This window comes from Apium graveolens, chromosome 5, assembly GCF_009905375.1.
Source record: "Apium graveolens cultivar Ventura chromosome 5, ASM990537v1, whole genome shotgun sequence".
Taxonomy (NCBI): Eukaryota; Viridiplantae; Streptophyta; class Magnoliopsida; order Apiales; family Apiaceae; genus Apium; species Apium graveolens.
The window spans coordinates 6,918,827-7,063,005 of record NC_133651.1 but is presented as its reverse complement, the minus strand read 5'-3'; the positions used below and the strand labels follow the sequence as shown (position 1 = coordinate 7,063,005).

At 34.7% G+C, this 144,179-nt stretch overlaps 8 protein-coding genes and 2 pseudogenes across 9 annotated transcripts; 3 read left to right on the top strand and 7 right to left on the bottom strand.

The window, feature by feature from the left end:
* Positions 1 to 5,942: 5,942 nt before the first annotated feature.
* Positions 5,943 to 7,001, bottom strand: LOC141659709 (uncharacterized). Its single transcript, XM_074466636.1, has one exon. It carries the CDS (start codon positions 6,999 to 7,001, stop codon positions 5,943 to 5,945), a length of 1,059 nt encoding a protein of 352 aa, XP_074322737.1.
* Positions 7,002 to 50,507: 43,506 nt separating this feature from the next.
* LOC141723288 (uncharacterized) lies at positions 50,508 to 51,389 on the bottom strand. The gene has a single exon (XM_074525086.1). It carries the CDS (start codon positions 51,179 to 51,181, stop codon positions 50,672 to 50,674), a length of 510 nt encoding a protein of 169 aa, XP_074381187.1. The 5' UTR covers positions 51,182 to 51,389; the 3' UTR covers positions 50,508 to 50,671.
* Positions 51,390 to 52,627: 1,238 nt separating this feature from the next.
* Positions 52,628 to 56,433, bottom strand: LOC141662134 (ADP-ribosylation factor-like protein 8b). The gene is made up of 6 exons (XM_074469183.1): positions 56,248 to 56,433; positions 54,799 to 54,880; positions 54,640 to 54,672; positions 54,369 to 54,490; positions 53,148 to 53,309; positions 52,628 to 53,028 (listed from the first exon to the last, which is right to left on the bottom strand). Exons 1-6 carry the CDS (start codon positions 56,283 to 56,285, stop codon positions 52,911 to 52,913), a joined length of 555 nt encoding a protein of 184 aa, XP_074325284.1. The 5' UTR covers positions 56,286 to 56,433; the 3' UTR covers positions 52,628 to 52,910.
* Positions 56,434 to 57,705: 1,272 nt separating this feature from the next.
* On the bottom strand, positions 57,706 to 63,768 carry LOC141662133 (peptidyl-prolyl cis-trans isomerase CYP65). Of its 2 annotated transcripts, XM_074469181.1 has the most exons (11): positions 63,428 to 63,764; positions 63,145 to 63,207; positions 62,917 to 63,020; positions 61,305 to 61,396; positions 61,114 to 61,203; positions 60,669 to 60,744; positions 60,214 to 60,587; positions 59,608 to 59,864; positions 59,216 to 59,504; positions 58,333 to 58,452; positions 57,706 to 58,241 (listed from the first exon to the last, which is right to left on the bottom strand). In XM_074469181.1, the coding sequence occupies exons 1-11, from the start codon at positions 63,553 to 63,555 to the stop codon at positions 58,032 to 58,034; spliced, it is 1,803 nt and encodes a 600-aa protein (XP_074325282.1). In that variant the 5' UTR covers positions 63,556 to 63,764; the 3' UTR covers positions 57,706 to 58,031. The 2 variants fall into 2 exon arrangements, with proteins under 2 accessions (XP_074325282.1, XP_074325283.1); XM_074469182.1 differs by lacking the exon at positions 57,706 to 58,241 and having other exon boundaries at positions 58,434 to 58,539; positions 63,428 to 63,768.
* Positions 63,769 to 67,289: 3,521 nt separating this feature from the next.
* On the top strand, positions 67,290 to 69,137 carry LOC141662132 (uncharacterized). Its single transcript, XM_074469180.1, has 4 exons — positions 67,290 to 67,542; positions 67,743 to 67,890; positions 68,393 to 68,463; positions 68,551 to 69,137. The coding sequence occupies exons 1-4, from the start codon at positions 67,369 to 67,371 to the stop codon at positions 68,773 to 68,775; spliced, it is 618 nt and encodes a 205-aa protein (XP_074325281.1). The 5' UTR covers positions 67,290 to 67,368; the 3' UTR covers positions 68,776 to 69,137.
* Positions 69,138 to 72,893: 3,756 nt separating this feature from the next.
* LOC141662131 (BTB/POZ domain-containing protein At3g49900-like) lies at positions 72,894 to 76,859 on the bottom strand. Its single transcript, XM_074469179.1, has 4 exons — positions 76,521 to 76,859; positions 75,688 to 75,757; positions 74,076 to 74,606; positions 72,894 to 73,894 (listed from the first exon to the last, which is right to left on the bottom strand). Exons 1-4 carry the CDS (start codon positions 76,733 to 76,735, stop codon positions 73,160 to 73,162), a joined length of 1,551 nt encoding a protein of 516 aa, XP_074325280.1. The 5' UTR covers positions 76,736 to 76,859; the 3' UTR covers positions 72,894 to 73,159.
* An 805-nt stretch (positions 76,860 to 77,664) lies between these two features.
* Positions 77,665 to 81,078, bottom strand: LOC141662130 (mitochondrial outer membrane protein porin 2-like). Its single transcript, XM_074469178.1, has 6 exons — positions 80,878 to 81,078; positions 80,715 to 80,782; positions 78,987 to 79,097; positions 78,795 to 78,881; positions 78,487 to 78,698; positions 77,665 to 78,197 (listed from the first exon to the last, which is right to left on the bottom strand). The coding sequence occupies exons 1-6, from the start codon at positions 80,924 to 80,926 to the stop codon at positions 77,891 to 77,893; spliced, it is 834 nt and encodes a 277-aa protein (XP_074325279.1). The 5' UTR covers positions 80,927 to 81,078; the 3' UTR covers positions 77,665 to 77,890.
* Positions 81,079 to 85,643: 4,565 nt separating this feature from the next.
* LOC141659708 (putative calcium-transporting ATPase 7, plasma membrane-type) lies at positions 85,644 to 96,402 on the top strand (annotated as a pseudogene).
* A 31-nt stretch (positions 96,403 to 96,433) lies between these two features.
* Positions 96,434 to 97,308, top strand: LOC141659707 (calcium-transporting ATPase 10, plasma membrane-type-like; annotated as a pseudogene).
* A 1,383-nt stretch (positions 97,309 to 98,691) lies between these two features.
* On the bottom strand, positions 98,692 to 100,813 carry LOC141723472 (cyclin-D5-1-like). Its single transcript, XM_074525291.1, has 5 exons — positions 100,249 to 100,813; positions 100,063 to 100,149; positions 99,686 to 99,980; positions 99,462 to 99,595; positions 98,692 to 99,386 (listed from the first exon to the last, which is right to left on the bottom strand). The coding sequence occupies exons 1-5, from the start codon at positions 100,462 to 100,464 to the stop codon at positions 99,156 to 99,158; spliced, it is 963 nt and encodes a 320-aa protein (XP_074381392.1). The 5' UTR covers positions 100,465 to 100,813; the 3' UTR covers positions 98,692 to 99,155.
* Between the last annotated feature and the right edge of the window lie 43,366 nt (positions 100,814 to 144,179).

The following is a 144,179-nucleotide window of genomic DNA, read 5'->3' as shown; positions in this document are numbered from 1 at the left end:
AGAGCTTAGCGACTTATAGGTCCTGAAAGAATTTCCTACCGCATTGTTTCCTCAAGGTGGTGGTTGGGGATAATAGTAAAGGTTTTGTTTAGGTAGATCCATGGATTGCCCAATAGGAGTACCGTCCTGGTTCTCCCTGTCTTGCTCGACTTCTGTTTCCTCAGTATGAAATGTTTCATCCTTCTCCCATAATTGGGGTTATCTTATACGTTAAAATCCTCATTTTCCACTCCATTATGTTATGGGCTCCTTCTATCTTGATGGCGTCCTCCCTGACTATCACATTTAGGGTTTGCCCTTAATCTTATTCCTTGAACTATGACTTTCATCTAAGATCTCATCTTTAAGCTCTTGAACATTTGGAACCCAAATTCTATAGGAATACCTCATTATTCCCTTATCATCTTTCTCGGTATTAATCTCATATCTATTTGTTGGCTCTCTGCCTTCATTCATCACTCTTTTTTTTGGCATAATATGATTTTTCCAATAATTCGGGCTGTATTGCAATCTCAAACAGCTTTTCGGTACCGGCTCCGGCTACCTTCACTTCTATTTCCATTTTCTCAAAATCTCTTATAAACTCTCCAAAAGACATTATCATCTTGAGTCTCTCCTTTTTACTAAGGGCATCAGCCACCATATTGGCTTTCCCCGAATGATAAAGAATCTCCCAATCATAATTCTTGATTAGCTCTAACCGCCTCCTCTGGCGTATGTTGAGCTCTTTCTACGTGAAAATGTACTAGAGCACTTATGGCTTAGGTAATTCTCGCACTTCTCACCATACAAGTAGTGCCTCCAATCTTTAGGGCAAAACTATTGCCATGAGCCCAAGCTCATAGGTGGGGATATCGAATTTTATATTCCCTTAATTATCTTGACGCGTACGCGATTACCTTGCTGTGCTGTATAAGAAGCACCCTAATTCCTTATACGAAGCATCACTACAATTCACAAAATCTCCTTTTTCATCCGGCAACGCCAACATATGGGTCGCCACCAACCTTTGCTTTAGTTGTTAAAATCTTTTCTCGTATTTTTCTGTCCATTCAAACTTCTTAGTCTTATAAGTAAGCCGCTTCAAAGGGGCTACTATCTTTACAAACTTGAACGAACCTCCGGTAGTGACCGGCCAATCCTACCTCTGGTAGTTTCCCTAACCATGGTCATCAATTCCTCAGTGGTCCTTTATTCATTCTTGTTAGGATCCTCCACGGGATTCTTCTCAGCAACAATCCCTTCTAGGACAACATCCTCAACCGCTACGTCCTCAATATGAATATCATCTGGTCCCTCATTAGGGTGTTCCATTGGATCCACAATCTGATCTCCAATAACTAATAAAACATCATCGCATTGTTGCTCCTCAACCTCAGGGTTCGGAGTCCCGCTACCATATATGATAATGAACTACGCTTCTATCACGATATTTATAAGGGTTCCCATAAGGGTTTTAACTGTCAGTACTACGTTAGGTAGCCCGACTATGAACTTGGCAAGAGTTCTTATTATCTTAGTGAACTTATTATCTTAACGTCACATCATCTCTGAGGTTTATAATGCTTAGCTCTGATACCACTTCTGTAACACCCCCAGATCCGGGGTCAGGGATCCGGGTCGTCACGGTCTTTCTTTCCACAATATCACTTCACTTAATTAATAATAATTAACCTTATGTTGTGACCCCACGCTAACACACACCACAACCCGTTATAGTCTCAGAGATGAAATTGAAATAAGTACAAGTCTTTGAATCCACAATTTAAAAGTTATTACAACCCAAAATGATTACTTAATAAGTTTACAATTAATTACCATTATCTGCCACAAGTTATAATTATACATAATTGATTCTCAAAAGTAGAATGCCTGATCTACCAATAGATCTTCCTCTGCAGCTACAACATCAACGGGAAGACGCGGGACGCTTCCCACGCGCTTGCGCTGGGTCTGCTGGAGTCTGGCCATCTTTCCTAACTATTGTTGTGTGATAAAGAAATAAAGCAAGAGTGAGCCTTACAGCTCACAAGATAATATATAGTGATAACCATAATACAAGTATCTAAATGGATACTTACTAGAATCTTTTATCAAAAGTAAGATAATTACTTACTGGATATAAGCTTAAAGGAAGATGAAGTTACCAAATACTTCACTATACTTATATCATTTATAAGGCTACTTGAACTACCACTGTTCAAAGTATTATAGGTTTTAAAAAAAAAAGTCATCCCATAGATGAGACCACAAGTTAAGACTTGAATAGATTCAATCTTTGAAATATTATTGAATGAAATAAAGTTACGAGATACTTTATTTAGTCCCGATATATATCCAAATATATATCTCTTAAACATTTCCTGGAACCTCTGTTATGTAAAGTATGAACAGAGCTGGTAACATCCAATGAATTTTGGAAAGGAAAAGAATTTTGGCATAAACCCGATATCTTGCTGATCAGGCAACGATACCAATAAGTAACCTTTTCTACTAGTAGATGGATGAATCCCCCACCGGTCATCACCCTGGCCACATAAGGTCCTTGTGCTGGACCACCACCCGGCCTCTTACGCGTTGATGGACTGCCACCCAGCCACTTACACTTTGATAGACCGTACCCCGGCCTGTCGCTTATGCCGACTCAATTAGATGGGCTTACTTCCCGAACGTTGGGTAAGTAATCAATTCATTTGTTTTCTCAAAACAGCAACCACGTTGCGAATGTAAAATGCACCACAGAGCTGGATCCCCCAGGTTTTGAGCGAGTATTTAAATCCCCTTTGAAAGGAAGATCTTAAATATAAAAATGAGTTTTGGGGTCCACTCTAACTTTAAAAATCATTTTGAAGACTCGAAAACATTTTTAAGAATGTTTGGAGTACTGCTGATTTATTAAAATAAATCAGTCCCGATATATTAGAAAATATATGAATAATATTATTTAAATAATATTCTCATAAAGATAATCCTTATAAAAATAATCGAAGTAGAAGTTTTAAAACTTATACTTGAAATGGATATTAAATAACCAAAGATATACTTATATGAAAGTACTATCTTTATTTGAATAATCGAAAATAAGTATGATTCTTGACACCTTATTCTTTAATAAAATAAAGAATATATTTCAGTAATAAGCGGAGTCATAATACCTCGAATGAATATTATAAATAATATTCATTAAATAAAATAAAGGAGTCATACATCCTCAAATGAATATTCAAATAATATTCAATTAATAAAATAAAAGGAGTCATAAGTCCTCGGATGAATATTCGAAATAATATTCAATAATAAAATAAAGGAGTCATAAGTCCTCGGATGAATATTCAAAATAATATTCAATAATAAAATAAAGGAGTCATAAGTCCTCGGATGAATATTCGAAATAATATTCAATAATAAAATAAAGTTATCGAATAAACCTTATTCGATTAATAGTTTTGAAAACTATAACCATATATATATATATAAATATATATATAAAATCTACTCGGGATCCTCGACTCCCGGTTTTAGAAAATGTTTTCACCTTTGGGTCCCTATACTAAGGGTATATGCAATTTACCGCTATTCTCTAGCATAGGTATTATCAACTGAACCAACAGATATAAATGGCAAGAATACGAAACAGGCATGCATATTTACCATATCACATGCTACAATATATCGCAAGTGTCTTACCAACTGCCTATTACACCTTACATAAATGTTTCATACTTCAATTAGTCCTTTAAGGTCTTTAACCTATGTTTCAAAGTAAGGCAAGGGGTAAGGGTTCGTTCGCGAAACGTCGTTACTTAAAACGGCCGTTTCTCCTAAACCGTTCATCGGAATCAAATGAACCACATATCAAAATGAAGCTCGTAACATGAACTATCTAAACATGGCAATGGTCAAAACCTAGCAGTGAGTTCAAGGGTTCTGATGTTAAGAACAAAAACAGTCTACGGTAAATCGGGCATTATGGCGGCTATGTTTACGCGATTTCCCAAATTTATACCATTCCAAAACAACCACCAATCAACCCCAAATCAATCATACAACCAACATCCATCCAAAACACACTCATTGCTTTTTTCCTTTAGGTAAATCAGTCAATTTCCAAGTATTGTTAGGAGATAAAGCTACTAATTCTTTGTTCATTGCTTCAATCCAAAGAGGATGTTGTGAAGCTTCTGAATAAGAGGAAGGTTCAATTATATCACATATCTTAGAGATAATACATTTCTTCTCACAAGGAAGGTCAGAAAACTGTACTAGATTACACCAGTGATTAGACAGCAAAACTGTATTGCAGTAAAAATCTTTTAAGTATCCAGGAGGCTTATGATATCTGGTTGATTGTCTTAAAGAAGGCAGATGAGTATCCAGAACAGAAGTATTGATATCATGCACTAAAGAAGGGTCAGTCGAAGAAATACTATTAGTATCATGAGTATTTGAAGAATTAGGAGTATTTGAGAGATCAATGTAAGAATTCAAAGTTGGACTGTTAGTATCAACTGAACTAGCGTTTCCATCAGAACAAGGAAACATTTACTCATGATTAATGATAGATGAAAAAGGAGTGACAGAAGAAAGATAAATGACTGTTGGATAAGATGAAGCGGAAGTTTCATTTTGAAATAAGAAGGGAAAATGTTTTTTAAAGAATGTGACATCTCTGGAAGTAGTCACTTTGTTTGTAGCAATGCCTAAAACCTTTTATCCTTTAATATGTATTAGGAGTATCCTAAAAATACCCCAGGAACAGCTCGAGGATGAAATTTGGTTCTGTGGACAGTTAGAGTGTTAACAAAACATAAGCAACCAAATGTTCTAAGATGGTCTAATTCTGGAGGTTGATTAAAAAGTTTGAAATAAGGAAAGTGATTATTGATACTAGCTAATGGCATTTGATTAATCAAATAGGTTGCACAAAGAATACACTCATCCCAATATCGAAGAGGTACTTTAGACTGGTAAGATAAAGCTCGAGCAGTTTCAAGCAAGTGTTTGTGCTTTCTTTCTACTACCCCATTCTGTTGGGGTGTGTATGCACAACTTTGTTGATGAAGAATACCTTGCTTTTGACAGAAAACTTGCAAATCACCTTCACAAAACTCCTTTGCATTGTCAGATCTTATACTTTGAATCTTAGTTTTGAACTGAGTTTCAACATAGGCAGCAAATTTCAACAAAACAAAAATAACCTCAGATTTAGGTTTTAACAAATGAACACAAGTAAATCGGTTGTAAGCATCAACCACAGTTAAAAACTGATTACAACCATTTGGAGTTTTTGTTTGATATGGTCCCCAGATATCTAAATGGATCAATTCAAATACACCTTTTGTTTTGATACAACTACAAGAAAAAGACTTTCTAGTCTGTCTTGCTGCAGGACAAACTTGACAGATGAATTGATTGGCACAATTTTTGGTATCACATTATGGATTTACTAGCTTGAGATGAGAAAATGGTTTATGCCACATCCTTAGATGCCATAACTGGGCTTCTTCAACTATTGTGCAACATATTTGTGACTCGGTTTCTTCAGGTTCAGTATGATATAATCCATTGTGAAGACTACCAAGAAGCATTTGATTCCTCTGTGAAAGGCCCTGAACATAACACTTGTCATGAATGAAAACTACTTGACAACTCAAATCCTTACATAACCTCTTAACCGAAATCAGATTGAAATAAAACTCAGGAACATAAAGTACATTATATAAAATGATGTCATTATTTAGAGATATTTTTCTTATATGAGTTATCTGAACTTTTCTCCCATCTGGAACAGTAATGAACTTATTGCTACCAGTAACTAATTTGTAATCTTTAAATAGATCAATATTAGAGCAAATATGATATGTTGCCCCACTGTCTATAATCCAATCTTTATCATATTTAGACATAAGACATATATTTCCTGCTAGAAGAGCATGAGTGTTCTAAGAGTCCTCATTTTGCTTGACAGAAGAAAAACCAGATTGCTGACGTTTGTTTAACATTTCCAGAAATTGATTGTACTGAGCAGCAGAAAAAGTGGTGGAGGATGAGCCTTCTTCTTTAATCAAATCAGCTTGAATTGTAGCAGCAACCTTCTTATCCCTGTTAGATTTGAACCCTGGTGGAATCTTGCAATGAGTGCGGAAATATTGAGGTTTTCTCCCAGGAGCACCTGCCTGAACTCCTTTTGTAGTTTTGTTAGGTACAAACTGATTCTTGTTAAACATACTTTGTGGCTTAAAATTCTTGAAATTTTTCTTCTTTGAAAAACAGGCTAAAGATTCAGTTTGACTTGTCACAGATGATAACTCCTTGTGTATTTCTTCTTGAGCAAAGAGCCTATAAGCATTAGCGATGTTAGGCATAGGATATTGCATCAATATATTCCCTCTCACAGATGCAAATTCTTCATTTAGTTTCATTATAAATTGAATCATTCTTTGATCTTGCTGCATCTGATAAACCCTATGTTCCAGATTACATGTGCATTTCAAACAGGTACAAGTAGGAAACGGATTTGCATCATTGACTGCATCCCAAATCATTTTAATTTTAGTGAAGAATTCAGATATATTATTAGAACCTTGACTCAATTCAGCTAACTGCTGCTCCAGTGAATACACTTGTGTCATGGATGTATAGCCAAACCTTTCCTCTAGTTCAATCCAAATTTCACGCGCACTTTTGAGAAACAGAACACTTTTAGCTATCACATCATCCATATTGAACAACAACCAAGCACACACTAGATCATTACACCTTTCCCAGGCTTTATACTCAACTGTAGTTGGTTCAGGCTTGCTTATAATACCATCAACAAAATCGATTTTAATCTTAGCTAATAGACTTAGCATCATCGAACATTTCCAGTTATTGAATCCAGTATCATTGAATTTGACGGATACTAACTGAGTAGTATTAGAATCAGAAGGATGAATGAAATAAACACGGGTAGGATCCTTATTAGGTGGTAAACACGGTCTAGATCTAGTTTCAGACATAGTGAATCGAGTAATGAATTGATTTATTTTTGAAGATTGGTGAATTAACAACAAATCATTGCTTAGATTGAAGAGAATCAGAATATACTGGTCTAATCACAAAATTAACAATAAATCGTTGCTTAAATTGAAGAGAATCAAAATATACTGATCTAATCACAATTTTGATGAAGAAAATTAATGAATTAACGATAGATCGTTCCCAAATTCTATAAACAACTAATATGCACACACAAAACATTTATACATCTCAACCAATATCAACAAAACACTAATCGTTACTAATCGCAAAGCTTGAAATCAGAAATTATTATGAACAATGAAATTGCTAGGAAATATCGATGACGACGAATCGAATAAATCGACGATCTATATAATGAAGAATTGAAGACAAGAACAAGATCACCTGAAAAGAACACCGATTAACTGTTGATTTTGATTGAAATCATGCTCTGATACCATGATGATAATGCAAATATAATGCATTGAAGGTGTAGAAATGAGAACTAGAAGATATTATTTTCTATAATCCATCTGAATCTGTTTTACAAACTTAACAAATTATGAAGAAGAAGAATAGAGTCTTATACACACTACTACCACTTTTGTCACTTTTTCAATGACTATATATACTGCAAATTGTGTCCACAGAATTTATAACAGAATGTTGAGCTGTAATTAGCTGAGCTGGGCATTAGCTGGCAGAGATGAGGTCAGAGATGAGGTGGCTAGAGTAATGGTTGAACGTATAGGACCAACAGAATTTGCATACATGGATATGCCGAAGGAAATGAAAGACTTAGGTTTTACAGAATTATTTCTACAGTGACTGAGTTTATATTATCGGTTTCGCTAAACTGTGAACACTTGGAAATAATTCTACCAGTATGTTGTTATTTCAAATTAATGTGAAAAATGAAAATTGTATTGAATGAATAAAATGTACAGATTGTTTTGAGTTATATACAAGTTTACAAGAACAAACTTTTAGGCGGGAAGTAACTAACTCTCAACTAGATTAAATGTCTAATCTACCCTTAACTAATTTCTAACTTAACCACTATCTATCTTATGCAGTCTAATACCCTCCTTCAAATTGGCAGGTCTGAACATGTTTCGAACTCCCAATTTGCTCAATAAATACGTTAGTCTTGCAGCTATCAAAGGTTTAGTAAGTAGATCAGCTGGTTGCTGTTTGGTAGACAAGTACACAGGTTGCACCAGCCCTTCCTTGACTTTATCTCTGATGAAATGACATTCCAGCTCGATATGCTTTGTCCTCTTATGAAGAACTAGATTTTCAGCTATGTGAATTGCAGATGTATAATCACAATACAAAGGAACTGGTGTAGGAATCTTGAAATATATTTCTTTGAATAGATTGTACAACCAAGTGACTTCACATAGTATAGTTTCCAAAGCTCTGTATTCCGCCTCTGCAGAAGATCTTGCTATTGTATTCTGCTTTTTGCATTTCCATGAAATAAGTGAATCTCCTAACATGACACAATATCCAGACAATGATCTTCTAGTCATAGGACATGTAGCCCAATCAGCATCACAAAAAGCTTTCAATTTTAATGGACTTTTAGCTGATAAAAACATACCTTGGCCAGGATTACCCTTTATGTACCTTACTAATTTCAGTGCAGCCTTCCAATGAACATCTGTTGGTGCAGCCATAAACTGACTCAATATATGCACTGGATAAGAAATGTATGGTCTGGTAATTGTCAAATAAATCAACTGCCTAACCAATCTTCTGTATTGCATAGCATCAGGAAAAGATGTTCCAGAATCATACTGGAGATTATGTTGAGCTTCCATGGTTATAGCACTTGGATTTGCAGCTAACAGACCTGTATTCTCCAGCAAATTCATTGCATACTTCCTTTGATGTATATATATGCCTTCTGAAGACCTTGTTATTTCAAGTCCAAGAAAATAGTTCAAGTGTCCTAAATCTTTCAGTTTGAACTTAGAAGCAAGAAACTCTTTTATCTTTCCAATTTGCTTGACATAAGAACCAGCCAGTATTATGTCATCAGCATAAACCAGCAATACTGTAACTGAAGTAACTGAATGTAGATAAAATATAGAAGCATCTCCCCTTGATTGTGTAAAGCCAAATTGGATAACAGCATCAGAAAGCTTATCAAACCACTGACAGGATTAGTGCCAACAAAAGAAGCAGGAATAGGCACACCTGGAGGCAATCTCATGTACACTTCTTCATGAAGATCTCCATTTAAAAAAGCATTGGTAATGTCCAACTGATTAATATGCCAGTTTTGAATAGCAGCAATGGATAGTACCATTCTGACAGTGGCCATTTTAGCTACTGGTGGAAAGGTTTGAAAATAATCCACTCCTGCAGTCTGTGTAAAACCTTGAGCCACCAATCTGGCTTTATATCTTTCCAAAGTACCATCAGATTTATACTTGACTTTATAAATCCATTTACAACCCATTGCCTTCTTGCCGGGAGGAAGAGAAGTAATTTGCCAAGTATTATTGGCTTCCAAAGCACTCAGTTCTAATTGCATTGCTTTACACCGGTTAGAATCTTTTATAGCTTGAGAATAAAATAAGGTTTCAGGGATGACAGTGGAATTTGCTACAAAAGCCTGATAAGTTGGTGTAAAACCTTGCACGGAATCAACAATATGAAGTGGATATGTAACAGTTGTGGCACAAGTCTTATTAAGAATTGTTGGAAGACCTGTATAATCTGAGAACTTAACTGGTAATTGTTTTACTCTAATAGGTCTAGAACTTTTCTCAGGTATAGGTAATACTGTAGCAGAACCACTATCAGAAGAAGATATATGATCAGTGTTATCAGAATCATGAGAATTATCAAGATGAGAATTAGCAGAAGGTGAAGTATCATGAGAATGATGTGAATCATATGAAATAGAAGGAAAATGATGATGTTCCAGCTCAGTGTGTGCAGAAGATGGAGTATTTGACAATACTAAATCATCAATAAAAGAAGAATCTGAAGGAAACATGGTTGAAGTAATGGAAACAGATGTAGTATAGGGAAAAACATTCTCATAAAAGACAACATCTGTAGACACAAACTTATGACATGTTTCAATATTAATGAGTTTGTAGCCTTTTTGATGTTGAGGATATCCAATGAACACATATTTAGTTGCTCTTGGAGCAAACTTATCTGCTCTCTTAGACAAGGTAGAAGCATATGCAAGACAACCAAATACTCTCATATGATCATAGAGAGGTGGTTTATGAAAAAGTATTTCATAAGGAGATAAGTTGTTTAAGATTTTAGATGGAGTTTTGTTTATGATATAAGTGGTAGTGAGTAAACAATCTCCCCAAAGATGAATTGGAACTTTTGAATTGAATTTGAGAGCTCTTGCAACAGAAGAAGATGTCTGTGTTTTCTTTCAGCCCTTCCATTTTGTTGAAGAGTCTCAACACAAGAACTTTGATGATCAATTCCATAAGACTGAAACAATTTTGTAAGATCTTTATTAAAAAAATTTGAGCCATTATCAGATCTCACAATTTTAACTAAGGCTTTGAAATGATTCTTAATGTGAATCAGAAAATTAGAAAAAATTAAGAATACTTGAGATTTATTTGATATCAAGAAGGTCCAGGTACATCTACTACAGTCATCCACTATAGTAAGAAAAGAATTACAAGTAAAATATGTCTTATACTTGTAAGGCCCCCACAAATCACAATGTAACAAATGAAAAGGTTCAGTAGAATGACTAGTACTAGCTGGAAAAGAAGACCTGATTTGTTTAGCAAAATGACAAACATCACAAGGAATAAAACTACAGAACTCAACTTGAGTAGCAATAGCACTAATCTTCTGCATTACAGGAAAAGGTATGTGACCTAATCTAGAATGCCAAAGTTTTGAATTGTCTGAATGAGCAGCATTACAGTGAGCTGAAACTTGAGGAAACAGAGAAGTGAATTGTGATGAAGTTGGTAGAAGTAACTTGTACAGTGAACCTTGGAGTTTACCAATCCCCAATGTTTTCTTCATTATACAGTCCTGAATAACACACAGATGAGATAAAAATTGAAGTGTGCAAGGCACAGATAAAGTCAGTTTACTGACAGAAATCAAGTTGAATTGGAAACTAGGTACCAAAAGAACATCATAAAGAGTAAGTTCAGATGTTAACACTATAGTTCCTTTAAGTTTAACCTTTGTAAACTCTCCATTAGGTAAGTGTGTATGTGTCTGTCTCTGTAAAGCTAAGAAGCAACAAGAACAATATGAAGAGGTTATGAAAGTTACTCAGTTTTTGATTGGATTAAATGAAGTTTACACTAATATTCGTGGTCAATCCTTATGATGAATCCTATCCCTCCACTAACAACTGTTTTGTCACTATTGCAACAAGAAGAACACCAGAGAAATTATGTAGCTCTGTCAAACACTACTGACTGAGTCTGCTGCTCTTATGAGTAAAGCTAGGTTTCCTAGATCTGATTTCAAGAAAACTGATGTTAAGATGCCTGATGGAAGGAGGTTTAATCTGGAGTGCACTTATTATCATGGAAAGAATCATACTAAGGATCGTTGTTTTCATTTGATTGGTTTTCCACCAAAGAATAAGCAAAATGTTGCTCCTGCTAAGGCTAATCATCAGGAGAACAATTTTGTTGCTCAAATTGCTGCTTCATCCACAGTGCCAACCTCTACTGAGAAAGTTGAAAGCTCTGCTGGTCCTGAAAACTCTGTTGGAAATTGTTTGTCTGATATTCAGTATCAACAGTTATTGAATCTTCTAAATCAAAGTCAATTGTCTCAAACAAACTTTGAACCACCTCAATCAGGTACTCTGTCTCGTTCCTGTTCACTTCTGTATGCCTTGTTAATTGTCATGCCTCTAGAGATTGGATTCTTGATTCAGGAGCAACAGACCATATTACATGTTGTCATGATTTGCTCTCTAATCTTCTTGCTTGTGATATTGATATATGTTCATCTTAAATTTTATGTAATATCCATAAATAGTAAGATTTTCTTGTGCAAGAGAGCTTAAAGCCTTTTTTAACACAAAAATGTGTGGACCATTACTCTGAGAGAAACGCATATTGATATCATCCCAAACATCACTTGCAAGAGCAATGTAAACAAGACTAGAACGAATCTCAGGAACAACAGAGTTAAGAAGCCAAGTAATTATCATATCATTGCAACGCTGCCAATGTGCAAGATAAGAAGATGATTCAGAAGGAACCTTGAATTTTCCGGTAACAAAACCAAGTTTATTCTTCGCTAAAAGTGCAAGAGACATCGATCTTTTCCATTCATTGAAGTTTTCACCATTCAAGACACTAGTAACAAGAACTTGACCAGGATGATCTAAAGGATGTAGATATAATGGATGACTCGCATCCAAAGTAACTGACTGATATGAACTTTCAAGATCAGATTCTGGAGTTTTTGTAGCATCTGTAGAATTATCCGTCGATGTAGACATAATGTTTGATGAAATGTCACACAGAGAGAGATTGATAGAAAAAGAAAATGATCGTAAAATGATCGAATTCAATCAATTTTACTATGATTACTATCAACAACCAGTAGAATGATTGTTGCAAATAGAAACACTGAACTTTACTACTGAAAGAACGAAAAACAAGAATGAAAAAAACTTGATTGAAGCTTTAATGGCGGAAAAAGATGTAACAAACTAAAGAAACAGAGATCATAGCTCTGATACCATGTAGAATTTCTAATATGAAAAATGAAAATTGTATTGAATGAATAAAATATACAGATTATTTTGAGTTATATACAAGTTTACAAGAATAAACTTTTAGGCGGGAAGTAACTAACTCTCAACTAGATTAAATGTCTAATCTACCCTTAACTAATTTCTAACTTAACCACTATCTATCTTATGCAGTCTAATAAAATTGTCCGGCTTTTACTGTGTTTAATTAGGAGGCCTAAGTTTTATTCATTTTACTGGTAAAATACCGTTGAGTTTAAGCAGCCTCATGTAGTTCTTTCATTTTAGTTAAAAGTTTAAATCTCTCTGTTCATGGTTATTTTATTTTATGATGACATGAACGCAAATTTCTTCTAAATAAGACATAATTTCTAGTTAATTTTATTAAAAAAAACTTTTTCAAATAAAACATAAATGCAAACTTTCCTCTTGACAGATCATTAACCTCAACAACACTGTTCGTAGTCATCTTTCATACAAAGTATGGAACGTGAACTTTATCGACACATTAGCGTATTTGAATTTAAATAGCTTTTTATATAATTATTAAGCAAAAACAAAATTAGGTTTTTTATTACTTATTTGATAGAAAAAGAGTTATAAGTGTTGCCAACTCCATCTCGTCTTACAGTTACTCATCCTTCAAAATCTTCTCGTGCTAGACAATTGCCTTTTAAATTCTCTTACTATACTGGTCTTCCTTCACATTTTTGCAACCAATATTACCTTAATGCTTGTACTACCTTACCTACATATGTGGTTGATCCGCCTTTTGATGCATCCACAGTGGTGTTCATGTCCTCTCAAAGTTTCTGAGCCACCTACTTATAAACAAGCTGTCAAACTGTCTGCTTGGTGTGAAGTTATGAGTGTCAAATTGGCAGCTCCAGAAGCCAACCAAACTTGGTCGATTAAGCCTTTACCACCTGGTAAGAAGATGGTGGGTTGTAAATGGTTATATAAGGTCAAGTATCTTGCTAATGGAGATGTAGATCGTGACAAGGCTCGTCTTGTTGCAAAGGGATTTACTCAAACAGCTGGGTTAGATTATTTTGAGACATTTGCTCCGGTAGTCAAGATGTCTACTCTTCATTTATTGTTTACTTTATCTGCTAAGCACAACTGGTATATCAAGTATCTTGATGTCACGAATGCTTTCCTTCATGGTATTTTAGATGAGAAAGTATATATGGCTTTGCTACCTGAGTATCATCTGTCAGCTGGTCTACTTTCTGAGTTTCCAAATCAACATTTGGTTTGTAGGCTGCTTAAGTCAATTTATAGACTTAAGCAAATACCTCGACGATTATAACACCCCCAGATCCGGGGTCAGGGATCCGGGTCGTCACGGTCTTTCTTTCCACAATATCACTTCACTTAATTAATAATAATTAACCTTATGCTGTGACCCCACGCTAACACACACCACAACCCGTTATAGTCTCAGAGATGAAATTGAAATAAGTACAAGTCTTTGAATCCATAATTTAAAAGTTATTACAACCCAAAATGATTACTTAATAAGTTTACAATTAATTGTCATTATCTGCCACAAGTTATAATTATACATAATTGATTCTCAAAAGTAGAATGCCTGATCTACCAATAGATCTTCCTCTGCAGCTATAGCAGCTACAACATCAACGGGAAGACGCGGGACGCTTCCCACGCGCTTGCGCTGGGTCTGCTGGAGTCTGGCCATCTTTCCTAACTGTTGTTGTGTGATGAAGAAATAAAGCAAGAGTGAGCCTTACAGCTCGCAAGATAATATATAGTGATAACCATAATACAAGTATATAAATGGATACTTACTAGAATCTTTTATCAAAAGTAAGATAATTACTTACTGGATATAAGCTTAAAGGAAGATGAAGTTACCAAATACTTCACTATACTTATATCATTTATAAGGCTACTTGAACTACCACTGTTCAAAGTATTATAGGTTTTAAAAAAAAAGTCATCCCATAGATGAGACCACAAGTTAAGACTTGAATAGATTCAATCTTTGAAATATTATTGAATGAAATAAAGTTACGAGATACTTTATTTAGTCCCGATATATATCCAAATATATATCTCTTAAACATTTCCTGGAACCTCTGTTATGTAAAGTATGAACAGAGCTGGTAACATCCAATGAATTTTGGAAAGGAAAAGAATTTTGGCATAAACTCGATATCTTGCTGATCAGGCAAAGATACCAATAAGTAACATTTTCTACTAGTAGATGGATGAATCCCCCACTGGTCATCACCCTGGCCACATAAGGACCTTGTGCTGGACCGCCACCCGGCCTCTTACGCGTTGATGGACTGCCACCCAGCCACTTACACTTTGATAGACCGTACCCCGGCCTGTCGCTTATGCCGACTCAATTAGATGGGCTTACTTCCCGAACGTTGGGTAAGTAATCAATTCATTTGTTTTCTCAAAACAGCAACCACGTTGCGAATGTAAAATGCACCACAGAGATGGATCCCCCAGGTTTTGAGCGAGTATTTAAATCCCCTTTGAAAGGAAGATCTTAAATATAAAAATGAGTTTTGGGGTCCACTCTAACTTTAAAAATCATTTTGAAGACTCGAAAACATTTTTAAGAATGTTTGGAGTACTGCTGATTTATTAAAATAAATCAGTCCCGATATATTAGAAAATATCTTAATATTATTATTTAAATAATATTCTCATAAAGATAATCCTTATAAAAATAATCGAAGTAGAAGTTTTAAAACTTATACTTGAAATGGATATTAAATAACCAAAGATATACTTATATGAAAGTACTATCTTTATTTGAATAATCGAAAATAAGTTTGATTCTTGACACCTTATTCTTTAATAAAATAAAGAATATATTTCAGTAATAAGCGGAGTCATAATACCTCGAATGAATATTATAAATAATATTCATTAAATAAAATAAAGGAGTCATACATCCTCAAATGAATATTCAAATAATATTCAATTAATAAAATAAAAGGAGTCATAAGTCCTCGGATGAATATTCGAAATAATATTCAATAATAAAATAAAGGAGTCATAAGTCCTCGGATGAATATTCAAAATAATATTCAATAATAAAATAAAGGAGTCATAAGTCCTCGGATGAATATTCGAAATAATATTCAATAATAAAATAAAGTTATCGAATAAATCTTATTCGATTAATAGTTTTGAAAACTATAACCATATATATATATATATAAATATATATATATAAAATCTACTCGGGATCCTCGACTCCCGGTTTTAGAAAATGTTTTCACCTTTGGGTCCCTATACTAAGGGTATATGCAATTTACCGCTATTCTCTAGCATAGGTATTATCAACTGAACCAACAGATATATATGGCAAGAATACGAAACAGGCATGCATATGTACCATATCACATGCTACAATATATCGCAAGTGTCTTACCAACTGCCTATTACACCTTACATAAATGTTTCATACTTCAATTAGTCCTTTAAGGTCTTTAACCTATGTTTCAAAGTAAGGCGAGGAGTAAGGGTTCGTTCGCGAAACGTCGTTACTTAAAACGGCCGTTTCTCCTAAACCGTTCATCGGAATCAAACGAACCACATATCAAAATGAAGCTCGTAACATGAACTATCTAAACATGGCAATGGTCAAAACCTAGCAGTGAGTTCAAGGGTTCTGATGTTAAGAACAAAAACAGTCTACGGTAAATCGGGCATTATGGCGGCTATGTTTACGCGATTTCCCAAATTTAAACCATTCCAAAACAACCACCAATCAACCCCAAATCAATCATACAACCAACATCCATCCAAAACACACTCCAACAGCCCCAACAACTCAATATTATCAACTTTATACTACCCTCAAACATGAACTAAAAGCTATACTTAAGTTCATTAACTAATTAACAAGATTTACAACTCCAAAAACACCACAAAACCAACTAATCTCTACAAACTCAACCAAAATTTAAACAAACAAGCCTCATGCTTCACATATACTATATCAATCATATTCATTCCTAATTACTCAAAACCAAAGCTAGGGTTTGGAGTTTATACCTTCCTTAGAGCTTTTAATCCATGAAAGATCCTTGAAATGCCCATGGAAGCCTTAATCTAACCTCCTACAAGCTTGTTCTTTCAAAGAAATCAAGAACACAAAAATTAATTTCAAGAAAGTACTATTCACCATCTTCTTCCATGATTTATAGAAAAAGATTGGCTTGGAATTGGAAGCTTAAACTTATAGGAAGTATGTAACTATCCATGGGGAAGCTTAGATAAATACCTTGCTAAATAGTAAGTGGTGGAGCTTGGATCTTCATTTTTTAAGAAAAGGGGCCGAGAGCTTCATGAAGAAAATGGGGGTTTTGTGTTTTTTGATGAAAATGAAATGTTTTGGCTTGGTTGGTTGCTTTTTGTCTTGTTTTTTGGTTAATTACCTTTCTAGCCTTGACTTTGTGTGGTTTTAAATCAACCACATCTTCTTCCCCTTATGTCATGCTTATGTCACATTGCTATGTCATCATCCCTTCTAATCTCTTTGATTAGCTTCTCATTGTTTGCCTAATGACCGCTGATCTGTTATACGGTTCGCTTAACTTTCGTTTTCGTTTATCGTTTGAGGGATCATACCCGGGATCTTATTACTTAGATTCCCTTAACCTTTCTCAATATATTGTATTCCTTTTATGATCCTCTCTTATAATCCTTTAATTTAAATCATTTTTATCATGTTACCTTATACTCAATTCTTTCCGTATCTAGTGGATTTCCGGGAAAATCAAAGTGTTCGGAATTGGATTCTGACGATCTTTACATACACTTATATACCATATAGAGTGCCAATAAAATCTCAGAATATCCATAAAAGAACCCCTACCTAGTGTGGCATGAAAAGTTTTCTCATTCAGTAAAAACACTATTCATAAGGGTTTCAAAAATTTTCCAAAAATTGGGGTTATTACAGTCTCCCCTCCTTAAAAGGATTTCGTCCCGGAATCAGATAGAAAATGAATAGGGATACTCTCTTAGCATTGCACTTTCTGACTCTCGAGTAAATTTTCCCACATTGTGGTCCTTCCATCAAACTCTGAATAGTTTGATAACCCTTCTCCTAAGCACTTGTTCCTTTTCGATCTATAACCCTTTCTGGTTGCTCCCTATAGGTTATGTCTGGTCGCATGCCTATGCGCTCATATGCCCCTATTTATCTGGCATCCGAATTACACTTCCTTAACATTGATACGTGAAACACGTTATGACTTGCTACCTGTTCGGGGGTAGGGCTAGCTCATATGCTAACTTCCCAAAATGTCTTAATACATCCAAGGGTCCGACAAATTGTGGACTTAGCTTTCCTTTCTTTCCGAATCTCATCAATCCTTTCCAAAGGTTTCCAAGGGGATACCTTTAACAACACTAGGTCCCCTACTTCTATTCTTTGTCCTTTCGTGTCAAATCAACATACTTATCATATCCATCTTGGGCTACTACCAGCCGTCCTCTGATTAGATCTATCATATCCTTGGTCCTTTGGACCACTGCTGGTCTGAGCATCTTGCGCTCTACAACTTCATCCTAACATAAGAGAGATCGACATTGTCTTCCCTCAAGGATCTCATAAGGCGATACCTCAATACTGACATATGATCTATTGTTGTAAGAAAACTCAATCCTTGTTAAGTGATCATTCCAATTTCTTTCAAGTCTATTGCACTGACCCTCATCGTAGCTTCTAGAATTATAGCTTTTGCTTCTCAATACCCACTCTTTTCCAGTTCGTAATCGCTATTATCTTCCGTTCCTAATATTATACTGGTTACACCTTTGCTCGTTACCATTTTATAACCTTTTAATACACGCGTCAACCTTAGTATCAGGAATGTGTCTCCATTCCGAATACCACCATAACTTTACTACTCCTTTTTCAGCTGTTTCTATTTCCCAAAGTTTGATCAATCATATAGAAGTAAAGGAATTTGTTGAGAGATCACTATGATCATGAACACTTGTTATATCGCATAGTTAGTACAGAAGGTGGCCAGCCTTTAGTACTTGACAAGCAATTAAACAATAGATGGTATCCTACTAGGCTTCTATCACACAGATAGATAGTCATTCGGCAATACCTCCCCTTCTGGAAGGGTTGTTCTTCTCAGCTTACATGAAATGAAAAGAAGAGAAAAGAATGAACTGAAGAGAATTGTATATATAAAAAAATATACTGCCACAAAATATCTGGCTTGGAACCTACCTCTGAACTATAGAGGTTTGTCATAGGAGAACAAAACATATATGTATTTATATCAACATCAAGTATTATAGCATCGTATTTCACATGCCTAAATATTTTTGCTATTCCGTCCATCATTCTATGGACCCATGTTCTTCCTCGAGCTTATACACAATCACCTTTGAAACTCCCTCGATATTGAAAATCGAACCTGGGATCTCATTCTAGACATCATCGTTACTAGAATTCTATGCTTGCATCACAACCTTCCTCGTATAGTAATACGATTCTCTATTGATAGAAGGAATAAATATTCAATAGGTAGATACTCTACTTAATTAATCTATCAATGATAATTTATACACTACCATGACCCGATTAGTGGTACTTAATCTCAACCTCCATTCCAATACAACTCTCATGGTTGTAATCAGCTCATTACTCGCAGAATCATTGCTGCCTTACTATGGTCCACCACTGACCTACTGTCATCATTCACTTTCCATGAAATCTTAATATCTAACCATACGGAGTCCATACATGTCGTATAGAATACTTCTAAGGAGTTAACATAACCACCAATCGTAATTCATGAAGAACACTCCAAACTCTGACGTACTTTCATGACATGAAGTAGATAAAATTGCAGAAGAGTTTCAATCAAAGTAACGATAGCAGGTTAATACCATTCTTAATCATATGCCTTCAATAGAAGACTTAACTCAAAGGTTCGTTTAGTCCTTTTTGAAACATGGTCCTGGATTATTCTCAAGATAGTACCTTCTGAGATAGATAGCCCGCTCATGGTGATTACACAAATTAAACCTTTACCAAACTACTATTACGGTTGGGTATTGCACAGTCATCAGAAGGAATGTCAATCTTCCAAACCATAATACAACCTGCATAGCTTTAACCATCATCACTATATTCCTTTGGCACAAGCGCCTATAATTATCCTCTTACCTTTAAAGTGTCGGCCACCTCTTTGGCCTTTCCTGATAGTAAAATTTCCTTACAGTCAATGTCATTTTAACCACCTCCAAATAAATTTTCTACCTTATTTCAATCACAGCTTATGTGAAGATGTTTTCCTTAAAATCTTATGAGTAAAAAAAAATTACCATTTTTCCATAAGTTATTGCCTCAGTCTTTAGAGGTTAATCACTGTCATGACTGACTCTCAATCATAATTAGAACATCTTTTATCTTAAGTCCTAATTGCCCTGAACAATTTCGACCATTACTGGTTCGATCCATACCTTCTCGTGGTTTAACACGTGCCTCACTTGGCATCAATATAATTACGTCATATTTCCTTTATCAACATTTCTATTCTTGAAAATTTTGAATTTTGCCTTTCTCCTTGTAAAACCTCTAAGGTTATCCTTGAATCGTTCCTCCTGTATTCCCTAGATACAGGGCATATCAAAATACCATTTACTAATACTAAAACCATTGTCTATATACTTCTGAATAATTTCTCCACTGATTCTTAAAGGTTGTTATTAGATTAATCCTTTCCAATTCATACTGTCAAAACTCATACTATCCCTATTAAGGGTGAAATGCCAACCTTTATGCATTCCCCTAGGATTAGTTTTAAGTTACCGATGTTCTATCCTTAATTCCACCTTTAAAAAGGTACATGCATCCTTCCATGGATAAATCAAGTCATATATCCCTGATAAGGGTGTCTTATTCAATCATTCCCACCTCGATAGTATATGCCTAATTTCACAATAACATCTGTATTCAAAATAAGGTCAATCAATATGGCCTCCAAAAGATAACAACGGTTATCCGCTTTTCTTGCCTAATTTGGTAACGATAACAAGGATGTTCTGGAAGATATTGGTCGTGTTCAACGTGAACCTCTTCTTAATAATTCCTTATTTACTTTTGTTGTTTATCTCAACAGTCACCTCAATGTTGGTATATCTTTCATACATGGCGTCTCCCTTTCTGGGTATCAAGCCACCGGTCTTACACTTCACATTCTTGAAGGTCACTTCCTTCATCCAATTTTTCCTAATTTCTTACTTCCTTGCCTCCTCAGTCTATCAGCGTCTCATTATTTATCCTTCGAACTATCTCAAGGTTTCCTCGAATCCTCCCAACTTACAGGGGATAAAATATATGTATCTCTTGTTCCTTCAATCATCAACTTTAACTCATGGTGAATCACCCTCATCCTGATGATTACATACTTTTCTATTTCTATTGCTACGAGTCTTTAGGGTTTCCTCATACCCAACTCCCTTATCATTCCTCAAACTCTATTGCCTTTATATTCCTTTCCACTTCAGTTTCTTTTTATTTTCCTTTCTCTTATCATTAATTCATGAACCAACACAACATAAGCATTGATTTCATACATCCCGTCATTCTGGATTCGTGTCCTCAGAACGAATCTTGATAACTTTTACAACTTAGATTCATAATTCATCATACTCATATGCCTTTGTTCAGGCTCTAAAGCTTTTACACTATCTCCTTATCTTTGGGAATTACTTTCCCGAAAATAATTGACTGAACTTAAATCAATTTATTATAATCTCTTGCTTCGTGCCTTCCTTGGCTTTTCACCAGCGGGTGGTCTCTCTCTTAGGAGGGTAAGTGACAAAAATAGTCTTTTGTGGTTCGTCAATCATTTAGAATCTCAAATGATTCCTGTATTTCCTTTAGCCAGGCTCTTGCCTCGACTGGGTCAGCTTGTTCCTTGGAACTCTGAGAGCTTAGCGACTTATAGGTCCTGAAAGAATTTCCTACCGCATTGTTTCCTCAAGGTGGTGGTTGGGGATAATAGTAAAGGTTTTGTTTAGGTAGATCCATGGATTTCCCAATAGGAGTACCGTCCTGGTTCTCCCTGTCTTGCTCGACTTTTGTTTCCTCAGTATGAAATGTTTCATCCTTCTCCCATAATTGGGGTTATCTTATACGTTAAAATCCTCATTTTCCACTCCATTATGTTATGGGCTCCTTCTATATTGATGGCGTCCTCCCTGACTATCACATTTAGGGTTTGCCCTTAATCTTATTCCTTGAACTATGACTTTCATCTAAGATCTCATCTTTAAGCTCTTGAACATTTGGAACCCAAATTCTATAGGAATACCTCATTATTCCCTTATCATCTTTCTCGGTATTAATCTCATATCTATTTGTTGGCTCTCTGCCTTCATTCATCACTCTTTTTTTTGGCATAATATGATTTTTCCAATAATTCGGGCTGTATTGCAATCTCAAACAGCTTTTCGGTACCGGCTCCGGCTACCTTCACTTCTATTTCCATTTTCTCAAAATCTCTTATAAACTCTCCAAAAGACATTATCATCTTGAGTCTCTCCTTTTTACTAAGGGCATCAGCCACCATATTGGCTTTCCCCGAATGATAAAGAATCTCCCAATCATAATTCTTGATTAGCTCTAACCGCCTCCTCTGGCGTATGTTGAGCTCTTTCTACGTGAAAATGTACTAGAGCACTTATGGCTTAGGTAATTCTCGCACTTCTCACCATACAAGTAGTGCCTCCAATCTTTAGGGCAAAACTATTGCCATGAGCCCAAGCTCATAGGTGGGGATATCGAATTTTATATTCCCTTAATTATCTTGACGCGTACGCAATTACCTTGCTGTGCTGTATAAGAAGCACCCTAATTCCTTATACGAAGCGTCACTACAATTCACAAAATCTCCTTTTTCATCTGGCAACGCCAACATATGGGTCGCCACCAACCTTTGCTTTAGTTGTTAAAATCTTTTCTCGTATTTTTCTGTCCATTCAAACTTCTTAGTCTTATAAGTAAGCCGCTTCAAAGGGGCTACTATCTTTACAAACTTGAACGAACCTCCGGTAGTGACCGGCCAATCCTACCTCTGGTAGTTTCCCTAACCATGGTCATCAATTCCTCAGTGGTCCTTTATTCATTCTTGTTAGGATCCTCCACGGGATTCTTCTCAGCAACAATCCCTTCTAGGACAACATCCTCAACCGCTACGTCCTCAATATGAATATCATCTGGTCCCTCATTAGGGTGTTCCATTGGATCCACAATCTGATCTCCAATAACTAATAAAACATCATCGCGTTGTTGCTCCTCAACCTCAGGGTTCGGAGTCCCGCTACCATATATGATAATGAACTACGCTTCTATCACGATATTTATAAGGGTTCCCATAAGGGTTTTAACTGTCAGTACTACGTTAGGTAGCCCGACTATGAACTTGGCAAGAGTTCTTATTATCTTAGTGAACTTATTATCTTAACGTCACATCATCTCTGAGGTTTATAATGCTTAGCTCTGATACCACTTCTGTAACACCCCCAGATCCGGGGTCAGGGATCCGGGTCGTCACGGTCTTTCTTTCCACAATATCACTTCACTTAATTAATAATAATTAACCTTATGTTGTGACCCCACGCTAACACACACCACAACCCGTTATAGTCTCAGAGATGAAATTGAAATAAGTACAAGTCTTTGAATCCACAATTTAAAAGTTATTACAACCCAAAATGATTACTTAATAAGTTTACAATTAATTGCCATTATCTGCCACAAGTTATAATTATACATAATTGATTCTCAAAAGTAGAATGCCTGATCTACCAATAGATCTTCCTCTGCAGCTACAACATCAACGGGAAGACGCGGGACGCTTCCCACGCGCTTGCGCTGGGTCTGCTGGAGTCTGGCCATCTTTCCTAACTGTTGTTGTGTGATAAAGAAATAAAGCAAGAGTGAGCCTTACAGCTCACAAGATAATATATAGTGATAACCATAATACAAGTATCTAAATGGATACTTACTAGAATCTTTTATCAAAAGTAAGATAATTACTTACTGGATATAAGCTTAAAGGAAGATGAAGTTACCAAATACTTCACTATACTTATATCATTTATAAGGCTACTTGAACTACCACTGTTCAAAGTATTATAGGTTTTAAAAAAAAAAGTCATCCCATAGATGAGACCACAAGTTAAGACTTGAATAGATTCAATCTTTGAAATATTATTGAATGAAATAAAGTTACGAGATACTTTATTTAGTCCCGATATATATCCAAATATATATCTCTTAAACATTTCCTGGAACCTCTGTTATGTAAAGTATGAACAGAGCTGGTAACATCCAATGAATTTTGGAAAGGAAAAGAATTTTGGCATAAACCCGATATCTTGCTGATCAGGCAACGATACCAATAAGTAATCTTTTCTACTAGTAGATGGATGAATCCCCCACCGGTCATCACCCTGGCCACATAAGGTCCTTGTGCTGGACCACCACCCGGCCTCTTACGCGTTGATGGACTGCCACCCAGCCACTTACACTTTGATAGACCGTACCCCGGCCTGTCGCTTATGCCGACTCAATTAGATGGGCTTACTTCCCGAACGTTGGGTAAGTAATCAATTCATTTGTTTTCTCAAAACAGCAACCACGTTGCGAATGTAAAATGCACCACAGAGCTGGATCCCCCAGGTTTTGAGCGAGTATTTAAATCCCCTTTGAAAGGAAGATCTTAAATATAAAAATGAGTTTTGGGGTCCACTCTAACTTTAAAAATCATTTTGAAGACTCGAAAACATTTTTAAGAATGTTTGGAGTACTGCTGATTTATTAAAATAAATCAGTCCCGATATATTAGAAAATATATGAATAATATTATTTAAATAATATTCTCATAAAGATAATCCTTATAAAAATAATCGAAGTAGAAGTTTTAAAACTTATACTTGAAATGGATATTAAATAACCAAAGATATACTTATATGAAAGTACTATCTTTATTTGAATAATCGAAAATAAGTATGATTCTTGACACCTTATTCTTTAATAAAATAAAGAATATATTTCAGTAATAAGCGGAGTCATAATACCTCGAATGAATATTATAAATAATATTCATTAAATAAAATAAAGGAGTCATACATCCTCAAATGAATATTCAAATAATATTCAATTAATAAAATAAAAGGAGTCATAAGTCCTCGGATGAATATTCGAAATAATATTCAATAATAAAATAAAGGAGTCATAAGTCCTCGGATGAATATTCAAAATAATATTCAATAATAAAATAAAGGAGTCATAAGTCCTCGGATGAATATTCGAAATAATATTCAATAATAAAATAAAGTTATCGAATAAACCTTATTCGATTAATAGTTTTGAAAACTATAACCATATATATATATATATAAATATATATATAAAATCTACTCGGGATCCTCGACTCCCGGTTTTAGAAAATGTTTTCACCTTTGGGTCCCTATACTAAGGGTATATGCAATTTACCGCTATTCTCTAGCATAGGTATTATCAACTGAACCAACAGATATAAATGGCAAGAATACGAAACAGGCATGCATATTTACCATATCACATGCTACAATATATCGCAAGTGTCTTACCAACTGCCTATTACACCTTACATAAATGTTTCATACTTCAATTAGTCCTTTAAGGTCTTTAACCTATGTTTCAAAGTAAGGCAAGGGGTAAGGGTTCGTTCGCGAAACGTCGTTACTTAAAACGGCCGTTTCTCCTAAACCGTTCATCGGAATCAAACGAACCACATATCAAAATGAAGCTCGTAACATGAACTATCTAAACATGGCAATGGTCAAAACCTAGCAGTGAGTTCAAGGGTTCTGATGTTAAGAACAAAAACAGTCTACGGTAAATCGGGCATTATGGCGGCTATGTTTACGCGATTTCCCAAATTTATACCATTCCAAAACAACCACCAATCAACCCCAAATCAATCATACAACCAACATCCATCCAAAACACACTCCAACAGCCCCAACAACTCAATATTATCAACTTTATACTACCCTCAAACATGAACTAAAAGCTATACTTAAGTTCATTAACTAATTAACAAGATTTACAACTCCAAAAACACCACAAAACCAACTAATCTCTACAAACTCAACCAAACTTTAAACAAACAAGCCTCATGCTTCACATATACTATATCAATCATATTCATTCCTAATTACTCAAAACCAAAGCTAGGGTTTGGAGTTTATACCTTCCTTGGAGCTTTTAATCCATGAAAGATCCTTGAAATGCCCATGGAAGCCTTAATCTAACCTCCTACAAGCTTGTTCTTTCAAAGAAATCAAGAACACAAAAATTAATTTCAAGAAAGTACTATTCACCATCTTCTTCCATGATTTATAGAAAAAGATTGGCTTGGAATTGGAAGCTTAAACTTATAGGAAGTATGTAACTATCCATGGGGAAGCTTAGATAAATACCTTGCTAAATAGTAAGTGGTGGAGCTTGGATCTTCATTTTTTAAGAAAAGGGGCCGAGAGCTTCATGAAGAAAATGGGGGTTTTGTGTTTTTTGATGAAAATGAAATGTTTTGGCTTGGTTGGTTGCTTTTTGTCTCGTTTTTTGGTTAATTACCTTTCTAGCCTTGTGTGGTTTTAAATCAACCACATCTCCTTCCCCTTATGTCATGCTTATGTCACATTGCTATGTCATCATCCCTTTTAATCTCTTTGATTAGCTTCTAATTGTTTGCCTAATGACTCCTGATCTGTTATACGGTTCGCTTAACTTTCGTTTTCGTTTATCGTTTGAGGGATCATACCCGGGATCTTATTACTTAGGTTCCCTTAACCTTTCTCAATATATTGTATTCCTTTTATGATCCTCTCTTATAATCCTTTAATTTAAATCATTTTTATCATGTTACCTTATACTCAATTATTTCCATATCTAGCGGATTTCCGGGAAAATCAAAGTGTTCGGAATTGGATTCTGACGATCTTTACATACACTTATATACCATATAGAGTGCCAATAAAATCTCAGAATATCCATAAAAGAACCTCTACCTAGTGTGGCATGAAAAGTTTTCTCATTCAGCAAAAACACTATTCATAAGGGTTTCAAAAAATTTCCAAAAATTGGGGTTATTACAGTCTCCCCTCCTTAAAAGGATTCCGTCCCGGAATCAGATAGAAAATGAATAGGGATACTCTCTTAGCATTGCACTTTCTGACTCTCGAGTAAATTTTCCCACATTGTGGTCCTTCCATCAAACTCTGAATAGTTTGATAACCCTTCTCCTAAGCACTTGTTCCTTTTCGATCTATAACCCTTTCTGGTTGCTCCCTATAGGTTATGTCTGGTCGCATGCCTATGCGCTCATATGCCCATATTTATCTGGCATCCGAATTACACTTCCTTAACATTGATACGTGAAACACGTTATGACTTGCTACCTGTTCGGGGGTAGGGCTAGCTCATATGCTAACTTCCCAAAACGTCTTAATACATCCAAGGGTCCGACAAATTGTGGACTTAGCTTTCCTTTCTTTCCGAATCTCATCAATCCTTTCTAAAGGTTTCCAAGGGGATACCTTTAACAACACTAGGTCCCCTACTTCTATTCTTTGTCCTTTCGTGTCAAATCAACATACTTATCATGTCCATCTTGGGCTACTACCAGCCGTCCTCTGATTAGATCTATCATATCCTTGGTCCTTTGGACCACTGCTGGTCTGAGCATCTTGCGCTCTACAACTTCATCCTAACATAAGGGAGATCGACATTGTTTCCCTCAAGGATCTCATAAGGCGATACCTCAATACTGACATATGATCTATTGTTGTAAGAAAACTCAATCCGTGTTAAGTGATCATTCCAATTTCTTTCAAGTCTATTGCACTGACCCTCATCGTAGCTTCTAGAATTATAGCTTTTGCTTCTCAATACCCACTATTTTCCAGTTCGTAATCATTATTATCTTCCGTTCCTAATATTATACTGGTTACACCTTTGCTCGTTAGCATTTTATAACCTTTTAATACACGCGTCAACCTTAGTATCACGAATGTATCTCCATTCCGAATACCACCATAACTTTACTACTCCTTTTTCAGCTGTTTCAATTTCCCAATGTTTGATCAATCATACAGAAGTAAAGGAATTTGTTGAGAGATCACTATGATCATGAACACTTGTTATATCGCATAGTTAGTACGGAAGGTGGCCAGCCTTTAGTACTTGACAAGCAATTAAACAATAGATGGTATCCTACTAGGCTTCTATCACACAGATAGATAGTCATTCGGCAATACCTCCCCTTCTGGAAGGGTTGTTCTTCTCAGCTTACATAAAATGAAAAGAAGAGAAAAGAACGAACTGAGGAGAATTGTATATATAAAAAAATATACTGCCACAAAATATCTGGCTTGGAACCTACCTCTGAACTATAGAGGTTTGTCATAGGAGAACAAAACATATATGTATTTATATCAACATCAAGTATTATAGCATCGTATTTCACATGCCTAAATATTTTTGCTATTCCGTCCATCATTCTATGGACCCATGTTCTTCCTCGAGCTTATACACAATCACCTTTGAAACTCCCTCGATATTGAAAATCGAACCTGGGATCTCATTCTAAACATCATCGTTACTAGAATTCTATGCTTGCATCGCAACCTTCCTCGTATAGTAATACGATTCTCTATTGATAGAAGGAATAAATATTCAATAGGTAGATACTCTACTTAATTAGTCTATCAATGATAATTTATACACTACCATGACCCGATTAGTGGTACTTAATCTCAACCTCCATTCCAATACAACTCTCATGGTTGTAATCAGCTCATTACTCGCAGAATCATTGCTGCCTTACTATGGTCCACCACTGACCTACTGTCATCATTCACTTTCCATGAAATCTTAATATCTAACCATACGGAGTCCATACATGTCGTATAGAATACTTCTAAGGAGTTAACATAACCACCAATCATAATTCATGAAGAACACTCCAAACTCTGACGGACTTTCATGACATGAAGTAGATAAAATTGCAGAAGAGTTTTAATCAAAGTAACGATAGCAGGTTAATACCATTCTTAATCATATGCCTTCAATAGAAGACTTAACTCAAAGGTTCGTTTAGTCCTTTTTGAAACATGGTCCTGGATTATTCTCAAGATAGTACCTTCTGAGATAGATAGCCCGCTCATGGTGATTACACAAATTAAACATTTACCAAACTACTATTACGGTTGGGTATTGCACAGTCATCAGAAGGAATGTCAATCTTCCAAACCATAATACAACATGCATAGCTTTAACCATCATCACTATATTCCTTTGGCACAAGTGCCTATAATTATCCTCTTACCTTTAAAGTGTCGGCCACCTCTTTGGCCTTTCCTGATAGTAAAATTTCCTTACAGTCAATGTCATTTTAACCACCTCCAAATAAATTTTCTACCTTATTTCAATCACAGCATATGTGAAGATGTTTTCCTTAAAATCTGATGAGTAAAAAAAAATTACCATTTTTCCATAAGTTATTGCCTCAGTCTTTAGAGGTTAATCACTGTCATGACTGACTCTCAATCATAATTAGAACATCTTTTATCTTAAGTCCTAATTGCCCTGAACAATTTCAACCATTACTGGTTCGATCCATACCTTCTCGTGGTTTAACACGTGCCTCACTTGGCATCAATATAATTACGTCATATTTCCTTTATCAACATTTCTATTCTTGAAAATTTTGAATTTTTCCTTTCTCCTTGTAAAACCTCTAAGGTTATCCTTGAATCGTTCCTCCTGTATTCCCTAGATACAGGGCATATCAAAATACCATTTACTATTACTAAAACCATTGTCTATATACTTCTGAATAATTTCTCCACTGATTCTTAAAGGTTGTTATTAGCTTAATGATTTCCAATTCATACTGTCAAAACTCATACTATCCCTATTAAGGGTGAAATGCCAACCTTTATGCATTCCCCTAGGATTAGTTTTAAGTTACCAATGTTCTATTCTTAATTCCACCTTTAAAAAGGTACATGCATCCTTCCATGGATAAATCAAGTCATATATCCCTGATAAGGGTGTCTTATTCAATCGTTCCCACCTCGATAGTATATGCCTAATTTCACAATAACATCTATATTCAAAATGAGGTCAATCAATATGGCCTACAAAAGATAACAACGGTTATCCGCTTTTCTTGCCTAATTTGGTAACGATAACAAGGATGTTCTGGAAGATTTTGGTCGTGTTCAACGTGAACCTCTTCTTAATAATTCCTTATTTACTTTTGTTGTTTATCTCAACAGTCACCTCAATGTTGGTATATCTTTCATACATGGCGTCTCCCTTTGTGGGTATCAAGCCACCGGTCTTACACTTCACATTCTTGAAGGTCACTTCCTTCATCCAATTTTTCCTAATTTCTTACTTCCTTGCCTCCTCAGTCTATCAGCGTCTCATTATTTATCCTTCGAACTATCTCAAGGTTTCCTCGAATCCACCCAACTTACAGGGGATAAAATATATGTATCTCTTGTTCCTTCAATCATCAACTTTAACTCATGGTGAATCACCCTCATCCTGATGATTACATACTTTTCTATTTCTATTGCTACGAGTCTTTAGGGTTTCCTCATACCCAACTCCCTTATCATTCCTCAAACTCTATTGCCTTTATATTCCTTTCCACTTCAGTTTCTTTTTATTTTCCTTTCTCTTATCATTAATTCATGAACCAACACAACATAAGCATTGATTTCATACATCCCGTCATTCTGGATTCGTGTCCTCAGAACGAATCTTGATAACTTTTACAACTTAGATTCATAATTCATCATACTCATATGCCTTTGTTCAGGCTCTAAAGCTTTTACACAATCTCCTTATCTTTGGGAATTACTTTCCCGAAAACAATTGACTGAACTTAAATCAATTTATTATAATCTCTTGCTTCGTGCCTTCCTTGGCTTTTCACCAGCGGGTGGTCTCTCTCTTAGGAGGGTAAGTGACAAAAATAGTCTTTTGTGGTTCGTCAATCATTTAGAATCTCAAATGATTCCTGTATTTCCTTTAGCCAGGCTCTTGCCTCGACTGGGTCAGCTTGTTCCTTGGAACTCTGAGAGCTTAGCGACTTATAGGTCCTGAAAGAATTTCCTACCGCATTGTTTCCTCAAGGTGGTGGTTGGGGATAATAGTAAAGGTTTTGTTTAGGTAGATCCATGGATTGCCCAATAGGAGTACCGTCCTGGTTCTCCCTGTCTTGCTCGACTTCTATTTCCTCAGTATGAAATGTTTCATCCTTCTCCCATAATTGGGGTTATCTTATACGTTAAAATCCTCATTTTCCACTCCATTATGTTATGGGCTCCTTCTATATTGATGGCGTCCTCCCTGACTATCACATTTAGGGTTTGCCCTTAATCTTATTCCTTGAACTATGACTTTCATCTAAGATCTCATCTTTAAGCTCTTGAACATTTGGAACCCAAATTCTATAGGAATACCTCATTATTCCCTTATCATCTTTCTCGGTATTAATCTCATATCTATTTGTTGGCTCTCTGCCTTCATTCATCACTCTTTTTTTTGGCATAATATGATTTTTCCAATAATTCGGGCTGTATTGCAATCTCAAACAGCTTTTCGGTACCGGCTCCGGCTACCTTCACTTCTATTTCCATTTTCTCAAAATCTCTTATAAACTCTCCAAAAGACATTATCATCTTGAGTCTCTCCTTTTTACTAAGGGCATCAGCCACCATATTGGCTTTCCCCGAATGATAAAGAATCTCCCAATCATAATTCTTGATTAGCTCTAACCGCCTCTCTGGCGTATGTTGAGCTCTTTCTACGTGAAAATGTACTAGAGCACTTATGGCTTAGGTAATTCTCGCACTTCTCACCATACAAGTAGTGCCTCCAATCTTTAGGGCAAAACTATTGCCATGAGCCCAAGCTCATAGGTGGGGATATCGAATTTTATATTCCCTTAATTATCTTGACGCGTACGCGATTACCTTGCTGTGCTGTATAAGAAGCACCCTAATTCCTTATACGAAGCGTCACTACAATTCACAAAATCTCCTTTTTCATCCGGCAACGCCAACATATGGGTCGCCACCAACCTTTGCTTTAGTTGTTAAAATCTTTTCTCGTATTTCTCTGTCCATTCAAACTTCTTAGTCTTATGAGTAAGCCGCTTCAAAGGGGCTACTATCTTTACAAACTTGAACGAACCTCCGGTAGTGACAGGCCAATCCTACCTCTGGTAGTTTCCCTAACCATGGTCATCAATTCCTCAGTGGTCCTTTATTCATTCTTGTTAGGATCCTCCACGGGATTCTTCTCAGCAACAATCCCTTCTAGGACAACATCCTCAACCGCTACGTCCTCAATATGAATATCATCTGGTCCCTCATTAGGGTGTTCCATTGGATCCACAATCTGATCTCCAATAACTAATAAAACATCATCGCGTTGTTGCTCCTCAACCTCAGGGTTCGGAGTCCCGCTACCATATATGATAATGAACTACGCTTCTATCACGATATTTATAAGGGTTCCCATAAGGGTTTTAACTGTCAGTACTACGTTAGGTAGCCCGATTATGAACTTGGCAAGAGTTCTTATTATCTTAGTGAACTTATTATCTTAACGTCACATCATCTCTGAGGTTTATAACGCTTAGCTCTGATACCACTTCTGTAACACCCCCAGATCCGGGGTCAGGGATCCGGGTCGTCACGGTCTTTCTTTCCACAATATCACTTCACTTAATTAATAATAATTAACCTTATGTTGTGACCCCACGCTAACACACACCACAACCCGTTATAGTCTCAGAGATGAAATTGAAATAAGTACAAGTCTTTGAATCCATAATTTAAAAGTTATTACAACCCAAAATGATTACTTAATAAGTTTACAATTAATTGCCATTTTCTGCCACAAGTTATAATTATACATAATTGATTCTCAAAAGTAGAATGCCTGATCTACCAATAGATCTTCCTCTGCAGCTACAACATCAACGGGAAGACGCGGGACGCTTCCCACGCGCTTGCGCTGGGTCTGCTGGAGTCTGGCCATCTTTCCTAACTGTTGTTGTGTGATGAAGAAATAAAGCAAGAGTGAGCCTTACAGCTCACAAGATAATATATAGTGATAACCATAATACAAGTATCTAAATGGATACTTACTAGAATCTTTTATCAAAAGTAAGATAATTACTTACTGGATATAAGCTTAAAGGAAGATGAAGTTACCAAATACTTCACTATACTTATATCATTTATAAGGCTACTTGAACTACCACTGTTCAAAGTATTATAGGTTTTAAAAAAAAAGTCATCCCATAGATGAGACCACAAGTTAAGACTTGAATAGATTCAATCTTTGAAATATTATTGAATGAAATAAAGTTACGAGATACTTTATTTAGTCCCGATATATATCCAAATATATATCTCTTAAACATTTCCTGGAACCTCTGTTATGTAAAGTATGAACAGAGTTGGTAACATCCAATGAATTTTGGAAAGGAAAAGAATTTTGGCATAAACCCGATATCTTGCTGATCAGGCAACGATACCAATAAGTAACCTTTTCTACTAGTAGATGGATGAATCCCCCACCGGTCATCACCCTGGCCACATAAGGTCCTTGTGCTGGACCACCACCCGGCCTCTTACGCGTTGATGGACTGCCATCCAGCCACTTACACTTTGATAGACCGTACCCCGGCCTGTCGCTTAAGCCGACTCAATTAGATGGGCTTACTTCCCGAACGTTGGGTAAGTAATCAATTCATTTGTTTTCTCAAAACAGCAACCACGTTGCGAATGTAAAATGCACCACAGAGCTGGATCCCCCAGGTTTTGAGCGAGTATTTAAATCCCCTTTGAAAGGAAGATCTTAAATATAAAAATGAGTTTTGGGGTCCACTCTAACTTTAAAAATCATTTTGAAGACTCGAAAACATTTTTAAGAATGTTTGGAGTACTGCTGATTTATTAAAATAAATCAGTCCCGATATATTAGAAAATATATGAATAATATTATTTAAATAATATTCTCATAAAGATAATCCTTATAAAAATAATCGAAGTAGAAGTTTTAAAACTTATACTTGAAATGGATATTAAATAACCAAAGATATACTTATATGAAAGTACTATCTTTATTTGAATAATCGAAAATAAGTATGATTCTTGACACCTTATTCTTTAATAAAATAAAGAATATATTTCAGTAATAAGCGGAGTCATAATACCTCGAATGAATATTATAAATAATATTCATTAAATAAAATAAAGGAGTCATACATCCTCAAATGAATATTCAAATAATATTCAATTAATAAAATAAAAGGAGTCATAAGTCCTCGGATGAATATTCGAAATAATATTCAATAATAAAATAAAGGAGTCATAAGTCCTCGGATGAATATTCAAAATAATATTCAATAATAAAATAAAGGAGTCATAAGTCCTCGGATGAATATTCGAAATAATATTCAATAATAAAATAAAGTTATCGAATAAACCTTATTCGATTAATAGTTTTGAAAACTATAACCATATATATATATATATAAATATATATATATAAAATCTACTCGGGATCCTCGACTCCCGGTTTTAGAAAATGTTTTCACCTTTGGGTCCCTATACTAAGGGTATATGCAATTTACCGCTATTCTCTAGCATAGGTATTATCAACTGAACCAACAGATATATATGGCAAGAATACGAAACAGGCATGCATATGTACCATATCACATGCTACAATATATCGCAAGTGTCTTACCAACTGCCTATTACACCTTACATAAATGTTTCATACTTCAATTAGTCCTTTAAGGTCTTTAACCTATGTTTCAAAGTAAGGCAAGGGGTAAGGGTTCGTTCGCGAAACGTCGTTACTTAAAACGGCCGTTTCTCCTAAACCGTTCATCGGAATCAAACGAACCACATATCAAAATGAAGCTCGTAACATGAACTATCTAAACATGGCAATGGTCAAAACCTAGCAGTGAGTTCAAGGGTTCTGATGTTAAGAACAAAAACAGTCTACGGTAAATCGGGCATTATGGCGGCTATGTTTACGCGATTTCCCAAATTTAAACCATTCCAAAACAACCACCAATCAACCCCAAATCAATCATACAACCAACATCCATCCAAAACACACTCCAACAGCCCCAACAACTCAATATTATCAACTTTATACTACCCTCAAACATGAACTAAAAGCTATACTTAAGTTCATTAACTAATTAACAAGATTTACAACTCCAAAAACACCACAAAACCAACTAATCTCTACAAACTCAACCAAACTTTAAACAAACAAGCCTCATGCTTCACATATACTATATCAATCATATTCATTCCTAATTACTCAAAACCAAAGCTAGGGTTTGGAGTTTATACCTTCCTTGGAGCTTTTAATCCATGAAAGATCCTTGAAATGCCCATGGAAGCCTTAATCTAACCTCCTACAAGCTTGTTCTTTCAAAGAAATCAAGAACACAAAAATTAATTTCAAGAAAGTACTATTCACCATCTTCTTCCATGATTTATAGAAAAAGATTGGCTTGGAATTGGAAGCTTAAACTTATAGGAAGTATGTAACTATCCATGGGGAAGCTTAGATAAATACCTTGCTAAATAGTAAGTGGTGGAGCTTGGATCTTCATTTTTTAAGAAAAGGGGCCGAGAGCTTCATGAAGAAAATGGGGGTTTTGTGTTTTTTGATGAAAATGAAATGTTTTGGCTTGGTTGGTTGCTTTTTGTCTTGTTTTTTGGTTAATTACCTTTCTAGCCTTGTGTGGTTTTAAATCAACCACATCTCCTTCCCCTTATGGCATGCTTATGTCACATTGCTATGTCATCATCCCTTCCAATCTCTTTGATTAGCTTCTAATTGTTTGCCTAATGACCGCTGATCTGTTATACGGTTCGCTTAACTTTCGTTTTCGTTTATCGTTTGAGGGATCATACCCGGGATCTTATTACTTAGGTTCCCTTAACCTTTCTCAATATATTGTATTCCTTTTATGATCCTCTCTTATAATCCTTTAATTTAAATCATTTTTATCATGTTACCTTATACTCAATTATTTCCATATCTAGCGGATTTCCGGGAAAATCAAAGTGTTCGGAATTGGATTCTGACGATCTTTACATACACTTATATACCATATAGAGTGCCAATAAAATCTCAGAATATCCATAAAAGAACCTCTACCTAGTGTGGCATGAAAAGTTTTCTCATTCAGCAAAAACACTATTCATAAGGGTTTCAAAAAATTTCCAAAAATTGGGGTTATTACAGTCTCCCCTCCTTAAAAGGATTCCGTCCCGGAATCAGATAGAAAATGAATAGGGATACTCTCTTAGCATTGCACTTTCTGACTCTCGAGTAAATTTTCCCACATTGTGGTCCTTCCATCAAACTCTGAATAGTTTGATAACCCTTCTCCTAAGCACTTGTTCCTTTTCGATCTATAACCCTTTCTGGTTGCTCCCTATAGGTTATGTCTGGTCGCATGCCTATGCGCTCATATGCCCCTATTTATCTGGCATCCGAATTACACTTCCTTAACATTGATACGTGAAACACGTTATGACTTGCTACCTGTTCGGGGGTAGGGCTAGCTCATATGCTAACTTCCCAAAACGTCTTAATACATTCAAGGGTCTGACAAATTGTGGACTTAGCTTTCCTTTCTTTCCGAATCTCATCAATCCTTTCCAAAGGTTTCCAAGGGGATACCTTTAACAACACTAGGTCCCCTACTTCTATTCTTTGTCCTTTCGTGTCAAATCAACATACTTATCATGTCCATCTTGGGCTACTACCAGCCGTCCTCTGATTAGATCTATCATATCATTGGTCCTTTGGACCACTGCTGGTCTGAGCATCTTGGGCTCTACAACTTAATCCTAACATAAGGGAGATCGACATTGTCTTCCCTCAAGGATCTCATAAGGCGATACCTCAATACTGACATATGATCTATTGTTGTAAGAAAACTCAATCCGTGTTAAGTGATCATTCTAATTTCTTTCAAGTCTATTGCACTGACCCTCATCGTAGCTTCTAGAATTATAGCTTTTGTTTCTCAATACCCACTCTTTTCCAGTTCGTAATCGCTATTATCTTCCGTTCCTAATATTATACTGGTTACACCTTTGCTCGTTAGCATTTTATAACCTTTTAATACACGCGTCAACCTTAGTATCACGAATGTATCTCCATTCCGAATACCACCATAACTTTACTACTCCTTTTTCAGCTGTTTCTATTTCCCAAAGTTTGATCAATCATATAGAAGTAAAGGAATTTGTTGAGAGATCACTATGATCATGAACACTTGTTATATCGCATAGTTAGTACGGAAGGTGGCCAGCCTTTAGTACTTGACAAGCAATTAAACAATAGATGGTATCCTACTAGGCTTCTATCACACAGATAGATAGTCATTCGGCAATACCTCCCCTTCTGGAAGGGTTGTTCTTCTCAGCTTACATAAAATGAAAAGAAGAGAAAAGAACGAACTGAGGAGAATTGTATATATAAAAAAATATACTGCCACAAAATATCCAGCTTGGAACCTACCTCTGAACTATAGAGGTTTGTCATAGGAGAACAAAACATATATGTATTTATATCAACATCAAGTATTATAGCATCGTATTTCACATGCCTAAATATTTTTGCTATTCCGTCCATCATTCTATGGACCCATGTTCTTCCTCGAGCTTATACACAATCACCTTTGAAACTCCCTCGATATTGAAAATCGAACCTGGGATCTCATTCTAAACATCATCGTTACTAGAATTCTATGCTTGCATCGCAACCTTCCTCGTATAGTAATACGATTCTCTATTGATAGAAGGAATAAATATTCAATAGGTAGATACTCTATTTAATTAGTCTATCAATGATAATTTATACACTACCACGACCCGATTAGTGGTACTTAATCTCAACCTCCATTCCAATACAACTCTCATGGTTGTAATCAGCTCATTACTCGCAGAATCATTGCTGCCTTACTATGGTCCACCACTGACCTACTGTCATCATTCACTTTCCATGAAATCTTAATATCTAACCATACGGAGTCCATACATGTCGTATAGAATACTTCTAAGGAGTTAACATAACCACCAATCATAATTCATGAAGAACACTCCAAACTCTGATGTACTTTCATGACATGAAGTAGATAAAATTGCAGAAGAGTTTCAATCAAAGTAACGATAGCAGGTTAATACCATTCTTAATCATATGCCTTCAATAGAAGACTTAACTCAAAGGTTCGTTTAGTCCTTTTTGAAACATGGTCCTGGATTATTCTCAAGATAGTACCTTCTGAGATAGATAGCCCGCTCATGGTGATTACACAAATTAAACCTTTACCAAACTACTATTACGGTTGGGTATTGCACAGTCATCAGAAGGAATGTCAATCTTCCAAACTATAATACAACCTGCATAGCTTTAACCATCATCACTATATTCCTTTGGCACAAGCGCCTATAATTATCCTCTTACCTTTAAAGTGTCGGCCACCTCTTTGGCCTTTCCTGATAGTAAAATTTCCTTACAGTCAATGTCATTTTAACCACCTCCAAATAAATTTTCTACCTTATTTCAATCACAGCTTATGTGAAGATGTTTTCCTTAAAATCTGATGAGTAAAAAAAAATTACCATTTTTCTATAAGTTATTGCCTCAGTCTTAGAGGTTAATCACTGTCATGACTGACTCTCAATCATAATTAGAACATCTTTTATCTTAAGTCCTAATTGCCCTGAACAATTTCAACCATTACTGGTTCGATCCATACCTTCTCGTGGTTTAACACGTGCCTCACTTGGCATCAATATAATTACGTCATATTTCCTTTATCAACATTTCTATTCTTGAAAATTTTGAATTTTGCCTTTCTCCTTGTAAAACCTCTAAGGTTATCCTTGAATCGTTCCTCCTGTATTCCCTAGATACAGGGCATATCAAAATACCATTTACTAATACTAAAACCATTGTCTATATACTTCTGAATAATTTCTCCACTGATTCTTAAAGGTTGTTATTAGCTTAATGATTTCCAATTCATACTGTCAAAACTCATACTATCCCTATTAAGGGTGAAATGCCAACCTTTATGCATTCCCCTAGGATTAGTTTTAAGTTACCAATGTTCTATCCTTAATTCCACCTTTAAAAAGGTACATGCATCCTTCCATGGATAAATCAAGTCATATATCCCTGATAAGGGTGTCTTATTCAATCGTTCCCACCTCGATAGTATATGCCTAATTTCACAATAACATCTATATTCAAAATGAGGTCAATCAATATGGCCTACAAAAGATAACAACGGTTATCCGCTTTTCTTGCCTAATTTGGTAACGATAACAAGGATGTTCTGGAAGATATTGGTCGTGTTCAACGTGAACCTCTTCTTAATAATTCCTTATTTACTTTTGTTGTTTATCTCAACAGTCACCTCAATGTTGGTATATCTTTCATACATGGCGTCTCCCTTTGTGGGTATCAAGCCACCGGTCTTACACTTCACATTCTTGAAGGTCACTTCCTTCATCCAATTTTTCCTAATTTCTTACTTCCTTGCCTCCTCAGTCTATCAGCGTCTCATTATTTATCCTTCGAACTATCTCAAGGTTTCCTCGAATCCTCCCAACTTACAGGGGATAAAATATATGTATCTCTTGTTCCTTCAATCATCAACTTTAACTCATGGTGAATCACCCTCATCCTGACGATTACATATTTTTCTATTTCTATTGCTACGAGTCTTTAGGGTTTCCTCATACCCAACTCCCTTATCATTCCTCAAACTCTATTGCCTTTATATTCCTTTCCACTTCAGTTTCTTTTTATTTTCCTTTCTCTTATCATTAATTCATGAACCAACACAACATAAGCATTGATTTCATATATCCCGTCATTCTGGATTCGTGTCCTCAGAATGAATCTTGATAACTTTTACAACTTAGATTCATAATTCATCATACTCATCTGCCTTTATTCAGGCCCTAAAGCTTTTACAATCTCCTTATCTTTGGTAATTACTTTCCCGAAAACAATTGACTGAACTTAAATCAATTTATTATAATCTCTTGCTTCGTGCCTTCCTTGGCTTTTCACCAGCGGGTGGTCTCTCTCTTAGGAGGGTAAGTGACAAAAACAGTCTTTTGTGGTTCGTCAATCATTTAGAATCTCAAATGATTCCTGTATTTCCTTTAGCCAGGCTCTTGCCTCGACTAGGTCAGCTTGTTCCTTGGAACTCTGAGAGCTTAGCGACTTATAGGTCCTGAAAGAATTTCCTACCGCATTGTTTCCTCAAGGTGGTGGTTGGGGATAATAGTAAAGGTTTTGTTTAGGCAGATCCATGGATTGCCCAATAGGAGTACCGTCCTGGTTCTCCCTGTCTTGCTCGACTTCTGTTTCCTCAGTATGAAATGTTTCCTCAGTACTTGGGGTTATCTTATACGTTAAAATCCTCATTTTCCACTCCATTATGTTACGGGCTCCTTCTATCTTGATGGCGCCCTCCCTGACTATCACATTTAGGGTTTGCCCTTAATCTTATTCCTTGAACTATGACTTTCATCTAAGATCTCATCTTTAAGCTCTTGAACATTTGGAACCCAAATTCTATAGGAATACCTCATTATTCCCTTATCATCTTTCTCGGTATTAATCTCATATCTATTTGTTGGCTCTCTGCCTTCATTCATCACTCTTTTTTTTGGCATAATATGATTTGTCCAATAATTCGGGCTGTATTGCAATCTCAAACAGCTTTTCGGTACCGGCTCCGGCTACCTTCACTTCTATTTCCATTTTCTCAAAATCTCTTATAAACTCTCCAAAAGACATTATCATCTTGAGTCTCTCCTTTTTACTAAGGGCATCAGCCACCATATTGGCTTTCCCCGAATGATAAAGAATCTCCCAATCATAATTCTTGATTAGCTCTAACCGCCTCCTCTGGCGTATGTTGAGCTCTTTCTACGTGAAAATGTACTAGAGCACTTATGGCTTAGGTAATTCTCGCATTTCTCACCATACAAGTAGTGCCTCCAATCTTTAGGGCAAAACTATTGCCATGATCCCAAGCTCATAGGTGGGGATATCGAATTTTATATTCCCTTAATTATTTTGACGCGTACGCGATTATCTTGCTGTGCTGTATAAGAAGCACCCTAATTCCTTATACGAAGCGTCACTACAATTCACAAAATCTCCTTTTTCATCCGGCAATGCCAACATATGGGTCGCCACCAACCTTTGCTTTAGTTGTTAAAATCTTTTCTCGTATTTCTCTGTCCATTCAAACTTCTTAGTCTTACGAGTAAGCCGCTTTAAAGGGGCTACTATCTTTACAAACTTGAACGAACCTCCGGTAGTGACCGGCCAATCCTACCTCTGGTAGTTTCCCTAACCATGGTCATCAATTCCTCAGTGGTCCTTTATTCATTCTTGTTAGGATCCTCCACGGGATTCTTCTCAGTAACAATCCCTTCTAGGACAACATCCTCAACCGCTACGTCCTCAATATGAATATCATCTGGTCCCTCATTAGGGTGTTCCATTGGATCCACAATCTGATCTCCAATAACTAATAAAACATCATCACGTTGTTGCTCCTCAACCTCAGGGTTCGGAGTCCCTCTACCATATATGATAATGAACTACGCTTCTATCACGATATTTATAAGGGTTCCCATAAGGGTTTTAACTGTCAGTACTACGTTAGGGAGCCCGACTATGAACTTGGCAAGAGTTCTTATTATCTTAGTGAACTTATTATCTTAACGTCACATCATCTCTGAGGTTTATAACGCTTAGCTCTGATACCACTTCTGTAACACCCCCAGATCCGGGGTCAGGGATCCGGGTCGTCACGGTCTTTCATTCCATAATATCACTTCACTTAATTAATAATAATTAACCTTATGTTGTGACCCCACGCTAACACACACCACAACCCGTTATAGTCTCAGAGATGAAATTGAAATAAGTATAAGTCTTTGAATCCATAATTTAAAAGTTATTACAACCCAAAATGATTACTTAATAAGTTTACAATTAATTGTCATTATCTGCCACAAGTTATAATTATACATAATTGATTCTCAAAAGTAGAATGCCTGATCTACCAATAGATATTCCTCTGCAGCTACAACATCAACGGGAAGACGCGGGACGCTTCCCACGCGCTTGCACTGGGTCTGCTGGAGTCTGGCCATCTTTCCTAACTGTTGTTGTGTGATGAAGAAATAAAGCAAGAGTGAGCCTTACAGCTCGCAAGATAATATATAGTGATAACCATAATACAAGTATCTAAATGGATACTTACTAGAATCTTTTATCAAAAGTAAGATAATTACTTACTGGATATAAGCTTAAAGGAAGATGAAGTTACCAAATACTTCACTATACTTATATCATTTATAAGGCTACTTGAACTACCACTGTTCAAAGTATTATAGGTTTTAAAAAAAAAGTCATCTCATAGATGAGACCACAAGTTAAGACTTGAATAGATTCAATCTTTGAAATATTATTGAATGAAATAAAGTTACGAGATACTTTATTTAGTCCCGATATATATCCAAATATATATCTCTTAAACATTTCCTGGAACCTCTGTTATGTAAAGTATGAACAGAGCTGGTAACATCCAATGAATTTTGGAAAGGAAAAGAATTTTGGCATAAACCCGATATCTTGCTGATCAGGCAAAGATACCAATAAGTAACCTTTTCTACTAGTAGATGGATGAATCCCCCACCGGTCATCACCCTGGCCACATAAGGTCCTTGTGCTGGACCGCCACCCGGCCTCTTACGCGTTGATGGACTGCCACCCAGCCACTTACACTTTGATAGACCGTACCCCGACCTGTCGCTTATGCCGACTCAATTAGATGGGCTTACTTCCCGAACGTTGGGTAAGTAATCAATTCATTTTATCTCAAAACAGCAACCACGTTGCGAATGTAAAATGCACCACAGAGCTGGATCCCCCAGGTTTTGAGCGAGTATTTAAATCCCCTTTGAAAGGAAGATCTTAAATATAAAAATGAGTTTTGGGGTCCACTCTAACTTTAAAAATCATTTTGAAGACTCGAAAACATTTTTAAGAATGTTTGGAGTACTGCTGATTTATTAAAATAAATCAGTCCCGATATATTAGAAAATATCTTAATATTATTATTTAAATAATATTCTCATAAAGATAATCCTTATAAAAATAATCGAAGTAGAATTTTTAAAACTTATACTTGAAATGGATATTAAATAACCAAAGATATACTTATATGAAAGTACTATCTTTATTTGATTAATCGAAAATAAGTTTGATTCTTGACACCTTATTCTTTAATAAAATAAAGAATATAATTTAGTAATAAGCGGAGTCATAATACCTCGAATGAATATTATAAATAATATTCATTAAATAAAATAAAGGAGTCATACATCCTCAAATGAATATTCAAATAATATTCAATTAATAAAATAAAAGGAGTCATAAGTCCTCAGATGAATATTCGAAATAATATTCAATAATAAAATAAAGGAGTCATAAGTCCTCGGATGAATATTCAAAATAATATTTAATAATAAAATAAAGGAGTCATAAGTCCTCGGATGAATATTCGAAATAATATTCAATAATAAAATAAAGTTATCGAATAAACCTTATTCGATTAATAGTTTTGAAAACTATAACCATATATATATATAAATATATATATATATAAAATCTACTCGGGATCCCCGACTCCCGGTTTTAGAAAATGTTTTCACCTTTGGGTCCCTATACTAAGGGTATATGCAATTTACCGCTATTCTCTAGCATAGGTATTATCAACTGAACCAACAGATATATATGGCAAGAATACGAAACAGGCATGCATATGTACCATATCACATGCTACAATATATCGCAAGTTTCTTACCAACTGCCTATTACACCTTACATAAATGTTTCATACTTCAATTAGTCCTTTAAGGTCTTTAACCTATGTTTCAAAGTAAGGCGAGGGGTAACGGTTTGTTCGCGAAACGTCGTTACTTAAAACGGCCGTTTCTCCTAAACCGTTCATCGAAATCAAACGAACCACATATCAAAACGAAGCTCGTAACATGAACTATCTAAACATGGAAATGATCAAAACCTAGTAGTGAGTTCAAGGGTTCTGATGTTAAGAACAAAAATAGTCTACGGTAAATCGGGCATTATGGCGGCTATGTTTACGCGATTTCCCAAATTTAAACCATTCCAAAACAACCACCAATCAACCCCAAATCAATCATACAACCAACATCCATCCAAAACACACTCCAAAAGCCCCAACAACTCAATATTATCAACTTTATACTACCCTCAAACATGAACTAAAAGCTATACTTAAGTTCAATAACTAATTAACAAGATTTACAACTCCAAAAACACCACAAAACCAACTAATCTCTACAAACTCAACCAAACTTTAAACAAACAAGCCTCATGCTTCACATATACTATATAAATCATATTCATTCCTAATTACTCAAAACCAAAGCTAGGGTTTGGAGTTTATACCTTCCTTGGAGCTTTTAATCCATGAAAGATCCTTGAAATGCCCAAGAAAGCCTTAATCTAACCTCCTACAAGCTTGTTCTTTCAAAGAAATCAAGAACACAAAAATTAATTTCAAGAAAGTACTATTCACCATCTTCTTCCATGATTTATAGAAAAAGATTGGCTTGGAATTAGAAGCTTAAACTTATAGGAAGTATGTAACTATTCATGGGGAAGCTTAGATAAATACCTTGCTAAATAGTAAGTGGTGGAGCTTGGATCTTCATTTTTTAAGAAGGGGCCGAGAGCTTCATGAAGAAAATGGGGGTTTTGTGTTTTTTGATGAAAATGAAATGTTTTGGCTTGGTTGGTTGCTTTTTGTCTTGTTTTTTGGTTAATTACCTTTCTAGCCTTGACTTTGTGTGGTTTTAAATCAACCACATCTCCTTCCCCTTATGTCATGCTTATGTCACATTGCTATGTCATCGTCCCTTCTAATCTCTTTGATTAGCTTCTAATTGTTTGTCTAGTGACCGCTGATCTGTTATACGGTTCGCTTAACTTTCGTTTTCGTTTATCGTTTGAAGGATCATACCCGGGATCTTATTACTTAGGTTTCCTTAACCTTTCTCAATATATTGTATTCCTTTTATGATCCTCTCTTATAATCCTTTAATTTAAATCCTTGTTATCATGTTACCTTATACTCAATTCTTTCCGTATCTAGTGGATTTCCGGGAAAATTAAAGTGTTCGGAATTGGATTCTGACGATCTTTACATATACTTATATACCATATAGAGTGCCAATAAAATCTCAGAATATCCATAAAAGAACCCCTACCTAGTGTGGCATGAAAAGTTTTCTCATTCAGCAAAAACACTATTCATAAGGATTTCAAAAAATTTCCAAAAATTGGGGTTATTACAACGATGGTTTCTTGCTCTGTCTCAGGCTCTTCAAGCTTTTGGCTTCGTTCATGTGGTTAGTGATGCTAGTTTGTTTCATTTTCAACGAGATAATTCTGTTGCTTATTTGCTGATTTAAGCGGAAGATATGTTACTTATTGAAAATAATGTCAAGTTAATTGATGAGGTGGTTCAATTTTTGACTACAAATTCAAAATCAAAGATCTGGGTTCTATTCATTTTTTTCTAGGCCTTGAGTTACACAGGTTTGTTCGAGATATTTTTGTTAATGAGGATAAATACATGATTGATATTGTTAAGGATTGTGGGCTCTTCAATGCTAGAGTCTTTTGCATTCTTATGGATTAATATCATATTTTGTTGGGTGATGTTACTACTTCATACTTATGTGATGTTACTGCTTACATACGTTTGGTTGGGCGTCTTATCTACTTGACAATTACTCATCCAGATTTGTCTTATCCAGTGCATGTTTTAGCTCGATTCATGAACACTCCTCGTGAGTCTCACTGGTTTGTTGCATTGAAGGTTGTTAAGTACATCAAGGTTACTTGTTTTCAGGAGCTGTTTTTTTCTTCTGTTCCACTTCTGTCCATTACTGCTTATTGTGATGCCGATTGGGCTAGTTGCCCTGCTACTCGTTTATCCCTTACTGATTTTTGTGGTTTACTATGGGATTCACTTATTTCCTGGAAGTGTAAGAAGCAGGATATTGTGTCTCGTTCATCGGCTAAGGCTGAGTACAGATCTCTTGTTGATACGTGATGTGAACTCAATTGGATTGTTTCTCTGTTGTCTGAAATGCAGTTCACTAAGCTCAATCTTATTCAGCTATTTTGTGACAATATGTCTATTTGTATATAGCCTCAAACCATGTGTTTATGAACGGGCCAAGCACATTGAGATGGACTGTCACTTGGTCCGTCAGAAAATGCAGCAAGATTTAATAGCAACACAGCACATTGCTTCTATTGATCATCCAGTTGATGTCTTCCCTAAGTCCTTGGGTTCTTCACAGCTTCTTCATCTTCTTTCCAAGTTAGGTATTTCTGATTTCTCTTCTACTACACCTCACTTGCAGGGGGATGTTCCTCTACCTACTACTTTTGACTCTCAACTGAAATAAGACAGCTCGGCATCTTTCCAGCTCAGCAAGAGTTAATTAGGGAGTTAGCAGTCTAGATCCTATCTTGTGACATTAGATATATAGTGTATTTTTGTTTAAAGTCTTAAATGTAACAAACTAATATACATTTTTCATTCTCTTAAATATAGTTGTTCTTTACTTCACTTTATATCAAAAAACAATTGAATTCAAGTCAATTCAACCATTTCCTTCAGCATATTTTAATGTTTATTTATAACTGAAAATTGGTCGTAAATGATTTTACATTTGCGATCAAACTTTAGTGACCAAAATATAGATTAGTTGTTAAAAATATATCTAATGTGGTTTGCCAAGTTGGCTTGTGTGGGGCCAAATATCAAGAAACATAATTATTAACGGTCTTTCTAATGTGTGTTTAAGGGCACACATTAGTCACTAACTCCAATAAAAATATGCTCTTTTTATTGATGGAATTGATGTAAATGCAGGAGCCATTAACATTTATTATTCAACTACCAATAAAAAGAACTCATTTATATAGGAGCTAGTGATTATTGTGTGCACATACAAAATCTCAATTACTGTAATCCAACCCACCATGTTCATTAATGACACTCATTTGTGGTTTGGTAAAATGCAACCCGGTTTAAACGGCCGATATTGGCGTTGTTTGATGGTCGCTTTTCACACCATTTTCAACCCTTAAACACTATTTACGACCATTTTTTGACTATTTGTGACCCATTTTCTCCGGCAGATGATGTGCCACATTTGTCTGGTCATTAATGTATTGATGTCTGAGTATCAACTTCAATACCCTTATTCATATTACATAATAAGTATATAATTTGATTTTTTTATTTAATAATATTTAAATTTGAAAAAAATAATATTATTAATTAAAATATATAATATTATTATTTATATGTGTGTTTACAAAATATATGTTTTTAATTTGAACGATAAGTTTTATTCTGGTTCAATAGTATACTAATCACATTTAGTGTTATTTAAATATATTTTTTATTTGTTTACCAAATTTCTTCCTTCTCAGCAGTTTTAACAATCTTCTTTCCAAGTTGGCCTGCACATTCCAACTTGAGGGGGATCTTAATACTAGTAAAATTATTATCTCAAGCCCACCTGCACAGTCCAATCCAGCTACGCACAATTAGTCCAGCAAGACCAAGCAAGCCCATACACATTCATTTTACTAGTCGTTCTAATTATGCTACTAGTTTGCTAGCTGTTAGTTAGTTGGCTAGATTATTCATACATGTATATAAACACTAGAGTTTACAACATATAGAGTTAGTTAGACAGATAGAGATTCACACATTGTAGGCAATAATCTTCTTCTCCAAGTGACAGATTGTAGAATAGCTTGTATAGTTTTGTTCTTCAATAACAAAAAAATGGAGATTTCTCCACAAACGAATAGTTAGTTTAGGTACATTACAGTTTCATATCTCAACTGTTAACAGAATTAAAGTTGATAAATATTTTCTCCTTTTAATATTTACTACCACTAAACATTCTTCATCTTTTTAATCTCTATTCTCTATTTATTTACTGCTAACTCTTCTGAGTGACATTTTCTACATTGAGCAAAAAATAGAAGTACAGATAAAGCTACACTGAAAGGTCTATTACAGAAATTAACCTGTAAGGACATCTAATGTCCAGCATGAGGTGGCAATTAGACAACAGGGAAGCTTGTGAGATGGTGAGCACATGAGCTCCTGCACAAGTATCATAATATGTATTCAACCATCCAACAAAAAAAGATAAAGAACATTAGCAAGGTAAAACACCATGATCCATGTTCCTGAGCTCTGAATGAAAGAAAAAAGGGTATCATCTTGGTGATAACACTTACATGATCGAAACGAAATGCATAAACTTAGTCTCTTATATGTCAACTCATTACTTTCATCCAGATCATGCATAAAAGAAACTTAAAGTATTTTTAACAAAATCAAGTGGTGCAGCTGAGTACAAGGAACAAAAGGCAAAAAAATCCATTGCTAACTCCTGAAATTGACCACTACTGTACCTGCTCTGCACAATGAAGCTACTTACACAGTAGTTTCACCACCATTTGCAGCAGCAGAACAATTTAGAACTATTGCAAATGCTGATGCAACCAAAATTCAAGCCTTGTTTCGTGATTACCTGGTGAATCTACACAAATCTTCTTACTTTTTTTTCTTATAATTAACACCAAATTCCTAGAAGGCAAGGAAAGTCTTGAAAGCTTTAAAGGAGCTGGTTTAGTTTCAAGCACTTATGAAACATTGTATGTGCATGTTTTTTTTATTAGAGGTCACCTAGTGTCCTAGTGATGAGAAAACAAACAAGTGAGATGCTAAGAGCATGAAGATACTAATATCTATTTAAGTCATAGAACAAGTTCAGAGAATTCAGCTGACCGAGGAACCACGGAACCGCCTATAATCGTGAACAAAAAAAGTTATTACAGGGAACCATCAGACAATCAGCTACAAAGAAGAGACAGTTCGAGTTTCAGTTTACAATTTACACCTTAAGAAATTTCGAACCGCCCTTTTCACTTCACAAATCAAATGATAATATTATACATGTAGGATGATTTGAATCTTATATATCATCAGCAAATTAAAAACAGGGAGCATGAGTTCAGCAGAAACTATTCAGAAATAATTTAAGTTTCAAAACAAGAAAATAAATTTCAAATATACCCAAATTTCTCACCACTCATCAATTCACCTTGTAGTCGAATTGAGGAATTTTTATATACACCAGATAGAATATCTCAGTTTGAAGTATAATTTATCTAATTTTCATTACACAAAAGCATAAGAGTCACCTTCAGTAGATTATTCATGAACCATATCTCACAACTCTCGGTTTGGACATATTAACGACATGGAAAACACACAATCTTTAGGGCAAACCTTAGGTCACATAGTGAACCCAGGCATCGGTTTTTGAAGGCATAAATACAACACCGGGTACTCAAAATCAATCTTTGAATGGGAACAAATAACAACCACCTTGATCGATCAAGAGGTACAGAGCTGCAAATTCTAGCAAGGATATCCAGTATCTCTCATAGGAACTAGAAGCTCCTCCTAGCTCAAAACTATTATGCAACAGAAGCACCTTATAATCAAAGTAAATCGTGCATATATTCTCAAATACCTTGGTTAAGGAAAAAACAGAAGAATGGAATAACAAAAGGTTCATTTCTATGTTAAAATATGAACAAACACTGGTCTGACAAGATAAAATATAAGTGCATGATCATGTAACAACATAACACGATTGAAAGTAGCAACCTTACAAGAGAAAGTAAAACTACAAACCCATTACTATGAATGTAATACAAGAATGTTGCAGAGTCAAGACTGTTCAACATGCTTTTCTCAACTTAATGTAAAATACTAAAATCTCTGTTTTTGAATTTGCTCACATGATCTTTAATTGATTGAGATATCAGACATGCCTTTTGGGTTTTGCGCACACTCAAAAACCAAAATCATCTTTTCAATAACAATCATCAAACTTATATATGATCATTACTAGGTTCTTCGGCTTAAATAATCTTGCCAAAACACGACGCACCTCAACTATTATTAACAGATTTTGACCCAAAAATATTATTAACTATTATTAGCAGCTCCTCCTAGCACAAAACTATCATAAGCCAGTACATGGAACAAAAGGCAAAATTTATGCCCATTGCTAACTCAATAAGACCTAGAAATGCGGAGTTTAAAGACCAAAAAACATCAACCTGACACTAAAAATGAATCAAACACGCGCACGCAGACACACACAACACAACTAATACAATTGTCAAGAAATATATAAAGGCATTAGCCATCAAAAATAACTCAAACTCATCAATAACGAATCGATCACATTGCATATCCACAATACATCAATTTTATAAAAAAACTTCTACCAAGGAAGTTAAAAATTATTCCAATAACATTAACAAACTAAGAACACAATTAAAAAAATGATCATTCCAATACCACAGGAGCACCCAAAGCCTTAAGCACATACACACAACTAATACGAACTAATAATCAAGAAATTTATAAACGCGATAGCCATCAAAAACAACCAAACTCATCCATAACGAATCGATCACATTTGCATATCCACAAAACATCAAATTTTCTAAAAATTATTCCAATAACATAAAAAAAACCAAAAACACAAAAAACTAGAATCTCATTCCAATACCACAGTAGCACCCAATGCCTTAAGCTTCTCGGAAATCGCCTCGGCCTCATCTTTCGTCAACCCTTTCTTAACCAAAACCGGAGCTTTCTCAACCAACTCCTTAGCATCCTTAAGCCCCAAATCAGTAAACCCCCTAACTTCCTTAATAATCTTGATTTTAGAAGCAGGGTCAAATTTCTCAAGCTTCACATCAAACACCACCTTCTCAGCAGCCTCCTTAACCTGACTAACAGGCCCAGAAGAAGAAACAGACCCACCAGACTGAAGGCCCACAGCAGCAGGCCCATATTTGTTAAGACCCATCTTGTACCTCAAAAGAATGTTGTAATCATAATTTTCAAGCTTGCTTAAACTGAGCAGCTCATCAGCAATTCTTTCGAGTTTTTGGGTCTGGGCTTCAGAGGGTTTAGTGAGAGTGCAGAGAGTTTGGGCTAATTGGGGTTTGTGAGTTGAAAGAAAGAGTCTTGATAGGGTTTTAGAAGCTATTGAGGTTGCCATTTTGTGATGTGTGTGTTTTTGTGTGTGTAAATGATAAACAGAGTATAAAGATTGATTTTTTAGAAGAAATTGAGTGTAAGAATGTAATTGGGTTTTTTGGGTTTTAGGGTTTATAAAGAAATGTGATGTGATGGGGATCTAATCAAATTGTTGGGTTTTATGTGCAAGCTGCAAAATGGGGAAGGGGAGCATTTCGGGCCGGGTCGGGTTTGTTGTGTCAAATGAGTTTTTTTTTGTTGAATTGGTGTGAGGTTAAGGTTATTGTTGTTGATGAATACAGTAATAATTTTTGTTATTTTTTTTTGACTAATTTTGGCTTATAGCCTTACAAATGAGTATTTGTTCTCAACAATTCTCGGGCTGAGTCAACCAGGATCTGGGACGACAGAGGATAAGCCCTTTACCACTTGAGCTATCCTCAATAATTTTTGTTATTAGTATGTCTATGATGCCAAGAAAAATAATGAATTTTGTGGCCTGAGGGAAAAGTTTCATATTTAATTTTTACAAGGAAATTGCTTGAAGTCTGCAGATTATAAGAGAATCGTCAACCCATTATACTATTTTGTAATTTTATATAAAAATTATGTCAAAATTACATTATTTTTAAATCCAATTTCAACCCATCAATACCAAATTATACAATATTTTTATACTATATAGGTTGTTTTATTATTAAAGTATAAAAATAAAATTAAAAGGAATAAAGTGATCGAATACTAATGAAACAAATTTGTTTTTTTAGTAAAAGAGTACAACGACAACATAAGAATATGTAAAAAAAACTCTAAAAAATTTAGTGTGCTATCAAATTTGGTGTAAATTTTGGTGTGTAACTAAAATGATGTAATTTTAAGAATTGAGTTGAAAAAAAGTTTTACACCAAAATGATGTAAAATTGTAAATTTAGAGTTGAGTTGGAGATGGTCTAAACAAAGATACGCACAAATTGAGTGCATTCAGATTATAAAAGATAATTTAGAAATTTAGTGAATACCGTCGGATTTTAAATAATTTTTTAAAATGTAAAATGAATCTCAGTTAATTTTAAAAATTCATAAAAATTTAAATTTAAATCTGGATAGAATACATTCCTTATTTTAAAATATAATGATCAGCACGACTGCATCAATTAATTTGCATTATAATTAAACAATGGGAAACACGGAGGACATAACATGTTTATTCTTTAAATATTGAATTAATTTGGACATCAGCATCATCACAAAAAAGATGCAGAATTATCCACTTGATGTATTTGACAGAATAGTAACCAATCCATCCTGCTCATGGCCTTAGGATTTAGAAATTCTGTTCTATTTACACACACTTTGATTGTATCATGTATGGATATTAAATATTTATGCTAACAATGCAAAGTAGCCTCATTCCAAACATTTGTCTCCAACTGGGACCTAAAAAAATGGTGTGTTTAGTGAATCAGACTAACATAAAACCTTGAATTGCATAAACTAGTTCAACTTCGCTTCCCACCAAAACTTGGTGTCCAAAAATTTAACAAAACCAGCACTCAATCATAATGAAATGTCATCAATCAGGAAGGCATTGTAAGTCAACATCTTAAATGTACATACAATACACAGTAACTCAGAAGGAAGCAGAAGAGACATAACAAAGCCAAATCCAGACAACTATAACCAACACAGCCCAAAAACCTCAACTTCCAGAAACATCGAAAACAACACCCCGGATAGACGGGTTTGGTTGCTTAGCTCTTTGACTTGGAATGCTTAACAAGCCATTCAATGACCGAGTCAATGTTGGTCGAGTTCTTGCATGAGATCATGTAGCAGCATACTTCTCTATCGGTAATAGATTTCAACCCCCTGAATATAGGAATGTGATCACAACATAATATAAGAACAAGAAAAAGAAAAAGAACAATAAAAATCTAATCTGCTATATTAAAGAAGGGGATAAGGAGATCAGAATTATCTTCACTCACATCTGATCTGTCAAAGCCTGCTTAGAGAGTGCTCCTGCTTTATCAATCTTGTTTCCTAACACTAGCAAGGGGATACCAGCTAGCGATGCTTTGCTTAGCAAATCATGAAGTTCGCTTTTGGAGACACTGAGGTTATCAGGATCAGCAGCATCAACAACATACCTGCGGACAAATGAAAAAGTTAGTGAAGTCCTTGTGCTATCAAAAGAAGATAAATTATGAAAAAAAATGTAAAATGTGCTATTATCCAAATAAGTTAAATCAAAATTGTTATTACTTCATATACATGTTCAGATTTAAAGATTGTAATTTATGATTCCAATGTATTTATTCCTAATTAACCTTGTGAACTACTTACTCCGTTTCGAATTACGTCAACTTTTAAAAAATCACACATATTAAGAAAAGTGAAAGTTGATAAGAAAAAGTTGCATTAATTGCATTAAATGAACATAATATGTGGTATATGGTTAATCTTGGAAATATAAATTTGAGATATGTGGAATAGAGTTGATTTTGGAATCATAAACTTACATTAAAAGTTGAAGTGGACAACTAATATGAAACAAATTTTCTTTCCTCCAAAGTGGACATGTAATTTGAAACAGAGGGAGTATTGTGTTGCATGATGATACAGGAGGGCAATCTTCAAATCAATTTAGACTATAATCTAAATTACTTTCACAATGACGGGTTGTTTCCAACACTTCCAAACGCAACGTTTTTTCTTAGATACTAATGTTGAAGGAAGGTTAGAAGATGTGGCTACACTGAGAAGACTATTAGTATTCCTTGAAAATTGAACACTACCCTAGTAGCATACTTATCAGGACAATGGTCTTGACTATTAGCAAAACGCGAAAATAAATAACAGAAATGCAGCAGCACTTGCTCAGACTGGTCAGCAAAATTGAACTCAACCTTGAGATAATGATGAAAAGAGAAACAAACATTGAACTGTTGCACATCTTAATCATATTACATCAACTAATGCAACTATTATAATTTAAAATTGATTGTCCCTAACCTAATTGTTTTCCGGAATGCATTTACTTGTGACTGTATTGTATGCTATTTATTAGAGCTATGCAAATCCAAATATGAAAAAGAGGAAAATTTGTGCAATAGCTTAAAAAAGAAATGGGATATAGATGTACTATAATTATAAACAGTATTATTGCAATACACTATAGCCAATTAGCTGGAGGTAAAGATGCATACACTATGGCAGAAACTGCACGGCAATATCTCTCCCACATGCTACGGAATCGGGGTTGACCTCCAAGATCCCACAACTTGATTGTGACATTTCCTTTGGTTACCTTACGCATATTAAATCCAACCTGAAATCATAATATAGAGTTATGCTTGATTACCCTCAACACAACATCTTAAGATATTATCAGCCAGAGGACATATGTAGCAAATTAGAGTAAATACAAGCAATAGCTCAGTGAAAACTGCTAACATAAGTAAAAGAGTTTGAACTTACTGTAGGAATCATGTCCTCGCTATATCCACCAGTCTAAAAAAAAGAGAACAGGTCACCAGCATTTAAAAGACCAGACACGAAAATCAGTACAATAATTAATTAATAAGTCTAAAGACAAATATAAAATTTATTAGAAGGATTCAAGCACTTCATTATTACCGCGACAACATTAACAAGTGAAGTTTTTCCAGCATTCTGAAGCCCTATCAAAGAAAGCTCCATTTCTTGCTTAAAGAAGAGGCTGCACGCAAATGGAATATTGATGAGACCATGAATTTTTACAAGATAATATAGGCAAGTATATATCTAATATCTAGGAATCTCCAAGAGTTTGTCATGGGAAATTAATTATGCAGTCGCTGCGACCAGAAAATCTAAAAATTTTAATTACATATCAAGTTCCCATATTAGAAGTCAATATATGGGTAAATGCACACAAATACATATAATAGTGCCAACTTCCTAGTAATGTCAAATGTTCATTGACCGTAAGATCAATGTACATTGGGATCAGTTCTCGCAAGCACGTTGCGGTGTAGCTAAATTCTTGAACCAGCAAATACCGCCGTTGACCTCTTAATCTTAGAACTTAAAGTCTGGTTGAGTTTTTAACCGAAGATTAAGACAAATGGTATAGACAAATATATCTAATCTAGAGTATAAAAGACACGAACTAATAGCCGTTACAGGTAAAGTTAAGGAAAATAATTATACATGTGCGGTGTGCCGCCATAATTGTGGACTGGTCCAATCCAACATAAAAATCTTACGTCCATTTTGCTCATGCCACGCGTCCTAATATAAGATTATAATGATGCAATTTCGAGAGCAGTAATCTAAAAACAAGAATCGCTGAAAAAATATGAATTAACAAGCACCTATCAGCTATTCTTTTTACAATCTGATTAAACCCATCGAATTCACAGCCTACATAAATATAGTAGCCAGCTACTCAACCAATGTTTACTGAATACAGACCATACATAATCAAACAACTGTACAGGCCGAACACAAACAATTTAGTCAGATATGTTCTTCTCCAATCCATTGTTTTGTTCACATCTCCATTAATCCACATAAAATTTAAATCAACTCTCACACAAAATGAATCTTTATCTCCAAGAACAAAAATTGAACCAAAATAACTAGTTCCTTTATTATTCCAACTTAATGTATCACAGAACCAACAATCATGTAACAAGAAAAACCCATCTTCGTAGCTCATTCACAAACAACTGTACAGGCCGAACACAAACAATTTAGTTCAGCTATGTTCTTCTCCTTGTTGCTCACATCTCCATTAATTCACATAAAATTTTAATCAACTCACACGAAATCCTCACAAAATTGAATCTTTATCTCCAAGAATAAAAATCAAACCAAAAAAACTAGTTCCTTTATTAATTCCAACTTAACATATTACACAACCAACAATCAAGTAACAAGAAAAACCCATCTTCGTAGCTCATACACACAACTTAATGAACCAAAAATCAACCAAATTTACAATCAACATATAAACAAGAAACACAAAACAATTAAAAAATATATGTAAATATAATTCATGTGGGTGTATCACAAATTTAAAAAAAAAAAAGAAATTGATACCTTCTGAGCCAATTGAGAAGAGCTTCCCATAAACCCATTGTAGAAAAATCAAGATTTCTCAAGAGAGAGCGATCTAGAGATCGATCCCTCTATCCAACAAATATTAAAATTACAATTATAATTAAGCCCTTCTTCTTCGTTTTCTTTTTTATCTCTGTGTATATATATATATGAGTTGTGTGTTATTTTTTTTCTATTCGTATGAGATGAGGAAAATGAATGAATGATTGGCACAGGAGACAAAAAGATTGTGTCATATTTGCCCTCGGAGATGGATTTAATTACGATTTTGCCAGGGTGATATAAGCTGGAATATTGTGAGGTGGACCAATGAGAGGAGAGATTCGTGAGTAGATGGGGGGATTACGCACGCGAAAGGCGCGTGGAGAGTGGTGTGGTTGACGGCGCAGCGAGGATGATGTACATTGGTTCGTGAGTTGCACTTTCAGTTGTGTCAGATAGTCGGGCCGACAAAGTAAAGTCAAATAGTTACTGTCATGGATGTATATGACTCTGTTTTGTTTGGGCTTTTTGAGGTATTGGTGTTGTCATCTGTTGGGCTTCACACCCGAATTTTTTTGTACGTTACCCCTTTGAGATCTTTTTTTTTTGAGATTTAAGCCGTGTTCGGAAGTTACTAGTTTGAATAAAATTAGTTTATTGAATCAAAAGTAGAGAATTGATTAGATAAAATTTCTAATATTGATATTTGATAATTAGCTTATTAAGATAATAGTTTAAACTCAATTTACTAATTTTCAAAAAGTGATTTGTTGGAATTTTTTTAATCGAATTATTGAAACTGTGTCTTGTCAAAATACGAACTGCTATTTTGAACAGGTATTTATCACATCGTTTGTTTCAAAAGAAATTAGCTCAATTCACTAGTTAAAACTATTTACTTAATTTTCTAGTCAAAATAGTCAGTTTAAATCGTGAACAATTAATCGCTAATTGCCAAATAGGAGCTTGATCCAATTCTAATTGAATTTCAACAGATTCTCATTTGGTTATTTTCAAAGGTTTGAAGAATTAATAATTTGTTACTTCATTTATGTAATAATTTGACTATAACTAAGATGAATAGAACAAAGAAAAAAAAAATCTTACCTACAATACGATACAAGATTCATATTCGTAGAGGAATTATTGTACACATTGGAGAGAGACGATTTTGAGGAGAATCTCTCAGTTTTATTTTAATTTTCAAGGAATATCTTAATGATGATACAGGATCCATGTGATTTTTACACCTAAATTTTGAGAATTGTTATATTTTGGCCAAACAAACCACCACCAAAACCTAATACCAAACAAAGCTTACCTGATTCTATCATCATTCAACACCTTGCAGATGGAAAATTTGTACCGACTTGTTATGGAGCATCTTGTCATACTACAGCAGTACTTTACTCATCAGTTGATTATAAATATCAATTGCGCCAATGAGTTAACATATTAATGTTCCGCAAGCAATTGCTGCTCAAACCAATATTATTCAATTCCTCCTACATAGTATACAACAAGAAAGACCATGCATGGATCATCAGGTTTTCGTTGGAAAAACAAATTCATTCCAGTACATGCTTTTCTAGACATTTTGCCATTTGCTGCAAATTTCAATATTCAATATACTCCTTCAAAGCAAATATCACAGGGAACAGACCAAAACAAAACTCATATTTCTAGCTACAGAAATTCCCCAGATGTACATGCTAGTGGACTGCCTTGGGGTGCTAACATAACATCCTGCCAGACATGACCTAGCGTGCTACCAATGTAACCTACCATGCAGAGAAGTCTTTTAATTCTTGAGCTTTAACACCCAATTTCCTTTTCTTAGTTACAGATACTGTATCCAGATCAGTGTCAAGAGCGGTGTTAGATTTGGCCTGAGGTTCACGTGTCTTCAAGTATTTCCCAACACCGCCTCCACCAACTCCAGTTTCAATTGTTCCAGTACCTGGATTGCTAAACCATGACCCAAGCTTATCCTGAAATGTAAAAAAGAAAATGTGTAAGAACAAAGAACAGAGTTCGCCAACCACAAAGTGAACAAATACCACATGTTACTAAAAAACCAACTTTATCTTCATCCTCGGCCTCTTTTTTTTCTTTTTCCTCAATAGCCTTCTGTTCCTCTTCTTCATCAAGTTCGGCATACGGATTAACAAACACCGTGACGCTATTGATCTTGATCTCTTCCTGCACAAGCAGCAGAAAAGGAGCAAGTTGATAATTGCACTTAGCATATATACTTTAACATAAGAGACTATTGATCTTGATCTCTTCCTACACAAGCAGCAGAAAAGTGAACACATCAAAGAAACGGAAGTTTGCATAAAACCGCAATACTATATACAAATAACTACGCAGGAAAATATACAAGATACACACATGCAGTACCAGTTGGCATTAACTTGAAATGGCCTTTCGTAAGCGATACGTGAGCTTAAATCCAGTCTAAATACTTCTTCATACAGAAATGACATGTTCATGTTACTATTTCACGTTTTTTACATAAAAAAAATACAGAAAGCTTCTACATTTTTTTATACTCCCTCCGACCCACTGGGATATGTACGTTACTATTCGGCACGCATTTCGAGGCTTTTATAAAGTATAGTTTCATAATGTTTTTTCAATTTTTTTTTTTGAATAAAAGTTTAAACATAAAACTTTTATTCAAAAAAAAATTAAAAAAATATTATGAAACTATACTTTAAACGAGCATTGAAAAGCGTGCCGAAAAGTAACGTAAACAATCCAGTGGGACGGAGGGAGTATGAACTAACCAAACTTCTACAGAAACCATATATTGTTTCCATTTCAGGACATAAAGTCCACCAATCAATTTAGTTAAATGAGATTTTATAGGAAACAGAACATTTGAAGTGTCTATAATTGATTTCCTAGCACAAGGGCAATAAACATAATTTCTAGGGAGAACATGAAGGAAATAACTAACCAAAGGACGATCGTCATCATCAACAGGAACCTTCTCCATTGTCGATAGAGTTGTTAAGCCTCCTACAACTCCCCCGAAAACGGTATGTTTATAGTTCAGATGAGTGGCAGACTTATACAAGATGAAAAATTGTGAACCATTTGTGTGTGGACCACTGTTCGCCATGCTAACAACTCCTCTTCCAGAGTGAAGAAGCTTCGAGTTCACTTCGTCTTTGAATGGCTTTCCCCATATAGATTCTCCTCCTTTCCCAGTGCCAGTAGGATCGCCACCTTGGATCATGAAGTTCCTGGACATTGTAAAATTGAAAATAGCATTACAAGTCTCAGCATAAATAAAATTACATTATTCTATGCTAAAGATGTACAAATTTATAAGAATCTCCATGATACCTTATACTTCTGTGAAAAGACACGCCATCATAATAGCCTCTTTCACATAAAGTTATGAAGTTCTCACATGCCCTAGGTGTTATATCACAGTGAAGCTCAATGTTCAAATCACCATGTGTTGTATGCAATTGAACATAACCTTTCTTCTTAGGGTTCTTTTCAACATTAACATATTCATATTCATTTACTGTGACAGGATCATAAGAAGTTGATGTGAAGGATCTTGAAGCAGCACCAGTTGTATAACTGCTCTTCACCTAAAGGAGTACAGAAAGCGTAAATGAATTACTGATATTAGCATAAATAATATAACATGTGCGACCTGATAAAACAAGGTCATCTCTGGGGATTAATCCACCAAGGAAAAATAATAATGAGAAACACGATAACAAAGATCTATAAAACCACTATCAAAAGAATAATTAGCATGATCAAGAACAAAGATCATAGAGGTACGCCTAAAATATACAATTTCTTTATGCAAATATGTAGCAAGCTTTGAAAAGTCGTGGTTGTGCTAATATCAAAAGTTTAAAACATTTATACTTTGGGTCAAGCTGTCAGAAAAATATGCTAGCAGATGATGGGGCGGGGAAAGAGCCTTACCAGCTTTGCATTGACAGGAGTTCTGTCACCAGCCTTGTGCATAGCAATTCGAGCAGCAGTTTTATCACTTGGAGCAGCTCTTGCAGCAGCTGCACTCCTTCCATGTACAGAAGCAGATGCAGCATCTACAATACTATAACCTGTTTGGACCTTAGACTCACCGCTTTTTTTTGATCCTGGGTCATCTTTTATACGCGATCTAGCAGCTAAAATGGATTCAAGAGCAGCAGCCCTTTCATTTTGAGCCTTTTCTCCACCACCACCATGTAATGAAAGTTTCTTTCCATTGTCAGTTCCAAGCTCCTTAAGCATCTGCTTGATATCCCCAGTCACATTAATGTTATATGTTGGATCCGACTCCATCTTCTTTATTTCTGCAGAGAAAATAGTAACTATCAATATTCAGGGAAAGAATTCTAAATAAATGTTTAAGAAAGGATAGATTTGTTATTCACCTTCATCATCGACCTTTAAACTTTTCTTTATGTGATCAAAATCCAAGAGAACCTTGCTGTCAATTGCATTCGGATTCTGCGTGGAAATGTTGAATATACGAGTAAACTCAGTGATACTCCAAGAATTGAATTCGACGTCCCTACTGTAATGGATGCCCTATTTCTTAATCTTGTAGAGAAAAAAGAAAACTCAAATGTATATCAATTTAAGTTATTAAGTTACTGCACTTGCTTATCTGCATAATCCTAATTCTTAAGTTGCTTCCATTTTCTTATGAATTGCCTAAATAAAAACATATATTTCTTCATAATTTTCAAATTACCAGTGGAACATACATTTCAAATAAATGCACTTAATTAAAGCATAAAAAAAATGATCTCAAGAAATATAATTACTTCCCCCATTCAATTCAGAACAAAGGATTCTAATCGTTCGGCCAAGTACCTGAATTGTTATGATATCCTCCCTCTTAAAAGGTTCATCAGTGAGAAGCTCCTTCCAGTTCTTAGTTTTAAGGTTCAATTCTTTGATGGCCTGTGCAGTAGAAACATTTAGATTAGAACAGCAAACTTAACAAAAAATTATTTCAGACCGCCAAAAAGAAACAGAGTCCTCTTAGATATGAGAACACAAACCTCATAGCAAAACACGTTTCCCGTTGTCTTTATCACAACTATGTGTGTAAATTCTGTGAATACCTTGTCCAGCACTGGGCAATGAAACTCTCCTATAAAGAAGGAGGGGGGTACTGTTATAACTGATCGTTTTAAAGTAGAAATTTACATTAAATAGCCTCAATCAAAAACGTACAATGAAAGCCAGAAAAATTAACATGAACAGTTGTCAGATACATAAACATGAACAGTCATGAGAATAAACTAGGGATTCGGGAAACAGAGAAATGGAGAGTCGCCAATTTAATTGAAATGAATAGAACATAAGGTACAAAAACAACAGATTATTTATATATACATATAGAGGGAGAGAAGAGTAAGGTAAAAAAAATCGAATAATTTTTTACTATTCTACTGTTTCTATTTTCATTGAATACTTTTAATTTGAGTATATCCTAAATTGCACTTAGAACTGCTCACGAATATCTGCTATTAAATACCAATTTAAATTAAGAGAGAGCCAAAAAAATAGCAGAGACTACTATCACGTGAAACATTAGTCAACAAATTCACAGCTGTGAAAATCTAGGGACATGAGACTGGGAGGGTCATCACTAGCATTCAACATACAAATAAAGATGCAAAATCTTCCTTCGCTCAACAAAGAGTGGAACATTATCTTACACATCTTTACTTCCAATAATACTCTTAATCACACCCTCAATTCGCTGCCAGTGACAGTGACATCCGCTGCCTAGGTAAACTCGGTCCAAAATGAGTTTCAGAACAATGACTGCAATTGAAATTTATGACCAATGGTGACACATTACGCATGCATAGAAACAACAAAAGAACACCAAGAGCTAAGCACCTCATTGACCACAGCGCCTATGAGCCTTAGAAAAATGTCCTTTAAAATTTCTTCCTTCATACAGATATTACTGATATTCATACCAGCTAGGTATGATCAAAATCGACCGAAATTTGGTTCGGTTTTTTAAGCTAAGCGATTAGATTTGTTTTTTTAGAATGACGAACTTGAAGCCAGTTCGTTCGGGTTTTTTAAAAATCATTCATTCTTCATGATTGGGAACTACAAATAATCACTTCTCGTGAAATATATTTTAAATTCTAGGATTGCACTATGATAATTGAATATAGATTTTGCTTGCATATTAATTTCGGTGTTTTCTTGTTATATACATGACATAATTGGAAAATTAGCTGCCTGACTTGGTGCGTTTTTGTGCAAGTGCAATTTTGTTTCTAAGCCTGTGCAAGTTTCTGCAAAATATTGGATTAACCATAAAACCAACCAACCGAACTTCGTTTGGTCCACGGTTCGAATTACTGTAGTAACTTGGTTCTTTCATAAATTGGTAAAACTCTACTTCTCTGTTTTTTACAACCATTTTCTCAACCCTTGCTAACCAAAAAGTGGTAAATCCGAGCATGAGAGTATTTCTATTGTATTCGACATTCAAAATTCAATAATTAGCAAAATGTGAAGGAACACAACAAAAAAAATTGCGGCCCTTTTTTTAAGTGTGCATGGCTTGGCTTGTCTATTTAATTACACTAATAAGTAGAAACACAACATAGCAATAAGAATGATGACTTGTAAAAATCTTACCTTCAGAATTCTTGTGAAAATTGAGTGTAATAAGGTCCTCGATTTTAAGCGGAGCACCAGTAACTGGATGCTTCCCATACTTTCTGATATAGGGGCGTATGTGCCTATAAAAACACAACAATATGATGTCATTTTTTGAAAACAAGACTCGAAAATGCTATAAAGTATCCAAGTAAAGCTAATTAATATGAGTCACTAGTAAAATTACAATGAGAGAAATTAACTTACATGATGTCGAAAACACTGCCATCGGGCGTGCATACTGGATCCTCAAACGGTGTAAAAGTAAGACTGCGTCAATAACACATGAAACTATATGAGCTCAATTGGGGAGAGAGAGAGAGAGAGAGGGAGAGAGGGAGAGAGGGAGAGAGAGAGAATAAGAGAGAGAGGGAGAGGGAGGGAGGGAGAGAGGGGAGAGAGAGAGAGAGAGAGCGAGAGGGAGAGGGAGAGGGAGAGGGTGAGAGAGAGGGAGAGGGAGAGTGAGAGAGAGAGAGAGAGAGATGCATACGCGCAGCAATAGAAGGGGAGGCGCTTGAAAGGAGTGCGGAGCTCTTTGGATTTGGCACCGCCCCATTCAGTGGCCCACTCCGTTTTGGTCAAGTACATACGATCTTTGCTGTGCTGCTTCTTCCCCATTGTAAAATTAGATGTAATCAGCAGCAGAGTCTCCAATCTAATTGATGATGTTATAAAGCAATCAGTAAGCCTGGGGCTTCAATTCAGCTTCAGAATTACAGAGTTATGACATGATGAAATTATTATATGTGATTTATCTGTGTAATTTGCTAGCCCTAACTTCGATTCGCCGACTTAACTTTTACAGTTTTACCGCTGCCAGCTTCTGTATTTTCCGGCTGGACTCGGTTTCCAGATATATTCAATTTTTTCATGATTTTTCGATTTTGGAACAAAGGTTTTATGTATTTGTTTGGAAATAAAAAATAAATATATTTTTGAAAAATGGCATTGAAGCATGAAAATTTAATATCATTTCAAAACAGAAAACCACAAATTTTATAAAAGTAACAATAAAATAACTTTCTAAATTAACTTTCTTTAAAACCATTTTTTTACAAATAAATAAATCACAAGAAAAAAATGCGTGATTAACAATGGGGTTAATGGTACCGTACTCGTAATTTTGGTTTTTTTTTTGCGTAGGTAACCCGCAGCCGCTACCATTCGGGTGCGCACTGGGTAAACCCTACGGGCTCACGCAATAGCCTGCAAACCACGTGAACCAAGGTAAACTGCATTTAAGCGACAGGCTCTGACTCAGGAGGCATAATCATAAATTCTCCTCCCGTGGGATTCGAACCTGTGACCAAGAGGATAGTTTTCCTCTCTTTAACCAGCTGAGCCAACCCTTGCGAGCATAATTTTGGTTTTCGATTTCAATTGTATTGAATCGTTACCCGATTCGGAATTCAAAATTCAATCTAAATCTAAAATCCAATAAAAATATAAATCAAATTAAAAATACCCGATAGATTCTTGTTAAAGAAATGTATGGGACCGTAGGGTATGGACCGTAGGATATATACAGGTCATATATTTACTTCAAAGAGTAAAAAAACTATTTCTGTATAGACCCCCGTTTTCCGGAACAGTGTATGGCAAAAATAGTATACAATTAATTTTAACATTAACAACCGGAAAATACTAATACAAGAAAATAAATAAGAAAAATACATGAGACAAATCTGAACTCATCATTATATTCCCGTGGACGTACTGCCTCTTTGATTTTAAATGTTTCATGTTCCCAAACTAACTAACATGTCTGATCCAAAATAAATGAAAATAATTATCACCTTCAACACTGCTAATTTCGTGATGTCTTATCTATTATAATACGCTGTCTTTACAAAAATTTATATAATGACGTGTAACTAGGGAGATTTAAAGTATCTAACCTGCATTAAATAACTCATCGTAATATATATCCCACCTCGATGTAATATCCACGTCATGCAATAAAGCATGGTCCCCTTTTCCTTTATATATTGAACTACACTTAAGAAATTTAAAAATTTCCTTCGTGTTGAAACGTCGATACATATCCTTATATATATAATCTTTACTTTCTACAACTATCTTTGTAGCAATTATTTTTGCAACGTTGAACATTTCTTTATATCTGTTCATGACAACCCCCTCTGAACATAACAGTAACTCAAGAAATATTTCACTTTTAATTGCCCCTTTTATTTATACTGTCATTTTAAAATTTCACGAAGAGTGCTAGCCTAATAGTGCATTTTAGGTTACTCCCGAGTCACACCTTAGGCCGCTATCTCCCGACCGAACTATTGGTGGGACTAAAGACTGCTCTTTCAACCTTCATCCCGGTAATCTATCTCCATTAGTATTTGCAAACTTGCTTACTTATTATCCTCTAACTTAGACAGGAAAAACACCTATCACTAGGACAGAAAGTCGGCACGCGTGCTTGGCACATTTTATATGTTCCGATCCGAAAAGATGAAGAAACTGTTCGCGAAAAAAGACTCATTTACCGGTCTGGCCTTCCCTAATTTTGAGAAAAGGCAGATTCAGTTGTCAACTTTCCCTGTCAAAAATATGATTCAATCATGATTGTCCATTTAATCCACATTTATTTCGTATCTCCTTTGTCCTTAAAACAACTTCTTAAATTCTTCGATTTTCATTCCTTTTAAATTTCGTCAAACAATTTTTTGTGTAACAACTTTTATCTCGGTCAGACGGCCACCAACTAACTACTTACAAATAAATTCATTACTAAGAGTCAATGGTTTCACATTTTTATTGGAAACCCCGACAGTTTTTACAAAATCTAATAATTCTTATCACGAATAAAAAGATAATTGAGACTATTTAGAGTAACCAAATTATCACCACGTTTTCGAAAATAAGAATCAACAATCAATATCTCGGGCGCTCTTGCAAATTACAAAGAAAAATGATATAATCCCAAAAAGTTGTTACAAATTTTTTTCTGAAACACTTTATAAATGGTAATTTTTCGGACCCCGCGTGCATTCATATAAGTTCACAAATTACATTTTGACACGTGTCATGCCACATTATTTTATAATTATTCTGGTACAAGTTTTGACTTATCCGGCATTACCCAATTTCAAAAGGAATAAACGATTTTCATTTCTAATACCAAACCTAAAACCATCGTGAGTGAATGCACCGATAGTAATCCACTTGTGTATCAATGTAAGCATTAAAATCACCACCGACAAATACAACTTGCTAATTTGGAATACATCTAACCGAATCTTCCAAAACTAGATATGCACAAAAAGCCTGACCCGAAAATCTGGTCCGGCCCGATCCGGTCAAAACCCGGTCAAGCGCGGCCCGGGCAAAGACCAGCCCGGGCTTAGGGTCTCGACGGGCCCTATATTTTTAGGCAAAACCCGGCCCGACCCGGTTAAAAGCCCGGGTTTCAGTTCGACCCGGTCTTTGATCCGACCCGATTAAAATCACGAAAAAACCTGGTTAAAATATGATTATTCTAATATATTTTCTTATATATTTATGAATTTACATTTACAATAAATATAAATAATATTTTAAACACATACATATTTAAATATTCGTGATTGATAATATTATTTATATACTTTATTGTAAGTTTAATGAAAGAAGATATAGTAAGTACATAATATATATTTGGATAACATTGATAAAACATATTATTCAATGAACATGTTTATTTTTTGCCAAACTTAAATATTTTCAACGCAGTAACGTTTTCATAAAATATTTTATGCAAACTGATACATTTTTACGATGATCAAGTTGCTAACATATATGTAGTCTTCAGAATCTCTAATAAAACTCGATCAAATTTAAATCAGAAAAAAGCCCGACCCGATTCGATCCGGCCCGAAAAAAAGCCACGTAAGACTCGCCTCGAGGGCCCAAACGTGTTCTGACATTTTCGGAAAGCCCGACCCGGCCCGGTTCGGTCAAAGTTAAAGCCCGAAAAACCCAACTCAGTCAAAGTACGGGCTTTTTAAGGTCAGATCAAAACCTAGCCCGTTGGTCCTTTTATGCATCTCTATCCAAAACACCCATAAAATATGAATTTAATATTTTTCAACCCGACTTAAAGAGCACATACACATATTAAAGTATCAATGATTGTCCGAGCTCCTAATTTAAGATACATGATTTAATCACCGCATCAATAGACCTTCACTACATAATAAATAATCCAGAGTGATTATTTTTTTAAATTTTTTTATATAATATTTAGATATAATACATATAATTTTCATACCTTATTAATAATTTAAATTTAATAAGAAATTTAAAAATACTATTAATAAACTTAAAAATTGGTATGGGCCTAGAGGCAAGACAAAACAAATTGGCCCAACTCTTCCTCTCGGGTCGAAGCTAACAGCAGCAGAAAAAATATCATTTTCTGTTTGCCTTGCCGCCGGAATGGGAGAGAGTAGCAGCAGCGGTGAAGAAGACGGTAACGCAGAATGGAAAGCCGCAATAGCTTCTGTAGCCGGAACTGATAACGGTCTTACTCACTCTAACGGCCATGCCTCAGCAACAAAAAGAAATAGCGTCACTTCTAATCACAAAGATATCAAACTCTACCAACTCAAGGTTATTATTTCCCCTTTAATAGTATTACTATTAATTAAATTGATTTTTAATTGAGTTTTAACTTTTTTTATTGTAATTGAACTTGTTTTTACAAATTAGTGTTGCAACAGGTGTACTGTGATCATTTTAGATTAACTGTTAATTTGTTTCTTTGTTGTTTTTGTAATTTTAAGATATTTCGTGTAACGATGTTGTGGCAGGCGCGAGAATTACTTGATAACATAATAGGAAAGAGCATTGAGATGGTGAGTGATCCTATTTATGATGCTGATGATGATGCCGAGATTGAGGGAGGTGGAGTTAGATTGTTCAAGGATGCACCTGTTGGCATTGTGTTTGATCATTCCAGTGAGTATCTATTGTTCTTAGCTCGACACCCCCCACAATTATATTATATAATTTTAAATCATCTAGTATATATATTTTTTATAATGTGATATGTTCGTCTTATGATTTTTTAACTGCTGTAGTATGTATAATATAAAAGTTATCTGAAGTAACTACAATCCGGGTTCTAAATGCTTTAGTATGTATAAGATATCAATTATTTGAAGTAAATTCGATCATAGTAGCATTTAGAAAAGGATAAAGCGGTAAGTTTATTTATCAGTAGCGTAGAGATTATTAGTATCTTCTTTTGTTTCGTTTGTATGTTTGGAGCTGTTAGCTCACATTTTAAGCTACTATACCTAAACACCGATCTAGCTCCCCAAATGGTATATGCTAATTAGTTTAGATTTGATTCAGAAATTTTTTGCATAATGTGTTTGTTGGTGTCACCTTCTTTGGTGCACATTTGAATGTTTTCCGAGTTGCACTTTAAGTGATGATGTTTTACACACTTATCCAGATCAACCTAAAGGACCAAGGAGAAGACCAAGAATTGTCCCCGGGAAAGAATTGGATGAAAAATCAAAGAAGGTTGGTTGTTTCTTATCAATCAATATTTGTCTTTAACAGAATATGACCTTTTATCTGATATATATTGTCTAAAATGATGCCTCACAGTTCAAGCACCAAGTCGAATCTGTCGCAGTTGATGGAATGAATATATTAATTGCAGCACAAAATGCTTGCCAGAAATCATTAGCTAAAATGGAAGCCAGAGATGCAGCTAGAAAAGCAGCTGTCAAGAAAGAGGAAGAAAGAGTTGCCCAACTGAAAAAGATTAGGGGTGAGAGATGGCTGCCTGCTATCGCCAAAACTATGCAAGCGAAGTCTCGAGCTAAATGAATTTACATGGCAACATGTAGAGGATTATTCTGCATTCTTATTTTGGTTGTGGCTCACATGATCCATGTTTTGAAGATTTAAAACTTGCGATTATTTCTATTTCTGCGATCAACACCATTGTCGCTTTTACTGATTTGAGCATTCCCTGTTGCTTATCCTGTTAGCTGGGAATTGACACATAGAACAATTTTGATAGTATTTTCATTGGTGTACCAAAGTTATTCCATTTTCCCCTTTTTGCCTAGGAGAGAAGTTGTTTGGCTATTTTGATAGTATTTTCACTGGTGCACCGAAGATATTCCTTTTCTTGTAGATTATATGTTATGCATATTTAAGTTGTCTCGCATGTGATGTGTACACTTAATTTTTTCAGCTCACAACTAGTTCTAGTTCATAAAATTAAAGTAGTTTTGAGTCACTTTTAACTCATGTTTTATTTGTTGTATGTAATTGTGTTTTAAACTTCTATTTTAATATCGAATAATAAAAATTTAATTTTTTTAGTTCATATTTTATTAAATTAATTAATTCCAAGTAAAATTAGCCAAATAGATCTATCCACTGAAATTTAAATTGCACTTTAAGGTGTACAAGGAACAATGCGGTGCATAGGAAATGTGTCTCTTGTGAATGTCCATAAAGATTTATGGCTTATAGATGAAGAGGGAAGATTTGCTACTAGTACTGAAGTGGAAAACAGCTTGGGAAAGGTTGTATTTTGTTTATTATCATCAAGCCTGGCTAGTAACCTGGAGTAGGGCGCATGGGTTGGGTTGGTTCGGTTTCGACAATTTACTGACCCAACCCATTTAGTTCGGGTTTGAAAATTTTCAACCCATTAATATCAAAAAAAAAATTATAACTCAACCCTATTATATGACTCATGGGTTGGGTCAGGTAGGGTATGTTGAATGAGTTGAATAAAAATAATAGTAGACAATAAAAAAATGCTACATACAAGAAATAAATGATCGTTCAAATTATTACTGTTATATTAAAATAAGTATAAAGATATTTTATACCGCAAATATAAAGTTAAAAATAAACACAACTCTCGAAAAAATAAGTGGAAAGTTAAAATACGGTCTTGATTCAAGAAACATAAATTCTTAATTTCACCACCTATCAAAATTTACTTTTAGTCTGCATAAATATATGATAAGTATAATACTATTACCAATCAAATTGGTTTAATATAATGGTTTGTGAAAGCACCTTGTTATAGTGCAGCTCATTGTACGCTTCATATTATCCGCGTTCAATTCAATTTAAAAAGTTTAGTCCAAAATTATGATTAAATTTAAAATATATTGTTGTTATTAGTTCATTTGTCTAGTGCCTGCATAGTTAGTTATGAGTAAAAGCAAATGTAATTGGTTGTGACTGAAATCAAAATAGGTTGGGAGTCAATAATATATAATGGAAATGAGTTGAGAATTAAGAATTAGATATTGGGTTGGGTTTTAAAAAGTTAAAATCCGATTCAACCCAATATAATCGGCCCAACAAAAATCTGGCCCAACGAAAATCTAACCCAATTAATCCATGGATTTGGATAGTTAAGTTTGGTCTGCCCAATTAAGCCTTGGTTTGAACGGGTTTGCTAACCCATGAGCAGCCCTAATCTGGAGTCTAAAAGCTGCTCCAAAGGTAAGGCATTTTCTCTGAAAATTATGTAGAGAAACTTTATCGTCAAGAGCACTTCTTATGAAATTCCATTTGATAGAAAATGCGGGTTGTCCTTGAGGGGAGACAGAGGAAGAAACGAGTACCTATTCGAAAATAATCTATTCGAGTGTGCGTGTGTGAAAGAGTTACAGAAGAACAATGATTGTGAGGGATTATTAGTGCCTGGGGAAATTGGATATGAGTGATCTTTTGGTAAAATGGAAGAAGGTTGATGCAAAGAAAAAATAACGACCTGCTTATTTCACTTAATTTGTGTATGTGGACACTGGACGCCGAGAAATCTGAAGATCTTTGCCATTATTTAATTTTATAAAAAATAAAAAAAAACCAAATAAATAATCCATATTTATCTATAAATAAATAGGTAGATTGCTGATGATAAAAGGAGGAAGAACTTGAATGACAAACTTCCAAAACTGGCATTAATAGTCCTCTCGTAAGATACCATAGAAAAAACGGAAAGTAAGATATATAGAACTTACAAAGTCTTAGCAAAAAAGGTTCAAGATAAAAAAAACTGAAGGGTGATCATGGCAATGGTGTTGACAATGGTTGTGAACGGTATATATACCATCTGGGGGCTCATGGAACAGCGTTTGAACTCGGTGTTTGATGTCGTGGCCTCGTCTTTCAGGTCTTTCACCATGGCTCTTGCTTTCTGCTACGACAATATCATGTATAGTCACCCTACTGATTCCACCATCAGTACTTTACTAGCTTGATCATCATGCTGTACTATCTTTTCTATCATTTGTGTTGCTGCTATGTATTTTATCCTGTAATTTGTAATCGATATAATGCAAACTTCTTCTTGTACTAAGCAAGTGATTCTTGCAAACTACTTCTTCTACTACGCAGTGTTCTTTTGTTATATATAAGGTGTGTCGTGTTTTGGTAAGATTGTTCAAGGCGAAGAACTTAGTAATGATCCTCAATAAGATTGATGATTGTGATTGGAAAGCCTCGGGTGATTTTGGTTTTTGAGTGTGTAAAAAATAGAGATTTTACATGAAGTTGAGATAAGCATGTTGAACAGTCTTGACTCTGCAACATTCTTGTTTTACATTCCATAGTAATGGATCTGTTGTTCAATCGTCAATGTTACACGATCACGTACTTGTATTGACTGCTGTTTGTGCAGCATATCCACATTGAAACAGAAATAAGCACTCCAGCATTTGTGAAAAGCTTTGCTTGCCTCGGTGATATTTTAACATCCTCAGACATGATTAGAGGGAAGGGATTGACAACTCGTCCCATCAATCCTCAAATGTTACCAGATGAAGGTCGCTGTTTAAATCATGCCTAGCACTATCACCATCGAGGGTGAAGGTCAATCTACGTGTCAAATTTCAGATACTAAGCACTACTAACAGGCCTGAGCACAAGCTAAAGTGCTTTTTCTTGAAAGCACTACTAACAAAAGTTTAACGCTGCTGAAAGCCTGAACTGATAAAAAGTTTATCTCTGCTGAAAGTGCGATATACAATAAGCATTCCAGCCAGGACTTTCCGGTATAGAATTCAGAACTCCTCGTGTTTTACACATCAGTTGTATTCCATTGAAGTATGCATTAGCGACGCTTGTAGTGACAGCAATTTGAACCACCGTTTACTGTGCGCACAGAACCACACATTTCAACATCAACATGTGAATGTATGTATTATTCTCTTAGTCATGGCTCATATCAATCTGTACTTGTGATTACAGCATATTTTCTCTAAATTCTATTCGATAACGTGTTTCTCGTCAATGGAAGTAAAAGAAATTCCTTAATTTGCTTTTTTCACTTGTCCACAAACCACAGCTAAAAAGTTCAATGACAGAAGAATATTTGTAAAATTAAAGTATGGTAAATTGACTCGAGCCAAATCAGAAAGATAAACAAATTCTCCTGAGATTTCTTATTTCTTATCAGAGACAGACAAATAACTTAGACTGATTGAAATGCTGGGCAAAAGATAAAAATTTCCATCTTAATAACTGATAAGTGATTTGACACAGATTTTTTGGTGAAGCAACATCTGCCTATCAATTTTCTCCACTAAGCACTTAAAGCCATACAATTTTTCTAGCTTTTCTACTTAACTTCCCTTTGTAAATCCCACTCCTCAAAAATCAGATTAGTAATTTAACTTGGCATGTATTGGCCAAAGTTGACACTATTAGTGCTATAGAATTTGCACAACAAAGGTGGAGATAGTACACAACTACTACTTGTAGTGTAGATATAGTAGATCAAGATAAGGATATTTCTAGCTATTAGCAGTGTCCGAACTGAATCCTTCATCAGTTCCAGACAGCTTTCATACCCGGGTTTGAATCCTGACTGTAGAGTAAGCGGAAGATAAGTTCATGTACCATGTGGACAAGGGGAAAAATCAACTACTTGTTTACTTCTGCAATCGTTATTCTGGGAACAAATGAAGGGAAAAAATTTGAAAATGGCTATTAATCAACAACGTAGGCTGGGCTAAATGTAAATTCTGACTCCTTTGTACAAGGAGGAAAGAGATGAACAAAATGTAAAAGTTTGGGTGCATAAAGCTTCAAACTCTACTACCTAGACTGAATCTGTCTCAAGCAATTACTTGCACAACACAACTACGTACCAAACAATATTGTAATAATTTAATAAGAAGGGGAAAAGAAGAGGAAGCTCGGCAATTTACTGATGAATAGGCAAATTATTTAATCACATTGGTATCTCGAAGCTTTTATATTCACCTTTTCTTCCTATGCCTCCTCCATCCACTTTGCTTTCACCACTCATCTGGGAACTATTCTTCTTATTAGAGGTCCCTACTTTGAACGCGCTCTTCAATCCATTCATCAACCTTCTTCCAAGATTTTTCTGTTCAGCCTTGGTGATGTCACTACTACCGGTGCTGTTGTGATCATCAACCCAACTTTGTTCCTCATCTGAAATTTTCCTCTCTTTACTTCTAAAACTCCGATAACTTGAGGCAGAAACTGATCCTCTTTGTCCTCTCTCCACCTTCCTCCCCAGCCTAAAGCTTGCGGATCTACCAGAATCAATCTGATTACTTTTTACCACTGCGTTATCTTGAACAACTTGCCTCATTACACTTAGTTCCTTCTCCAGGCTTTGAATGCGTGAGCTTGTGGCATCCATTGCTGATTTTAACTGAGCCACTTGGCGTAGTGCGGCATCACGCTGGAGTAATGCACCCAGGGTATCTGCATCTGGACTCTCATATTGAGTTTTCTTGATGTCGTAATTGTTTGCAGCAGAAATGACTGTGCGACGGGTGTTCAGCTGCCCAATGAACATTGCCTGAACCACAAACCTTAATGGTAGTCTTGGATTTTGAACTGCATGCATGAGGAGCTGAGGGGATAGAATGTTGCAGTCTATGTAATTACATATCCCCATCTTCTGTTCATCTGTTATGTTCCCAGTATACTCCTACAGGAAAAATTGTTTGTATGTTTATATAAAGGATTCAAATCCCCAAACCCCAACAAAAAGGTTTTATCATATTTTCAATTTTCCTCTCCTCTAAAAAATTGAAATATTTTAAATTGCACCAAAAAAAAAAGACAACAGCAAATTGATCCAAAAGATTCTGTATAAGATAAATGTATACCTTGAAATAAAGATCAACGATTCGGTATAATAAGTCCTGACCCTTGGTCCTGGTAAACTTCTTGTACAAGGATTCTGCAATCAATCGAAAATCTTCACAGTTCACTGTTTTAAGATCTCGAAGATAATTTCCGATGTTATCTCCCTCATCTACTAAAGCCAATGCTTCAATATATTTGCTCACAAGATTAACTGCCGTTTCCGCCTCAGGCATCTGTGAAAGACAGGACCGTAAAACTATGGACGCATATTCTTTGTTAACAGCGATGGCTCTTTGGAAATAGTCTTCTGTCTTCTGCAGCAGATTATCGCCTTTGGTGGCTCCATTTTCTACATTCGACATTTCCAGCAACTCCGCTGCAATTCGGAGAGCAGCAACATTGACGGGAGTAATGACAATGGCTCCACTGTAACAGTAATCTGCTACGACTTCAAATGTTTTGGCTGTTATTTTTAACGGAGGGGAAATGGTTATTCGGGATGATTCTTTCAGCAGCCGTTTCAGGTAATTACTCTTGGAGGTTAGAGGTTCCTATGAAGAAGCAGATTAGTCATACATCATATAAATCAATGTTTATACAGAGAAAAGTTACAGTAGTCAATATTAATTTTACTTTTAATACCACTAACTTTATATTTGCATTCCTTTCACCTTTAGCTGACAGTTTATATGTCCTACACAGCTAGATATGGCAGCTTTTCATGATAGCTGTAGCCTGTAGGATCATCCTTCAGAAATTACAAGATTTAGCTTAAAACATTCTTTAACTTGCCAACTTATACTTAAGATGTTGTACAACATATGTGTATCAGCAATTGTAGTCTATACATTTTAGTCTGTTTATATGAATCAGCCTTGCCTAATCAGGAACACCTTGATATTATTCATAAGCCGCAGGCTCCTGCCATTTAATTCTTTCAAGAGCTCACCCAATATGTCCAACTAAAGATATCAACTTTTATAAAAGTAAAGCGTTTTGGGCCTAAAGTTTCCAAAATAAACAAATAATCATTTGCTTTTATATAAAAATTGTGAATTAAAAATGTGTTTGTATATGTTGACAGTAGAAACAGGGTAAAAGTTCCAGATATTCTACTTAGACCAGTTAAATTTAAAACATTGGCACTTTGTGTCATGATAGTTCGTTTTACACACTAAAAATGCCACAGTTCAAAACATTGTCGAAACTTGGCCAAGAAAAGAACTTTGGTAAATTACCTGTTAGAGCTGCATTGTAAGTGCATCAGAGAGTTTGGCACACTACCTGTTATACATCTATGTGATATGCGAAATCCTCACAATATGCACTTATTGTGCTATTTCGGTATGAAGCTAAACAAAGTTTGGTAAAAAAAAATCTTTTTGTTAACTTGGGGGCGAACATTGCAAGGTAGACTGCAAGGTAGACATGTATGATAGGCATATAATCATCAGATGTTCAGATCCAAAATAAGTGAATGATCACATACAATAATCTTCAGCTATTATAAATTGGACTCACTCAGATGATCTGATCGAAAATAAGTGAATGATCACATACAATATCTTGAGCTATTCTAAGCTGGACACATTTCTTGAGATTGTGTAAGTGATAGTAGACAAAGTTACATACCTTGTGCAAGCAAAAACAGGAACCTTGAACATGTATTTCAACATCAGTTTCTTGCTCCTTTTCCATTGACCTGCACAAAGGAGTAAATTCACAGAATTATATAGTGTGGGAGAACTAGGTTGTCTAATATTACCATAATAATTTCATCTTATCCAAAGAAAGCTGGTCTTTGACCAGTATCATTCAACCATATCAATTAACTAAATATTTATCAATTAACTATCAAAATTTATCGATTTAAATTTTGGCAAGTATAAAAGTAAAATAATGTTTAAAATTGTGTTCTTCACTATTCTAGATTTTTTGTACATGTCATGTTTGTAAATTATCATCACAAAAAATTGGCATGACCTACTTTTCCCAAAGAAATTTCTAAAAATAGCATACAAACAAAATGGATAAGTGAGTCACTAACACACTCAAAATTATGATAACAAGATATGCAACACTCAAATTATTCAATTTCTTGTTGAAATACTATAGATCTTCTAATAATTCTGAGACAAAATCTTCAAACGATTTTATTTTAAATCATTCTCACATAACATATGATATGAATACTAATGTGAACATCTTTCAAATTTGGACTTATTTATATCAATAAGTCAATAACACAATTTCATTACGGATCATTATAGCATAAAGTCCAAAATAGTTCTGGACCTTTCCAAATTTAGATTATAAACTTTAATAAATATTTTATTTTGAAAAATGCCAGAGTCCGCACAACGGTTGCTAAAACCGTTTCCGAATGCTTAGTTGTTAGTAATATATTTGTGCCGGATACGAGGGTGATTTTTAGTGGCAAAGAAAAAGAGAGAGGAGAAACATACCATGCCTTAACAGCAAACTGGAGGGAAGTGGGAGGGGAGGTGGTGATCGAATCAGAAAGCGAAGGGGTGGAATTAGAGTAATCTTCTTCTTCTTCTTCTTCGTCATCTTCTTCGTGTTCTAATTCCTCTTCATAAATAGTTTCGACAGCCCCCAAGTGTGGCCAGCTCCTACGCATGCTGATTCCAGGGGAGTGTAGTGCTGATTTTTCTACCATAGAGTTATTTAATTAATTCATTTGTTTAGGAGATCGAGGAGGAGGTGAAAGGAATGAAGATTTTGTCTGAGAGAATTGTAGTAGTTAGAGTAATAAAAACACATTAAAACCTCAAAGCTAGAAGGAATAAATGCATTGCAAGAATTGGGATTGAAGTGGATTGAGGGGGTTACAATTGGTATCTCTATGGTTTTTGGTAAGTGCATTCACTGCATGCATGTGAGTATTCATTAATGCCACCCTTATTCATTGCTCTACCTTCCCCCTCTAATATCCCCCTCTTCTTTTGAATTTTAAATAATTTTTACTGCTCGATTTTATACATGACAAATGGTACGGTCCTTAAACGGTTTCCGAATACTGATGTGAAAAATACGTAGATTTTTTTATAATGAAATGACATCCTTATGCATATATGTGCACACTCAAATTAAAATATAACAAATGCCATATCATATTATTCGAGAAAAAATTGAAGAAACTGATTTGAGATACTTAACGCTACTCTTTCTACATTCCTTTCTTTGAGTATCTAATTGATTTTCCAAAATGTCATTTTTAAATTATGATTTATTTTTTCTGGACATAAAACAAATATTTTTGCATTTTCTTCTTACAAAAGCATATCCTAGCCCATCTGATTGGGGATTTTCTTCTTTTTGTTAATTTTAAAACAATTCCACCAGGAATTTTCATTATGTTTAATAATGTAAAAAAACTCATTATTTTTTCTCAATATTAGATAGCAAAAAAATTGATGTTACGAATTTGACTAGCAATGAAAGGAAGTAGGGAGAATAAGAAACAAAAAAAGAGAAATTCAACAACATGAGCCAGTAGAACGGAGAGAGGGATGCAATGTACAAGCCAAAACTACTAAGGTCTAAGGGGAAATAAATTAAAGTGAGAACACAGCATAAATCAAAGGCTTAAAATCGAAGTAAATTTGCATATATCTCAAATGCCTCAGGCAAGGAAAAAACAGAAGCAAGAAATTACAAAAGGTTCATGGTATGAATTACTAAGGCAACATATCCATAATAACCGAGAACCTATAAAGAAATGTATATGCCTGACTATTTATTGCATGCTCTCTTTAAGAGCTCCCCGAACAAAAAATGCAAGCAAAAAAAAGACACTCGGCAATAAATCACATCAAGGTTTCAAAGCAAGGGCCAGACCAAACTTTGGAGTCTTGTCCAATGCCTGGGTGTCAAACTCGCTAGCAAGGCTCAACATGGATTTTGGGATGACCTCGTGCTGCAAGAGCACTCCGAGCTTCCCGTGATTGTTAAGCTTGGCTTTTACAGTTGTAAGGCTGTCAACTGCATATAACCCTCCAACTGTAAATGTGTTTTCATTTGTTGAAAACCTTCTACTAATCTCCCCAACAGCGGCACTCCTTTTCAAAGAATCTAAATGGTGCACATATGATGCCTTTATTGAGTCTCCTTTGTCACCCCTAAATGAGAATGAAAGAGCAACATAATAAAGACAAGCCACTTAACTTCTCCGGAAAAGGTTATTATCATAACAGGAAGGGGTATACAACACAATGACATCATCTAAACCATTTAACTTTGCCGATTGCAATATCATGACAGTACTATTCGACTTACAAGAGACCAATGTGACATACTAATATATAAATTCTATTTGCTAAAAATATAACGGGACTATTAAAAAACAGAATTTTCTGGTTCAAAATTGTAATGTTAAATAATGCAGTCCACAATGCAATAGTTACTTACAAAATTATTGAAGCACAAGCATCCGGTTTTGTGATAGTTATGCCGGCGGTATATTTTGTCAGCTTGCCGGAAGAAGTCTCGTAACCAGCTTCTGCACCAAAGGCAAATGTAGGGGTGCCAATGGTAGCTGAAAGATCAACTGCAGGGGTCTTTTGATTCAGCGCAACTGCAGTTGTGAAGGTTGCATGATGATGGAAGTACTGAACTTCTAGCTGCACAGACAAAACATATAATTTGTCAAACTAACTTCTCCATGGAAAATTATAAATTGTAAAATTTTACTAGCTTGAACTTGCACAAACATCTACCTTTCCAGAGTTGTAATCAGGAAGCTTAAACGAAGCAATAGTTTTTGTTGATGGAACAATGTCCGTAAAGGTTAAAGTTGTCGCGATCTAAACACAACACAACAGAGTAGAAAATAAGAAGATTAATATGTGTAAAACATAATACCTTGATATACATATGAGTAATATATACACTACTAGTTAGACACCTACATTTGATTCTGTATCAAATTTGATATTGATTAGTGCATTATTGTATTTATACATTGCTGCGACATCTCCGGTTGATAGTCCTCCTTTCTTCACTGCACTAGAAGTCAGTACCTAAAAACAAAAATAGAAGGGCAAACTTTTCAGATAGAATCATGACCACAAGGTGTCCTTGTAGACAAATATATTTGTCTTAACTGCATACCAAAGGGACAAAACAAAAAGAAACATCGTAAAAACAATTAATACAATTAATACGACTATGTCAACAAGTTGAGGCAAGTTGACGGGGTGACTAGTCGTTACCTAGTCGACAAGTAAAAAATCATTAACCAAATACCATAATTCGTATATTTATGTGCAATAGTAGAAAAACACTTCATCATACCATAAATTAACAAAATAGTCCGGAAGCTAACATATTTTTATTATAATGAAATGGAATCAAATGATGTCATCAACTTTTAAATCTTCATTTGCCTCATAGTCACTACACTGTATCATGATGACTACAATTAGATGATAAATATAATGTACTTCTATCCTTGCAAAATACAGTAAAACATGTATGAATTAATAACCTCAGTACTAACAAATTTTATTAATTTATCGAGATCATCAATTTATGGAGCTTAAATATAAATTATCTCTACTTTTTTTGGAACATGAGTTGCATTAAAAATATTTTTTTTTGACAATAGTTATATCGAAAATATTAAGTGATCGTGCGTTATTTATTTATCAAGGTTCTGCTGTGAATGATCAATTGCCTTCATAAGGTTTGTTTTGAAGGGGCAGTTTTCACATCTGAGGTAAACAAAGGTAACAGTCCATATTCATAGTGATAAACAAAGGAATGTAAGTAATATACTACAGTGATAGGAAGAAAAAATCAAATGAAAAGTATGATTTTTTACACACGGAACAACACAAACATGTTCGGATGGCCCCACAGGGGTGTTGGAAAGAGCATGTGATAAAAAAAAACTTAGACACACAGGTTTTAACAAATAATTTTCTCTTAAATACTCATCATCCTTGTGCTAAATTGACTATCTTAAGATAACACCAAAACTATAACGCATACCTACTCTAGTAAAAAATGTAAATCTGCTAGAAATGCCTAATTATTGCATCACCACGACCTCGATGATTATGCTAAATATCATAAAATGTTTCCTAAACCCTTCCCGTCATTTATTGCATATTGTGTTTCCTTGTAAATTAAAATGAAAAGGCTGTTGAGAGGAAACGTCTGAAATCCTTATAAGATGGAATCTGAGTATCCTTCCCTCAAACCCTACAATTCTAATTATATTTTTTATACATTTAAGCTGTACGAAACAAATTATAATTCTTATACATATGTTGTACTCCTTCCTCAACTCCACTAAATGGACATGGACTTTGACTTTTTAAGACCCGGCCTAAAATACAAATCTGACATCAACTCCGTTCAAATTTGTTTGAAACAAATTTAGTGATTATTAGTCATCTTTAACTAAATCCAATACTTCAATTCAGGAAATATCAAATCAAAAACATCTAAATATACATAATCAACATATAAATGAATCGTAAAAATACATCTACCCATCAATTTTCACAATTCACATAATAGTGATACTTAAAATAACATATATACTATTAGGTTAACGAGCGATATAACAATAAAGCAAGCAAAACTGACATAAAAGTAAGTAAAAATCGAAGATCAGTTAAGATGCATACCACACCGGTGTCACTAGCGGTGGAAACGGAGAACTTCTGATCGGAGACATAGTCTCTAGTTAGCAGATCTACAACGCAAAATAAACAATTAAGATTTTTATAATTAATAAAAATGAAAAGTGAAAAAGATGAAAGGGGGATCGAGGAAAGGAGAAATATGAACCGGTGGCTTTTCTGCCGATGTCTAAGAAGAGACCAGGTCCTTTGCTCATGGTTGGGAGGAAGATAGTGAATTAGGAGGAAGAAAAGTTGTTAGTTTTATCTCCTGGATCGACTTGGACAGGGTTAATTAGTGATCCAGGGGGGCTCTGGTGTGGTGTGGTTCGCTCCAAGATCCAGTTCCAGCCTACGAATCGGATGCCTCCACAAACATACAATAATCGATTAATTATAAATTAATAACCCACCATAAATTACTTCCTTCGTACCAATTTACTTATTTTGTTTGACTTTTCTGATTCAAATTGACTAAACTTTGATTATAAATAAAAATTTATTTTTTTATTATTTTAAAAAAATAAAAAAATATAGATTAAAGTAGATTAAACATACTTTTGCATGATATACTTTTTATAAATATTTTTAATAATATATTATGTGAAAAATTCAGACAAAATTGAGTCAATTTGATTATAAAAAATCAAACAGGACAAATAAATTGGGATGTAGGGAGTACGAATAATTTGAGGGAATTGTTATTTTCATTGCATATTTTTATTTTAATAAAAAAAATGTGTAAAAATTTAAATTACCTTTAATTTTTCAAGAGTCGTTTTTGTTATACATGGGATAGTCTTATCTTTTCACTCATTATTTGTTTTAAAAATAAAAAATAGTGTTCATCCGCTATTCTTCGCGTGCGCACTGGGTAAACCCCACCTGCAAGCCACGTGAACAAAGGTAAACCGCATTTTAAGCGAAAGACTCTGACTCAGGAAATATAATCATAAATTTTCCTCCCGTGTGATTCGAACCTGTGACCAAGATAGTTATCCCCACTTTAATCAACTCAACCGACCCTTACGGGCAAATGGGAATTAATAAATAGTAAATTATATCGGGTACCTTCTATTATATATTACAAACCCCCTATATTACATATGATCATTCTCCTATTATTGTTACTAAGTGCTAACATTCATTCCTCTTTATATTCATATATAAAACTCGAAGTTACGCTATACATTCATCACGGGGAGGGTTCGTTCAAAAGAGTGATCTCAACATATCTTAAAGAGTTTAACATAAATATGAATGAAATTAAAAGTATATTTTTTTAGGAGAGTTTATTTTTGACACATTTATAAAGTGTGATATGATAGATAATAACTTATCAGAATGCTTTAATAATTGGATTGTGGACAAGAGCGGCGCCACAGCCAAGCTGGGTTAGGCGGTAGCCTAGGTTAAAAAAAATATTCAATTTTTTTTATAACTCAGTTCATATATTTTAGAATTATCCTGGAGGAATTAGCCCAACTTTGAATTATTTTTATGTTATTCTGCTATTTCTTGGCGGCCATTGATGCTACTGATTTGCTCATGCAGAGCGCATTTTATTGGTCAAAAACTGGCTCACCTGACATACTTCCACCAAAAGCAAGAAAGATGCCCAGTAGGTCAAAGAAGCATCGGAGGAAAGAGCAAGGGGAGAAGGGAGCGGGACAAAAATTGGGGGAAAAGGAATGTTGATGCATTGTAAAAGTATTTAAAGGTTGGACCCAATAAAACAACTTGTAAAATAAGCGCTGAAGAGATTTCTGAGACACAGACAGATAGCTGAAATTAAGAAAGTACATAGTGAGGTAGTAAAGACACAAACATTAGTTAATGTAACAATGGTGTAATTTATATTTGTTGTTAACTTGTACATGTTGGACATTTAATGAATATTTTTAAATAAATAATATTAAAATGGAGATTTGTAACTGGTCTGAAAATTTTATTAGGTCAGTTTATTTTTTAAATTTTGTGTCCATATTCATTTTGTAATAAATAATTGCTAGCAAACTTTTTGGGAGGCTTGTTTGGTGCTATGCATTTATTTTATAAGCTCCTCTTAGCATAAATAGATTTGTTTGTACTGGACAAAAGTCTTTCTCTCTCGTCATATTATTATTGCCTGCTATTTTAGTTTTTTTACTATATCCAATCTACATACCTACATAAATAAATATATATAGTTCTTATTCTTGTTCTTGCAAGAGACAGGGGAAGTGTCCAAATCTATATTTTAAAGAGAACGTGATCCGTGACGCAACCCAGAAAAATCCAGTACACACGTTTTAATTTCAATTTTTAATAACCGTAAAATATTATCTCTCAAAAATATCTATTTTTTACAAATATTTTAAAGCAATACACATGTGGATTCTTTTTTTGAAATGTTATTTATATCTTGCAGAGGACTAAAAGAGGAAAAAGTTTTTAAAAAAATAAAGTTAGAGCTTGTTGACGGAGGAATTTGGGAGCAATAAAGTTTGAGGTTTGTAGCCGGAATCAAGATCTATGACGGTGGTTCTTCGTCGGAAAACGTGAACAATAATCGTCGGTAACAATGAACAGTGTTCGTCGGAAGTATGAACAGCGTTTGGTGGTGGTGATTATTGGTGGCTGAGATTGCTTAGGATTAGTGGTGGCTCCTTTGCGCTATCGCTTCTGACCCCTTGCAATTTGCCTATATATCCCTATTTATAGGGAATCAAGCCAACGTAGTTCTTGGGGAACAAGAAACCTAATGGGCTTAGATCTCTTGTCCAAGGCCCAGTAGTAAACCTACTATAAACCGTCTTCTACTAGCTTTAGGAATGTCCGCCGATGACACTACTAGAAATCTGTTAATAGGCATCGCCCTTTAGACATCGGTTGTTGGTGCAACCGATGTAAAAGAGTACTATCAACATCGGTCCCAATAAATCGATGTCTATGATTTATATAGACATCGATTTGTAGTTCAACCGATGTCTAATGTAAGCTGAAAAAAAAGAACGCTAAATCAGCCCGTGTCTTTTCCTGTTTATATTTTAAGTAGTGTATATGTTCCCCCCCTCCAAATTTGTTTCCCCCCTTAGACAAATTCACTTCCCCCCAAATATTTCACCCACATTACCCCCAAATAAAAAATAAAAAACATAAAACTAAAAACTAAAAATATAAAACTAAAAACTAAAAAACATAACTCCCACATTCTCTCACCCCGACTCTCTCAACCACTCTCACTACTCTCCAACGAACTCTCACTACTCTCACTACTGAAGTAATCGAAGCCATTTGAAGCTCACAATCGAAGTCACAAACTGAAAGAATCGAAGCTACTAGGTTTGAAGCTCACAATCGAAGCTCAATTGAAGCTCCAATCGAAGCTAGGGTGGAGTCGAAGCTGGGTTTGAGCCGAAGCTAGGTTTGAGTCAAATTGAAGCACCAACTCCTTTGCTCTGGGTTTGGTAAGCTCTCTATGAACCCTAATTTTGTTCGAACTTGTTTAGTTGGGGATTTTACAAATTGGGGATTTTAAAAATTGGGGATTTTTGGACCAATTAGGTATGATATTGTATGGTATGATATTGTATGTATAAATTAGGTATGATGTTGTATGGCATTATATTGTATGTATCTGGATGTCTTTATCTTTATATGATGTGTATGATATTGTATGTTTTTTCTTTTTTAAAGTGATAAATGTATGATATTGTATGTTTGTCTTTATATTGAATGTTTGTTAACTTCTTTTGGTTCTGAAAATTTAATGATAGTGTTTGTTCTATTGGTTTTGTGTATAAATTTTGGTTTTGGTCTTTATATGTTATTGGTTTTGGTATGCTGCATAGTGTGAAGCCAACTTTATATTTAAAAACATCACCGACAACTTAAGTTTAGGACTCACAATTGCAATGTTTCACTTTTGCTCTAAAAAGTAACAGACTTCCATGGATTTCTTTTTTTTTTCAAATTTGCCTTTACTCTTTTCCTTGTGTACTAAATTACTTGAATTCATAGCTAATTACTTGTGCACCTTGACTTGAACACATAGATAATGTAATTATTTTTATAATTTTCTTTTTGTAAATCTGTATTGTTATCATTAGTAGTGTACTAGTGTGAATTGATAAATGCATCCTTTATTAGTAGTGTAGTAGTGTCATGTTTTGTGTCTTGTTTTATGTCCTGCATCTAACCTAATAAGAATTATAATTATAAATTAAATACACAATTACACCAAGTAAGTTAATCATATATTAAATTATCTCGATATATTTTTAAACAAAATAACATGAGTAACAATTGTTGTAAATAATGTGTAAGCTATGTAGTTGTTTAGTATTTGATATTGAACTTATAATCAGGTGTATGTGTCTATATATGGATAAATCATGGATGCGGGCTGATAGGGATTCATTAGAGTATGAGATCGGGGTTGAAAACTTTCTAATATATGCCAAAGAAAACGGTAAAGATCCTAAACTAATACCCTGTCCATGTGCACGTTGCTGTAATTTCAAAAAGTTCTCTGTGAAAATCATTAGAGGTCATTTGTATGAAAAGGGCTTTAGTTTGGGGTATGTAAACTGGATTTGGCATGGGGCTAGTGCCAAATTCTAGGTCATCTGCCGCTAGCACAATGCCGACTCCCTCTTCGGTGAATATAGAAGAGAATATTGAAGAAAATATTGGGGCATCAGAAGTAGGTGATATTTGTGAAGCAGCATATAATCGGGGTAATTTGGGTGATGATTGTGATAAAGATTCAGATGAGTTCAAGCGGTTTTTGGCCGATGCTGAGCAACCGTCATCAGAAGCGCTTTACTGCACTTGAAGAAGCCTTAGTGGGGTAATGCAGTACTATCAATATATATATATATATAATTTATATTTATGATTTTTTGGGTTTGACATTACCGGTTCCCTTGTACAGAGCCATTAGATCTTATAATGCACAAAGGAAATGAAATTCTTATCGAAGGTATGCTTTAATTGACATTTTCGATTGAATGTAACGATTTACAAGTTCAGAATCTGCATTTGCGCTAATTTTTGCAATGTTTTATGGCTTCGTGTAATTTTCACAGTGGGGAGTTAAGTGTCGGAAGTCATAAACAAAAGAGCAGCTGGATGAAGTGCGGTTCGAGACTCTTCAGTATATCCAAGAATTTGTGTAGTCGATGATGATCGACCATGATGACCGACCACATTACTCTGCCTTTATTTCAATGCCTTCTATCGAATGATCTTTGAACTTTATTTTGGGTACTTGTAATGTTATGTTGGTACTTATAACTATTGGTTTGTGTTGATCTAGACTAGCTAGTTGGAATATAGGGGATAATTAGTAAATATAGTAGCTAAGTTATTCTGGAATGTTGTGGATTGTGGATGTTGCGATTTGTAGTTTAATTTTGTTGGTCGAATGTAGCAATGGCACAGAGCTAAGGTATTATATAGTTGCGACCATTTTTGGGTCTGCTTTTAATATTTTTTGGTTTTTTTTTGCAATTGGATTTGAATTTGCTTGAGGTTTGTTTAATTTGGCTAGTTAAATTTACAAACATAACACATCAGACAAAAACCTAAAAACTGATGTCTATAGTAAGAAAAAACATCAGTTGAATTGTTTGTATCTACAGAAAAATGATGTCTTTAATAACCTTTAACATTAGTTCTTTTCTTTATATTTGGAAAAAACTGATGTAATAAACACACAATAACAGCGAAAAGTAATTATTCTAACTGATGTTAAAGGTTATACACAACGGCTAAAAACTGATGTCAAAACCGATGTCTATATGGTAAAAAAACTGTACACATTTTACATCAGTTAGTCACCATTGTGTATAAAGGTTCTTACATCGGTTAGCTAAAGTGGACTGATGTCTATAGAAATCTTTCACATCGCTTTTTTACATGCAGCCGTTGTAAAAGTCTACACCCCACACGTCAAGGCTTAAGAAACTGATGTCTATACTAGTTTTTAACATCGTTTTTCTACCGTGACTGATGTAAAATAGAGTAATAGACATTAGTTTGAGTGAGAAAAATGATGTAAATGCATGTAAACACCTTGTGTATTATATGTTTAACTTGCCTAAAATCTCTAATTTTACCAATATGCAAAACCTACTGACAGCTTCTACTTGTAAATTATAGTTAATACATCAGTCAGTTTAACAAAAATGATGTGTAAAGATATCTTTTACATCAGTTACTAACCGATGTCAAAAAGTGGGACTTTTCTCTATACCGAAGAAGACATCGGTTCCATTTTTTTCAGACAACGGCTAATAACTGATATCTATTGACATATTTCTAGTAGTGTGAGACCCAACCACAAAGGCCCAAGGCTCGTTCACGGCTTCAAAACTTCACGAATAAGGCATCTCCCTGACCAAGGATAACCCTCCGCTACCAGCTGTTTCTCTAGTCCGCGGACGCAGGTATAGTCGTGGTTCACCCCAAATGTTGGACGCATCCTTGTCCCCCGGATAAGGAGCCCCTACCAGATTGTAGGACCAGTGATCCCAAGCTTTTGGGTGCAAAGTGCAGGATACTCTGAAGTCTCCTAACGAGGACACTCGCTGACTACAGAGACAGAGCTCCCAAAGCACATACCATAATTTACCCCACATCCCCAATGAGGACACACATTGACTACAGGAGGAGGCCTTCCGTCCAGGCATACCCCTGGAGGTCTCTGACCACGGACACCGCCTTCCCGTGGTTGCATTACATGAAGGAGTTCTTCAATAGAGTACCTGCAGCAAATACGTTAGTAATAATCATCTCCATCTTCCATGAATCCTCCAGAAAACCTGTCCAAACAACCAAGTTAATATCTCATCAAGCTATACTTAGGGCGCGCCCTACATCTAACATATGTTCAGGGAATCTTCTTACAAAACAGGGTGCGCCTTCCTCTTCCTATGAGGGTGCGCCCTTTAATATCCCTGCTTTACATTCAATCAACAGCCTCTTTACTTATCTCACACATAGGGTGCGCCTTTCCTTTTTTAAAGGGCGACCCTAATTACTTGTCATAAGGTAACTTACCTTGGTTTATCCTTAATTACAGGCATTTATATCTCAATTTTGACCACATTATCTGATTTTGACCCAAATAGAGTTTATACCAAATTTCAGACATAACAGAGCTCAAGGTGAGGCATCAGCTCAAGGTGAATAACAACAAAAGAGAAAGAGGGGAATGTCATCCAATAAAAGAAATGTGCAGGTCTTGGAACCACCACCAAAGGTACCAGAAGTTGATGTTTGTGTGTACACAAGTGCTAAAGTTACGAAAACATACTTCTCAACTGTTTGTGATTCTACCGTTAAAATTTCAAGTTCAAATTCTCTACCTCCAAAGGTACCGATTTTATGTTCAAAGCTACCACCTCCAAAGACTCCGGTATCAAGTTCATAGCCGTCAGTTTCAACCTTGAAGACTTTCAATATGAGGTCAAGAATGATTCGTAGTTCCAATAAGCCATGAGCAATTTAAGTGTCTAATTTTGTTTGTCAATTACTTTTGTACTACCTTTAATTCAATTTGTGTAGTTTGAATGTTGCAATTTAAGTATCTAAATTTTTTTTGAATGTATGAATGATGTATTTAGGACAACTAATTCAAGTATCACTTTCTTGTTCATTTTCACTACATTTATTTGATTTTTAGTTTTGATTCAATTTGAACTATATAAGCATAAGAAGGTTGAAACATAAATTCATTCAAAATCATAAACTCAATATTTCAATTAAGAAGCACATTACAATCTCATTTGACTAGACTAATTAATCCACATAAAATCAAAAAAATAAAAAATTTATCAATGCCAACTAAAACTCAAGCTTTTTAATGTGTATGTTCTTTATTTTCAACCGGTCTTTTACTTATCCAACCTCTATTTTCTCAAGAACTTCGATTTCTTCAATTCTAGCTTCCAACATAGCTACCTTGATACTTTTAAAAAATATTACTTTATTCTTCAAAAGTGAATGATCACAAGATTTGTTTGTCATGACATAATTATCTTCATCATATCACCGAAAAAAGTCACAATACTTATATTTATCCTTGTATAATGGGCATCCAAAAAACCTTGAGAATTTACCAAAAATACCAACTTTTCTGATTTTTTTTGCGATTTTACTATCTTTTGATTTTTTTTTGCAAAAATACGGAATCAACCATAATCAACCAAAAATCAACCAGATATGCAACTAGTTGAATAAAGTTTTTTTGGTTGATAAGAGGTTGCATGTAGTTGCAGAAACCCGTCAAAGTTGCATCCAGTTGATTCCAGTTGCCAAAAAATCGTATTTTTGCAAAAAAAATTGAAAAATAGTATTTTTGCAAATTAAAAAGTATTTTTCCAATTTTTTTGTAAAAATGACAATATTTTTGCAAAAATGTTTTTAGTGTTGTATTTTTCAAAAAAGCCCAAAAACCTTCGCCCTCGACTATTTGATTTAGTGAGGTCCAAATAGAGATGCAGAAAAAGTCCGGGCCCGAAAATCTGGTCCGGCCCGATCCGGTCAAAACCCGGTCAAGCCCGGCCCGGTCCCGACCCGGGCTTAGGGCCTCGACGGGCCCTATATTTTTAGGCAAAGTCCGGCCCGGCTCGGGTCGGTTAAAAGCCCGGGCTTTGGCCCGACACGATTAAAAACCCGAAAAAACCCGATTAAAATCTGATTATTCTAATATATTTTCTTATATATTTATGAATTTATATTTACTATAAATATAAATAATACTTTAAACACATATATATTTACATACTCGTGATTAATAATAATATTTATATAATTTGTTGCAGGAATAATGAAAGAAAATATAGTAAGTACACTATATATATTTGGATAATATTTGATAAAACATATTATTCTATAAACATGTTTACTTTTTGCCGAACTTAAATATTTTTAACGAATTAATATTTTCATAAAATATTCCATGCAAACTAATAAATTTTCACGATGATCTAGTTGCTAACATATGTAGTCTTTAGAATCTCTAATAAAACTCGATCTGATTTAAATTAGAAAAAAACCGGTCTGATCCGATCCGGCGCGGAAAAAAACCCGATTATGTCCGCCTCGAGGGCCCAAACGGGCTCTGACATTTTCAGGAAGTCCGGCCTGACCCGACCCGGCCAGGTCAAAGTCAATGTCCGAAAAAGTCCGGCCTGGTCAAAGTCCGGGCTTTTTAAGACCCGGTTAAAGTCCGGTCCGACGGGCTTTTTGCGCATCTCTAGGTCCAAATCGGACATTCAAATCTGCATTTGCAAACACTTTCAAAGCCACCCTTGGGCTCATTATGCTATTACTTTCGCTTGATTTCATCATCGACCCGTTAAATATTTTTCCCTAATTTATATTATGAACTCTAATACAATATATAGATATAGTTTTGTGTATTCAAAAATGTTAACGATTATATTCTGATCATATGTTTATTTTTCATTTGTTTTCGTTATTTAACCTTCTCTTTTTGTGTACAAATCAACCGGTTACATGTCAAAAGCGATTGATCACGTAAGCATGATATCAGTCAGAATATACTTAATTGGAAAACTGATTTGTGAAATATTTTCTTGATGGACCTGTGAAATAAAATTGGAATAGTTGAGGAATGTATCAATATATTTTCTCATTAATTTATAGATGTTTTCTAACTGTATATGTGTTATTTCATTATTTCCTAGTTGTTTTTTGCGAGCAGTTTCTAGTTATTTTTAAATTTTATTTATTTATTATGTTTTGTTAAATAAAAAACAGATTTACGTCCTGAAAGATGTGTTATCGAAAAATATAAACATGGCAGATATTTTTATGTTTTGATTTCTAATTCAAATCAGGTACTAGGCATTTTTCCATAATTAATGCTCAGCTTTAATCATTTTTCATCTTTCTGTTATATTAATTTTAGTTGTACCTTGAATTAGTGTGGAATAGAAATGATAATTTGTACCCATAGCCTTCAATTTGATTGGGTTTAATCGAATTTGAAATTTTAGGATTCATATTTGAATTTTATTTCCAAAACCTAATAATTCTCAGGTTATGTATAAATACTGCTTTTATCTAACCTAACCCAATCCAAAACCCGAAAACTGAACTAATATGTTCAAAGATTTGAATAAATAGAAAAGAAAATCCGGCAAAAAAACTGATATAGGCATAAAATGTCCATATATGAAATGAGCTACTTCCTGGGGATATTATACTGACATCTTGCTATGGGATCAAGCCCCTGCAGATGGCCTCTTTGTGTCAGGTATTTGAATATGCTACGTAATTGATGAATGAAGTCTGACAGGAGAAAGGAAGCCTGTGCATGTTAACAGAAAAAGATAGGAGATACTATCTCATGTAAATAATTTACCTTTTTGTATATTGAGTGTGTCAGCCAATTTAAATAGGCCAGGAGAAGTACAGATAGAATTTTACAGATTACAATTAAATCTAGTATTGCTATATCTGATCCTACAGACGTGGGTAGTATTTATCTGATAAGAAGATTTGCGTTACAATAACTTGGATATACATCTAATAGCTACAATACAGTAGTTTAGACCTAGTCTTTGTTAATGTAGTCTGCGGATATTCAACTGTTACGCCCCCTCAAGATGGAGGCTCCATTGGTGACTCCAAGCTTGGATCGTATGAAAGTAAAACCTTGACGAGGAAGAGGCTTAGTAAGAATGTCAGCCCATTGATCTTTTGTATTCACATGATTCACTTTAAGAGTTCCATCTGCTACCCGTTCACGAACAAAATGATAATCCAGTGAAATATGTTTCATGCGGGAATGAAAAACTGGATTGGAGCTTAAGTACGTAGCTCCTGTATTATCGCAATAGATGGTAGGAGGAGATTTGAGGGAAACATTTAATTTCTTGAGTAAGTTTCTGATCCATAAGATTTCAGAAGCAGCATTTGCAATGGCTTTATATTCAGCCTCTGATGATGAACGAGAAACAGACTTTTGTTTAGATGACTTCCAAGAGATTGGATTGGCTCCTAAATAAAGTATATAGCCAATAGTAGACCTTCCAGTGTCCCGTTCTCCCCCCCAATCGGAATCACTAAAAGCACTTAAATTAAGACTGGAGTTTTTATGCAGGTAAAGACCATAGTGAATGGTACCTTTTAGATAGCGAAGCACACGTTTCAGAGCACTCTAGTGCGTTTCAGTTGGAGCATGCATGAATTGTGATAATCTGTTGACAGCATAGCTGACATCTGGACGTGTGATTGAAAGGTATTGTAGTCCACCTACAAGCTGACGATATGGTGTTGGGTCGACAGATGCAGTACCATCACAATGAACAAGAGTGGCAGAAGAACACATGGGCGTTGTGGTTTCTTTTGCACCGGCCATTTGGTGTTGAGAGAGAAGATCAGATATATGTCTGGCCTGAGATAAAAATATGCCATCATTTGTGGAAATGACTTCAACTCCGAGAAAGTTGTTGAGAGTTCCAAGATCTTTCAGAGAGAATTTTTTATCCAGCTGCTGAATAAAGTTGTTAATGAATGATGAATTGTTCCCCGTAATCACAATATCATCCACAAGAAAAATTGTTGTACCATTCAAGGAGTATATAAAGAGAGATGCATCAGCTATGGAATTCCGGAAGCCAATTTCGAGCAAGAAACTCCTGAGTTCTTTGTACCAAGCACGAGATGCTTGTTTGAGGCCGTATATTGCCTTGCGCAATCGACATATATGATGTGGATAAGAAGTGTGAATAAACCCAGGAGGTTGTAACATGTAAACTTCATCTTCAAGCGTGCCATTTAGAAACACATTATTTATATCAAGTTGCCGGAGATCCCAACCACGAGACAATGCAATGCTGAGAATAATACGAACCGTGGCAGGTTTTGTAACTGGACTGAAAGTTTCGGAATAATCAACCCCAGGTCTCTGTTGGAATCCTTTCGCAACTAACCTTGCTTTAAACTTCTGCACAGATCCATCTGGATTTCTTTTAATTCGAAATACCCATTTAGAGGCAACAACATTCTGATTGTTGTATGGCACAAGATCCCAAGTACCATTACGAATTAGCGCGTCAAACTCAGAGGACATAGCAAGGCGCCATTTAGGGTCTTTTAATGCTTGAGAGATACATGTTGGTTCAAGTGATGTTGGCATTGGGTGAGATGTGGTGTAATTGACAAATGAGTTGTTGAAATAACGAGAGTTTGGCCTTCTAAGTCGAGCCGGTTTAGGACTATCTTGTTGGTGCAAAGCTGGAGTAGGAGTATTAGAAGAGTGTATATCTGATGAAGGTTCAGATATTATAACTGGGGAGGTTGGTGTGGAGCGCTGAGTTATCGGAGAGGGGACATCATTGTTAGGGTCAGAAAATGTTATTGGAGAATTTGGAGAAGATGGTGGAAGCATTGAATTCTCAACATGAGGTGAAGGTGTATAAGAATATTGGTTATCTGTTAATGTACTGGAAGCCAAGAGATCTCTGGTGGAATTAGCCGCTGCAAGAGAAGAACATGTTGATGTATTCTGCATTGGAAAAATGTTTTCAACAAAACGAACATGCCTAGAAAAATAAAGCCGATTAGTTTTAGTATCAAAACATTTGTAAGCTGACTTGTCAGGAGAGTAGCCCAGGAATAAGCAAGGAGTGGAATTTGGATGAATTTTGGAAGGTGCATATGGACGCAACCAGGGGTAACATAAACATCCGAACACTTTAAGTCGATTATAATTAGGTGGTCGACCAAAAAGGTTCTCAAATGAGCTGCAAAAATTATGCGACTTAAGGGGCATCCTGTTGATTAAATAAACAGCCGCAAGAAAAGCATGGGACCAAAAATGTAGTGGTAAAGAAGCATGATGAAGTAAAGTCAAACCAGTTTCCACAATATGGCAATGACGACGCTCAGCATGTCCATTATGCTCAGGTGTGTGTGCTGGTGTAGTAAAATGAGATATCCCAAGGGAAGTAAAAATATTTCGAAGAGCAACATATTCCCCCCCCCCCCGTTATCTGAGTAAACTGAGATAATTGGCAGCTGAAAAATTTTTTCCATGACATTTTTAAATTGCAAGAACACTTGTTTGACATCAGATTTTTGTTTAAGAGGGTAAAGCCAAATATATTTGGTAAAATGATCAACAAATAAAATATAATATTTGTAATTATCAATAGAAGCAGTTGTAGGTCCCCATACATCAGTATAAATTAATTCAAGAGGCCTGGAACTAGTTAAAGAAGAAGTACCAAATGGTAGCTTATGGCTTTTATTACAAAGGCATGCATTACAGGAAAAATTAAAATTTGAAGGAATATGTTCCACTAATTTATTGGAAAGTAAAGTTGACCTAAGAACAGAGAAGGATGGATGACCAAGACGGTTGTGCCATGATGCAATTTGTGACAATTTTGTGATGTTTATTTGCGGAAGGATAGGATTCAATGCATAATATACATCATTCTTATTTTCCCCTTGCAGTAGAGTCTCCCCCGTTTTGAGATCTTTGACCTGAAATTTAGTAGGAAAGAATTCAACAGATACATGATTAGTGGAGCAAAGCTTAGCAACAGAAATCAAGTTTTGATTTAATGAAGGAACACAAAGAACATTGTTCAATTGAAGTGATTTTTTTGTGGAACATAATTGTGATGTGCCTGTATGTGTGATTTTCAGACCTGAACCATTGCCGATCAAAATTTCATCTGGACCACCATAATCAGTGAAGTTTGTGTATGCAGCAGGGTCATTTGTGATGTGATGAGATGCGCCAGTATCAAAAAGCCACTGTTGAGAAGGTTGAGAGTGTACAACAGTATTATTTGCCGTTGGAGATGGAGCTTGAATATCATTATCTTTGAGAAATTTAGCAAGTTGTCGGCATGCCTTGGTGCTATGATTAGGTCGTTGACAAAACTGACAATAGGTCGCTGGTCGATTGTTAAAGGACAACGGTTGTTGGCGGCTCCCCCAATTATTTTGAAAACGATTTCCACTTTGACGATTTGACGAGCTGAAGTTTGTGTTTTGACGAGAGCCAGTGTACATACGATGATTCGTGCCTCGTGAATTGTTACCATTTTTGTGAGTAAAATTTGCAGTAATGACTACGGGCTCAGGTTGTTTGATTTTAAGCCCTCTTTCAAAATCAGTTAGCTTTTCATGAAGTTCAATGAATGACATGGGAGAATCACGCATCTTTATTGCAGCACGGATGTCCTTGTAGTCGTCTCCAAGTCCCGCAAGAACATGAAGAACTAAATCATCGTCAGCAATTGGATGACCAGCAAGGGCGAGCTCATCAGCGGTGGATCGGACATCTTGAAGATATTCTGAAATAGTTCTAGAGTTGCATGGATTATCATGAAGATGACTTTTGAGGGAAATGATTCGAGACCTTGATTTGTTTGCAAAGAGTGTTAAGAGACGATCCCACATCTCTTTTGATGTCTCTGCAGTAGAAATAAGTGGCTGGATCGATTCATGGCAGCTTCCAAGAATTGCACTCAAAATAATTTTGTCTTGGCGATTCCAAATTGCGAATGCCGGATTCAATGTTCCATCTTTTTGAAGTTTGTTAGGAGGAGTAATTATGCCATCAATATAGCCTATGACGCCCAGTCCGATTAATGCAGATTGGAGTTGAGTGCGCCACACCAGGAAATTCGTCTGGGTCAATTTTGTGGGGAGATGAGTAGGTGCATTTACCTGAATAACTTGTGTGTCTGCTGCGACATTAACACTTGAGTCTGTTGTACTGGACGTAGCCATGATGAATTTGGTTTGTAGTTTTATGAAACTAGGAGTAATATTAGAATTGAAAGGATCAAATTAGGCTGTAAAGCGATACTGCTCTGATACCATAACAGGAAAAGATAGGAGATACTATCTCATGTAAATAATTTGCCTTTTTGTATATTGAGTGTGTCAGCCAATTTAAATAGGCCAGGAGAAGTACAGATAGAATTTTACAGATTACAATTAAATCTAGTATTGCTATATCTGATCCTACAGACGTGGGTAGTATTTATCTGACAAGAAGATTTGCGTTACAACAACTTGGATATACATCTAATAGCTACAATATAGTAGTTTAGACCTAGTCTTTGTTAATATAGTCTGCGGATATTCAACTGTTACATGTGACCGATGGTAATCCTTATTAGTTGTCCGGAACTAAGGTTCACGACGGCTCATGCAAGATGCTAGTTACCTTGAGAACTCAATGGGGTAAACTTATGGCAACTCTTAGTGAGGGTGGACATTATGAGACTCCGGTTCATGTAAAACTGAACGGTGTAGCAACTGTTATTGGTAAGATTGGCCTGTCCTAATGTGCTTTGCTACCGTGACATTCGCAGTACTTGTGCAAAAAAGGGTTACTCGAAAATTGCATGCAGGAACCTACTTGAGCTGGGGCGGGGATGATGTTTTGGAATTTGCTATAGCAGTTACTATTGTTGTTGTCTCTGTTCCTGAGGGTTTGCCTCTAGCTGTGACATTGAGTCTTGATTTTGCGATGCAAAAGATGATGAATGATAAAGCACTTGTCCGCACAATATACTGCAAAACTAGAGAATGTGGAATACTTAATGAGAATGGCATCACAATAGAAGGGCCATATTTCGTGAAAATAATCTTGAGGAATTGCATCCAAAATCCAGGAATTACTACAACTTATTACAAGACTTAATTAGAATTTTTTGAATATATGTATTCAGGTGATGGCACCATCTTTTCTATTAGATAAGCTTACACTGGTTAAGAATTTGAGAGCCACTTCTCATGAAGTTGTGGCAGGTACCGGTGATGGAACTAATGATGCACCAGCACTCCACGAAGCAGATATTGGACTTGCAATGGGAATTGCTGGAACTGAGGTTAGCATACACTCTTCGACCCATAAATGGACTTTCGAGTGAGGGAGAGTGTTACAACACTAATATAAGATCCTGGTAAGGACCATTCTCTTAAACTTTGAGGTTTTAGATGGACTGGTTCCTTACTTCCTTGACATTTACAGTTCTTTCTGATTTTTCCAGGGAGTGCTCTCCTTACAGCTGTTCAGCTTTTGTGGGTTAACATGATTATGGAAACATTGGGAGCTCTATCTTTAGCCGCTGAGCCTCCAAATGATGAACTAATGAAGAGAAATCCAGTTGGGAGGAAGGGATATTTTATTAGCTAGTAAATGTCATGATGAGGAATATTTTGGTAATCTATATTTCAGTTTCTCGTAATCGGGTATCTTCAGGCAAAAGGAACGGAAGCATTTAGGCTTGACGAGCCTAATTCTGATATGATACTTAACACGCTTATTTTTAACTCATTTGTCTTCTGGTAAATTGCAATTAATGCATGTAAATATGCTATTAAATTTGTAAAGCTTTTCATTTAATCAATGTTGGTTCTGGAACTGGACGTTTATATGTGTTGATTTAGCTGATTGTCCTGGTGTGGTGATGTTGAACAAAAGGCTGGTTTGCTGGCAATGACCAGTGAATTTGTAAAGTCTAGCTGACATTCTTTTTGCAATTTATACATTGCTTAAATTCATTTTGATGTTATTTTGCAGGTTTTCAATGAGAATATGAGATAAGCTCCCGAGAAATGGAAAGGATCGATGTATTTAAATTAAGGGTATACTAGAAAACAACGTTTTTGTGAGCGTTATGGTGCTACAGTCATATTTCAGATCATGATAGTTGAGTTGTTTGGTACATTTGCCAACACTTACCCCCTCACTTTAGGGAAATGGTTTTGTTGCATATTTATTGGAATTTTAAGCATGCCAATAACTGCAGGAGTTAAAATGATCCCAATTTCCCAGCTGATAACTGAAATAGAATGAAGTATGTATGCTTCCCTGCCATGAAATATGTAACAAGAAATAGCTGCTTCAGTTTTTTGGTATCTTTGGACACAGAGGATTGATCTCGGCTTGCGAAAAAGAATTCATATAAGCAATGCTTAGCTGCCAAGAAGAATGCAGGTGGTGTTGGTGTGATAGATCTTTTGTAGCATTTACGATGTTAGTAAAGCTAAAATCATAGCTCTTGGATTAAATAGAAAGTGTAAGACACTAAGCCTGAATACTTCAATTAGCTAAATAGCTTAACCCTGATTATCTTCACCTCCAAAGCTTACTTTTGAATTTAAAGAACGTAGCACCATCGATAGCTTGAGGCTCGAGCAACCCCCGCCTCCTGGATAAACAATCCTTCAAAGGAAGATCTCAATGCTAATGGTACAAATTTGAATTAACTACCCATGTATATGATTATGATCACAACTGTCTAAGTGGGGCTATAAATGTTTGGTATCAGAAACCGTGAAATGTTCTGTACATTGCCAGGCTGGTGAGCTATGATCACTATGGAGGCATGTGAAAGATGACCATGAAATGATCCTTCATGTGAGTTCTTCCTATCTGGAAACATTTATCAGAACCACTTTCTATACCACATAAACCGCCCATCCCAGAAAAAGAATCCGTTCGAGGGGGCATTCGAGTAGGGCAGGTGATGTATCTCCATTTGGAAGCATATTTATGATCCAAGACTTTCTTCAAAATGCAGAGATTATCTTTGTATTAGTTGTGATATAAAACTTATTTGAGACTAATGCTCTTACTTACCCCCAAGACTTTCATAATTTCGATTCCCATAATGATTTTCATGGCCTCTAAATGACCCCAAACACAACCAAGAATATAACAAGAACAATGAGTGAAAGGAGAAGAGAAAGGCTCCTGCCCCATTATCAAAAGCATCAGCCAACACTCAAACATATATTTGTAAACTTCTCAAACTTTTATGCACTTTTTGATGGTCCAAATAGAACACAAATGTGTAAAACAAAAACAACTCTTATATATCTTCAATCAATCCCCTTGTCTTTCAGCCTGTTGAAAGACAAAGGAAGCATCCATCCTCCTTTCAAAAAGTAATGTGCATATCAAGATAAATACACATTCTCCACATCAAACCAAAAATAAAAAATATATAGAAATTAAAGAAATCCAAAGCTGCTGATAGTAGATGAGCACTGGCAAAATTCATCAGTAAAGCAAAACACTACACTGAACAATCACTCACTATAAACAAACAGTCTTGAATGGCCTTGTCAACTTCTCTTTGGCCCTCAACTTCCTTCAAAATTGGCTTTTGGAGTACTTTGGTCATCTTCTTTACCTTATTACTATCTGCTATAAAGTTGTCCACTCATTTACTATTTACTAACTTTCACTGTTTGATTGGTTGTCATGGTCTTTGACAATTTTGTTGCTTGTTGGAAATTGAAGGCCTCATAAACTTCAAATCATACCATAATTTGGTAGATTTTTTTGAACTTAGTATGCAATCTGGCAGGTAGTTTAGAATAATAATCAGAGCATTTAACCAAACAATTTCAATCAAAGAACAGCATTCATCCTTCACCTATCTATTATTGCCGGAAAGTTCTTGTAGAAGGACCTTGTTTTTCAGAATGAACATTGTAGGCAAGCTTCCTCTTTGTGCCAACACCACCACCACTAAAGGAGACCGAAGATTTCTCATAAACATCATCGGAACTTAAATGTTTTAGCTGAAAATTAGTAGAAATCGAGGACTTGGGGGTTTTACATTTTTCCATCTCTAATTCCACCAATAAATTATGACAAGAAAATATGTGTTCCTGTTAACATATAATGTAGCATAAATTAAACATGTTCACCAACAAGAAGTTAAAACAAATAAGAAAAAAGCTCACTTTCTCAAGAGAACCCCAAGACTCAATTATATCAATCTTCAGCTCCATTACTGTTCTTGTTAATTGTTCATCACTGGCTGCCAAAACTGCAGCTGCAGCAATCACAGATGGTCTATGATCCATCAAGCTAGTCTCTGTATCAAACAAACAACAAAATGTTCAAATTAGCTCAACATTTCCTAATCTTATATTCAAAACTCGCGGTAAAGATATAAATGTTTAACCTTTAATGATAGATGAAACAGATTCCAAGGCTTTCGAAACCAAGTCAGTAGGAGGAGTACAGTATCCGAAGAACTTAGTAATGAAATAGTTGATAAACTCGAAAGGGGTAATTAGTCCCAACTTCCATTCCAAAGCATTCAATACAAGTAGCTCCATTCTCTGAATCATACTTCCCTCAAAATTGTATTCATCTACATAATATTCAGTCAATAATGGTACTTTTCTTTCTTCCATCTTTGCTGCCAAAGATAAGCATGCCACTGCCAATAATCTGATAGCCCATACTTTCTCATTCTTTATAAATCAAAAAATTAACATTCATTAGAATCTAAGCATCATAAAACACACACAAAGCAAGAAAGATAGAAATGTATACATCAATTGATCTTCTTGAGATAAACTGATCAAAATAAGTCAATGACAAATAAGCTGTTCTGATATGAAACCCAAAAATTGACCTTGTCTGCAAACACAAACACAAACAATAACAAAAACTTATCAATAACTATAGTAGATCGATCAAAGACAAGAAAATAAATAAACAAACAAATAGAAAACTAACAGTGAAAGTCCAGTTGATAGCATCCAAGCGAGCACATTTCAGTTTTCTTGAAGAATCAGATGAACCAAAATCAAAGGTGGTCTCTTTCTGAATCAATGTCTGAATATACTCATCATCTGACTGAGAAAAAGAGTTGAAATTATCATTCAAACAAGACTCATCTTCATGACAAAAAAGACTTGGCAAAGAACATGAAGTCTCAAAGATTTTCTTCATATTAACAAAACTATTTTTAAGCTCTGTACACCAAAATTTATCAATCAAGAAATGAAGATTGAGTAAAATAGCCAACAAGGTCTTCAAGATATAAAAAATATTATAAAATATATATATAATGTAAGATGGGGAGAGAGAAAAGAGTAGAAGAGATGTAGCGTTTTTAGTGCCGCCAAATAAAACGGATGGGATATAGGAGGGAGTTTGTGAGCGGTTATGAACAGTGTGTGTGAAGTTTATGGAATGTGTACAAAATCTATGAAATTATGTTCCGTACAAAGTGTAGTAATCTTCTGTAACTCCAAACGTTACGGGAATTTTGTTAGTAAGTGATCCTGTTTTTGTTAAGGTTGTGTGTAACTCACACTCATCGCATCTTTGAAGTAGTTAAGGTGAGTACCAGCCTGTCGCAACCCAAGCGTTCACACAACGTAAATGTTAATGTACAGTAACATGGGCTAATTGCTTTTTTTAACCATTCTTAACACCCATGGCCATATTAACGTACTATATTAGAGCATCTCCAAAGGGTATTCACTAAAATGATTAGCTAAAATAAATAAAATGTAATAATTATGTAAAAATTGTCCAATTTTTAATTCGATGAAGTTGATTATAACGATTTACTTTTTTTTTGAATAACGATTGACTATTTTTTAAAAATAGTATGTTGTTATTCTTTCAAGTTATGTAAATAAAAATAAATAGTAGATAAAATTTTAAAAATCTAAAAATATTATCTAAAATACTAGAACTCAGAATCTTTTATTTGGATGTAATATTATTCATAAAAAATGTGCGAAACTCAATATATAATAAATTTAAAAATTTCGACTAACGATTGAGTGATATTTTTTATACAAATTTTTAAATGAGTGACTCATTTGAGTCAGTTTTGTAATCATTGATGCACTTGATACATTTGGATGCCGTAAGTGATCTACTTGATAATTAATAATTATAGAGGACATTTTTTTACATAATATCTAAAATAATTATTTTAATTATGTTTATCACCTTTTTATCTAAAAGTTCTTACCTATTAGAGATGCTCTTAATTTTTTTTAAACGTTTTTTAACATCTACACACCTGCATGTGAATAAGGCCGTTCTAAAATTCACCACCACATCCTACAAGTCCTAAAATACACCAAGGGTTGACTCGGTTGGTTAAAAAGATGATAGTTATTCTCTTGGTCACAAATTTGAATACCACGGTAGGGGAATTTATGATTATATCTCCTGAACCGCAACATGTCGCTTAAGTGCTATTTATCTTGGTCTACGTGATTTGCAGGCTATTGCGTGAGCCCGTAGGATTTACTCAATGCGTACCCGAAGGGCAGCGGCTGCGGGTTCCCTACGATAAAAAAAAGTTTACCAATAAAGTTTTTGTTACGTACTGATTCTCAATGATCAGAAGAAGCTCAGGATCTGGCTGTTCGGGTGTCATCAGTATTTGATGTGTCGTCAGGATTTGACACATCATCAGCATTTGGATGTCATCAATATCTGGAGACAATCAGCTTAGAAGATTTGTTTTGTTCCTTATATTGTGGAATAGATTTCTTTAACGTCTGAGTTATAGGACTTTATCTATTCAGTTGAAGATATGTATCAGTTTCGGTTAGTTTTTGATAATGCATATCCTAGATTGTTTAGTTGTAGTTGTGTAATACATAAACACAGTTCAGGTCATCATATAGTGAAACTAACTTGAGCATTATACGACCTAGCAGCTCTCAAGAACATCAGTATTTCTTGAGAGAGTTTTGTAACAGTTTTTATCATAAATATAAAAAGCTGTTATATTTTATTACTTGTTCGAAACATTTATATAATTGTATCCAACCCCCTTAAACAATTATATTTTTACTGGGCAATAATTGGTATCAGAGCGGACTGATAATTCACTATCAGAATCGATCTAAACATGTCTCTGAACAAGTATGAAAGTATCAAAATTCCCATTCTGAAGAAGGCTGAATATCCTACATGGAAAGTGAAGATGTTCATGCACTTGGAAGCTACAGATCCAGACTATCTCGATGTAATCAATGATGAACCTTGCAAGCCAATAAAATTGGTACCTGCAACTCCTATTGTTGATGAACATCTCCAACTGAAGGAGAAAAGTGAATGGACACCAGAAGAGAAAGTTGTTGTACTGAAAGATGCAAAGGTAAGAAATATTTTGCATAACAGTCTTGATTCTGTGATGTCAAACAGGGTTATAGCCTACAAGACTGGCAAAGAAATCTGGGATGCCCTTGAGACTCAATTCCAAGGAACCACAACCATCAAGAAGAAAAGAAGGGTTGTCTTAGTTCAAGAATATGAACATTTTGAGGCAAAGACTGATGAGAGTCTCACAAACATCTATGATAGGTTTCTTACTCTACTCAACGACCTATCTTTGGTAGAAAAGGTGTATGATCTTGAAGATTTAAACACAAAGTTTCTAAGAGCTCTGAGTGAGGAATGGGAGACACATACCTCAATCATATGACACCAGTATGATATGGAAAAAGTCACTCTGGATGAAATCTATGGCATGCTGAAGACTCATGACTTGGAAGTTCAGCAAAGAAAATAGAGGAAAAATATGAAGGCAAAATCAGCTGCCTTAAAGGTGAATGCTAAAGCTTCAAAAAACAAGATTATGGAAGCTACAAGGAAGAAGAACTATCTGCCAGAATCAGATACTGATGATTCATCATCAAATCCTGATGATGATACTGATTCTGAAACTGATGGGAATATGACAGATTCTGATGTCATGCAAATGGCGGCTATAATGGTCAAGGGTTTCAAGAGGATGCAATTCAGGAAGTCTCAAAATAATAAAAGCTTCAGGAAGAAGTTTACTGGAGGGAAAAGGAAGCCTTCTGGAAGAAGAGAAGGAAAATATGTGAAAGCTGGAAAAGTAGACAGATCAAAGATCAAGTGCTACAACTGTGATGAACCTGGCCACTTTGCTACTGAATGCAGGAAGTCAAGAAATGAAAAAGGGAAGAACAAAGCCTTGATCACATCAACCAAAGACTGGATGGACTCTACTGACTCTGAAGCTGAAGGAACAAACTATGCACTAATGGCTAGTTTTGATAGTCCTGCTTCCAAGGTATCAACATCCTACTTTTCTCTTGATACTGAGGATATATCTGAATTGAAATCTATTCTTAAATCTCTGCATGGTAATTTTAAGAATAAGACTCTAGAAAATGATAGACTTATAATTGAAATTGAGATCTTAAAATCTAGGAATGAACAGTTAGAGTCTGACTTAATAAATCAGATTGAATTTAAGAAAGAATGTGAAAGAGCTAAACATACAGTAAAGATCCTTGAGGCTAGATACAGTATGTCAGAAAAAGATTTAGAAAATGAGAGAAAAACCCTTAAAGCCTGAACTGATTCAGGAAAAAAGGTTAATGAGATGATCTCAAAGAAAAACTGGAAAGAATGCCTTGGATATAAAGATGGAATTAAAGATGTTGACACTGAAAATAAAATTACCCTTAAGACTCCTGTTAAGTTTATCTCTTCAGAAAATAATGAACCCAAATCAACCTTTGGAAAGGGTTCAACGTCTACATATCAGGAAAAGAAAGAAAATGATAAAAATCAAAGTGAGGAAAATAAAGAAACCATTAAGATTGTCAAAAAATAAAAGAACATAGGACTTCTGTCTAAAGGACAACTGAAAAAGAAATTATCCGAAGTTACTGATAAACCTCAGATAAAAAGTCCAAAAAGAAACAGGAATGGTAAGCAAGGTGTGTCTAAAGATTCCAACTATAAGGTTGCTCACAATGCTCCCAGAAAAACTTGTTTTAACTGTGAAAATACTAATTATCTTGCTATTGATTGCAAGAGGAGTAAGAAAAAGAAATCTATTATTCCTGAGTCTGATGTTAGGGGTAGATTAGCATTTTATAAACCACAAAATCCTTGTTTTCATTGTGGTAGTAGTTGGCATTAAATTTACACTTGTAGTTCTTATTATAAGCTGTATCACAATTTCTATGAACCTTTGACTAAATTTAATAAAACTGCTTATGTGTTCAATTCTGCAAGTTCTACTAAATCTGCTTCTGATAATGTAAAATCTATCAAAGAAAAACCTATCAGAATTGATTCTGAATCACGGAAACTTAAGTTATTCAAAACAAGGGCCCAACAAGTGTGGGTCCTTAAAAATCCTTCTGATTAATCATCTCTCCGGTTGCAGGGTAACCAGAAGAACATTCTTGTCTGGGACAGTGGATGTTCTAGATATATGATTGGAAATAAAACCCTGCTGTCAGAATTTGAGAGGAAGACTGGCCCGGATGTATCTTATGGGGATGGAAACATTGGACACACTCTGGGATATGACAACTTGATAACTGAAAAGGTGGTAATAGAAAATGTGGTATTGGTGGAAGGATTGAAACATAATTTACTGAGCATCAATCAGATCACTGACAAAGGTTACCATGTGGTGTTCTATGAATCTCATTGTGAAGTTGTTCACATCAAGACAAAGAAAGTTGTCTTGAAAGGATATAGACGAGGTAACATATATGAAGCTAGACTGCATGAAAGTCTTGAGAAGGAAGCTACTTGCCTTATCTCTAAGGCATCGGTAGATGAAAGCTGGAATTGGCATAAGAAGCTCTCACATCTCAACTTCAATTCTATAAACGAACTTGTCAAGAAAGAGCTAGTGAGAGGACTACCAAATATGCTATATTCATCTGATGGTCTTTGTGATGCCTACCAAAAGTCCAAACAAAGAAGAGTATCCTTCAAAAGCAAAATAGAGTTCTCCATCACCGAACCATATCACATGCTACACTTGGATCTCTTTGGACCAGTGAACATAATTTCAATCAACAAGAAAAGGTACACACTTGTAATTGTTGATGATTTCACTAGATATGCCTGGGTGTATTTTCTACACAAGAAGAATGAGACTCCAGAAATTCTTATGGATCATGTAAAGCAAATTAAAAATGGAACAAAATTCAAAGTGAAAATTCTGAGAAGTGATAATGGCACTGAATTCAAGAATTCAAAGATAAAGGAAGTTTGCAAGTACAAAGGTATACATCAATAATTCTTAGCTCCTGGTACACCTCAACAAAATGGTGTTGTTGAGAGGAAAAACAGAATATTGATTGAAGCTGGCAGAACTCTGCTTGAAGAAGCCAAGTTACCCACTTACTTCTGGGATGAAGTAGTAAACACAGCCTGTTACACTCAGAACATCACTCTGATAAAAAGACAAAGTGTAACTCCTTATCAGATGCTGAAAGAAAAGAAGCCAAGTCTAAAATATCTCCATATATTTGGATGTAAGTGCTTTGTTCTAAGGACTCACACTGATCAACTATGAAAATTTGAATCAAAAGCTGATGAAGGAATCTTTGTTGGATATGCACCATCAAGAGCATATAAAGTTTTCAATCTGAGAATAAATACTATAGTTATATCCATCAATGTGTCTTTTGATGATAGAAAGATTCCTGGATTTGAAGAAGACTTTCATGAAAGATTGATTTTTGAGAATGAAAATGCACTGCTGGACTCTGCATCAGATTCCAATAAATCATCAATCACTGATGATCTAAGTCCTAATACTCCTTCAGATCCTGAAGATGATTAATGTACTGATGAACCTGCACATGTTGAGGGGGAGCAACAACAAGGTTCAACTGATGGTACCAACACAGAAGAATCAACTCAAGGTTTTTCTCAATCTGATCAAACTGAATCCAATGTTGACACAATATCAGGAGAGCATGAGTCAAGTGTTAATACTTCATCAAGAGATAACAACACTGACTCAAGGGAAGCCTCAAATGCATTTGATGAGGCACATGATTCAGGGGGAGCATCTAGCTCCAGAAGAATATTTCCTCATGCCAGAAAATGGACCAAAGATCACACTTCTGATCTGATCATTGGAAATCCCGATGAAGGTGTACAGACAGGGAGTGCAACTCAAAATAAATGTCTTTTCATAATCTACTTTCAAAAGAAAAACCAAAGAAAGTAGAAGATGCACTCAAGGATGCAGACTGGGTCATAGCTATGCAAGAAGAGTTGAATGAGTTTGAAAGAAATGAAGTATGGAAGCTGGTTCCTGGACCTAAAAACAGGTCAATTGTAGGCACAAAGTGGGTCTTTAGAAATAAGACTGATTCTGATGGAGCCATTGTCAGGAACAAGGCTCGGTTAGTGGCTAAGGGTTATTCTCAACAAGAAGGCATTGACTATGATGAGACATTTGCTCATGTTACTAGGCTGGAAGCAATCAGAATATTCTTGGCATATGCTACACACAAGAAATTCAAAGTCTTCCAGATGGATGTCAAGAGTGCATTTCTCAATGGAGAACTTGAAAAAGAAGTCTATGTTGAACAGCCGCCGAGATTTGTGGATCCTAAACATCCTGACTATGTTTATAGATTTGACAAAGCACTCTATAGACTGAAGAAAACACCTAGAGCATGGTATGATACCCTTGCTCAGTTTCTACTTGAAAGTGGATTTAATAGAGGTACAATAGATAAAACCTTATTTTATCTGAATAAAGGTAAAGATTTGCTTTTAGTTCAAATTTATGTGGATGATATCATTTTTGGATCAACTAATCAAACACTGTGTGATAAGTTTTCAAAGTTGATGCAATCAAGATATCAAATGAGTATGATGGGAGAGATGAGCTACTTCTTAGGCTTGCAAATTAAACAGACTAATAATGACATCTACATTAATCAGTCCAAGTACACAAAGAATCTGCTGATGAGGTTTAATATGCAAGACAGTGCAATTGAAGGTACTCTTATGGCAACTACTACAAAACTTGATCCTCATGAAGGTACAAAAGTTGATGTCATAAGCTACAGAGGTATGATTAGTTCTCTTTTATACCTAACTGCTAGTAGGCCAGACATTATATTTGCCATTTGCTTGTGTGCAAGATTCCAGGAAAATCCTAGGTTGTCACATCTTATTGCAGTTAAGAGAATCTTTCGATATCTCAAGGGCACAACATCACTTGGTCTATGGTATGCAAGGGAAGCTGAATTTGAAATGTATGCATGTGAATGTTCTTAATTTAAGCATGATAATCTTTACATCATTTAATTATAATGTATACTTTGATAATTGTTTTGATTAAAATTGTGGTTTGCTAATAATTTGTGATGCTTTGACAAATAACTGTTGAATTCGAATCGACAAATCCTGATTTTGTCAAATCCTGATAGAGAATAGGTCTCAAATACTGACGACAGGTCAGCATGTACTAATTCAAATTATTGGTGATAATTTCTGAGTTATTTTATTGCTAAAATTAAGTGTATTACTTAATTAATGGTTAATGGTGGATTATCTGATAAACAAATTTCTACAGTTGTGTCTTGATAAATCTGTACGTATTTTGTCTTTCCTTCCGTAATTTACTCCACCGTCAAATTCTGTTACTCGGTAATTGTTACCTGTCCAAAGTCAAATTCACTAAATTACCTTCTTTATATGAATGTGTTATACATACTCCAGAGTAGCAAATCTATATAACCAAAAGAACTTATGTGACACAATTCATCATACACATAGCTTCATTGTTCACATCTCACTTATACTCTCTCTCACAAGCTATAAACATCATGACATCGTCTGAAGTTTCACCACTCTTCAGCCAAACCACAATCATTCATGGAAACACATTTGGCACTAATAATTATTTAGCTCTGCTTACACATCAGCAACTACCATCATCCTTTCATGACATTCAGGATTTCCTCCTACAATGTCCAATTGGGTATGCTCTTACGAATCCTATCAAGGTGTCATACAGGGCTGTCATGCAGGTATGGAATACAGCTTTGGTTAATGTAACAAATACTGGATTTTCTTTTGAGTATAAGGGTCACAGGTATGAGGTTGATGCTGATGTTTTGCTTCAAGCTTTGAGATTGCCTGCCCTTGATGGTGCTCCTGATACCTATACCACTGAGCAGCTGTTTGATATGCTGAGGACTTTAGGCTATAAAGGAGAAATCACAACCATTGGAAAACTAGTATGAACAAAACTGAAAAGAGAATGGAACTTTTTCTTTGATTGTATCAGTAGGTCTTTCCTGAACAAAACAACAATTTTTGATGCTCTTCCATCAATTTCTCTGAAAATTGGGTACTCTCTTATTTACTCTGGTAATTTTGATTATGGTAATACAATACTGCAATTCATAATTGCTAGGAGAGCAGATGCATCAGGAGTTATAGGGTATACTAGATTTATACAACTGATTTTCAATTTTCTATGCCCTAATGCTATTTTTGATGATGATGAATTACTTTCTGTTTTTCAAATTTCTGAAAAAACAATCACTGATCACATTAAAAGAAATGAAAAGAATAAATTTTCAGGACCTCCCTTTCTGCTTAGAGAGGTCAGGAAAATTCTGTTAAGAAATAAACCTACTCTTACACAAGTGCCTGCAAATCCTGATGCCGACACCTCTGTCACAGTTCCTGATGCCGAGAATCAAGAAAATACCCATCTTGTTTCTAACCCAAGCATTTCTTCTTCCAAACAGCAAACACACCCAGCTTCTAAATTAGCCTTCTCTGCTGTCTCTCAAAAGACATCAGTTGTAACAAAGAAAAGGCTAGTTGAGAAATCTGTCACATCTGGACAGAAGCTAAACAAGACTCACTGAGTGAGAGTGGGAATAAAGAAGAATGCTTTCCAGTCAGGAAAAGAAGACTGATCATGTAAGATGATTCTAACTCCGATGACCAGATGCCAATAGGGTCTTTGTCGAAAACCAAGAAATCCACTGTTTCATATTCTGATGACTCTGTTGACACTACTGGAACCAAGGAGCCAACTATTGATACTAGTGCTCTGCTCGACAAGCTTCCAGTGATCAAAGAAAATGTCGTGCTCAAGACAACTGAAAAGAGCAAGTTGAAAAGAAAAAGTGAAGAAGTAGTTGGGTACATCAGAAAGAAGAAAAAGACTCAGTCTCTTGCCAAGGATGTCAGTACACAAGAACCTAAGTCTCAAAGGGATTTAGCAACTGCAAGACATTCAGTCACACAAGAACCATCTTCTCAAAAGGAAGATGCAAACAAAGAGGCTGCACAAATTATTATTGATATTGCTTAGAGTGATCTTCTTGCTGACTCTGTTCAACTACTACGGGAAAAGAAAGCTCATTAGGAGGTACTGTCAAAGGTGGATGCAATCATCAATGATCCTATTTTTGAGAAGAGCACACAAGAACCTTCACCAAGTATTGCTGAGGCAGCTCACATTTTTCAGACTCCACAAGAACCATCAGTTCAAAGTACTGATGCTGGTCTCTCACCTCCTTTTGACAGGTCAAATCCTGATGTTACATTAGCTCCTACTGAGTTTCATCTTTCAACTGAGCTAGCTACTATTGATGATCCCCTACTGATTGCTAGTTTGCAAAAGCATCCTGATGTGCTGTTTGTTCTTCCACTATCATCACTTCCACTTGAGGACTCACCTTCAGGTATTGCTAACTTTCTCATATATTCTCATGTTTGTATGATTATAAATAGTCTCTTCTTTGAGGTTACCTCTATTTATATGACAAGCATACTACTCTTCTCAGCCATCTCTTATTTCTTTGCTAAATGTGTGATTGAGTCTTTCTGTGAGACTGTGTGAAATTATCATGTGAGAAAATTAAATTTTTGAGTGGCAGTCTCCTGTACTGGAAAAGGAGAGGTAGCTTTGAGACAAGAATCTTATAAGTTTTTTTCTCTTACTTATAAAGTTTCTTCTGTGAGAACCATATTACTCTTAAAAGTAATATATTGTGTGAGAAGTGATGAGATCACTTGAAAAAAAAAGAGATTTAGGTGTTACCATGTTTCTGTTTCAGGATCTCATCAGCCACACACACCTATTGCAAAGGATTTCTGTAAAGGCAAGGCAATTCTGCCTAATTCTGCAAATTCTTCTGAGGGTTTGTCTGATTTTGATAATAACAGTGATAAGGATGATTCTAACACAGCTAATCTTAAGACTGTAATTGATGCATCTAAGAAGTCTAATGTTGGTTCTTCTTCACACTTCAATGAAAATCCTTCTTATTACAGTGCTGATACTGAGCATTTTCGACAGACAGAATGGGATTATAAATGGAGACTTGCAAATACTTCTATCTCATCTGCTGTTGGCCTGCAATATATTCATCGCGCCTATGATGAAATTCAAACTCCTGATCTGAAGTTGCATCTTAAGGCCTCTACTATTTCTGTTAAAGGAATTCACTCTGACCTTAATGATATGAAGAAGTCCCATGCTGCTGTCAAGGATAAAATTGATGGATTTATGCTTCACACACCTACCTCAGCTGAAATCACGAGTATGAAAACTACTATTAAAGGTGTTGTTCAATCTTAACACAGCATGGACTCTAGACTTTCCTCCTTGGAAGATAAGGTCTCTTCTATAGCTGACAAACTGGATGCTCTATTTTTTCTTCTTTTAAATACTAATGCCAAAAAGGGGGAGAAGATAGTTGCTACAAAATGTACATCATATTCTATTCAGATAAATGATAAAGATATTGATGATGATGGTGATAAGAATCCAGTTACAGACGTTCAAATTGCTTCTATTGCTCAACAACGTCAACATTCCAAGAAGACTGGTTCTTCAGGACAAGGGAAGTCTACTGGTGCTCATAAAGCTAAGCACAAGACTACTACTGATGCTTCTGAGGATGATGATGTTACAATCTCTAATTTAGCAGATGCTAAAGGGTTATTCTTTCCTTACAGACATAAGGAAACATGTGAGGAGATTATCTTGTACTACAAAGACAAGAGGTTTGAGCAAAAGAATGCTAGAAGTGCTCTTGGGTCTATAACTGAAGAATTTCCTGATCTAACAGCTAAAGAAGCAGTTATGCAACAAAAGGAGTTAATGGCTCAAATTGAAGCTGAAGCTAACACTTCTAAAGGAAGAGGAAAAAGAGGTGGAAGATCTACAAGAGCTAGAGGAAGAGGAGGTAGAGGAAGGACTTCTAAACCAAGTCAAGTGACTGCATTTAATTCTGCATTTCTAAATGTTCTATCCATAGAAGGTTATGTTCCTGTATAAGGACATGAAGGAGCTGAAGAAGTTCAGAAGCCAGAAGAGTTGATTATTCAAAGAAGAAAAGATCAACCACTGACATTGATCAAGCTGATACAACAAATTAGAATGTAACTCCTGAAGCAGACACAAATCTTGAGGTAAAAGCAGATCCTGATGCTGTGAACCTGATAACTGATTTTGACTCTGATGAAAAAGTGATCGAAGCATTAAATGAGTCAGCTCTTACTACAGTAGTCACTCCTCATATTTCAGAGGTTGATGAAAAAGAAAAAGTTGACAGAAGGAAAGCTGATTAAGCATGCAAATATTATGTGCAGAGAGTTTTAAAATCAAAGAGAGAGCTATGGCATAAAGTAAAAGGGAAAATTCATGATTTGTCTACAAGTTATGCTCCTCTTAGCAAGAAGGATAAAAGTTGGAAAGACATTTATACATTCGATTATCCTAAGGGTTCAAGCATGTTGAATTTGTGTCAGCAGGGTTAAGGGATTCTATTTCAGAATAGAAAGATGTTGATAAGTCCATCAAGAAACCTTCTTGGGTGGAATATAATGAAAAACTGAAACTTGTCAAATCTCGAACCAGAGGAGGCATTTGTCATTCTGAAATGGAAATTCTAAGATCTGATCTGCTGGATACAAATACTCTGACTGAAATTCTTGGTGAAAGAGTTTCTCCTTCACATCTTGAGAAAGTTGAAAGCTGTGAAGATTGTTTATATAAAGAGAAATGATAATGATGTCAGAGAAGAGATTCTGTACTTCTTGAGGGATGGTAAAGTAAAGAGCTTTACATTGCAGCAACTTTTAATGAAGACTGTGACATAATTGAAATACATTCACTATCTTCTTAGAGTTGAGAACAGTGTCACCAGAAATTGGTCTTCTATGATACTTGAAGTCATCAGAAGAAGAGTCATGACAAAAGATGATACATACAATGGTGATTATGTTACTATGTACAAAACTTATACTGGTCAAGAAATGAATATGGAAAAGGGAGCTGCAGTTCTAAAAGTTTTTCTTAACAGTCCTCAGTTATCTTTTAGTGCTGATCATGAAGATGTCAGTTTAAGCTTTATGTTGATTGGTGATCTTGAGATAAATAAAAGCTCAATTTCTAAATTAAGATCAGCTATCTATCAGCTTGGAGAAGACACTGAAGAGAAGAGATAGTTGAAGAAAAAGCTTGTTAAAGTCCTACAAGACAAGGAGGAAAAAAGATTGAAAAACTTTCTAGAAATAACTGTCAGTTATCTGAAGATACTGAAGTAAGCTTTACTCCTTTACATTTTGTAACTGGTTTTGCCATCATTGAGAATGGAATTTGTGTTTCATTATATTAAGCATAAATTGGGGGAGATTGTTACGTACTGATTCTCAATGATCAGAAGAAGCTCAGGATTTGGCTGTTCGGGTGTCATCAGTATTTGATGTGTCGTCAGGATTTGACACATCATCAGCATTTGGATGTCATCAGTATCTGGAGACAGTCAGCTTAGAAGATTTGTTCTGTTCCTTGTATTGTGGAATAGATATCTTTTACGTCTGAGTTATAGGACTTTATCTATTCAGTTGAGGATATGTATCAGTTTCGGTTATCTTTTGATAATGCATATCCTAGATTGTTTAGTTGTAGCTGTGTAATATATAAACGCAGTTTAGGTCATCACATAGTAAAATTAACTTGAGCATTATACGACCTAACAGCTCTCAAGAACATCAGTATTTCTTGAGAGAGTTTTGTAACAGTTTTTATCAGATATATAAAAATCTGTTATATTTTATTACTTGTTCAAAACATTTATACAATTGTATCCAACCCCCTTAAATAATTGTATCTTTACTGGACAACAGTTTTTTATATAATTTTTATATAAAAAATTCTAAAATTCTAATTACGTTCTCAAAATTGTTTCAAGTAATAAGTTATCATTATATTTTTATCCTCTATGGCCTCTCATAGAGCATAGGGCCGATCCCTCATGTATTCCTTTTCTGTTGATATATACATAATTTAGCAAAAAAAAAAACTAGTTTATTAAGCCGCGCTTCGCAGCGACCTTTTAAAATAATATTTCGACTTTTTTATATTTTTATCTTTCAAAAATTATGAATAATAAATAAATTTAATAGATCAAAAAGTTATCATAAAATTATTAAAAATTACATTATGCATTAGTCGATGTAATATTTTTTTCTTTTTAATAATATAAATTTTTAATAAAGTTACAAAAATAGATTGAAATGATATGAGAGTCACCATCTCACCGCCATCGTCTTCTCATTTGCGTAAGTATATAATAATATGATGATATAATGATTTAATTTTTTTTGAGAAAATATATTTATAAATACTTGTCCTTATAGTATTTTACAGGGTAAAAAATTAAAAGAAAAAATTTAGGAAAATATAATATATTAAGTTGATTTTAGGAAAAATGGGAGAAATAATATTTAAAAGGAAATTTAGGAGAATATTAAGATAGTAAGTTGTTTTAATAGAAAGTGTAAGTTTTAGGGGAATATTATTATGATAAGTTGATTTCAAAAATTTTAATGGAAGATTTTGTAGAAATTTTAAGAGAATATTATGAATATTGATAAAATATTTAGGAGAATATATATGGTAATTGTAGTTTTTGATATTTATTAACTCAAAAAATTGAGAAAAATAGAAAAATAGAATGAAACGATCTGAGAAGTGCCACTTAAACGCTCCCGTCTTCTCCTTTGTATAAGTATGTTGATGATTTCTTGTGCAATCATACGAGTTTCATCAATAGAAATATGTCACATAATATTTGATAAAATATTAAGAGTTCATGTTTAATAAGGTTGCGCATGATTGTGAAACTGATAAAACAACCTGGTCCCATTTTTGGCGGATTAAACCTTACTAGCATAATAACCCGTGCGAGGCACGTGCTGTTTTCTAGCAATATTGGAATTCCGCGTATAGAGTTTTAGAATTTTGTGAGGATGGTGAGTATTTAGAAATTTTATAATATTGAAAAATTTAGAATTTTGGGAGAATGAGAAGCTGAAATTTAAATAATTTCGACCACATTCAAAGTAAAAAACAATCGTGTTCCCACGAATTGAATTCTTTTAATTTAGATAGATAGTGATTGTCAGGGCTTTTCTGTGACTTTTTCATTTTTTTAGGAAAATGGTCAAATTTTTACTTTTTTAAAATCGAGTAGATGATGTTAAGTTCAAAATAAACTTAAATATGTTGGTCTAAATCAAAAATTGAATAAATCTATGACTTATGTGTACATCTAACACTATTCTATTTATCCCATAACCGTTGACTTATTTAATTTTTTTCTGTCAATTTGGTCAAATTACTAAAATATAACATTCTAGTTTCTTAAAATCATATTATGTATACTTTATAACAATATATTTTTTTATTGAATAAACACGCATTATAAATTTTATTTGTTAATTTTTCATATTAGTGCGAACTTGATTATTTGACATTGATAATTAATTCTTATATATAATATCGTAGATTTTAACAATACGGTTAATTGAAAATATATTACATTATTTAATAAATACATGTAATATCTTAATTTATTTATATTCTTTATACAATGGTTATCTTTATATGTTAGATATTGATCAAAATTATTATCTAAATTATAACTTTAATTATCTAGAAATATATAACTAACTGAATCAATATATATATATATATATATATATATAAATGAAAAAACATGACAAAAAAAGTTATTTTATAAATTGCAATAGATTACTTTTTAGCGGCACATACATATTAAGTTTTTGATTAAAAATATAAAAGAAATAGTGGCATAATGGTATTGTAGTGTTAGAACTAATTAGTATATTGTGGTTCGATTCTCGCCAACAATAATTTTTTAATTATGATAGATATATGAGCAAATTTGTCATTTCACTGAAAATAAAAAGTCTCACTAATTTTATAGTCATGTTGGGTTATTATATATAGAAGAGACCATTATAACATGATATTTAATTGGGTTAAGAAGATATTAGCCCGACTTCAATGGTTTTGGCATGAAATTTAATTTTTCAAACCTACCAACCCACCCACCCAATTTTTAAATGTTAGGAGTGTGATGTGTCATTTATTATATTTTTATAGTATTTCTTGTTTATATAAGTGGTGTAATTTGATAGGCAACGACCTAAAATAACAATATTTTGGGGAGAGAAATAGAAAGGTCATTGGTTCTACCTTTACGGTAGCTACTTTGAATGTAAAAACTCTTAATGAATTTTTTTGAAACTTGTAGATATGTTAAATAAAAGACAGGTTGATGTCGTCTGTGTACAAGAAACTAAGAAGGGTGTTAAGGTACCCATTTGTGAAATCTTAAAATAAGTAACTTATAAATTAAAATAAACAAGTGACTTATAAGTGATAAGTAGATAAATACTTATAAGTTACGTAAGTGTTTGGATAATTTTATTTATAAGTCAGATTTTTTTTTACTTAAATGAATTAAAAAAATAAACTTTAAATTATAATTATCTTAATTCGTGAATTTAGTATTAAATTAACATTTACCAATATATATTTTAAAACTAAAATAAATAAAAAAGCGAAAAATCATAATAAGTTGAGAAAAAGTATGTCGTTGATAACATTGAACTTATCAGCTTATAAGTTGTAAATTTGACTTATAAGTTGGGTCGACAAACAGTCATCGATAAGCTGTTATGGGCTTATAAGTCATAAGCTGACTTATAACTTGTAGACAAACAGGCTCAAGATAAAGGAAACAAATGGATTTACATTATGGTATTCGAGGGTTGTAAGCATTAGGAATGTTCTGGGTAAATGAAGAATAATGTAGTGGCGGTGAATCGATTTAGTGATAGGGTGATGATGATTAAACTAGTTATGGATGTCGAGGTTGTTATTATTGTAAGTACATACGCTCCTCATGCTGGTTTGGATGATGTGGGGAAAAAACACTTCTGATTGTTTAGATGATTTAGTTCATTCGATACCTATTGATCAAATTTTATGTATCGGGAATGATATTAATAAGAATTTTGGGGCAAATTAGGATGGCTATGTTAGGAATCATGAGGGTTTTGGATATGGTATAAGAAATGTAGGTGGGTGTATTTTTTTGGAATTTGCATTAGCTCATGAATTAGTGATACACAGATACTTAATTCTTGTTTTAAAAAAAGATACTCATTCAATTACTTTAGAGAGTGGAAGTTGTAGAATGCAAACAAATTATTTTCTTATGACAATTAAAATTGCAAGATTTTAAATCATTTTCGGATGAGATGCGTGCTACACAATATCATTTGTTGGTAAATGAATATATATATGAGAAGACAGATGCGATTGATATTCAAGAGGCACACCCCGAATTGTATGAAAAAGTTAAAATACAGCTTTTAGTGAGCGAATTGGTTTGGAACAATGAAGATTTTTTGAGGACGATGTAAATTAAATATGAAATCACCTGGCTTCTTGAATTAGGGATGCAACAAAAGATAAGTTAGGCGTCACTTCAGAAAAAATCCAGGACCAAAGAAGTCTTGATGGTAGAATGAAGATGTGCAAGAGCGGGTAAAAGCTGAACAAACACACTTTAGGGATCTCATGTGCTTTCACGAACAAGAGGATATTAATACAAAAAAAGTCTCTATAAGGAAGCAAACTATCTAGTCAAAAAGGTTGTTGTGAAGGCAAAGAATAAGGCATATGAAGAAATAAATGTATATGTGCATATCTACAAATGAGGGAGCAAATGGAATTTTAATCTTGCAAATCTCTAAAAATCACCGATTTAATCAATTAATCCTATACAAGGTAAAAATAATTCAACCAATAACTAACACACATCATCTATTCAAATGCGTAAAAGTATAATATTCCTCACTCTAATAAAAACATAAAGCTCCTCTCTCTCATGAGAGTCAGCCGCCACATCTCCTTCGAACCCTAATCACCCTCTCTTCTTTTCCACCCTTTCTACCCATTTCTATCTCCATCTCCATCTTCTCCTTTTGTTTACTTTTTCTCCATCTCCATCTCCTCCTTTTGTTTACTTTTTCTTCAATAAAATCGAGATTTGTTTCATAAAACTCGAAAAATCCATTAGAATTTTTCACTTTGGTTTTCAGATCTACTAAGATAAGAGCTCAGATTTTATAATAAAATTCAGTTTTTGAATTCAAAATTTATGGTCTAATGACGTATTAAAATTTGGTGTTATTCCGAGATCTTTGAATTTTAGGTATTTTTCATTTTTTTTATGTTTAAGTTATTATTTGTGTGTTTGATTGTCTCATTTTATGCGATGTGTCTCATTTTGTGTGAAATGGTGGTTGTGTTGAAAATGAATTTGATGGTGTATTGAGAGATTTGGATATCTCGCATCAACAATACTTTTGACAGGTCTATAGATAGTGTCCGACAGGTAGATAGCTGAGTTGCGCTTGGAACGATGGTGAAATCGCTTGTGGTCATCTCTCACAAAAAGTATTTGTCATAACATGAGGCTTCTAATCTCAGTTATTACAACTGAGTCCTCTAAACATTGTACTATCAATGAAATTAATGTGACGGTCAATTGTGAAGCTACTATTTTCGAGTGAGATGCATGCTAGATTGTCGGGAAATCATTACCTTTATTTTTAATTTTAAGAATATTTATATTCAGTTTGTTAAGAAATCCGAAAACATAACGGCTAATTGTTTAGCTCTATTTATTTTTCAACCTGGTTGCATGATCAGTTGGAGGTTTGTCTCGATTGATTTTCCTTCAAATTATCAACGGAATATGCTTTAATTTTTGGCAAAAAAAATCCTCTACCAGGTTCCTGACCGATTTGATTTTTGAAATTTAATTAATTGTTATTATTTTTTTATCTAAATATATATATATAATAATTTATCAAAATTAAAATATGATTTTATTTACATATGAATAATTATAAAATTGATGATATAATAAATAATTAATACATTCATAACAATAAATTAAATAATATTTCAACATTAAAATACATATGATTTTTATTCCGATTAATATTTCTGTTGATTCCAATTTCTGATTAATCCTAAATTAGCAGCTCAAACTATTAGTTTCGATCCATATTTTTTACAACACTACCTAAGGACCATAATTAAGAATTAGTGTATTCATTAAAATTTAAAATATTGCATGTCAATTATATAAATAATCAATAATAGACTTCAACATATTTTAATAAATTGATTATTCTTTTTGAATCATTTTCATAAGTGCAATTGATTTTCTTAAAGATAGACATCAATATTTCCTATCTCCGATAAAATCTCCAATAAAAGTATGTTGTTCTTTTTTATAAATTTTAAAAAGTCAGGATTATACATGGAAGTTAAGATATCTGATGATTAAATATAGCCCTATTACTGACACTTTCCTTATTATATTAGCTTGTATATGATGAGTACATTTAGAGGTGACAATTTTATTTTGCAGAAATATAAATATTTCCATTGATAAAAATGAAGAATACAATCTGGAGGGACAGAGTTTCCTTCATTCATCAAAGTATATCATCTAACCAAAAAGCAAAGTGCTCCCAAAAACTTAGATAATATCGCTTTAATGTCCGATCAGATAACTCACGGCTAGGCCTCATTAAAACCCCTCAAGAGTAAAACCCAGTGAAAAAAAACTAAGGGGGGAAAAAGAGTACCCACTAAAAATATATTATACAAAACTAAGTATAAACTAGAGTCTGATAGTTGTGCGGGCAATCTCGCATATCTTCAACATTATCTTGTAATCTGAGAACTTGGTTGATAATTGAGTTTTAAATCTGATATGAGAACCCCCATTAAATCTCTTACCATCCTGAGAATAAAACCAAAAAGATAAAGAAAAATATTAAAAAAAAGATTATTAAAATTATAAAACAAATACAAATATATAATACATAATATAACATAAAATCTAACCAAAATTTTAGTTAGGCACAAGCAAGCCAGTTAAATTAGCATAAAACAAGCCCAATAACTGGCACAAAACAAGCCCGATAAATTGGCACAAAACAAGCCCAGAAAATTGGCACAAAATAAGCCCAATAATTACCACCAGATTTCCTTTAAAAGGCCAAAATTATGCCCTCAAATAGGCCACCTATAAAAGCCTTCAATCAATACACTCCTTAAAATATCTAACAATTAATTAAATAGATTCTAGATTTGTAACTCCCTCTTTAAGTAAATACCAAAATTACTCCAACAATTATGACATCAGCAATTAAATTGAATGAGCAAAATCCGTCATATTAATACACACTAAATACCCATCATCTTCTCCAACCTTCCACCACCAACAATCATGGCTACTTCCGGTGATATCACCGTCCGACCTCCTACCGGTCAAATTCCGGCAAGCTCGAAACACAAATTTTCTCCGGAGTTCTACTCACCATTTCCCGATCTATCAACCTACCCAACACGTTTTTCCAAATTCAACCCGAAATACTCCCCATTTTAAATATCAAAATACACTCAAATACTAAACATCTTCAACGTCTAGATATTATCATCTTCTTCAACCTTCTGCCGCCGATCGTCACCGCCTTCTGGCTGCCGCCGACCATATTCCGGCAACCTCCCAAAACTCGATTTCTTCCTCAAAATACTACCTTCAGTCCCCGATCTATCTTTTCGCACTAGCCATTTTTCCAAAATGATCTAGAAATAATATTCTGCTCACTCTCTCTCCACCTCTCTCCACTTCTCTCTATCTCAACATCACAACACCGCCACCACCATCATCGGTGGTGGCTTCACCTCCGTTTCCCGCTAAAAATACAAACACAAAACGTCGATATATAAACACACACTCACACAAAATCAATTGATATATGAATTCGAATACTTAAGAGATAAAAAAAGCCTCACTGCTCAGTTTCACTTCTCATTTAAAATCTTGTTATAGAGGTGACAATTTTAGTATATGTGAATACGGAAATTTCAGTGTTTCGATTAAAAATTGATATACAAACACGAAATGTTAGTCCCTAACAATGCAACAAGAATTACAGAAGGGGGTTGAATGAAATTCTTGAAAATTTTTCTGAATTATAAAATGTTCTAACTTAAGATATATATATATATATATATATATATATATATATATATATATATATGACAGTGTTTTGATTTGCAAAGTGCGGAATTAAAAGTAAATATGAATCAAAACACAAAGTGATAAAAACACAAGTCTTTAGAACTTTCTGGTGGATTTGAATGTATCCACCAGATATATATATATATATATATATATATATATATATATCAAGAGAACTTTTTGAAGCTTGAATAGCTCACAGTTGCTTACAAAATCAGAACAACTAAACTTACAGAGAAATGCTAAGAATACAGCTTACAAATGTTTCTCTGAGAATTTTCTTGCTTAGTCTTCTTGTTGTTCTAATTGCTACTTTTGGTTTATATATCACCAAGATTATACAGTAATAAGACAAGATAATAAAACAAAACCTATCAAGTCTAATACTATGCTACTTCATTACTCTATTCCAGTATCTTTGAATATCTTCATATTAGCATAGAATGGCAATGCTTCTTTGTTCTCAACAACCCGGTTGAATAGACTTCCATATTCCTTTTGCATACACTCAACTCATGTGACTATGTTGTCACTGTCAACTGATGTTTGAATTGATTATCCGTCGGGTACATGATCATCCATCGGGTTGCCTTGTTGATCATCCGTCGAATAGCTTTGTTGATCATCTGTCGGGTAGCTATTTGACACTTGACTTCATTTCATTTATGCAGAATTACAAGACATCATATGTGTACAATTAATCAACCTATTCTGCATATCTAATTAAAGTCAACATGACTTATATGCTACTACTGAATCTAAACAAAGGTGTTTGCAGAAATGTGCTTCATGACTTATTATTACATAAGCTACTCATTCGATGGATAACAAATCATCATTCATCGGGACTATATTGAGTCATCCATCGGGACTATATTCTTTATCCGTCGAGTGCTACAAAATTCACTAAGTTAAATCTACTAAGGTGTTTTGTTAATGAAATCATCAAGTTCACAACATATACACAACAATCTCCCCCAATTTATGTCTACTAGAATTGTAGCCATAAATTAAGAGAAACTTGATGATAACAAAATAACCTAAAAATACAAATTTAAATGGAAGTAGATAAAACTGTAAAGTGCTTCAATTAACAAAGTGTACAAAGATTTGCTCACAGTCATTTTCAAGGTGCTCCTCTAGCCTGAGCAGATTAATCTATTTCCTTGAAGATCTGGATCTCTTTCCAAGCTTTCTGTTGTTTTCTTCTATCTGATTTTGGAGCTGTCTGTGGAATTCCAGTTCATCAGATTCTGAGAGATTTAACATTTCTTGCATTTCCAAAAGAGTCTCATTGCTAGAGATGCTCAATTGGTCTTCTAATCTGAAGAATCTTCTAACTCCTTTATCATCCATGAATTCCATCAGCCAGTAGGGCCTCAGATGCACTCTACTTCCTGTGTAAGGAATAGTTAGAGTCTTTGGAAGTGCATCTTTTGCTCTAATACTCCCCAATTCTTCAATCTTCTTTAGAACAAGTCTTCTAGCTGTCACATTGAATCCAAAGTTCTTCTTGAAGGATGAATAAACCTTTATCAGCACAGATTGACTTTCTTGAAGGATCCTGTGAAGTGGCCACTGTATTTCTTTTCCTCCCTTGTACTTGAATACTAACCTTTCAGGTAGATTCATGTAAGCATCAGTCACTCTAACTTCTTCCAGTTCATCTAGATAGAGGTTTAAATCTGAGAATTCCTTGATGTCACAGATGTACATGATGTCTCCTTTGTTGACTTTGGTTTGAGCTTTGGTTAGGGACTTGGAGCAGAGAGTTGAGGGCTTCACTTTCTTGACTGCTCTCGTCTTTGTCTTCTTTGGCTTCATGAATTGAGGTAGATTGTGTTCAGGTATTGGTAGACTATCCCAGTCTATTGGCTCATCCTTTGGAATGATAGGTTCACCATGAAAGTTCTTGGATGGATCTATCTTGAATTCTCCATGTGCCACAGAGAGCATGGATGTTTGAGTTGTTGCAGATGTAGACTCTTTGGGAAAGTACCATTACATCTCCTCATCACTGAAATCCAACTTTCTCTTTATTCTTTGCTTGTACTTTGGCTTCTTCATCTGTGAAGGTTCATTTTGCATTACTTGATCTTGAGATTCAACTGTTTCAGATGGTTGTGCAGAAACTTGTTGTGTAGGTTTCACAACTTGTAGCTTGGCCAAGATAGCAGCTTGCTCATTCTTTTGTTTGACCTTTTTAGCATCTAGAGTAGCTTGCTTCTTTTCTTGCTTCAATCTTGCCTTTTCTTCTCTCTTTGCTTCAGCAAATTGAAGGTGTCCAGCCACCACACAAATTTCCTTACCATTCCTGAAAACTTTAGCAATTCTTCTTTTCAATGCTGAATCAGCTGGATCCTTGTAGAATGCTATAGACCTGGCCAACAGCTTCTTTTCATCAGGCTTTGGTGTCTCATACACTGTGTCCAAGGGGTTCTTTAGTGAAGATTTTGGATAGTTCACCCTTGGCTTCAAAATAAGCTTAGCCTTTGGAGATTTGATGCAGGATGTTTGGCCTCTTTCCAGATAGTTCATGCTCATATCATTCACAGAAATTTGCCTGACTTGAGAGTGATGAATGACTGATTTTTCTGGCTCCTTTGCTAGCCCAAACTTCTTTTGAGGGTCCTCATCAATTTTCTCCCAGTTGATTGGGCTCAACAGCTTCTTTTCAGCTGCTCTCAATGTGGCTGCTGCTTCATTTATTAGATCAATATTGTTTGTTGTTGGTGGCTTGGTGAAAGTAATTATAGACACAATTACTTTACTAACTTGAATGTTAAGTTATTTCTCCCCCTCACTTAATCCTTTCTCCCCCTTTTTGTTATCATCAAGTTGTGTGGGAGGGAGTTGAGCTGCACCAATTGTTGGAGTAATGCAGTCTGAGCTTCTTGATTGTTTAGTATCTTGACCATTGACTTCTCTACAGCAGATAGTCTTGAGTCCATGACCTCAACTTTCCTGTTTGGATCAGCCTCCTTCCTTAGTTTGTGAGCAATTTCAGTCATGGTGGTTGCAGGGAGTCTAGCATCCATCATTTCTATAACATCCTGTTTGACTTCAGAAATTTCCTGCTTGATGGCATCCACACTCTGACTGTTTTCGAGGGCTTGAATCTTATGCAGCTGGAGTGCTTCAAGATGTGCTTTGAGTAGTTGCTTTGTGCTAGCATTGGAAGATGCCTGAATGGCTGCTTGGGTGTCATGAATCAGCTTGAAAGTGTGTTGATTGGAGATGTGAGTAGGAGCATTCTTTTGTGAGCATCCAGGCAGGAATATCTGCATCTCCCCCTATGTCCATGCTATCTTCCTAATCATCACCGCCATCATCCCAAAAAGAAGTCTCATTCAGTTCCAAATCACTGCCAGTATTGGAAGGCATAACAGTGATTGCATCATTTGCTCTTTGTAAAGATTGTGTTGTATGCACCAAGTTTAGCAATCTTTCAGCCTCCTCATTGCCCTGTACAGCTAGAGTTTGGTAAGCTGTTACAGGGTGAGTAAATGTCTCAGCATCCAGGGAAATGGAATCTATAACAACTGGATATTCTTGCTGAAATAGCCTTTCCCTTTCTGTATCATTGACACTCATTGACTCACTTGCAATGGTTTCTACCCTTATCACTCATGTACCTGCATTTCTCTCTTGATCTCTCTTTTGTTGCATCAAGGTCTCACCTTGGCTCCCCACCCTCACACCCTCACCTTCACATCTATGGTGGGACTCCTCACACTCACTTTTACCAATCCTGAAGAAATGGATTACATTTGTTCACTCTTTTCCTCTCCTTTTTCCTGGAAGCAACCCAGACTCTCACTCATTTCACTCCCTTCCCTCAATCCTAGGAGTGATTGTACTACTACTAAGTCTTCCGCACTTGTAATAATTGATGGAATTTGAAGTTGTGAAGAGACACTCGACGGATAAGGGATATCCGTTGGGTTAGTAGTTTGACTATCCGACGGATAACTGATGTTAAGCTTATCCATCGGGATACAGTCACTACTCGACGGATGAACAATATCCATCGAGAGAGTAGAAATAAGTGAGTTTGGAGTGGAGACTATTGTAGACTCTGTGCAGATTGATGAAAATTTTGGCACAGATGTCTCAACAGTCTCAGAAAGAAATGGCAATTGAGCCAACAAATCATCTAAAAGATGATGCTCACTTGCTTGGATTTTTAGCTTCTCCAAGAGATTTAAAGATGGAGAATTTGGAAGTGATGTGTTTATCATGTCAACATCCAAGGAGTGTGTGGGAGAGTTTGGTGTTTCAGGGGCTTCAATTGTTAGGAATTTTGGTTGTGACTCCACATTTATTGGAGCCACATCAACCTGACTTTGAGAAGGTGCAGTGATTTTGTCTTTAGCACCAGTTTGCACAGTGTGTGAACCCTGTGCATCCCCAAGGGTCTTATATTTCTTCTTTCTAGTGTAAGTTTGGGGTGAGCTTGTGTCCCTTACCCTTTTGGCCTGTGCTCTTAGCTGAGAGTTTTGTTCAATAGTCACATCCTTTTGGGAGGATGCAACTAGTAATGAGCTTATATCCTTATTAAGAACTGCAGTTTATTTGATGTTCACCCTCTCCCTCACCTTTCTTACCCACCTTCACACTCCCCTCTTTTGGTTTGGTGGATTTTATAACTGACATCTTTTGAGAGACACCAGAGGGGGCTTTCTTTGACTTTGATTTTGAAATTTTGTGTTTGGTAGCTTGGGTAGGCAATTGTTGGGTCAATGACACAATTGCCATGGCTACACTGGAATGCAAAGAAGTTTGTGAGGTTGGAAGAGTAGAGACATTTGAACTTACCTCACTTACCTGGGGTGCCTCTATAACAGGAAAATAGAAGAGTGGCACCTCTTTGTGATGGTTTGCCATGTTCAAATCTGCAATGATTCTCCTTTCTTGAACCCAACAATCTAATTTGTTGGTTGGGTTCTCAAGCACAATATCCTCAGAGAGGTGGTTAGCAATCATCATTATAAATCTAGCATAGTAAACATTTTTACCCCTCTTATTTAGCTCCCCTAACTTAAATCCCAACTCAATTATAACAAGATAACTAAAGTTGAAAAATTTATCAGTTACAAGCATGTAAAGCATGTTAAGCATGGAGATATTAACTAAATCAAAATTACTGATTTTACCAGAAAATACCTTAGTAACTACATCACATAAATAACTCAATTCCTTCCTAAGACCCAACCTCTTAATTTCACTTAATTTGGAAGTAGAGAGTGCATAGCCCGTGGAGTTAAGCATATTAACAATGTCAGTGTCTGTGTGTGGTGAAGTTACAGTATTATCAGGAATTTTGAAACATGCTTTAACAATATCACTATTAACACAAAAAACCTTACCTTTAATAGTGAAAGAGATAGTCTTATCAGTTGAGTTGTATGTTATAGTCATCCACATCTCTTCAACAACTTCACAGTATATGGTGGGTGATTCCAACATGGCATAGTTGAGTTTGCAGTTCTTCACAAAATCCATCATTTTGTGGTAGTCGCCAGACTGTTGAATCCCCTTGTTCACTAAAACTGTGAAGTTGTTCTTCTCATAGATGAATCCAGTTTGAGACATGATCTTGACGACTGGTGCCATTGTTAGAAAATAAAAACTTGCAGAGAGAGAGAGTAAGTGCTTTTGAGAAAGAGAGAAGTTAGAGCAGATGATTTGAGAATGATAAAAGAAAAGCAATGAAAATAAAATATGCTTTTATACTATCTCAAAAATAACTGTCTAAAATAATAAAGTAAAATAAAGTGACCAATAAAAAATGCCCAAAATAGCCGTTTTTAAAAAATAAACTGTAAAAATTCCATCAATTATCCGTCGTGTTATGCTTACAAACTGTAAGTATACACGATGGATAATGTTCAGAGAATCAACGGCTAAAAATAAGACAATTCGACGGATGAGGATAAATCAGTTATCCGTCGAGTCATAAAATATTCCAGATGAAGAATTGATTTTATTAACAAATAGTATACCGACGGATGATCAAACTCGATGGATAATGATCATCCGTCGAGATGTAAATTTTGACTTAGCCAAAATTTCATCCAAGAATAAAAATCAATTAGATTTCTGGCTACATTATAACTTGCAAATTATCTTTAAAGATTCAAGAGTAATTAAGCATACCTAACTCACTTACCAACCTTGAAAAGGTGGATTCATCCAGTGGCTTGGTAAATATATTTGCAAGCTGCTTTTCACTTGGAACAAAATGAAGTTCCACGGTACCATTCATTACATGTTCCCTTATGAAGTGGTACTTGATGTCTATGTGCTTTGTTCTTGAATATTGTACTGGATTTTCAGTGATAGCAATTGCACTTGTGTTATCACAGAAAATAGGAATCCTTTCCACTTGCAGACCATAGTCTAACATTTGGTTTTTCATCCACAAAATCTGTGCACAGCAACTCCCGGCAGCAATATATTCAGCTCCAGCTATAGAAGTAGAAACTGAATTTTGCTTTTTACTGAACCAGGACACAAGCTTGTTTCCCAGAAATTGACAGGTTCCTGTTGTACTTTTTCTATCAATCTACAACCTGCATAATCTGCATCTGAATAACCAGTTAGATCAAAACCAGAATCTCTAGGGTACCAAATGCCAAGTTTTGGTGTTCCCTTGAGATATCTGAAAATTCTCTTAATAGCTACTAAATGAGATTCTCTAGGATCAGCCTGAAATCTAGCACAAAGACATGTAGCAAACATTATATCTGGCCTACTAGCTGTTAAGTACAGAAGTGAGCCAACCATGCCCCTATAACTTGAAATATCCACAGACTTTTCAGTAGTGTTTAATTCAAGCTTAGTTGCAGTGGCCATGGGAGTTTTTGCAGATGTGCAATCCATTAGATCAAACTTCTTTAAATTATCATAAATGTATTTAGTTTGACTAATGAATATTCCATCACTAACTTGCTTAACTTGCAAACCAAGAAAGTAAGTTAGTTCTCCTATCATGCTCATTTCATACTTACTTGGCATCAATTTGGCAAACTTTTTGCAAAGTTTTTCATCTGTCGAGCCAAAAATAATGTCATCTACATAAATTTGAACAAGTATACTAGAGCCATTAACATTTCTAAAGAATAAAGTTTTGTCTACAGTACCTCTAGTGAAGTGATTCTCTAAAAGAAACTTTGACAAAGTGTCATACCAGTCTCTAGGTGCTTTCTTCAGTCCATAAAGTGCTTTTAAAAGATAGTAAACATATTCTGGAAAATTTGGGTCTTCAAAACCAGGAGGCTGACTGACATAGACTTCCTCCTCCAAATCTCCATTCATAAAGGCACTTTTGACATCCATTTGATAGACCTTGAAATTGGCATAGGCAGCATAGGCTAAGAAGATTCTGATGGCTTCAAGTCTTGCAACAGGAGCAAAAGTTTCATCAAAATCTATTCCTTCTTGTTGACAGTAGCCCTTAGCAATCAATCTAGCTTTGTTCCTGACTACTATGCCATTCTCATCCATCTTGTTTCTGAATACCCATTTGGTGTCTATTGGATTCTTTCCTTTAGGCTTGGGTACCAGCTTCCATACCTTATTTCTTTCAAATTGGTTTAGCTCCTCCTGCATAGCTAAAATCCAATCAGGATCCAACAAAGCTTCTACTACCTTCTTTGGTTCTTCCTTAGAGAGGAAGCTGCTATATAGACATTCTTCTTGAGTTGCTCTTCTTGTTTGAACTCTAGAAGATACATCACCAATGATGAGCTCAAAGGGGTGATCCTTTGTCCATTTCCTTTGTTGAGGTAGATTAGCTCTAGATGAAGAGGCCTCATTGTTGCCTTGATGTGTGATTGAGTTTTGATTATTGGAAACTCCCCCTGAATTAATGGATCTTTGATTTGAGAAAGGGAAACTTTCTGTAAGTGATCTATTCTGACTTCCAGCTTCTTTTGATGACCCGACAGATGGTGAATTTTGAGTACCGATGGATGAAGTTGGTTGTCTCCCGACGGATAAAGCAGATTATCTCCCAACGGATGAAGCATTTTGCAACTCGATAGATGTTGAATTTTGTGCTTCATTGGTAGAGGATTTTTTTGTATTATCCTTTGATACTATTTCTTGATCACTTTCATCATCACTGTCATCACTAACCATCTCCACATTGTCAAATTTGAGGCTCTCATGGTAATCTCCATCTTGTAGTCCTTCAATCTTTTTATCATCAAACACGACATGTATTGATTCCACAACAATATTGGTTTTCAGATTGTAGACTATGTATGCTTTACCAACAGCATATCCAACAAAAATTCCTTTATCTGCTTTAGGATCAAACTTCCCATTCTGATCAGTTTGATTTCTCAAAATGTAACATATGCAGCCAAAAACATGAAGAAAATTTAGAAATATTCTGAGTGTAGCATGCAGTATTTACAGCTTCAGCCCAGAAATATGTTGGTAACTTAGACTCTTCAAGCATTGTCCTTGCAGCTTCAATAAGTGATCTGTTGTTTCTTTCTACTACTCCATTTTGTTGAGGAGTTCCTGCTGCTGAAAACTCATGCAAAATCCCAATTTTTTTACAAAACACTCTCATGACAGAATTCTTGAACTCAGTTCCATTGTCACTCCTGATTCTTTTAACTTTGAAATCAGGATGATTGTTGACTTGCCTTATGTGATTGATGATGATTTCACTAGCCTCATCTTTGGACTTAAGGAAATATGTCCAAGAGAACTTTGAGAAATCATCTACAAATACTAGGCAAAATATTTTTCTTGAGATGGACAACACATTGACTGGTACAAACAAATCCATGTGTAGCAGTTACAAAGGTTCTTCAATTGTTGAATCAAGCTTCTTTCTGAATGATGTTTTAATTTGCTTTCCCTTTTGGCAAGCATCACACAGTCCATCCTTAGAAAACTCCACTTGAGGAATGCCTCTAACCAGTTCTTTCTTTACAAGTTCATTCATGGTCTTGAAGTTTAGATGGAATAGCTTTTTATGCCATAGCCAACTTTCATCTTGACTTGCTTTACTGAGAAGACAAGTAACATATTCTGCATTTGATGAGTTGAAGTCAGCTAAGTACACATTTCCTTTTCTCACTCCAGTGAGAACCATTTTGTTGCTCCTCTTGTTTGTCACAATACAGGCTTCTGAGTTGAAGGTTACTGAATTGCCTTTGTCATACAGCTGGCTGATGCTCAACAAATTATGCTTGAGACCATCCACTAAGGCAAACTCCTCAATGATGACATTGTCTTTTGAAATCAAGCCATATTCCACAGTATAACCCTTGCTGTCATCTCCAAAAGTAATATTTGGGCCAGCTATTTCCTTGAACTCTGTGAGCAGGGTAGAATCACCAGTCATGTGTATTGAACAACCATTATCCAACTACCATAGATTCTTTCTGTTTCCCTGCACACATTAAAATCAAATCAAGTTGATTTTGGTACCCCAAGTTTCCTTGGGTCCTGCCTTGTTAGCTTTTTTTCTGTTTCTTAGGTTTGATCTCAATTGACTTGGGGATATCAGATTCATCCTTAGTCATTTGAGTTGGACCTTTGAAACCATTCATTACAATAGAATTATCATACACATTTTGATTAACAGGAAATGGCATGCTATTAGTAAACATGTTATTCCGGTAGGGCATGCTAAATGGCATTTGAGGCATACTAAATGCAGCATAATAAGGATTAGGTACAAATGGCATATTAGAAAATTGTGCATTCATATTCCGTGTAGACATAGCATTCATAGGCATAGAAGGCATGGCATTTATGTTGGAAAAAGGAGGTGGCACATATATGGAAGTAGGCATGGCATTTTTGTAATTAACAGACAGATGATTTACACTACCATATTTAACACAGATTTTTCTTGGAGCATACTTATCAGGTGTGTAGTTGTTATGCTTGTTAATCCCTACTTTACCATTTCTATTGTTTTTCCTTTTAGCCTCTGTTTTAACCTCAATCTTTTCTAGTCTGTCATTCAATTGCTTGATAGACAGATGACCAACATTCACTTTCTTTTCCTTCTTCACTTGACTAGATTCTCCTAAAATGAAGTTTTTGGAAACTGATCCATACTTTTCATTTAGCTTGGCAAGTTTGGCTTTACTCACAGGTTTGCTCACAGCCGACGGATGAGGATTTATGTCACTCGACGGATAATCCTTTTGGTTATCCGACGGATGACTCTCATCATCCGTCGAGTCCACATCTGTTAGCAATCCTTCAACCAAATTGGATTCCAGCTTCTCCTTGTTCTTCTTCCAGGCTGCATCACAAAAGGACTCAATACCTTAAACTTTGGTGATTTCAGCATGAACATCTCTAGATGTTTTCCATGCCTTAATCACCTCTTGTTCTCATTCAAGCTGCTTCTTCATGATCTCTTCTTTCTTCAAGGACTCAGTTAATTCATCCTTAGCAATTTTACACTCAATTCTCAATTTTTCAAATTCAACAAACTGAGATTCTAGAACATTATTCCTCTCACTTAAAAATAAATTGTTTTATTTGATTTTAGCATTTTCCTTAGTAAGAGACTTAAGTGTAACACGCAAATGATATAATTCTGTAGACATGTCATTTATTGCATCATTACACTCAGCTTTAGATAAATGTGCAAGGTTAGTGGTGATTACCTGATTACTTGAAGAACTTGTCTCTGTTTCATCAGACTTGGCCATTAGGGCTAGATTGACATAGCTGACATCCTCATTCTCATCCAGACCATCTGCTGCCCAGTCATTTTCTTGTGTAATGAAAGCTCTTTCCTTTTATTTGAGCAACTCAAAATATTTCTGTTTATAATCCACAGGCTCAAACTTCTTCTTGCTGAAATCTGACTTTCTACACTCACTAGCAAAGTGCCCTGCCAAGCCACATTTGAAATATTTGAATTTTGATTTATCCACCATGTTTCTTTTTGGCTTAGCTGCTCCAAAGTTCTTCTTGAACTTGAGCTTGGCAAATCTTCTGGAAAGAAATGCTAGATGTTCATCAATGTCATCCATATCATCTTGGCTCAAAGAATCTTCATTTTCTGCTACCAGCCCCTTGCCCTTGTTTTCACAGACTTTTGAAGTAGACTCAAGAGCTTCTGTCTCTATCTCCTTCTCTTTCTCTAACTCAGCAACCAGTGCAATGGACCCTCATTTCTTTCTCCCTTTCTCCATTCTTTCATCTTGCTCTATTTCAAGCTCATAAGTCTTTAGAATGCCATACAGTCTCTCTAGTGTGAACTCATTGTACTCTTGTGAGTTTCTCAAGGAGACTGTCATGGGTATCCATTATTTTGGTAGGGATCTCAGAAACTTGAGGTTAGAGTCTTTGGTTTGGTAGACTCTTCCATGCAGCTTTAGAGCATTTAGTAGCTTTTAAAATCTACTAAAAATATCAGTGAGAGATTCACCTTCTTCAAAGTGGAAATGCTCATATTGCTGAATTAGTGGTTGCATCTTGTTTTCTCTAACTTGTTCAGTGCCATCACATATAATCTGAATTGTATCCCAAATTTCCTTGGCAGTTTTGCAATTGATGATGTTGTCAAACATGTCACCATCAACTCCATTAAACAGAATATTCATGGCCTTCTTGTCCTTCCTGACTTGTTCAATATCAGGATCTGACCATTCATGCCTTGGTTTGGGAACTGATGGCTCATTTTCAGTTGCATCTCTCATTGGTAATGAGGACCTCTCTCTATGCAGTATACATAGGCCTCATCTTGAGAAAGTAAGTGAAGATGCATCTTTACCTTCCAGTGATGATAATTATCTTTGTCCAGAAAAGGAATCTTGACTCCAACATCCTTCTTGTTCATCTTGCTGTTTGTTGTGATCTTTAAACTCTTTATACTTCAAGAGCTTGCTCTGATACCAATTGTTAGTCCCTAACACTGCAACAAGAATTACAGAAGGGGGATAAAAACACAAGTTTTTAAAACTTTCTGGTGGATTTGAATGTATCCACCAGATATATATATATATATATATATATATCAAGAGAACTTTGTGAAGCTTGAATAGCTCATAGCTGCTTACAAAATCAGAACAACTAAACTTACAGAGAAATGCTAAGAATACAGCTTACAAATGTTTCTCTGAGAATTTTCTTGCTTAGTTTCTTGTTGTTCTAATTGCTACTCTTGGTTTATATATCACCAAGATTACACAGTAATAAGACAAGATAATAAAACAAAACCTATCAAGTCTAATACTATGTTGCTTCATTACTCTATTCCAGCATCTTTGAATATCTTCATATTAGCATAGAAATGGCAATGCTTCTTTGTTCTCAACAACCCAGTTGAATAGGCTTCCACATTCCTTTTGCATACACTCGGCGCATGTGACTGTGTTGTCACTGTCAACTGATGTTTGAATTGATTATCCGTCGGGTACATGATCATCCGTCGAGTAGCTTTTTTGAACATCCGTCGGGTAGCTATTTGGCACTTGACCTCATTTCATTTATGCAGAATTATAAGACATCATCTATGTACAATTAATCAACCTATTCTGCATATCTAATTAAAGTCAACATGACTTATATGCTACTACTGAATCTAAACAAAGGTGTTTGCAGAAAGGTGCTTCATGACTTATTATTACATAAGCTACTCACTCGATGGATAACAAATCATCATCCGTCGGGACTATATTGAGTCATCCGTCGGGACTATATTCTTTATCCGTCGAGTGCTACAAAATTCACTAAGTTAAATCTACTAAGGTGTTTTGTTAATGAAATCATCAAGTTCACAACATATACACAACACGAAAAAATATGAACATCAAAAAATACAAATATTATTAAAATTGGGTTTTGGTTTTCGATATATGTACACGACACGCAATAAAAATACACGGAATGTGAATAGTTAAATTTATAAAAATATAAAATATTTGTATACTAAATATCAAATGCGAATTATCAATTCTATATGACATATATAAATACTAAAATATATTTTATTTTTCTTCAATTCTGAATTTTCTACATTTTATGCACAAGGTTATATATGCAGTTTTCTCAATTCTGAATTTGTTTAAATTTGATACTACGTCTTAGTCAGATGTATTCAATTGGGATTTTGAAGGATTTTTAAGGATTTTAGAAATTATGGGGTATTCAATTTGGATTTTAAATAATCCTTCAAAATCTGAAGGTATTCAACAAGGATTAGAAAAAGTCTTTTAAAATCTGAGTGTATTCAATTTAGATTTTAAAAAGTCAATCAAAATTTGGTGGTATTCAATTTGGATTTTAAAAAATTCATCAAAATCTGATGGTATTTAAAAGTCCATGAATTTTCTTTTATTTGAAAAAGTTGTGGATTTTTATGTATTTGCTAGTACATTTTTAATATCTTGAAATCTCTTCAAAATACATGAGATTTTGATGGATTTCTAAAAAATTTCACAAAATCTGCAAGACTCTACAAGATTTTGGATTAACTTCATCAAAATTCATGAAGAATTAAAATCAACGAAAATATTTTAAAATTCATGAATTATTAACAATTCTCTAAAATCTGAAATGAATATACCCTCCTTGAAAAAGTGAACTGGATAGGTATTTAGAAGAGAAAGGATTAAATAGAAATGTGGAGTTTAACACATTAGGTTATTGAAAAACAAACTATTATTGATTTTCTAAATATTTGATTATATATTATAATTTTATAACAATTATTTTTTTTCAGGATATAATTCGTATATTTTGGTGTATTAAACGGATAAACAAAAATATATTAATTTTGGGATAGTGTTATTAAATTGATATTCGAATATAAATTCGGGTCGGTCTCAAATTTAAAATTTAATACACAAAAATATGAAAATAAGGACAGAGTCGCCAAGTTTAAGTACATCACTTTGTCAAGAATTTTTTATGGCAGGAGTAGTATTTTGTGAAGCGTAGGATGTAAAAGTTGTTCGGGTTTCCTTTTTTTTTTTTGACGAAAAGCTGGGTTGTATTAAGCATTCAAATCCAACATAATACAGTCTTGAATCGACTTAGGAACAGAACTCCTGTCGATAATACGATCTGACAAATAATATGATTCCCTAGCAACTTGATGGGCCACCATATTAGCAGACCGTTTGACATAAAACAATTTCACATTGTTTAGACTTAAAAGAGAATTACGACAATCCTCAATAAGCAGACCAAAATAAGATCTAAAACTGGTAGTACTTCTGACTGCTTGCACCATTACCAAACAATCAGATTCTACTGTAGCTTCCGACCAGCCTCGAGTTTCCATCCAGCTTAAGGCTTCCTTGAAGGCCATGGTTTCTGCTAACAGAGGCGAAACCACAATAGGTTGAAAGATTGCCTTTGCTTCTATCAGTTGGCCGTCAGAGTCTCTTGCCACGAGTCCGAAACCAACACCACCACGATCGTCAAAGACAGCAGCGTCCACTGATACCTTAATTTTATTTGGCTGGGACTTAACCCATACTAAAGCTCCGTCTCCCTCTACTAGCGGCTGGAGAGGAGTCACATAGGATCTGGTTTGGGTTATTTTCCATTGTATAAGGTACTGCCTTGCATCCGCAACTGTTTTAGTGACTTTAGTGTGTCTTTGATTCCAGACAACATCATTCCGTGATCTCCAAATTGACCAACACAAAGTTACGACATCCGCATGTTTGCTACTACTGATATTGTCGAACATCAACTTCAGCCATGATTTGAAGCAAGTGACAACTTGAAGCTGGATCCCAGGAAACATAATTATCCAGCACTGTCTAGCATTTCTGCAATTCACTAAAGTATGCTCAATCGTTTCGACCTCCTCTTGACAAACTGGGCAGATGTTTTGGACATTGACACGTTTCTGTTGAAGTTGGGTTAAAGTTGGAAGACACTGAGATAAAGCTCTCCAGACCGTATTAAGAGCCTTCGGGGGTGCTTTTGTGCTCCATAGAATTTGCCAGAGCTTGTCATTCTCTTCCTGGTTCCAATCACCCCTCTGAGTCTGCAAAAGTCTATATGCTGATTTGACCGAATAGTTACCTGTTTCTTCCAAGCACCAGTACAATTGATCTTCATTATTAGCCTCAGACAACGGGATAGCTAAAACACTTGCTTGATCCCTCCCATTCAGCACATCATTTACTACATCTAAATCCCACTCCTTTCTGTCTACACATAACAGCGAAGCAACCACATTTCCTTGCAAAGGATCTGGCGACGACGTGATGTAGGGGTTCTATTTTGACAAAAGCCACGGCTGCTCAAGAATTTGGATTCTTGACCCATCCCCAACTCTCCATCGTGCACCATCAGTGAATAAACTTTTAGCCTCGAGAAGACTACGCCAGATAAAACTTGGGTTATGGCCTAATTCAGCGTGGAAGATATCCGATGAATCATAATATTTAGCTTTATACATCCTCGACACCAGACTGTTCGGATTGCTGGCTAACCTCCACAACTGCTTGCCTAGCATTGCAATGTTAAAATCTCGGAAATGCCTAAACCCCATGCCACCAGCGTTTTTATGCTTAGCCATTCTCTCCCATGACATCCAATTAAGTCTCGATTCATTAGTTTGAGAAGAGTTCCACCAGAATTTTGTTAAACTTTTCTCAATGTGCCTTGTGATTTCTAAAGGAAGTAGAAATACGTTCATTGCATAAGATGGCAATGTCTGTGCTACCTGCTTCACCAATATTTCCTTTCTAGACCTCGAGATATAATTCCCTTCCCAGCTTCGAATTTTCGTGTAAACTTTATCTTTTAAAAACCCAAGCAGAGCTGATTTGTTTCTGCCAATTAAGTTTGGAAGACCCAGATATGTCGAGTGTTCATCCGCTTCCACCATTTGCAGGCACTGACCTACTGAATCTTTGTTGTATTGCAGAACATTTGAACTATAGAAGTTTGACGATTTTGTTCTGTTCGACATTAAAATCAGATGCAGATACAAAATGTGAATCAACAAATTCACGCCTTAATAATGTTAGAGTGCATCCTTCTCCTCGCAAACCTATGGAGACTAAAATGCTGGAATGCTTATGGCAATGTCAGACTCTTGTCGTGATTTTCGGACTCCATCAGGATTAATTTATTCACCCTGTTTAATTCGTCTTAAATGTTAGCATTTTCCCCCTTCTTTCTCGCCATGGCTATTTTCCAATTTTCTAAGAATACCACTGACGGAGTTAAAATGGCTGGCAATGATCATCAAAGTTTAACTAAAGAATTTCGTGTATAACCTAATATATCGGTCTGCCCTAAAGATGCACAAAAGACTCGTTGGGCCGGGTCTTAATCGAGCCTCGAAAAGTCCCGACTTTTTTATCAAAGCCCGGCCCGGATTTTTACTTTGACCGGACCGGGCCGGGCCGGACTTGTCAAAAATATTAGGGCCTTTTAAGGATCAGATGCGGGCTGTGCCGGGCCAAACCGGGCTTTTACAGTATCATTGAAAATATTAAAACGCAATTCATAAATTATATAATTTAATTGATTACTTCATCAAAATAGAGAATAAAAAAATTATAGAAAGAAATTGCAACTGACATATAATTATACATGTTGTCTATTACATTAAATAGAGTCAATCATACAATACATAACTGCTAACAGCTAACATAATGCAACTATTACATAGAATTTAGCACAATGTGAAGGAAGGCCTGTATAATTATAAACTAAGCAAACTTTCATTAAATTATATTAATTATTATTTTAAAATAATTAAATTCGAAAAGTGAAGTTTGACATAATTAAAATCAACATAACAATAATGTTTAAAGTTGAATATATAAATAATAAAATTAATTATTCGAATAAAAATCGGATTTAAATCGGGCCTTAATCGGGTTTTTATTCGGGTCGGGCTTAAGCTAGTGCTTTTCAAAAGACCGGGCTTAGACCGGACTTTTAACCGGGTCGGGCCGACCCAGACGTTGTCTAAAAATATAGGGCTTGTCGAGGCCCTAAGGTCGGGCCGGGACCGAGCCGGGCTTTAGCCGGGCCGGGTTTTACCGTGTTTTGACCGGAACGGATCAAGCGAGATTTTCGGGCCCGAACTTTTTGTGCATCTCTGGTCTCAGCTCGATAAAAATTAGGGCTTTATTTCAATTTATTAGATTAAATATACTAATCACACCAACAAAACAAATTATGATTTTTTGATAAGTTGTGATAAGCTATGTGTCCTATTTAAGTTAGCTTTATTTTAAGTCACTCAACTGCGAGCTCTAATATTATATATATGATAATTCCCGTCCAATTTTCGGTTCTTTTTCAAATTGGAGTCGAGTCTTGATTCAAGATTCAAAATAAAGCGAAACTTATTAGAATAAATAACCAATTTGGATAATCCACAAATCTCCCAAAATATTATAATTTATATGTGTATATAAACTGAACTAAAATTTTAAACTTTTATCGATGCGGAACTTAGGATATTATATTACTTCAGTGAAATTATTAATAATTATGATTATTTAAAACTATATCTAAGTTGTCTTGGTTGGACATAGGTCATTTGGAAACTTACATTTAATTTCAAATGAGAGATTCCAATTGACGGTATTTGAGTTGTCATTTCAAATTATCATGTTTATATTAATATTTGAATATCCTGAATTTCAAATGAAATTCAAAACCAAATTCTCAAACAGTTTATTTGATCAAATTCAGAATTTCAAATAAAATCCAATTTCTCAAACAAGTCATCAAGGAAATGATGTGAGTAATTGGCAGTTTGTAACCCAATTTTATTTTTATTTTTAAGATTTGGGTCTACATTATTTTCTTTGTCAACATGCACCCCATAAAATTAATTTTGTTTCTATTTTGTACCCCACTGACGACTTTCCATCCAAGATAACCGTTAGCGTTAACGGAAGCGGGGGCAGTTCAGTAAATTACTAAGTAAAACAGAAGAAAATAAGAGTAATTGACACTTTGTAACTCATTTGTTTGGGCATTTTTTTCAATTTGGGTCTATATTATGTTTACTTACAAATTGTACTTTTAACTTTGAATTTCGTTTTATTTTACACCCCATGACCGTTTTTAACTTTTATATCAGGGGTAAAATCACAATTTTCTGGTATCCAAGAACAAATCGCCGAATCCTTCGATTTCCCAATCCAAACCCACAACTAAATACATGAATCGATTGCAAATAACAGGCAAAAGCTATTGTAATATCAAATTTTATTAAAATGTCCTGAAATCAAACCCCCAATTCGAATTAAGAATCCTAAAATCTAGTTTCATTTTTTATTTTAGTGGATATGGATCAACATATTAAATATTCGATCTAATAAAAAAATCCAATTATAAATTGAGTGAATATTTAATAGGCCGATCCATATTCGATAAAATAAAAAAGTAAACTCGATTTTAGGATTCTTATTTCAAACCGGGGGTTTAATTTTCAAGCATTTTTTCATGAAATTTGATATTACAGATAGCTTTTGCTTGTTATTTGCAAATGGGGTTGAACATTCGGTCGATTCGGTCTAAAACCGGAACGAACCGAATAGACCGAAAAACCGAATCATCATTTTCTCTTGGACCGAACCGGACCGAAATTGTATTATGGACCGGACCGGACCGAACCAAGCCAAAATAATTCAGTTCGGTCAGGTTTTAAACCTAACGGCCCGAATTTTTAAAAAAAAATAAAAATGTATTAAAAATTTCAAACCAAAATAATATATAATCTAAAATATAATTAAAGTAAGGTGATATATAGAGTTCTAAGAGTGTATAAATATAACTGCAAATTACAAATTATAATTATAATTTTTAAGATATATGAAAAATATATAATATAAAATATAGTATTTATGATTTGGTCTATTAGATCCAGACCGGAATATTTTTTAAAAGAACCAGAGCGGACCGAATTTTATTTCGCTCTATTTAGTCCAGACCAAATAAAACGAAATTCTGAAATAAATCAGGACCGAACCGAACCGAATTAGTACGGTTCAGTTCGGTTTTTGGTTTTAGTTCGGTTTTGCTCAGCCCTATTTGCAATCAAATTATGTATTTATTTGTTGGTTTCAACCGGGAAATCTAAGGATCCGGCGATTTGTTCTTGGAGACCAGAAATTTCCGATTTTACCTCTTGTATAAAAGTTAAAAAGGTCCAGGGGTGCAAAACAAAGCGAAATTCAAAGTTAAATGTGCAACTTGCAAGGAAACATAATATAGACCCGAATTGAAAAAACGCCCAAAGAAATGGGTTACAAAGTGCCAATTATTCTTATTTTCTTCTGTTTTAATTAGTAATTTACTAAAATGCCCCTGCTTCCATTAAAATTAATGGTCAACTTGGATGGAAAGTTGTCAATGAGGTGCAAATAGAAGCAAAATTAATTTTATGGGATGTAAGTTGACAGAGAAAATAATGTAGATCCAAATCGCAAAAATGAAAACAAAAGTGGGTTACAAACTGTCAATTACTCTATCTATGTAGCTAAAATGTTATAATTTTATCAAAAATTGTCATTTGAAGAATACCGAAATTATTTAACTTACGATTTCTACTCTTCAAGATGCTCTAACAACAATTTGAAAAATTGAAAAAAGAAAGCATATTTTATTGGGGGTGACCTGATGTCGAAATTGAATTCTAATGTCAAAATGAGCTTTAATACCATATAACACAACTAGTTACCCTAAAATTTTAAGGTGATAGAGAAATATTTTTTTAAAATTTTATATTAATATTTTAACAAATTAGATTTGATTCAAATTTTGAGAAATTTTGCTCTTCTGGAATTTAACAATACATTTGAAAATCACATTGGATCAAGTTTTTCGAAGAAAATGAGATGCTCATTTTATACTTACAAGCATGATCAATAAGTTTTTTTAAAAGATAAATTTATTTATACTATACTATACTATAATAACTAGAATGAGATATAATTTAGTTCAACAGTTATTCCCTAATTTTGGTTATTAAGAAAGTAAATAAATAATGTTATATATGTGTCAAACTATTAAATTATTAAACTACATATATATTCTATTTATTCTACTAAAGTGCAACCATAATTTATCCTATTATTAAAAAAGTAAAAATAATAATATTATATATCCGTTAAACTACTAAATTATTAAACTACTAGATATAGTATATTTATCCTACTGAACTACGATCACAGGTTATCCTAATATTTTTATTTTATAAATTTATTATTATTATATATTTATATAAATAATTTTAAAATTATAATATGATGAGATAAATAAAAAAATTTAATATTAACGGGAACCCGTACATTATACGGAATTTAAACCAAAAATGTGCATAAGTGAATGACAAGCCGTGTCACCAGACCATGAATTGACAAATTTAATTTGTCTAGATAAATATTTAGCTGAATTACAATTTATTATATTCTTATTCATAAATTTTTATACACTTTTAAAAAATTCAACAAGATCGGAAAACAACATAAATGTGTCAAAAATGAATGACATAAAATTATGTTGATTATCTCAACATGCTTTATCATATTTTTTCATATTTATTTCTGCTGCTTAATATTATAGCATATATTAACAATATAATTTTTAAATTTTATAATATTTTTGTATAAACAAATCGAAGATTATTCTTTTAAAGTAAATTAGAGTGGCATTTTTGTAATTATATGATAAATAAGGGCATAATAAAATTTTATAAATATTTTATTGGGTTTTTTATCCTTGCATTCTCATTTAATATGTTGTAATATTTTTGTAACAATATGATAAATAAAGGTATAGCATATATAGTAATAAATAAATATATATATATATATAAGTACTTCACATGTTCCATCCATTTGACCATTTCTTTATGTTTTATTTACGAGTGTGTCTCTTAATTTTTTACATTTCAAAATTTTTTAAAAGTAATAAAGTTTTATAATATAAAAAATTGTTTATATCCCTAATTTACTAGACTGTACTCGTTTATACATTAAATATTAATTGTTTACACCTTTTTACTCTTTTTTCTTTATCCATTAATTTAGACTTATCCTTAATTTTCGTGTTTAACCGTAATGTAAAAAATTAGATAAAGCTAAGGTTGTAAAATGATTCGGGTGGAATCAGACATTCGTATACTCAAGTATCATATTATTTTATTTTTAGTGTGTCCAGGTTTTGCTCCGGGATCATATTATTCAGTTACAAACTGATCATGGTATATAAGGTCCGGATCCAAACCAAATATGAGTGAGTGTCGTATTTTCATTTCCTAACCAGATAGTTAATGATCCACCAGATATAAATCAAATATACTCCATTTACTTTAAATATCAAATTATTTCTATTATTCTGATTATTATCATTTAGTATAAAATAAATATAATACTATAAAAATAATAACAATAATATTTATGAATTAAAACTTATATATTTGTGTTCGTGTGTGTGTGTATATATATATAATTTATCACGGTTAATAAGTTATATTTTATAGGAAATTAAAACTTATATGAGATTAATTATTATGAAATAATTATAATATGTGACATTACTCATATTTGGATATTCAGATAGGATCATTTTAGAAAAAATAATATGAGATATAATTTAAGAGGGTAAATGGGTATATGAGTGCTCATATCTTTGGGATCATATTTTATATGGGCTTAAATTTTTCGCTAGATTTTAATCGTTTGTGAAACGGATATGTCTGATATATATCATATTTTCGAGTTAGATATAAGTCAGGTTAGGTATGAAATACATATAGATGAGGTGAATGTGTGTTTCTCGATTTTTACTTGAAAACTTTTAGAATTGTTTTCAAGATAATCAAGTTAGGTGTTTAGACTTCCTTAAATTTAACAGCTCAGAGTATTGTTGCAGTGATAATCAACTAAATGTAAAAACACCGAGAAGCAATTATCAAAACTCACTTCATCTTTTATTAAAAATCAAATAGGTTGTGTTACAAATCCGAGTTATTGAATATTAAAGAAATCAGCTCCTTCTTGAGAGAATACACGAAAATCTAGACCGTTTTGCTACAACTGGGAAAAAGGACCCGTTACATACTTTGTAAAATAACATGCATATTTTACATAGATTGCGCTAAATTAGACTAACATAATTTCTAAAACTCTTTCGTCTATTTCTATTTCAAGTGCTGCATATCTGCATGCAATCTTCCGGGTCCGCCACACTCATTTTTCTAGTTCATCTTGGACCTTAATCTTGCACTTTTCAAACTGCATTTATAGACTTTTCATTTTAATGATAAAATGGTTTGTTGATTGGTAATCTGAAATATTCATGATAGCTGTATTCTGTAAATAAAACTGTTGTGGAGATCTTCTAGGTAAAAAAGACTCATGCATAGATGTCTTCATGTCAATTTAAAAAGACTTATAGATATCTGCATATATCTATATAGGAAAGACTTCTAGAGATCTCCTAATCGCGATATAGAAATTGACTTGTCGAAATCTCCACTTCTCTATAAGAGAAATGATTTATCGATATCTCCACTTCTCTAAAAGAGAAATAACTTCTCGATATCTTCACTTCTCTACAAGAGCAATGACTTGTTGATATTCCCACTTCTCTACATGTCTTCTCTATAGCCTTAAACAGCTCTCGATATTTTTTAATCTGTGATTTCTCGAAATTTGACTTATAATTTTTTTCAATCCATAGCACTATTCTTCTTTAAGCTATGTATCTTCATTCCAAGGCATGATCTGACTTGATCTTCTTCCAGACTTTTATTCCTTAGCTTGTTAGTTGTTCACTAAAAAATACCTTAGTCTAGTCTTCTAATCATTTTTACAGACTCAAGAAATACAATTACAAATTATCTAAATTATTACTAGTCAGCTAATTCTTAGGATTGTCAAAATGACTTATTCGTGTTATAGTCGAGATACCAAATAGGTCGGATCAATTTACAATTACGAGGATAGCGGAGGGAGTATGTAATTTTGAAGACAAAAGACACGCTCTAGCCAACCAACATTAAACTTCTTAAATGTAAATGAAGAATCAACCATTAAAATAGTACAAGTTACAAATATAAAAATTAAAAATTATCCTTTCTATCTAACTCTCTCTTTTTCTCTCAGCACCGCATCCCTTTTAAACACAATAGTTGGCGGCGCTTTCACCCATTCATTTATTTGTTTAATTTATAAATGATTTGAAAAGCCCCAAATTATTTTATTTATTTTGTTTGATTTATTTCCTTCAATAATCTTTCTCTTAGGGGAAGAATTTTATCCTTTTGGTTATATTTTATTTATTTTTCTAGATCTATATCATTGGGGCTTCAGTTGACTTTTTCTTCAATTAAAATGGGGATTATTGGATTCGAGAGTTAACCGTGTATCTTGTGGTTTCGACGGTCAGATCTATTTTTTTTTGAATTTTCATTTGTTT

Bases quoted from the DNA above. Each gene is read 5' to 3' on its own strand.
- LOC141659709 (XM_074466636.1), bottom strand. From the start codon at position 7,001: ATGTCTGAAACTAGATCTAGACCGTGTTTACCACCTAATAAGGATCCT.
- LOC141723288 (XM_074525086.1), bottom strand. From the start codon at position 51,181: ATGGCAACCTCAATAGCTTCTAAAACCCTATCAAGACTCTTTCTTTCA.
- LOC141662134 (XM_074469183.1), bottom strand. From the start codon at position 56,285: ATGGGTTTATGGGAAGCTCTTCTCAATTGGCTCAGAAG. The intron at 54,673-54,798 runs GTAATAATGAAG...TCTTTTTTTTAG, and splicing joins CACTTGTTAATGTTGTCGCG to ACTGGTGGATATAGCGAGGA. The intron at 54,491-54,639 runs GTAAGTTCAAAC...TTATGATTTCAG, and splicing joins GCGAGGACATGATTCCTACA to GTTGGATTTAATATGCGTAA.
- LOC141662133 (XM_074469181.1), bottom strand. From the start codon at position 63,555: ATGGGGAAGAAGCAGCACAGCAAAGATCGTATGTACTTGACCAAAACG. The intron at 60,588-60,668 runs GTGAATAACAAA...TTTTCTCTGCAG, and splicing joins TTTAAAGGTCGATGATGAAG to AAATAAAGAAGATGGAGTCG. The intron at 59,505-59,607 runs GTATCATGGAGA...TACAATGTCCAG, and splicing joins TCTTTTCACAGAAGTATAAG to GAACTTCATGATCCAAGGTG.
- LOC141662132 (XM_074469180.1), top strand. From the start codon at position 67,369: ATGGGAGAGAGTAGCAGCAGCGGTGAAGAAGACGGTAACGCAGAATGG. The intron at 67,543-67,742 runs GTTATTATTTCC...ATGTTGTGGCAG, and splicing joins TCAAACTCTACCAACTCAAG to GCGCGAGAATTACTTGATAA. The intron at 68,464-68,550 runs GTTGGTTGTTTC...GATGCCTCACAG, and splicing joins TGGATGAAAAATCAAAGAAG to TTCAAGCACCAAGTCGAATC.
- LOC141662131 (XM_074469179.1), bottom strand. From the start codon at position 76,735: ATGGTAGAAAAATCAGCACTACACTCCCCTGGAATCAGCATGCGTAGG. The intron at 75,758-76,520 runs GTATGTTTCTCC...TCCTTTGTGCAG, and splicing joins CAGTTTGCTGTTAAGGCATG to GTCAATGGAAAAGGAGCAAG. The intron at 73,895-74,075 runs GTATACATTTAT...TTTTTCCTGTAG, and splicing joins TCGTTGATCTTTATTTCAAG to GAGTATACTGGGAACATAAC.
- LOC141662130 (XM_074469178.1), bottom strand. From the start codon at position 80,926: ATGAGCAAAGGACCTGGTCTCTTCTTAGACATCGGCAGAAAAGCCACC. The intron at 79,098-80,714 runs GTATGCATCTTA...TTTTGTTTTTAG, and splicing joins CCGCTAGTGACACCGGTGTG to GTACTGACTTCTAGTGCAGT. The intron at 78,198-78,486 runs GTAAGTAACTAT...ATTCTCATTTAG, and splicing joins GCTTGTGCTTCAATAATTTT to GGGTGACAAAGGAGACTCAA.
- LOC141723472 (XM_074525291.1), bottom strand. From the start codon at position 100,464: ATGAAGAAAATCTTTGAGACTTCATGTTCTTTGCCAAGTCTTTTTTGT. The intron at 100,150-100,248 runs GTTAGTTTTCTA...TTGTGTTTGCAG, and splicing joins CTATCAACTGGACTTTCACT to ACAAGGTCAATTTTTGGGTT. The intron at 99,981-100,062 runs GTATACATTTCT...TGATTTATAAAG, and splicing joins TCTCAAGAAGATCAATTGAT to AATGAGAAAGTATGGGCTAT.